The 136,330-nt window shown below is 36.8% G+C and overlaps 1 protein-coding gene across 1 annotated transcript; it reads right to left on the bottom strand.

The window, feature by feature from the left end:
- Positions 1-14,752: 14,752 nt before the first annotated feature.
- On the bottom strand, positions 14,753-81,988 carry WASL (WASP like actin nucleation promoting factor). Its single transcript, XM_033195052.1, has 11 exons — positions 80,610-81,988; positions 40,495-40,629; positions 38,124-38,210; positions 37,766-37,862; positions 36,107-36,130; positions 29,447-29,615; positions 28,676-28,718; positions 27,574-27,727; positions 25,178-25,698; positions 21,844-21,952; positions 14,753-17,394 (listed from the first exon to the last, which is right to left on the bottom strand). The coding sequence occupies exons 1-11, from the start codon at positions 80,724-80,726 to the stop codon at positions 17,333-17,335; spliced, it is 1,518 nt and encodes a 505-aa protein (XP_033050943.1). The 5' UTR covers positions 80,727-81,988; the 3' UTR covers positions 14,753-17,332.
- Positions 81,989-136,330: the final 54,342 nt, after the last annotated feature.

Below are 136,330 nucleotides of genomic sequence, written 5' to 3'. Positions count from 1 at the left end.
ATAAATTGCCAAATGTATGATATAAAAGACTACTAATTGATCTAAAACTTACAAAACTCAGAAATATGGCAACAATATTGGTGCACTTAACAATCACAGATATTTTCTGAGTGCCTGCTGTGTTCCAGATACTCTTCCAAACACTGGAGGTAAACAGTGAGCAAAGGCAACAGAACCCCTGTCCGTATGTAACTTACATTCTAGTGTGAGGAGGAAGCTTACACTGCTCCTTCAAGCATTCTGCATTTATTTATCAAGTGGCTCCTATGGACAGGGCACTCTCCTCCAGATTGGGGAGACCAAGCTGAATTAGAAAGTGTCTTCTACCTCAGAGTAGTGGGAATTTTAAGGAAACCAACCTTTCCAGAAGTGTAAAAATTTTTTTAGTTCACAGGCTGTACAAAAATAACTGTTGGATGGCTTCAGCCTGTGAACCACGTTTTATCATAGATCCCTGATCTACAGCAGACTCCGGATCAAGGAAAGCTTCACAGAGAATGTGACACTATCTGAATTTTTTTTTTTTTTTTTTTTGAGACAGAGTCTTGCTCTGTTGTCTAGGCTGGAGTGCAGTGGCGTGATCTCGGCTGTAAGCTCCACCTCCTGGGTTCATGCCATTCTTCTGTCTCAGCCTCCTGAGTAGCTGGGACTACAGGCGCCCGTCACCACGGCTGGCTAATTTTTTTTTTCCGGTACAGACGGGGTTTCACCGTGTTAGCCAGGATGGTCTCGATCTCCTGACCTTGTTGTGATCTGCCCACCTTGGCTCCCAAAGTGCTGGGAGTACAGGCATGAGCCACCACTCCCAGCCTACACTATCAGAATGTTTAAACAATAAGGTGACCAGGCTAGGAAAAAAAAGTTCATGGGTGTGGGGATTGGGAAAGACATTTCAATTTGAGGAAAAAGGCTAGTATAAAAAATGGTTGGAAACCACAGGATTTTATGTCATTCTGTAAAAACCAATTTGGTAAAAAGTTAATATTTTAGTTTTTTTTTTTCTAGGATTGATAATTTTGGTAGACTAAGAATATAAATATTGTGTAGATTCTGTATGTCCTTTTCTTTTTAGAACTAAAATAGCATGTGATCATTAAGAAGAATCAGAACATACATATAAACAAAAGAACATAAAGAACCCCATTATCCCCTCCACACGGAAGAATAACTGATAACTCTTTAGTGCATATCTTTTATTTAGTTTTTTAATTTTTCTGAGACTCGCTCTGTCACCCAGGCTGGAGTACAGTGGCACAATCTCGGCTCACTGCAACCTAGGCCTTCTAGGTTCAAGCGATTCTCATGCCTCAGGCTCTCAAGTAGCTGGGATTACAGGCATGCACCACCATGATTGGCTAATTTAAAAAATATTTTTAGTAGAGACGGGGTTTCTCCATGTTAGCCAGGCTGATCTGGAAGTCCTGGCCTTAAGTGATCTGCCTGCCTTGGCCTCCCAAAGTGCTGGGGTTACAGGCATGAGTCACTTGTGCCTGGCCTAGTGCATCTTTAAAAATTCTTTTCAATATATATTTGAACACATACATAACTATTTTTTCTCTTCAAAAAGAAGATAGTTTACATACCGTTAAAATCCTATTTTATTTAAGCAATTTCAAGAACTGTTGGATATTTAGATTATTTTGATTAGTCCTGTCTCTGGTGTTACACACTTTGTTTGTCCCAGCTCTTCCCTTACTATTTAGCTATTATAACTTTTAACTTTTCCAAAAGCCCTTAGAAGAAATCATTGGCTGACAAACCACAGCTAAAAAGCCATCTCCCACATAGACTAGAGTTGTGTGGCATCATTGTGGTACACCAAAACTGGAAATTAGGTTCCAATTAAATTGTCATGTTTACCAAGTTTCTGTCAGACAAATTATATGACAATCTGAACTACAGAGCATGTATTTGTAAGATTCATTTTTAAAGGCTAGTACAATTTTATCTGAATAAGAAGGCTGACATGGGCTGAGTGTCACAGAGGTCTGTCCTGAGCAACTTAGTGTAAGCTAGGGAATGTGGACTTAATTATGAAAAGCCAAGAGGAGCATCAAAGGAGCTCAAGAGGAGAAGTGACATGATATTTATATAGGTTTTAAAAATATGACTTCTGTAACCAACAGAAGAATGGATTCAGTGAGGCCTAGGCTGGTGGTGGAAAGACCAGTTAGGAGACCGCTGTAATGATCTAAGAACGAAGTGATGCAGACTGAACGATGAACTCTGTGTAGGTGTAAAGAGGCTGGAACAGATAGAACAGAGAGTAGGAAAGCATAAACTCCCCAGAACTGGTTACTAGTTAGCTATAGGGGGTGGGTTGGGGGCACTGGGCAACAAAAGAGAGGAGACTAGCATGACATTTGTATTCCTAGCTGGGCCATCTGGGTGGTCCAGAATGCCATAAAACGGGGTAGGAAATATAGCAGAAGTAGGTTTGGGAGGGGGAAAGATGAGTTTAATTTAAAACACATGGTGTCTGAGGTGCCTGTCCATTTGAATGTGTGGGTCTAGAATCGTGGGGGTGGGATCTGTGCTGGAAGTAAGGATGTGTGGGTCATGTGTTATGAATAGTATTTAAGGGTAGGGGTTTGGATAAGGTCACTCAGGAAGAGTGTGGAGAATGACAGAGGCTGAGTATGATCAGAGAGGGCAGAGAGAAGTCAGATGTGTTGTAAAGCAGAGAGCTGCACTACGGAAGGCATGTTCTGCAGCATAAAATGCCTCAGTGAGTCCTAGAGTTAGAAAGTGTTTACCAGAACATTGACCTTGGTGACAGCAAGTTCATGGGACAATGGAGGTGGAAATCAGATTGTAAGAGTGGTGTGGCACAACTCACCAAGACGAAGAGTGTAGTGCAGTCCTTCAAAAAGTGAGCACACTGCTCTGGTGGAGACTCAGAGGTTCCCCAAAGTCTCAGGATAAAAAAGGCACATCTTCTAGTATGTCATTTTACTTGACATGAGAAAAAACATTTCTCATGTAAAGGTTTAAAAACTTATATCTAAGATCCAAATAAAGTCAACCGAAAACTTAATTCCCTCCATGACAGCTCAAAGTCTTATGCAAGATTTCTGAGAATTCCTGGATGGAGGGGTGGGGGCTGGAGGCTTGTATGCTCATGGTCCTCTTTGGTTTCATACTCTAAGCATGCATCTTGGAAACTTATGATTAATGCCACTATTCCAAAGTACATTGACCACATCAGTCCTCATGCTTAACGTTCACAGACTCAACATGGCATGAAATTTTGGGAAATGAAGATGAGGTTGAGATTACAGCAACACAAACAACTTCAAATTGAGTATTAGATGCCCTATGACGAAAAATCCTCTGGCTAACTCTCCACCAGAAAGTTATTCCCATGGCTATTTTGTTTTCTTGTTGGTTTATCCCTTCTTTCCTCTTCTCATGATCCTGTTTCATTACCACTGTCCTAGATTACTCTTGAGAATCCCAAATTCTTCCACTCTTTCATGTACTGCAAGTTCAGCTCTCTCCACCCTCCTCCCAAAGGCAGCTCTAGCTCTACTGCTGCACACCCAAATGGGTCAATATGACCAGCAGATACATCTTTTATTTAATAGGAGCTACTCCAAAGTTGTAGTTGTGAATAAAATTTTCTTCCCTTTGGAAAATGGTATATCTCCTTGGTCACCACAAAAACCCTTGCTAAGTCACTCATAATTGGACTATTGCATTCCTGATGATGCCTCACTGGTTTCTCTGTCTTCATCTTTTTTTTTTCCTGAGACAGGGTCTTGCTCTATTACACAGGCTGAAGTGCAGTGGCACGATCACGGCTCATTACAACTTCGAAATCCTGGGCTCAAGTGATTCTCTTTGCTCAGCCTCTCGAGTAGCTAAGACTACAGGCATGCAACACCACGTCCACATAATTTTTAAATTTTTTGTAGAGAATGGGATCTCACTGTGTTGCCCAGGCTGGTCTTAAACTCCTATACTCAAGAATCCTCCCTCCTTGGACTCCCAAACTGCTAAGATTACAGGCGTGAGTCACTGCACTCGGCCTCTGTCTCCATTTTTATTCACCTCCAATTTGTCTTCAACAAGCCAGGGTGATATTTTTTTCAAAATTCAACTCTGATCACATCAGTCACCTGCTTAAACTTCTTTAATAGTAACCCATATTCTACAGAATAAAGTTCATATCCTTCAGCATGGCATATATGATTCTGATCATTTTTCTGCCTCATCTTCCAGCACTTGTCCTCAGGTACCCTGTGCTTAAGCCATATTGAGCTCTTGACACACATCTTTGCTTATATCATCTACCTGTTTGGAATTCCTTTCTCACTCTCTATATCTGGTTAATACCTACTCATCTTCCAAAAGACACTTTGAAAGATGAGTATCTTATTGACCTAAGGAGATGGGGAAAAAGGCATGATTCAAAAGAGCCTTTGCTCTTCTCCACGCTCTCCCTTAGGTGACCTTATCCAGGCCTCTATCTTGAAATACCATCATACCACGTGACCCCCAAGTCTTTACTCCAGTACAGAAACTACCCCTGCAATTCTAAACCCACACATCCAAATGGAAAAACACCTCAGACACAATATACTTAAAATTGAACTCCTCTTCCTCTTCCAAAACCTTCGCTATATCCCACAGTCCTGCATATAACTGACTGGACAGTCTTCTCTATCCCTATCCCTCTTGTCTTCCCATTGGACAGTTACCTGTCTTTGATTTCCACACACTCAGCATTGATGAGGAGTTTTAACAGAGTGCTTGCCACATGAGTTGTTTAGGGACAGTAGCCATGTCTGATCTTGTTAGTGCTCCAGGGCTAAAGACATTTAATAAATGTTTGTTGAATAGATGAATGACTCCTAGAAAATGCAAACCGCTCACATGGTAGTTTTTATAATAGGATTTGGTATTTCTGATATCATACAACAGCTACAATTTGCCTGATAGAAAATGCCTCTGGTTCATTCAACACCTTTAGTCAGCATGAAACTCTGCTCTTGCTCCTCAAACACCATCCCCACTTCCCCACCTCCTTGCTTTTGTTCACAGTGTCTCTTCAGTTCAGAATTTTCTTTTTAACATCTCCTTGGGTCAATAAGCTCTTCATCTTTCAAGGTTCACGCTCATAAAATTTACTTGTTTCATTCTTCCCTCTGAGTCTTCTTTGTCCTTCCCTTAAGCTTTTCTTTTGGTACCTACCATATTTTGCATTGCATTATATTATTTGTATATTTGTATACATGTCTTTTTTTTTTTTTTTTTTTTTAGATGGAATTTCGCTCTTGTTACCCAGGCTGGAGTGCAATGGTGCAATCTCGGCTCACCACAACCTCCACCTCCCGGGTTCAAATGATTCTCCTGCCTCAGCCTTCTGAGTAGCTGGGATTACAGGCATGCACCACCACACCCAGCTAATTTTGTATTTTTTAAGAAAAGACAGGGTTTCTCCATGTTGGTCAGGCTGGTCTCGAACTCCCGACTTCAGGTGATCTGCCTGCCTCGGCCTCCCAAAGTGTTGGGATTACAGGCATGAGCCACTGCACCCGGCCACGTTTTATCTTCCTACTATCCTACTGGATTGATATCCTGGGGATGAGGCACTATATCTTATGTTTGTGCCTTAAAAACTGCAAGGTCTCAATACATATATTCAATTAGATGGAGGTAATTAGCTACTCAACAACAATGAAGAGACATCATGACAGTACCCTCTCACACTCCTCAAGTGTGGTCAACAGTGGTATGGGATGCTTTTCCATTGTGCAATTACTAGATATTATATGAACGGTGCTGCTCAGCTATAAAGAAAGTCCCAATCAGTCATCCCTTTTGGAACTTCATGACTGAAAATATTTTACTTTTGAAAACCACACAATTAGATGACATGTTGACATACTAAAATGTTTCCAAGCCAAAAAGGGAGGATAGGTGTTAAGTATTTTACCCTCAAACACTTTTAGTATATTACTGCACTCTGCAGTAACATGGTAAGTGCCCAAAGTGAACTACTAGAATTGCTGTATTCCATGGCTTCTACCTTTTGAAGAAAGATACTGAGATCTGTAGATCAATCTATGGATCAGTGGTGGGCAAGCCAGATAGAAATGCCCCTGAGTCAGAAAATCAACAGCCCATGTGGATGGTCAGATGTGGGCAGACATCCAGTCAGCAAAGAACAATTCTCTGGGCAAGACAGTCGTGACCACCTGGCCCTTGTCGTAGTGGTGGTGATGGAGGTGGGGGGATGTGTGGGACATGTACAAATGGGGTCCAACCAGAGCAAGAAGTGACCCAGACTCTGGCAATGGGGCATAAGGCACTTGACTACCACCCTTGACAGGGCAGCACTAGGACAAGGGAAGCTATACCGCAGATCTGAACTAAAGTACAGGCAGGGAGCTAAAGGAGTGGCTCAGAGGGGATGGGTGGAGTCTAGGAACAAGAGTACGTCACTGGTCCTGTTTGCACAGTTCAAAAGAAAATGGCCTAAAGCTCCTTATAGAAACAAGAGGTAGAGGGATTGGAAAATGATGTAATAGGAAAGGAATGTATAGAAGTCTTATCTTGTGTGTAACAAATCACTTGTCTTCAATTTTGCTTTTACTTACAAATATTTATTTTGAATGCAAAATTTTTACATTGATCAAAAAGGATTGTGGTTGAGAAATGAGGTTCTAGAGGCAAGATTGGCCCCAAAAGTCTAGGACACGGCAGGACCTACGCATGGAGGCTAAAGGGCTCCAAGGAGCATGTCACTAAGGAGCCACCAAAGGAGGCATTTCACTCTACCGTCTCACTCTAACACTGGCACATTTTAAGGCCAGAGTTCTAACGATATCTACATTCACTTGCGCTGACACTCCTCCCTCAAAGACTCCACCCCTTTTCTATGTGAGAGCTGGCGGCAGAGGTCAGGCTGTGTAGTCAGGAATTGCTGTGCAGGCTTCGGTTGGGAGGGTGTTTGGGGAAGCCAAGGGTTGACAACTGGAAAATGGAAGTCTGGTTCTCTAAATAAACTTTCCTGAGGTGAAATTATAATCTTTAAAACCTTAACTCTTGGAGTTCATTAGACAAATTTGCAATCTAAAGCTGAGGGTTTCATTTTGACATATCTGTTTGTACACTGACAATGCTGCATGAATTTTCAGATGACTAGTCACTTGTTTCAGATTGAAACATTGTGTGATTAGCTTTATAGCCTTTAGAACAAGTTAAACAGTTTGTCAGCAACACAGCTTTTTTTTTTGAGCCATATATTGAGAATGTTTTAAAAATTAGGCATGTTATTGAAATGTATACCAATCTTCTCACATCAAAAACTGTAGTCACTAGCACTAACTGCTAAATGTCTTTCTCCCTAAATAGAATCTCAGAAGATCCATTAATCACTGTTACATAAACACAAAACAAGTGATCTAAAGTCACTTTCAGGTTACAGTTTGCAAGTTGTCCTTCCTGAATTTATTGTGAAATCATTCCCTGTCAAGCTGGGGGTGGGTTGGTGGCAGCACTCAGATTAAAAGCCAATACATTCCTGTGAACAAATTATACAACAAATAGCAGCTCAAAGGGATGCTTTACATTGAGGCAAAACTGGAAAAATACAGCTCTTTTTTTTTTTTTTCTTAAATTACATTTAAGGGGAAGAGTCAGAGGGAAAATATATTGATACTTATTTGTGAATTTCTTTCTAGAAGTTATACCTCAATCTTCTGCATGTTAGCAATTGGCAGTTGTGGTGACTATGCAGGAAACCAGCAGCAACTGAAAATATCACATTCAAGAGGAGCAAAATAACACCAACTTTTTCTCTAAATGCTGCCAAGAATTTCTGGTGACTGTCTGCAGAGACACTTATAGAAAATTTAACAGGAATCTTGACCTGTTAGAACTTGCTTGGGATGGATTACAATCCTTTTGCCTCAGAAGCTGTCACTAATAAAAGCTGTTTTTAAAGAAATACAAACTTTTTTTTTTTTTTTTTTTAAGCAACAAATCCAAGTTGTTCCTGACCTCCTTAAATTAAAAATCACCATTGGGTTCATTCAAAAGTATAAAATAAATATGAAATACTTAAGAAGACATAGTGGCCGAGATTACTCTAAATTCACAAAGAAAACTCTGAGGTAATGCCAAATAAATTGTTATGTAATCATTTATTAAGCATGTGGGATTACTCAAACATACCAGTTACCTAATCTAATATTTCCAGTGGAAAAAATACTTCATTGGTGAAGTAGGGAATGGGGATCAGGGATAAGCAAACCAGATAAAATATTTTAAAAATTCTATTCACGTACTCCAAAAATCTGGGGCTGTTCTAATCTTAAAACTTGCCTTAGTGGCTGCTGGTTTAGTTGCATGATTATAATGTATTTTCCTTTCTGTTGCCTTTTTTTTTTCTTCTTTAATCAGTGTGACAGCATTTTTCTTTGGGTCTTTGCATGTGCATAAGCAGAAAAATCCCAAGCCCTCCACATTTGAAGTAGATAATTGGAATAACCATTTTATCACTGCATCCAGACCATCTCTGGTGTCTTAATGCTACCTGGTAGGCAGGGTTCTATAGTGGTGAAGGGTTTATATTAAGACAGACTTTATTTTGAAGCCCAGCTCTGCCATTTACTAGCTACTTACATTTGTGCAAATTATTTAATCTAAGTTTCATTTGCTTTGGCTAAAATATTGGGATATCTTGCTTATAGAAACCATTTAATGTAGCATGCAACAATAAGTGTTCCCATAAATACTAGTTAGTATTACGAGAATTCTTTTCAACATGATTTTCCTCAAAGGAGTGGGGTGAGCACAGCCATGGGACTTTTGGAAGCCCCTCTAAATGGCTTCATCACCATCATGAAAATGTAGTCCAGTTTGAAACTAGGTAAGAGCCCACATACCACCACCTCTGTAGAAAGGAGACAGGGCTAGAGGATGCCACCCTCAGGAAGTCAGAGAGCAGTCTACACTGGGAAACGCAAACTAAGTGGCTCAATTGTGCCCTCTGGAAACTGTGTATTAGAGAAATACCACTATGGACTCATACACATATTGTCACTGCAAAGTAGGACGAATATTTTAAGGTGTTCTACTAACAAGAAGTCCATGAAAGTTTCACTGTGCACCCATCCTCCAGTATCTATTCGCTTACAAGTTATAGAACCCACATATGAAAAAAACAAATCCTCCTCTGTGCATTTTACATCCACCCCCCTCCACTGCCCTCTTAATACCTGCACCTGAAAATTAGTACTCACTGCTGTAATGGGGGACAGGAGGGAATGGCAGAAACTATAAAACAAAATTGCATTGGATAATTTCTCCACGTTGTAAGCAGAATGAAAGTTATTACTATAATATTCAGAGAAAAAGTAAAGCAATGCTTTGAAGAGAAGCAGTAACTGAAGACTGAGAAGCAACGCCATAATTCTCTGAAACCTGTTGTTTCTTCTAGTTGCCTGTTCAACATCATGCAGTTTCTATCTTTTGAGATGCTGCAGGGAAAAAAAAGCCATTGGAAATTTAGGTCTTGAAACCAAACAGTTGAGAAAAACAGTTTTCTACATTTTGAATTTTATATAGGATGATTTACATTCCTCCATAAGAGAACCGAACAGCTCTAGCAAACTGCCTAATCCCATTGCCAAGGTGCATATTTAGTCAGGCTAGTTCTTCCAGAATAGATATTCATCTAAAAATGCCACCTCCACCTACATTTCTCTCAATAGCATGTTGGACACAGAGACTTCTGCATGTCCAAAATTCCATGGTTAATGGTCCCTTTTTCCAATTATAAGAGAACAAACAGGTATTTAGCTTTGACAAAATGATTCAAGGATATGTGTTTCCTACATCAGTGACTTAAACTCTCATATTTAGAAATAAATTATGCAGCAATTTGATATGAACCATCTTGCATAAAACAGCCTGTAGCCACCAAATCTTCCAACTAGCCTGTTTTCACCACTGAACCATTATCAGTCTTGTGGGTAACAATTACAAATATAAATCTCCTCCTTACCCTTTTATTTTACCAACATTTTTCCATTAGATTAGATGCCGAGTGCAGTCATGTAAACTTCCCAAGAATTATGACCTATGGATAAAAAGCTATTTCTCGATCTAAATGGAGTCAGCCACAGAATAATTTATGCGTTAGTTCCTTCTCCTTGTACTTAGCAAGTTGTTTTAAATTTCCACAGGTCACGATGGTTCTATAAATATTTTATATACATCAATATACATAAATGTTCTTGCCCATGCATACTAAGACAATCTCTAAATAACATGAAGTAGTTCCAAGACTGGCCTCTCTAGTGACCTGCTAACGCAGGCTTTGTGCTTTTGCACGTTTGGAAGTGGCCTCAGCTGTTGGTACACACACACAACCAATGTATCTCTCCAAGAGTGTCAAGCTTTTCCAGCTGTCCTTTACTTCTCCACCAATGCATGCCTTTTTGCCATTCTTTCCCAATTGGTCATGTGCACAATTTCTATCCCAAATCCCACTGTGTCAAGGGAACTTAACTATAAATACTTGCTAAGGAAGTGACAGAAGAAAAAAAAAAAAAAGCCTGATTTCTCAATGGGACTTAGCATTATATGGTCACATGAATTTCCTGTATTACCATGATCTTAGAGATTAGTACACAGAGAGATTTGTTTTATTCTGGGGTCTATTTCCAACTTACAGTAATACTCATTTAAAATAGTTTGTTTCAGTATAGGACATTAGAGTAATACTTGTATTCAAGTGCATTTATCCATTGGCTTTGAAAATAAATCATACTTCTGGAAATTCCTGAAGACTCAGGAATATTACTTAAGAGAACATTTCCTTACATGTCTGTTCCTTCTTGTTTTAGTCATCATTTCCCATTAATATTTAAGAAACGTGTATATTTAAAAGCTTTCTGGAGAAAACCTTCAGAAAAAATTCCTTTACAGTTTTACAACACCTATGTCTACCCTCAATTTTGTGGAAAATCTTACCAATGTGAAGACAGAGCGATAGTTTTTCACAAGTTGAAAGATACCCCAAAGTTTATTATGGCAGGCAGTTCACATGTAGGCTCATTACCACAACCCTAATATCACAAGGTAAGACCAAGATACGAAGATAACGCTACATTGAAGTGTTAACCTGCCATGCAGTGGTAATGGCAACTACATTTCTTTTTTTTTGTACATATAAGTTACCCTATCTTTTCCAACAACCTATCAAATACCATTTAACAGTAGTACATAATTAGTGAAGTAGTATTTGCAAAGTCTTTACAGAATCAAAACTGAACTCAAATGCACAATCTATTTATTTCTCCTAAGCTGGTGAAATGATCTTGGTTAGTATGATTAGACAATTTGGAATCAAACAAACAAACAAACAAAAACCATGAAAAATACAGTGATTCCCATAACCAATCAGTTTTTCTGCTGTTTTGAGTTTTTGGAAAACAAAGTGATGAAAGTGCTAAAGCAAACAGGGTGCTAAAGGGCTCATGTAGTGTGCGCAGACTACCTCTCTCTGCACGGTCTAACTGGCCTAAACCATGTCAAGTTAATGCAGTATGTTGGCTATAGAACTTTAGGACACTGGTGCAGATCTAAATCTGGCTCAGAATATACTTGAACTTCCTGAACATCTCTGGGCAGCAAGTCCATTATAAGCATGTTCTAGAGCATCCAGATATTCAACCATGGTCAAAGCAAGGCCTCTTAAATAGAATCCTAAGGTCCATTTACTGGTGGTTTGGAAAGAATGTGGTTGAAATACTGAGGCTATGCTTGTATCCACAACAAAGTTCAGAAAACTTAAAAAAAGAAAAAAAAGAAAAAACTCTTACACTTGAATGGTCAGGTGTAGTTGAGCTTTAGCTACGAAAATTAAGAAAAAGTTTGGCCCTTATGCATTCACATCCTTGCTCAATAAACAAACAAAACACAAATATGAGTTGCCTCCTCTAGAACTAGTTTTCGTCCCTAAAAATGGAGATTCAACTGCATTTCTCAATTCTACTTGCTGAGCATTCCCCAGATCACCAAAATATGCTTACAAACACAAACTCTCCTTTCTGTTCTCTGCCTCCTTAGATTCCCACCCTGGCTTTAAAAAAAAAAAAAAAATTATGTCAGACACTGATTTAGTGAGCTAAATTATACTTGCCTTTAAGACAACTATAGAACTGAGACATGAACAGCTTTGCTTTCCCATAGTTATCCGGACATGATAATGCCTTTTCATTTGTTTCTTGTATTTGTTTCACAAATACAAGACCCACATTTTATTTTCCTGCCTCTTTTCTAGTAAGGTTGAAATACATGTAACCAAGTTAGGATCTCCTTCTCTCTCATCAATAATAAAGCCAGAGTTGGATTTGAAACATTGTCCTTGTGGTCCTTGGAAGAACTCCCAGTCTTTAAATTGACAGTGCAGCTGTTGATCAAGTATTATTCAGAAAATTAATATATTCTTAAACTAATTTTCTGTCAGACAAGTTGATTGTAAAGACTTATACTTATGTATAAGTAAAAACAATGCCTATTTACATCTGTAAGAAACTGACAAAAATAATTTGGATGTAGAATGAAAAGCTCAACCTCATTTCAACTCTGTACTAGATGACAGAAATGCCCTGTGATGACCAAATGCTTAGGCAATGTAGGGTGACTGCCACCAATGAGCCAAAATACAATCACATGCATCAGAGTCAGAGGCTGACTCCTCAAAGCAAGCCAGCTTTTCTGGTTAGAGATGGACACAGGATGTTGGTGGTGTCTACCAACACCCAGATGATATAAGGGTGACATTTGTAGCCATGTATCTTTCAGAAACAAATGAAATCTGCAGTTTATCCTTAAGAAAAAGAGAAAGGCATACAATAGGATTATGGTGCATGAGAAAGAGCAGCTGAACTAGTCAGATCTGGCTTCTAGTAAAGATACTTCTAATTAACCTCGGGCAAGCCCCACAAGCACTGTATGAAGGAACACCCTCACCTGCAAAATTAGAGAATAGGCATGGTGGTGTCCACATGCCTCTGTTCTCATATAACTCAATGGTCTCCAAACGTCTTTCATTTATGAAGTAAGTATTTTAGATTTAAATGATGTAAATGTGGGTGGGGACCTATCCTATCCACTGTTGTATCTTAATGTCCACCACGCATTTAGTTCATAATTAAATGTGATGATTTTGATGCTTTAAAAATCCTTAAAATTAGGCCTTGATGAAAATCTTCACACATCTAGCAATAGCTAGACAAGACAAAATTTAGGTCAAGAAATGCTAACCAATTCAAGACAGAAAATAGTGTTTTGTTCAAGTTCCATAATGCAATCTGATACTGCTGAAATTGAACTTTGCTAGAGACTTTTTTTTTTTTTTAAATCTTAAGGTAGATTTTTTGTGGTTGTTAAATAATTCAGAGACTACTTCAAGTTTTTAGAAATGTCCCAATACACAATATCTGATTAGACTGAAACCACCTATAAACTACAATCCATTATGTTTTACTCAAAATAATTGTGTGCTATTCTTACCTTGACTTGTCAATCTGGATGGTGCGCATGGCCAATTTAGAGTTGCACTGGACTTGGGTAATAGTAAACACTGTATCAACAATTAACACAATCTGTGATGCTTTTCTTTTTTTGGAAAAACCTATGGCACATGCACCCGGAGACAAATTTTTCAATAGGCTCCTCATGGCAGTGGAGGATGCCACGTATTACATACAGAAGTAAAAGCGGTAGCTGCAAAGCATGTTCCCTAACATATTCATAACAGTGTACTATACCTTTCCCAGAGGCTTCCTTAGAAAGCAAAGTTTTTTTTTTTTTTTAATGCATGAATAAATGACCAAGAGATTATAAAGAATGCTGTGTTTTGGAGGTGAGACATGACAATGTCAATAAATGTGGAAGGTAAAATTTCCCAGCATTTCCATACAGGTTTTTCTATTGTACTATAAATAAGCCTTATCTCTATACTTGTCCTTTAGGAACTCTGTTTCTAAAACAAGAGTTATCTCGGGAATCCCCTTTGTTCATTAGATAAAAATGATGTGACAGAAACAATTCTTAGGCATATTTCACTTCTCTTTAAAAAATTCTTTTAAAAGTCTAATATATTCTTAAGTGTTCACATTTGCACAACAGAAACAACTTTTATTTAACAGAATGTATTACTCTTGAAATGGTTAAATTTAGCCAAAGCTCTTAAAAGTAATTTTGTAGCATCCTACACTCTGAATTCCACAACTCAGTTTAATCTTCAGACACCCACTTGTACCAGTCAGTGAAACAGAAAATTCTATTTATCAAAAACAGTTTCCTGTTTAAAATGAGCACCCTCTTTGATACTATTTATTAAAAGCTACTTATGTCCCATTACAAGCTGCTATATTTGGCATTTATTGAAACTACCAGTAAACTCCAATATCATTATGATTTAGAAAACTTCAACATTTTTGGTATGTGGAAGAGTTCCAAACAGTTTGACCTTGCAATATGAATGCTCTGTAAACCACAGCAGTGGCTTCTAGGGGAGCTGTTGAGCAGCTGTCATGTTTCCCAACAGAACAGGGTGTAACATTCTTCTGCTTACCATGTTTATTTAATGGCACACTCTAACTCTCAGGGCAGGCAGTCTGCTGAAAACATCAACCATTATCACTGATTGCTGTGTACCCTTCGCTATACAGTTAAAAAACATTTAAACCTATTTGACTCTTTTGACAATAAATAAAACACATTATTTTATACTATTTGGGTCAAATTAATTTTATTATGCTCCATGATGAATTGCCACCAGTGCAACATCCTATTCACTATACATTTCAAAAAAAGAATTCACATACTAAACAAAATTTCAGTTGTTTGAAAATGAAGTGATTGAAAGTCTTTATGAATCTCATACATACAATATGTGGCTAGCTGAAATTGTCTATCACGTAGCATTTAGATATAAAAAGCCTCATGCTAGTTTGTTAAATGCAAAGGCTACCAGACGACCATTTAGCTGGAGAATATACAGGAGGCTTTCAGACAACGCACAGGTATAGTGCTGCTCACAGTGCAGGATGGTAGAGGGCTGAAACATGCAACCTTACACCTTACTTGGTAAAGCACATTTAGTCTTCATGCCGGGACTGAACTCCACAGCTGCTGTGTTTCAACCGATACTTATTTAGACTTTTTGCAACAACAACCAATGACTTTTTTTTCTTTAAGAAAAAAAGAGTAAACCAATCACCTTTGGCAAATTATATGTCCATTTTACATGTTTAAAATTGTGCTTCGAATTCAAAGAATGGATACTCTCTGCTGAGAGAAGCTCCTGATAAATATTCATTATTACTAAAGTTAGCTGGAAAATCTAGGATTTATTGGCCAAAAGTTAAGAGAGATCTTAAACTGGCCTTACCCTGAAGACATTTCTAGGAAATTTAAAATGTTTTTTATATTGTCAAAAAGAAAAAAAAATTTAAATTAACTTACTTGAAATAATTATAATATCCCATTTAACTTTTGTACAAATTCCTGATTTTATTGGTTAGTAGTTGTCCAGCCTCATCTGCACCAGATTCACTGAGCTCAAGCCACAATAAAAATGATAGTAAGTAGAAAAAGGTTTCTAGCAGCAGAGGGCACTGTTGTTGCAAGAAACAAAAAGTCTAGAATCTTTCCCATGTGCTTAAATTACTCTTGCAAGAAAGATAACATTCTTTGAATAACTTAACTATTTTACTGCACCACTTACTGCTTTCAGCAACAAAACCTTTTAAATTATTTCTTATGATAACTAGATGCATGATCACTAGAGATTATGTAATAAATGGTTAAAATTCAAGCCACATCTTGCAGGTCCAGCCTGTCAAGATCTGCCAATACTAGATTTTGGTCGGTACAATTCTAGATAGCGTAATTTTTAGTTGGATATTGTGACTATAGTAATGAAATACATTTGGAACTACATTATGCATATGACTCAATGTGAGAAAAATATGTGTCTGTATTTAAATCAGATAATTTTCTACCTAAAATTTAAAGTAGGTAGGTATGACAATTAGCATTATAAATATGAAACAACCACCTTTAGGCAGATTAGTGTACTGTAGAGAGGCAAAGAAACCCTACTTTTAACACACCATTTAGTATGCATAACAAATGTGCAGGTTGTAAAGTTTTATCTTTTAAAAAAATCTATCATTCAGTTATGTGTTCCAAGAAATTTGACATTGGGACCACCAATCTTAAGAAAAATGTAACCCTTCACATGCTATTTGACAAAAACCCTCAAAAATTATCAAAATAAATGCATGTTAGGTTCTGTGCTTTGATGCATATCTTTGCCAACTAGATTAGATTTTTATGGTTGGTATTTCTGAATACCTCAATCCACACAAAGTGCAAAATAAAAATGCTAAAATTCCACAGTATTTTAGTACTATTCTGATTTGTACGGTATTTTTAACCAAATATTGGAGTAACCATAATATTATTTCAGTTCATGTAGAATGAAAACTACTCCCTAAATCCCCCAAACTCCAACTTAAATTTTGTTTCAGAGTAATACCAAAAAAATTTTCAGAAATTTTGCCAAAAAGAGCCTGCCACATTTGCTACAGCATAAAAATAACCTCAGTCAATAACAAGTATGTAAGGGCTCCTTATGATCCCAGTCTGCAAATACCACTGCTATACCAATAACAGGCAGTATTGCTGTAAGAGGTGTGTTACTCATCTTCCCCACTAGTATCTCTGTAGTGATTTTACATAGAGCATATTGCTAAAATTTGAGAAACTGCATCAGTGTAGTGATATCTACAGAACTGTGCAATGTATCAGCTTCAACATTCATATGTAGCGTTGTATTCAAAATAAAGGGGCTAAAGAAACTAAGGTTTGCATCACTTAAAAAAGAATGTAGTGCTATACTAGATTTTTTTTTTTTAAGAAACTTTAGGTACAGAAAAAGTAGGGTATGAAAATAGTGTTTTCCTTCTGGCATTATAAGTAAATTACATTAAGGTTTTTGTCAGTCTCACATATAGTATTTAAACTCCCTTGTTGATGGAATGAAAAATATTCACAAATCAAGTGAGCATCCTGGTGTAAACTTGCACACAATAACAGGGAGTAGCTTTGTAGAGGATTACGACAAACCTTTACAGATTAAATGAGGTATTGCACAGATTAAAAAAAAGCAAAAAAGGCAACAAAAATATACAGCAAATTGGTAGAACATTTACATGATAATTTTACAGAATCCACAGACAGAAAGTAGTGTTTAGTATTTCACCTTAAAAATATATATATATATATATAATATAGATCAGTCTTCCCACTCATCATCATCCTCAAAATCTTCTTCATCATCTTCATCTTCATCTTCATCTAGAAGAAAATAATCGAGACAATTAAAACATATGCATAAATAAAACGACATTACATAATTCTTGGGTGGTTTCTCCAATTATTTAACTCCTGAAACACAGATAATGTGACTCCCAGAAGAATCCAGTTACTAAAACAGTTTAAAGTGAATCTAAAGAAAAATATTTATAGAGTATGATAGTAAACTAAAGATTAAAACAGGGCTCAGAAGACAATGGTTCTAGTTCCTTAATATCTATGTGACAAATTTCAAAGTGTTAATGTATCAAATCACATCTGGGTTGACCTGTCACAAATCTAACTGCCTTCTTGTACTCTTCATGTGGATTCTCAAACTCAAAACTTCTAACTTTTATTTCCTTCCCCAATCTTCTTTTCCTGCTCCATCCTGGTCTGCTCCATCTCAATAAATGGCATCACCATCCTGTCACATAACCAGGCCAAAAACCTATAAATTATTAGTACTTCCTCCTTTTTCACGATCCAATTATCAAGCCTGCTCTTTTTCACCTCTTTCACTGCTACTCTCCACACCACCATCACATCCTGCCTGGATTACTGCAATTCTAGAGTCTATTTGACTCAGAGCAAATGGAGTGATATTATATAAATTCCAAGTTTAAAAAATATGTTGCTACCCTTCTTAAAGTCCTCCTGTGGCTACCACTGCTATTTGAATGAAGTCTGTCGTTACCTCCCTCCACAAGACCCTACATGATTTGCCCAGATACAGTTTCTCCCTCTCCCCAAACTTTTCTCATAATGCACTCTCCATTCAAGTCACTCTCTCTAGTAAGATGGTCTCCTTTCTGTCCCCTAAACTTACCAATCTTATTCTGGCTTTAGAACTTCTGCAGTAGCTATTTCTTTTGTTAAACTGAATCTTTTCATCATTTAGGAACCATTCAAACACTACTTCCTCAGAGAGGCCTTTCCTGACCATCATATGTAAAGTATAGCCCTTCCCCACAATCAGTAACTGCCTATCCCATTTTATTTTCCTCATACCACTTACTAATATCTGAAATTATTATACTTTATCTATTAAATTCCATGACAGCAGGTACCTTGCCTATCTTATTTTTCACTGTATCCTCAACACCAAAACAGCGCTACACATCAGCTGTTCAATAAATATTTGTTGAAGGAATATTTAGATGTCATCAGATTTTATAAGCATACTTCTGTATTATACTGACTTTCCATATTTAACCTCTTTATATACCTATATATAAAATATGTATAAATATATATGCCTATATATAAATATATATGCATTTATATATACATACATACAGGACCCATGAAGGCCAAGTATATAAAGTGAGACAGTAGCTGAGTAATTGGACTTGGTAATGATAAAGAGCCAGTAAGACTGTGTGACACATGTGTGGGTTACATGTACAGAACACAGAACCATCTTTTTCTTCTATTTTTCTCCATATAAAATTGATTGTGTGACGGTAGTATTTGAAGAAGTACTGGAGTTGCAGTATTAGAACTTGAATAACAGAAGCCTAAGAGAGGCAACGTTATCTTCTCTTAGCCCTAAACTGTTACTTTTATAACAATAATTATTTATTATTTATTTATTTATTTATTTATTTAAGTCTGAGGGTCAGCTCTAAATTGTTACAGAATTTATTTGGAAAGGAGTTCAATTGACTTCATGTTAATTTTTGTGTTTACTTTCTAGCAAGGGAAATAATTTGCTACCAGCTTATGCTAGACATGCTTCACAAAATTTAGCTGGATAAAAAGCATCAAAGACACCCGACTATGCTGGCATTACAGAGTGACAAAAGACAGAAACTTATCAGTATCTATGGTGAAGAGGAAGATGTAGCTAATAATTCCATCATCAGGTACTACCACAGAAATACTAATAGTTAAAAGAAATGGGTCTGAAAATAAGTAAAAACCATCCTATATTTTCATTATATTAGCATGACTATTATATATTATTAAAAAAAAAAAACAAAAATGTATTGTAGGGAAATAATTAGCAGAACTCAGATACCAGCATAGAATAAACGCATTTTCAGAATCATGTATTTCACAGAAGCCTTACATTTCTTATGAATGAATGAAGACCTTTCTTTATCTCTTCCTAGCAAACAACCTCTAAACAAAGCTTGAGATTTTTAATCTCATTCCTGTGACATTACTATGACATAAAAAATTCAGGCAGTTTACTTCATCTGTGAGGATTAGGGCTAAGAATTTAGGCAATTTTCACTGTTTTAGTTTGCTAAAGAAGACTATACCATAGATATAACCTTAACTTTAAATACCATGTGTCTATATATATCCTACTGACATGCAATTTAACAAATCAGACCTCTCCTGTGACTTCCAGACTCATAACCAAATGCCTACTCCACATCTATAGTTGAATTAACAGGTATCTCAAATTTAATACGTAAAACCAAACTCCTAATCTTCCCTCTCAAACTTTTTCTACCTAAGTCTTTCCACTTTCCAGTTGCTCAAGTCAAAAACCTTGGAGTTATCCTGCACTCTTATTTTTCTTCAACTTTCATTTTCAAACCATCAGCAAACCCAGTGATCTCCACATTCAAAATATAACTAATATTTAACCACTTCTCATTGGTGCTATAAACCTGGTTCAAGTCTCCATGATCTCTTGCTTGGATCATTACTACACCTCTGCTAAAAACCCTCCAATGGCTTCCCATCACATTCAGAATAAAAGCTAGTGTACTTCCAGGGGTCTCCAAAGCCTTACCACTGGCCTCCTATGACTTCTTGTATTTCATTCCTTACTAATCTTTCCCTCCCTCTCTTGCAAGCTCCCTGATCTCCTCACTGTTTCTCAACCTAACAGACTGTCTGTTCTTTCTGTTCTTTCCATCGGATACACTTTCCCTAGTTTTCTACATGGTTCACTTCCTGAACTGCTGGTCTTTTCTTAAATGTCACCTCAGTTAGGCTTTATCGTCCCTTATCATCCTTTATCATTTCAAAATGAACCTCTCTCTCTCTCTCAACAGCCTGCTCCCTATTTCCCTTTTCTGTTAGACTTTTGTCCTTAGTTCATGTCACCATTTAACATACTATATGTTTTTCCAGTTTGCTTTGTTTACTGCTTGTCTCTCTCTCTCTCTCTCATTAGACCTAATGCATGTCGATGAAGGAAGGGACTTCTGTTGTTTTGTCAAAATTTTATTACTATTCCACAATAAATATTTATCTCTATCTCTGTAATGGAACAAATATGCCTATTTAAGGAAAATAAACACTGCTCAAGGATCTTAGGACATACACATCCTTACAGAGAAACAAAAGGAAGATAACATTTATTGAGCACCTACTATGTGCTAGGCAATCTGCTGATTAGTGACATACTATTTAATTCTCATATCTATATGCTTTGTGAATTCTTTGAATGTAACAAACAAGAAACGGAGGCTCAGAGATCTCAGAGATTAAATAAATCTAATAAGAAGAAAGATCTGATTCTAGCACATTATGTTAGAGAAGCTATTTAGCAAACCTTAACCACTCCAATCAGCAACACTCGTATTCTTGTTCTTTCTTTAAAGCAATATTCATTTATATGGTGGTATGTATATGTTTAATAATAACCTCAGAATACGTACTGGTTTATTTAAATCAACCTTTTAGAAAATGATAAAGGTTTAAAAAAGGTCAGTATTCTTTAGCAAACTCTAGAAACAGTAAAAATTACTTAAAATTCTTAGTCCTAATCCTCACAGATGAGGTAAATAGCCTGATTTATTATTATTATTTTTATTATTATTTAATTAATTTTATTTTCTTGAGACGAAGTTCTGCTCTTGTTGCTCAGGCTGGAGTGCAATGGTGCGATCCTGGCTCACCGTGACCTCCACCTCCCAGGTTCAAGTGATTCTCCTGCCTCAGCCTCCCGAGTAGCTGGAATTACAGGCATGTGTCACCACGCCAGCTAATTTTTTTGAATTTTTAGTAGAGACGGAGTTTCTCCATGTTGGCTGGGCTAGTCTCGAACTCCCAACCTCAGGTGATCCACCCGTCTCGGCCTCCCAAACTGCTGGGATTACAGGCATGAGTCACTGCACCCGGCCCTGAATCTTTTATGTCACAGTAATGTCACAGGAATAAGATCTAAAAATCTCAAGCTTTGTTTAGAGGTTGTTTGCTACGAAGTCTATCAGCATTTCCTGATATAGGAAACAAAATGGTCAATATTCCCAAAGCTCTTCTTTCAATTTATGGCTATGGCTGTGGTGGTGTTGCATTTGTTAAGTCTCAGATAGACTAGTCACAGAGGCAACAACTTTTTAAAATACACCCTAGAGCCCATATCTGTAGTTACTCAATTAGCAGAGAGAAAGCTAGCAAAGACAGTCATAAAATAAAAATAACAGAATGTCATTCAAATTTATTAAACACACACACTCTCTGTCTCTCTCTCTCTCTCTCTACCTGAAGAATGAATGGCTTTGCTCCTTTTCTGCATCACTTCCATTAATGCACCCACAATTCCTGAAGTGGGTGCAGGTGTTGGTGGTGTAGACTCTTGGCCATCAGACACCTTTGAAAAGGAAGTAGCAAAACTCAGTAATAAATCTTTAGCAAAGAATCTTTGTCTCCAGAAAGTCCTACTTTCTTAGAATGACTTATTATCATAAAAGACAAAAAAGATATTAAACTGGCAAGTCCAGCACAAGATTAATTAAATTAACAAGAAACAAACTGCTGCCTTAAAGATATTATTCAAAAATATTTCCTTTCCATCTTAATGTATAAGCCAACAATACATTTCTAAATCTACGTTTATATTCAGATAACAAACCCTCTCCTGAATAATACTGCTGGGTTACTTCTGTTTATTCCAGCACACACAGACTTAGACGATCAACTTTAAAGCTATTATTAAGGGACTTCAAGTTATAAACAGAGGGTAATATTTAGACTCGAGTTGTTATGTGGGAAGCACACTGAAGATATTGAAAAACAAGTGTAGAAACATTTGCCTACAAAAACTCAGCTTTACACCTTTATGTTATAGTTATACCTTCAAAATGAACCTCTTTTCTCATAGTATATAATTTCTTTTTAAGGAGATGAGTTGAGCAACTTTCAAAATGTACCTGCCTCACTAGGCAAGTAACAATCCCTAACTGAAGTACTTCCATCTGTGCCAAAGTGCATTCAGGAAGAAAAAAAAAAATTATCACTAAAGATGAAAGAGCACAGCTGTACTAAGTGATTACCTGTGTGTTTTAATACATATATATATATATAAAATATATATATTTGAAATTCTTAATCATTTCCCAAAGACAATTATTTTATTAAGACAAACTTTCCATTTTGATCTGTACAATTCTTCCTCTCATACTCCTTTTTCTTCCTGGAGTAAACACCTTTTTTAAAAAAAAAATTCACAGTGGTTCCCCCTAAGATACAGATTCACTCCTTAGTATTTTGGCTTTAAACATTATGTATTAATTATTTCCAGTATAGAAGTACCACAAATGAAAAAAGATAACACAGAGTTTCAGAGCTTTGTATTTCTGTACAAGGCTCTCAGAGGTGCAACAGCAGTAGGGACAGTTAGACTACCTTTAAGCAATGTCATAATGTAAAGTAGAGAGCATAAAGCAGAAGTGAGCACACTGTCATCAAACACATTTTTTGAAGTGCTTACTTGAACAAGGTACTATTTGAGGTACTGAAACCATGGAATTCAAAATATATGTGAGTACTGAATACCTCCTACTAGCTCTTTAAAGTAAATCTATGGTTTTATGTTAATCATATTCATCACAGAATAAATTGATTTACTCAAAAAATTTAAAGAAACACAGCCATAGAAATTTCAACCACAAAATGGTCTTTTTAAAAAAAATAACAAATTCAGACTACATGTATAACATGCCAACAGTTCACCGACTATGCACTCTATGATTGCAATAAATGCAATCAAAAGGAAAGTGATTATTTAGGATAAAAATGGCCCCCATTCAACACTTAGAATAGAAAATATTTTTCTTTCTAAAAGGTACTTACATATCAATTAATGGGTTTTTCTTTTTGGAAAGAAAGGGAGCGTTGGGATGGGAGAAAGTTATGGAGAAAGTAAATAGAAAATTTAACTTTTTAAAATAAATGAGGATACAACTTTATTCATTAAAAATTTAAAATCGCCTTATTATAGCTAAATGAGAGAAAGAAACAAAAGTTGGTTTGTGAAAAGGAAATAGAAAAGGGAAAACAAAAAGGTAGGTTAGGAGTGGGAGTTACAGGAATAAGAATGACACAGGAACTAGCAGAAATTCCAAGGCAAAAGCTGGGCTGTGGTCATTTTGACATTAATTCTCCCCACTAACCACTCTTTAAAGTTCTTCAACTGCTTCTGACAGATCTTTAGTCTGATCTAAACGGGGAAAGAGAATAGAGATGATTGCTCATAGGTTTAAGTGTCATCCTGAGTACATATAAAGAAAAGAGTTAGATATATTTTAAAGATCAGAGTCTTCTTAAGTCTATGCTAATGTTTACATGTTTTCATTCAATTAGTTGTGCTTCCTATCTATTACTCTCCTTTTACACAAAGTTTCTGAGATCTAGAAAGCTACTTTAATTCCTATACTGGGAAATAATTTTCAATTAAAACATCCTCTGTCGTCTCCGTTTACTTCACAGAAAAAAAATCTATCATCCATGACCTGCCTGAAGTCCTGGAGAACATGTTATAAAAGGCTCCAAAAGACGTATGTAAATGTAGACAGGTTAGGCTCTAGGATAGGAGTCAGCAAACTATAGCCCATGGGCCAAATCCAGTCTGTTCTTGTATTTTTTTTTTTTAAACTATCTAAAAACTAAGCTTGATTTTTACATTTTTAAATGGCTGATAGAAAATAAGAGTGTTTTTGATATGTGAAAGTTATATAAAATTCAAATTTCAGTGTCCAAATATAGTTTTATAGAACACAAGCATGACCATTCATTTATGTATTGTCTGTGGTGCTTCTGCGGTAAAACAGCAGAGCTGAGTGGTCACGACAAGAGGCCATATTGCCCATATAAGCCTAAAATTTTACTACCTGATCCTTTACGGAAAAATGTTTGCTTAACTCTAAGATTAAATGACCTGTAAGATTAAATGATTATCTCATCCAAATCAGATAATCCTAAATTTATTTGCCATCACTGTCAGAAATTCTATTACAATTCTTTCAATTTTTTTGAGTCTGATTCTCTACTAATCTAAATTTTAGAACATGAAAACTCTGGAACCTGATTTAATTTTTATAAAGCTACTGGTTTAGATTTCCTAAGGAAATTGGTTTCAAGTAGGGCTATTTTTAATTCTCATAGCTTAATAAGGATTTTTCTTTAAACTGTCTTTTATTTGAAAGTAAAGTCTAGAACAAGGAATTGCAAACATACTGTAAAATTCCATTCATATGAAGTTCTAGAACAGGTAAAACTAATCTATGGTGATTAGATCAGTGATTGTTTATGGAAAAATTAACTGGGAAGAGGTATGCGAAATCCTTCCGGGGTGACAGAAATGCCCTACATTTGCATATAGAGATATGGGTTACATGGCTATAGAGATGTATCAAAGCTGAATTAAAACTTGTGCATGTCATTGCATGTAAAAGTATTTTTAAATTTATAGGGTTAAGAATGAATTAGCAAGAGAAAAAAAGAACAAATACACTTTTCAAAAATATCTTTCAATAAATTACTTTAAAATTCCATCATGATAGAGGATCTAAAATGAAAAAAAAAAAAGCTTACTTACAGACTTTAGTTGGATACCCTGTCGTATCTGGTCTAACAGTGCATCTCGTCCAGAGCAGGACACTGGCCGACTGTTCTGCTCCACTTTTTTTAGCTGAGCACCCTCTCTAATTTGATCTAAAAGAGCTGCTTTGTTTCCTGCAGTAGTTGGAACCTGATGGTCCCCATCAGAAGGCAGGCCAGTGGGGGGTGGTGGCCCAGGTGGAGGCGGAGGTGGAGGCGGTGGGGGTGGTGCCACTGGCCCTACTCCCAACACAGATGGAGGTGGTGGTGGAGGCCCTGAAGGTGCTGAGGAAGGAAGGGATGGAGGTGGAGGAGGGTACATCCTATTTGGCGGTGGTGGAGGGACTGCTACACTTGGCCTGGAAGGAGGCGGTGGTGGAGGTGCAGCTGTGGGAGCTCTTGAAGGTGGTGGGGGAGGAGCACCTCTTCCCCTGGCAGGAGGAGGGGGAGGACCTGAGTTGTGTGGAGGCGGAGGAGGAGGAGGCGGCCCTCCCCTTGATGGTGGTGGAGGTGGTGGTGCTGAAATGCAAACAGAAAAACAGAAGGCATGCTTTTTTCTTCTCATAAACATCATATTGAAAAGTAATTCATTTTAACATGTATAAAAATCAAATATCAAAAAAGGGCCTCATCTTTGCATTTTATTTTACAAAGATACCTGAGCACAGATGATATCTCACAAATTTTTTTGAGAATTGTCAGCCTAAAGATCATTTTCTTATTGGTTCTTAAAACAATATGAGCTAAAACAGACTAGTTCACTTTTTAGGAATTAGTACAGTTCTGAAAGCAAAGGGAATAAACATTTTCTACTTTACAAAATAATAACAAAATATACCAATGAAATTAAACATTTTATTAGCATTATTTTACAATTTAATAAAAATAAATGAATACCTTCCCTCTTTAAAAAAGAATCAAGTACACTTTTTTAAAAAAATAAAATCAATTCACATTCAGAATTATAGTGTAGTGTAGCTTAACAGAATTCATTCACGTTAATCTGCACTAAAGCCCAAACATAAGGCTTTCCTTTCAAAAGGTAAGCCTTTGTTATCTAATTTACATTTGTACTTTCATAGTATAATGTCTGTATCTCTAAAAATAGTCTACAATTCTAGTAATGACATTCTGGGAGGCTGGTTGCTTCGCTGAAATGCTCAATTACTTATTCCAGAGACATAAACTAACTGGTTATTAACAAATTAACTGAGAATTTCTATATACTGCAAAATTGAAGTTATTAACAAAAATTACTATTATTCTAGCAGTCAGGATATTAGCATTCTTATTCTACATCAGTAAAAATGTAAGATATAACACAAAAATAAACTTGGCTGAGCATGGTGGCTCATGCCTGTAATCCTAGCACTTTGGGAGAGCAAAGCGGGAGGATCACTTGAGGCCACGAGTTTGAAACCAACCTGGCTGACATGGAAAAACCCCGTTTCTATTAAAACTATAAAAATTAGCAGGGTGTAGTGGTGCATGCCTGTAATCCCAGCTACATGGGTGGCTGAGGCATGAAAATCCTTTACATCTAAATATACTGAGACCAGTACTGGCATAATAATGTTTATGAACTATATGAATCAATCAATCAATCATCAATCAATCAATCAATCAATCAATCAAAGTTGAAATGAACACTGGCAGTGAAAAAGACACAAGTAAACTGAATGCCTAATCTAAAATGACTGTTAAGTTCTTCAGAAGAATGTTTTAACTGGAGCTTTTGCTTGACTACACTATTATGACTATGCAAAAGCTAGGAAGAAGAAAAGAAAGCAGTCCTAAATCAACAAGGTAGCAAAGAGATGACTGTTATATTGGAAAATTTAGAGTATTTTATCTGCATTTTACTGTGCTAATTATTAAGACAAAACTAAAATACAAGGTCCTTTAAAAGAAATACCAAATCTTAAAAGGTTATAAATTGTGCTCTCAGGTACAAAAGAAAATTTTATACTTTATCCAAGAAAAAGGATTTGTATTTCAAAATTAATAGAAAGTTTACATTATTTATATTCTGAAAATATATTACTAATTAGAAAGTGATTATATTTAAATTACTACTTCTGAATTACAATAAAATCTGGTGGTTTATAGGACTCCTTAAGTAAAACATTTAGGCAACTATAAGTGTTTAAAATAGAATAGCTGGAAGACTTTGTATAGATTTTTATGAATAAAGACTTAATAAACAAAATCTTGTAAAGTTTTTAGTGATAATAAAATAATGTTAAGACATAGAATGATGGGCCACATCTGTTGTCCAGAAACTTCAACACCCTGCTCAAGGAAGAGTTCACATGTATGAATGTACCTGTTTTCCATGAAACTGACCTCAAAAGATTAAAACAAAACAGAATGCTGAATAGAGATAAAAGTTACCTTGCCTTCGCAGTTCATTTTTAACAGCTTCAACACCTCCTGTTTTTTCAATAAAGTCATATATAACTTTTGATGTTTCTCTGTCTTTAAGCTGTGCCTCTGAGATTCCACACATATCAAAAAGATTCTTCAATTCTGGATCCAAATTATTCAGCTACAAAACAAAGTAACTGCTAACTATAAAAATATATCCCAATTAAAACAAAAACATTAATTTTAAGGCTCATCTGTGTCCTTCTGAACTTATTTTGCCTTTTTAAACTTTTAACATGCTTGTATTACTTACATGCTAACTAAACGATTTTACTTAAAAAAAACTGAACAGATAGATTTCCTACTTTCTTCTTCTTCTTTTTTGTTCCCTGCCTTCAAAAAGAGGGCATCTCATCTAGATTTCTATTAGCCTATTCATGATTCAGACATCTCCAATGCTCATTTGATCTACCTTGTCCTAAGTATGTATGTAAAACCAGGAATAAACACACAAAAAATGTAAATTAATTTGAAAATCTGAGAGCAAGGATCTTCCTGTAATCCCAAGCATAATGCCCAGCACAAAGAGGTGCTCAGTATGTTTGTAGAGTTAACATTGTAGCTATAACAAAAATAACCAAAAAGATTCTTTACTCCAATCATAAATAATATCGCTTTAAAATAATGTATCCAAACGCTGATTAATTTTTGCCAGCAGTTTCACAGCGCTATAAAACAACGACAAAACTGCCAAAAGAACAGGAGAATGAAAAGATCTAGAGAATTCAACAACTGAATATTCAGATACTACTTTTTAGTAATTTGGTATACATTGCCCTGAAATTATCACTTGGCAGAAATTATTTTCTTCTCTTGGCTTTCAAAGCACAAGGATTTTATTTATACAGCGTATAAAGCCAAAGTACACAAACCCTGGTCTAAGTCTCTAGCAACTTAGTCATGAATGACAGAACAATAATACGGTTTTAAACCTCAGTCGTATATGTACATAAAACACAAGCACATTCAAACAGATACTAGACACCACAAAAATGAATTTAAAAAAATCTAAAATAGGCCAATACACTTCCACAGAGTTATAATGTACATGATTTGAAAACATACTTACATCAAAGCCTGTATTTGGATCCCAACCAACATGTCCAATGTGCCTAAAATAGAAAATAGAAAAAAAACCAGAAAAAACAAAATGCATAAAGGGCATTATAAACACAATATATATGAAATCCAATCAACATCTGGCTTTGAATTTTTGGCCTGAACTAATAGTTCTCACAGACATAACCATATTATGACAAAAACTATGTACAAAGAGTCAGAAGAATAGGATTCTAGCCCTGACTCTGCTACTAACTGAAACTTAAAATTTTTGTACAATCTCTCTCAGCATCTATTTACTTAACTGTCAAATTAGCGTAAGAGTCCAAGCATTATATATATGATGGGATAGGGGTTTCATAATGAGCTAATAAAATAATGCATATGAAAATGCTTGAAATATGTTATATAAATACCAAATGTTTTTACTGACCCTAGGCAGTATCCGTACACAATTCCTAAATGCTATTTTTAGAGCAAAGTGAGAAATCGTTTTTATGTTCAATAATTAGTTGAAGAAGCAACTTTATCTAATTTTTCTTTTCTCATAGTTGAAAAAGTAAATAAACTGTAAGATTCCAAGAACATCTATTGAGCAGCTGCCTTAAAAAACAAAAACAAAAACAAAAACTCCAATAAAGCACATAGTTAAAACAGTATCCAAGTGATGAATGTACACACCCTCCCGAAAATAAAAGAAAATTTTCTAACAAGTTAAAAATCAAGAACAGCAATGAATAAATCAAAAGTGAAGATAAAAACAACAAAAGAACTGTCTTACTGGAAATTGCTTGGTGTTCCTATATCTGCCTTGGTTAATCTCTTCTTTTTAGCTTTTCCTTTCTTCTTTTCTTTGGTATGGGAGATGTTGTTGACTTGTGGACCATAAAATCTATTTGTTGTAATTTCTGGATTTTTTATGTCGACTGTAGCCATGGGTAGATTAGGACCTGCAAATAAAACCAAATTATGTAAAAAGGATTAATTTAAGATAACAATGATATAAAATCATAATTTACAATTTAAATTTTTTTTCTGAAATAGGATCACTTCATTATAAATTATTTATATTTTAAATTTCTATATTTTTCCATAAAGTGCAGCCTAAATTTCTAAAATCTTTAAGTTCTTAAAGAAATTAGTGTAGATGCACTATTTCAAAGCAAACTTACATTTTTATACCATTAAATTTCATAAAGAATATGAACTTCCAAGCTAGAATTTAAATATAATTAGTCTAATCTCTTAAATTTTGATTACAATAGCCTCATACCCAACACATTGCTCAACGGTAAAGTGAAACGTATCTTGTAACAAGGATAAAGAAAGTAAAGTGTCTATTTTGTTTTAAATTTAACAAAGAAATATAGGCTTAACTCTTTGTTTCAACTCTGTTAGTCAAGAGGAAAAAGGATACTTAAAATTATTACTACCATTTTTTCCAAAACTGGCATACTTAAGTCAAATGATATTTTCCCCACCAGTACGCATATACCTTGACCATCAGAAGTATAGAATTCAAAAACTTAAAATGCAAAAATTCTTAAAGCACTCATCTTGTGCAAGAATCAACAGTAAAAATATCAAAGGCATCTTTCCATATTATTAATAGTATCTTCAGAAGTGGTACTAAACGTAGCACAAAACTTGTCTTACAATTCAAAATAAAATTCTTGATCTTAAAAGTATGAAAATTTGAATGTGAAGCATTCAACTGAAAAATTTCTTAAAAATTCAACTAAAGGGCAACACATGTTCCTTAGAGGTCCTATTTTTAAATGTTTCTCTGACAAATCCTCCTATGAGGCCAAGTTCCTCTGAGGTGACTACATTAACGACCACTTCCAAAACATATGAAATACTATCATTGTTGTGTAGAAAATAATTTAACACAGCACACTTGAGACTGCCCTTCTTAGAAAGGACCACTTGCAAGGTTGGCCCTCAGGTGACCATTTGGGAAGTTGGATTTCAAGAGGGTTCCCACTATTCCCTGATAAGGTGGGCTTATTGTGTCTAAATTGTTTGTGCTAACAATTCAGTTTATGTTGAACATCTACTTTCCTTCTGGGAGTCTGGAATCTTAGTGAGTGCAAGGCGGGGGAGACCTATGTAACCAGCCCCCAACAAAAACCCTGAGCACCAAGTCTCAAGCTTTTCCTTTAGACAACTTTTCACATGTTGTCACAATTCATTATTGGAGGAATTAGGTGCAACCTTTGTGACTCCACTGGGAGAACTCTTGGAAACTTGTGTGTGGTTTTTTCACGAACTTCATCCCATGTGTCTTTTCCTTTGCAGATTTTGTTTTATATGTGTTTTCACTGTAATAAATGTTTGCCCTAAGTACATTTATATATTGAGTCCTTTAATCCTTCTGGTGAATCACCACCTCTGAGGATAGTCTTGAGGATCCCCAACATAATCAATAAATGGCAAATAGAAATCTCAAGGCTAATGTATATTAGGTGATCCTTAAAATCCAATTTGACTGTAATTCTTTAATTATGCCCCAAACCACCAATGTATCCTACTTACTAAAATTATCTGGAAAAAAAAAAAAAAAAAAAGAAGTTTATTTACATGGGTAAATTGTATATACCTTATTTTCTCCCAACTCTACTATTAAAGATAAAACAAAGCTAAAACAAATTTATGAAAGCCATGTCACCTTATCAAAAAAGTAAATAATCTAGAAAGGTATATTTTTAATATCACCAAAATTCAACTCTTTTCCCTTAATATTCAAATCCCATTTATATATAGTATGTTAATAATCCTAAAGTTTTAGTTACAATTTCATTCAAAAATTCCATAGGAAATTGCTGATATTGATAAGAAACAATTTTTGGAAAAAATGAGAGCTAATGAGTAATATGCATAAAACCATTAAAAGCTTTTTCAGTGCCCAGGAATAATCTGAAAAATAACTAGATCAATAAGTAAAGGTGAGTTAAGCAGTACAGAATGACCTGAAAGGCTTATTAGGAATATAGGATATGAATTTTCAAATTTGCTCAGGTATCAGATTTTGGCATTTACGTAGTTGTACAAAATAAGGACTTACTGAGAATACCCAGAATGTGGGGGCTAGAGGGTTGAATTGGGGTTACACTCAGACCTTCACAGACTTATCTGGTGGCCTGCTTTTACTTCTCATTCTTCCCTTTCTGCCCTCTTGCTTATCTTTACCAGTCAGTATCAGCAACACCATCCACAATAAGGATGCTACAAATTACTTTTAGTTTCTTATCTTCATATCTTCATAAAATTTAAGAATTAAGACAAAATTACGAGTATCAGAATTAGGTACTCCCTGGACAGGCACAGTGGCTCACGTCTGTAATCAGCACTTTGGGAGGCCAAGGCGGGCGGATCACGAGGTCAGGAGTTCGAGACCAGCCTGGCCAATATGGTGAAACCCCGTCTCTAATAAAATACAAAAATTAGCTGGGCGTGATGGTACGCGCCTATAATCCCACCTATTCAGGAGGCTGAGGCAGGAGAATCACTTGAACCTGGGAGGCTGAGATTGCGCCACTGACTCCAGCCGGGGTGACAGAGCAAGACTCTGTCTCAAAAAAGAAAAAAAAAAAAAAAAGAATTAGGCACTCTCTTTATTCATATGACTTTTCCTGAACTAAGTATTCAAACAGCAACTACAATCAGACTCACCAGTAAAATATAAAAACAGAAAACAACAAAAATATTTTCTGCCACTTTAGCTTATATAAAAGCCATCTATTACACTATAGACAACTAGCATGGAAACAGAGTTGGATAAAGTTCAGTTTAATGATTTAAATTATCCAAGCTAGTACATTTTTGGAAAATCAGTTTCTTATAACCTTGATTTATAACTCACTAGAGAAAGTAATTCAGCTGTCTCTGAACAAGATTCAAGAATGAGGACAGGAACAAAATATAAGTGATATGTGAAACGAATAACAATGTTTAACTCATACCGTAATCAGACTGTGTGTTTTCCCTCTTCCTCTACCCAAAAATCAGGTATGGATATATTATTATGCAACAACATTATCTCTTTAAGTCACTATAAATGAGTTTCGTTAGTAGTAGTTAAGACATTATTTTAAGTAAGCCTATAAAAAAAAAATCCATATAATGGAGATATATAGAAAATTAGTATTAGATGGGAAATTAGGAGTTTCCTTTCAAAAATCACCTTTCATTTTATTAATGAAAATGAAGGACAGTAAGAGTTAGGTGATCTTTATAAAGTCACACGATTAGTGACAGAAGCAAACGTGTATTCTGGTATCTTGGTTTCTAGTCCACTACCCTTCCAATTAACTATTTTACCTCTTTTATTTTTGAGATGGAGTCTCGCTCTCTTGCCCAGGCTGGAGTGCTATGGCACCATCTCGGCTCACTGCAACCTCCACCTCCTGGGTTCAAGCGATTCTCCTGCCTCAGCCTCCCGGGTAGCTGGGACTACAGGTGCATGCCACCAAGCCTGGCTAATGTTTCATATTTTTAGTAGAGATGGGGTTTCATCGTATTAGCTAGGATGGTCTTGATCTCCTGACCTTGTGATCCACCTGCCTCGGCCTCCCCAAGTGTTGGTTGGGATTACATGCGTGAGCCATCGTGCCTGGCCAACTATTCTACCTCTTACACAAAAGTCGAACTACAAGGTGGATGACACTGCTAATTTTACAAATGCCATAATATGTTCTTTGTTTACCAATTTATCAGTTTTCTTGGTCTATGGTCCAACAATTCATTATTCAATAAATATGTACTAACAACTTACAGAATTTAGAAAAAAATGGATTTCTACACATTCAAGAAGTTAGGTACTTGGTTATTTCTGTTGACAATGGTTATTTACTTTAGGGTTTGAAGATGTCAGGAAATAAGTTTAAAATGGTATTCTAAAGCCAAATTAAATACCTGTTTCAAGTGACACACTAAAAAAAGTGAATACCTGTTTAAGGTATAGAGTCATTTTTTAAATAACGTAAAGTATATGAAAGATTTAGTAACAGATATATGTACTCAAGTCATTTCTAGTAAAGTTTAATTATTCCATTTATGAAATTACACTCATCCTAAGAACTACTATGTAAACATATAATGAAGGGGGGCTGTTTTCCTTCTTTTTTCAAAAAGCAAATGACAAATTATCTCCTGATTAAGGACAACTGTTGCAGGAAAAGGTTTTTAAATGTTCTTGTGAACAGACATGTCTAATTTTAAATCTAAAAGAACTCAAGTTTCCCATTAATTACATAAAAAGCAAAGAAGCCTCATCAAGGTATAAAACAGTTGAAAAACAGGTGGCCTAGAGGCCTCTGATGTCAAGCAGTCACAAAGCTGAGAACAAATCATTGGAAAGCATATATGCTAAAATGTGAAATTGACCAATAAAGAAATTAGGAGTGAGGAAGATACTGAATTGCATTTTAGGAATGTATATAAATTCCACAGAAAGTATCTTTTTAATAATTAAAATTTGAAAAGGTGTGGTACACTGATAATCTAATCTAAGTAAGGATCTGAGACAAAGCACCTGCATGGCTACTGGAGGACATGGTACAGGGGCCCACTGCCACCTAGTGGTGGTGCACCGAATACAGTAAAGTAATAATGTTGCCTCCCAAACAGTAGTCTCCACTTAGAGGTGAAAGCAAGGTAGTTGAATGCAAAGCAGTTTTAAAATATTACAACTTGTATTGATAATTATTTATTTCATTTTTTATTGTGTATTAGTATATTAATTGCATATTATATGTATAGTTTATAAGTATACAAGTATGGGCAATACATGCTGTATAATTTTGCCCTTTAACAGCACTATTAAAAAAAAACCCTCCACTTATTTGATAAAAGAAGTCTGAAACCACTGAGCCAAATGATTAAAACTAAAGATTTAAAACCAACAGCCAACTCAGAGAAATAAACTACATTTAATTCTAAGTGGGTCTCTTAGTAGGGATAATAAAATTATGAAACACCACTGTTACATAAAGAATTTTCAAATTCTATCTATTCATGGAAACTAGGTGTCTCTTCAGAAATTCATTTTATAAATGTTCACCCCTCCATATTCACAGTTCCATGCCCATGCATTCCATATCCATGGATTCGACCAACTGTGGATTAAAAATAAAAGTGGATGGGTCCATCTATTCCGAGCATGTACAGACTATTCTTGCTATTATTTCCTAGACAATACAGTATAACAACTATTTACCCAGCACTGCTTCTCTCAGCCTTTTGGCTAAGATCAAATGTACCTAGCATTTACATTGTATTAGGTATTATGAGTACTCTAAGGAGGATTTAAAGCATACAGGAGAATTTGTGGTTATATGCAAATACTATGTCATTTTGTATCACAGACTTGAGTATCAATGAAGTTTCCTATCCATGGGGGATCCCGGAACTGATCCAACATGGATGTATGTATTTACAACTTTAATTATATTATTTCTACAGCATCTACACTTTAAAATCTGGGGTTACTTTCTCCAAAGTGTTTCCATGGCACCACTAGAAAGTCTTCTCCATTGGTACTCAATACTGTATATACTCTCTAAACTCAAAATAATGTAACAAATTCAGAAAGGTTGAAATACTAGACTTATATCAAGGAAAATTTCCAATACTACATTGAAAGTTCACAGATGAGCAACTTGTAACTCAGCTGCTTCTGTTTCTTTTGCCTCTGCCACGTACTAGCTTATATATTCTGAGACATGATATTTACCCTGTGTCTCAGTTTTGCCTTCAAAATCATTTGGACATAACATAGTGGTTAAGGGGCCAGGCTCTAGAGTCAAATCATCTGATGCTGAATCTTGCTTCACTACTTACTAGTTATGAGATCTTGAGCAAGTTATCTATCTATGCCTCAGTTTCCTTATCTATAAAAGAGATAATAGGAGCTACTTAAGAAGGTTGCTGACCAGTGCCTGGCAGATAGTAAAAGATCATTAAATATTAGCTGCTATTATTATTGCTGTCATCATGTAACGTATAATCAGTGTGAAATAATCCTTTGAAATAAGAATGAAAGATAAATCTTAAAGTAGGAAATTAACAAATATGCTAGACAAAATTTACTGCCTCTAGGAAAAATGTTAAGGCTAGATTGTATACTCAGTCAACTGTGAATCCAGAATTAAGATATAAATATTAGTGATCTTCACCCTATGTATTTTCTTCATGTCAGAAAAATATTGAAGAATATTGTTTCCTAAGTCTCATCTGTCAGTCATTAATTAAAAAGAACACAATAAACTGTATAATTTGATTACAGATACTAAATATTACTTATTAATGTATGGTACATGTTTCCACAAGGATTAAGATGTAATAGATACTAAATATTACTAATGTATGGTACATGTTTCCACAAGGATTAAACTGTCACCTAAAATCTTAAAAGATTAATAATTGTCAAAAAGCTTACCATTTGGGGGATCTCGTCTTTTCTCTGTTAGAAAATAAATTAGAAGAATATTATTAAATATATGTAAGACAACATCAACATAAAAAAATTAATTCACTAAACTGTCTTATTCCTAAATTGATGTATGTGTGACTAAGGAAGATTTTTCAGAAGACCCGACATTTAAGCAGAGATCTAAATAAAATAAGAAAAGGAACAATATATTCAAAGGCCCCAAGGAGGGTACAACATGAAAGAACATCATGAAAGCTGGACTGCAGTGAGCAAAAGGCACAGTGAAAGGAAACAAGTCAGAAGGAAAGACAGGGACTAGATCATGTAGGGTTCCCTAGGCCATGGTTAAGGACTATAGATTTTATGTGTATATGATAGGAAGCTCTTACAGAATTTTAAATAGAGAAAGTGATATAACCTAATTTACAAGTTTACTCTGGCTACTGTATAGAAAAGTGATAGTAAAAAGGATTTGAGTAGCAGCAGGGAGACTAGTCAGAGAGCTGGTGTAGCAGTCCAACTGACAGATCATGGCGGCCTGGATTAGAATGGTAGCAGCAGAAATGGTAAGAAATAGTCAGACAGGACATGTTTCTGAAGGCAGAGCCAATCTGATAGGACTCTCATAGGATTTATGAGGGACCATGGTGAACCTGAGGGATAAAATGGAACAAATGCCTTTTACTGAAACAAGGAAGATTAGGAGAAGAATAGGAACAGGTCTGAGTGGGGCTAGGGTTCAGGACACAGGACATGGATCAAATATTCTGCTCAGATGTGTTAAGTCTAAAGGCTATTCTGTCACTGAACTTGAGTAGACAGAGTCTGAAGGTCAGGGAAGATGTGTCGGTACTGAAGACAAAACTTTGAGAGTCATCAGCACACAGTTTTTGGAACCATAGGACTGGATGAAAGCACATATTCTTTCTCCTGAAACTGATCTGCTTAAGATGATTTTGGAAAGGTTCCCCTTTCCTAGTCACCCTTCTCCACTTTACAAGAGAAAGGCCTGGTACTCTGTTGTCGAACAACAGTTCTATACCAATTAATTTAAAGCTTTATACTATCCTGCATTGTTCTATAATTGTTTTATATGTGTTAGAGTTGTCTCACACACTAAACAGGTTCCTTACGGGTTTTATAGTATATAGTATTAGGAGCAAAATAGAGAGACAAGGCAATGTTTATAGATCTTGTTAGCAACTCTGCTTATTTGCTTCTAAGCTTACTTGCTTCTAAAGTCTTTGTTTACAAAGTATAAAATACTTTTAAAACTTGACAAACAATGCTATCACAAATGCAAAATTAAAAGTCAATACATATGACATTTTATCAACAAAAAAGGTTATTGAAATGGGTCCTTCAGTAAATCTAAAAAAAAACAGTTCTCAAGAAAAATGTTATTTATTTTAAGGTAAAGACCACCAAATTTTTTTGTAAATAGTAAATATTTCAGGTAATAGTTTAGGCTTTGAGGACCACATAATCACTGTCATCACTATTGAACTGTGTTATGGCAAAAAAGTAGCCAAACACAACATGTAAACCAATGAATATAGCTAAGTTTCAGTAAACCTTTATTTACAAAAACAGGAAGTGGCCCACACTTGTCCCATGAGCATAATAGTTTGCTGGTCCAATTTAAGTAATTAAAAAAAGAGTTACCAGATTTCCTTTGTCGGCGGCCCAACAGGTCTGTCACTGCTTTTCGGAATTTTTTTGCTTCTTCTTCATTGGCAAAATTAAGAGCAACTTGACAAGTCTGAAATATTTTCATCACAAAGGGGAAACAACAGAATTATGCTTTATGTAACAGCTTTATATCATAAAAACAATGAGCAAAAGAAGTATATTTCTAAAGAATGAAAGGTTAATTTTACTAGCAGATAAGACATTATTTCATCTTCAACAAAAAAATAAAATAGTAAATTGAATTTGATCTTTCAATAAGGCTCTATAAATAATTTGGATTAGAAAAGGCAAGCAATGAAAAAAGATGGTAATACAGAAAAATATGACTTACATCTCCAGCAAAGGTATGAAAATATCCTCTAGGACTATTATATACAAAGTTATTGTATAGCTCTTGTTCCCACAATAGTTTCCCATCCTAGAAAAAAGTCAAAAATTAAAATAAGAACTACCAAAACATAATCTCTAGGAATAAAAAGCAGATGACTCATATTAAGATAACTGTTTATACTAAAAATAACTTTTACATGCACACATGCAACATATTTATAATATACAAATAGTGTCACATAATCTAATCAGTAATTTCTTAAAACTGTAAACACTGGATAACGTGTCTTTCATAAAACCTACATATCAAGTCAGTTTAATTCAGCTAAGATATAATCTCCCTAGCCAACCATTTCCAAATTCAGTTACTTGGTCAAATACATAACCAGAATAATTACTAGGTCATCAATGTTACATAGAAGGAATAGGACACTTTTGTACATGAATTGATTATCAAAGCACAGTTCTACCAGCAATATTTAGATAGTTTGTACTATCAAACACTGCAGGAATACTTTATGTTCTTTTCCTCAATTTTATAGATGTGGGAGGGTCAAATATACCTTCCTTGTACTGCTCATTAACCATCTTCAAATTCTTAACTTTTGCAGAGTACCTTTCTAATTACATACTGGTATAAGTAGTATTAATCATGATGCAGAAAGAGACTGATAATTAAAATGTATCAAGGTTAAACTATGGATAAGAATGCCATGATGACTGCTGTATCTATTGTCATAGTATAAAAAATATGTTTAATCTTAATACCAAAGGTGAAGAATCATGAATGTTCAGCAATTGGAAATAAGTGGTTAGAGAAACATAGTCATTGCTCTATTCAGAAATGCAAGGTTGTACCCAGACCACAATTTAAAAATATGTACAATACACTGTTCACACACGATAACCACTGCAATGGAATTCCTTTCTTCTTAGTGGAGTAGTATGTGTATGCCATTTCTAAATAGTGCTTCACAACGGTTATGAGAAATATGTCAAAGCACTTGGGGGTTTCTTTCAAACTATGCATGTGTTCCCCACCCCCGAGAATCACTGCCATAGTAAGCCACTGCTAGTGACTACTAGTAAGCCATTGCTAGTGACAGAAGCATGTCATATCTCTCAGCTGTCTTGGAAGTAGACTTTAAGAAGCACTAATTTAGCCCGGCACTGGTGGCTCAGGCCAGTAATACCAGCACTTTGGGAGCCTGAGGCAGGAGGATCACTTGAGTCCAGGAGTTTGAAACCAGCCTGGGCAAAACAGCAGAACCCATCTCTACAAAAAAATACAAAAATTAGCCAGGTGTGGTGGCTTGTGCCTGTAGTCACAGCTACTCAGGAGGCTGAGGTGGGAAGATTGCTTGAGCCAAGGAGATCAAGGTTGCAGTAAGCTGTGCACTCCAGGCTGGTGACAGAGCAAGAGCAAGACCCTGTCTCAAAACAACAACAACAACAACAACAACAACAACAACAACAACAAAAGATGCACTAATTTACCAAATACCATAACTGAGATCTCATTTAAACTCAGTGAAATACTTCATAACAGACCAAGATGGTTATCCGATTTTACAAATAAAGCTGAGACCAGGGGTGTAAAAATCTCTTGACTGTTATCTATCAGGTTGTATTAGAGCCCAATAGTTTAGAGGCAGTTTTAGTTTTTTGTAATTAAAATCTCATTGCACTTACTGTCACATATAAATATTAATCATGGAGTCTTACTTACAGAAAGGGTTTTAAAAAAATAATGGAGATTTCATCTTAGCAAAATGATGTTTTTATGACAACTGTAAGAAATGAATATCTAACAAAGGGTATCCAATCTATAGCAATGTGATTTATGATTGGGAGTGAGGGACATAAAGCTACGAAAATCTGAATATATTCTATCATGAGAAACAACATAAGGAAAAATGAGTAGCAAACAGATTTTTATAGACATTGAAATGTTTTAAACCTAGGCTAAATAATAGTACATACTGAGCTAAAATATTATTTTGTTGTTCCCTGAATAGACTATGTATGCTATTCTATAATGAACAAGATAGAATAAAAGAGTATCATTAAAAAAATACAGAGTGTAGAGAAAACCCAAGAACCAATAGGCATAAAAAAAAAAAAAAAAAAGGCTTAATGCATGGTAGCAGTAGAAAGATAAAATAGGAAACTATTCACATTCTGGCTTCAGACATATTCCCAATTGGTCATGATTTTCATATGTCAATATCTAAAACCAAGTTTCACTCTTCTAATATTAGTTTATGTACAAATTTAAATATCACATATAGGATAATCAAATCTAAACTGAATTGTAATTGATATAGAAAACCTAATCACCTAGTTTAAAGTGAAAGCAAATCAAAGCTCACCTTAATGTCAAATATTCTTAAAAAATAAGATCTCTGTGGATTGTCCTTAACAAGACAAGCAACACCACTGCACTTCTTTGACCACATACAGTTCCGATCTGCTGCATATAACTGCACCACTGCTGAAGACATAGTCTGCAAAATATAAAATTTATAACCATTAGGTTCAAAATAGTATGTAGATGATCACATCCCCTGCTGACAGCTTGACTGCAGCCACCCAGCTAAGCGGCTCCTAAATTCCTGATTCACAGAAACAAGGAGATAATAAACATGTATTGTTATTTTAAGCCACTAGTTTTTGAAGTGATTTCTTATGTAGTAATAAAGAACTAATATAACAATCACATAACAATAATCACTGAAAACATTTACTGATGCTTAAAATGTGTTAAATCACTTTTAAATACTGTCTTATTTAATTTTTATTACTATGATAACCTCATTTTATACTTCAGAAACCCGACACTGAAGAGTGTAATTTGCCCAATACCACACAGGTAAACGGCAGAGCTGAAATTCCAAATCCAGGCAATTTGCGACTTCAAACCTAGCATTCTTACTCCCCACTATTATACTGTTTCCCAATAAAGTGAACATTTAAGCAATGAAATAGTAGTATTAGTAATGGCTAACTTCTATAAAGCAGTTAAGCACTTATCTAGATAAGGACTGAGTCAAACGTGAAAGCAGTATTACCACCCTGGAAGGCACATTATAATATCTCCTTTCTAAAGTGAGTTTAAGATTTTAAGTGATTTGCACAAGGGGCCACATAGTTTTAATGCTATACTGAGGATATGAAAAAGATCTGAAAGACTACTGTCTCAATTTTACCAAGGATAGTCCCTAAATAGAACCCTTTCAGATGTGTAAGAGGGAAGCTAACTGGTTACATGCAATGGACACTTCGGGGAATTAGGATTTTCCAGTACACTATGTTGTCACCTTCCGTCTCAAGACTGTATCATGAAAAGGTATAAACTAATTTTATCCCAAGTTTATTTTATAACTAGAATGTAACTATTCAACCTTCAGTTTCTATGAAAGTGATACATATATATACTGATAAAGCACTTACAAATCCTCTGAAAGCTGTAATTATGTTTTCTGATCCAGTAATTTCACTTCTAAACTAAAAATTAAGAAAATCATTTAGAATATACTTCGCATTTTAATGTAAATATAAAAATAAAGTATTTCATATAAATACATATTTTTTTCAAGAGGAAGAACTGAAATAACCTAAAATAGGAGCTGATTAAGTAATTATGGTATCTTAGTTCAATGGAATTGGGCTCTGTAATAAAAAATAGACTACATTAAGATTTGGAGATACGCTGTTTTAGGTTTACTTCACTATGCCTGGGGGGTGCCGCCCTCTTTCGGTAAGAGGAATTCCAAAGAACAATTATATGCACAAACCTTTTATAACTGGATACTAAAGGCAGAAATGTAAGATCAGTATACTGTGAGGATCAAAAGTCCATAAAGACTTGCTCAGATAACAATGTTCAATGTTATGTTTTTAACATTACAGACCAAACTCAACCTTGAACTTCACACACAGTACTGAGCAGGACACAAAGGAACAGAAATATTTCTACAAGAGTCATTAAAAATTACAATAACTTAAAAACAAAAAATGTGTATACTGGGACACTGGGTTTCAAAGAGAAGACTGAAGAATGTGGGACATTTTTTGGCCTGCTCAAAACACCCTTGTGTTTGCAAGTGTACAATCTCAGGATGACAGCGTCATAGGCATCCTGTTGCCAGTACCGAAAACTTCAGAAAAATGGGTCTTGCATACACCATCTAAAGGTCTCAAATACCAGGCTGAATAATTCAAAAATCAAACAAGCAAATTTGTTAGTTCTAAGGAGAATTCATATAAAGTCTTTTTTAGTATGGTACTATCAAAAGACATTCATTTCTAAAAAGGAAAGCAATTAGGAAATTAGATGTACCAAAATGAAGATCTAAAAATCTCCCTACTTTTTACCAGAAATCAAGAGGTAACAGCTCACCAAAAAAAAAAAAAAAAAAAAGTTATTCAATAGGGTCTGAAATTCCATTATGAAAATCCCCTTGCTAGCCAAAGGACTAAATATTCATGATGTTATAAATATTCATGTTGTAAAACACCATGTGGCTATCTATGTGAACTTTAAAAAACAAAACAAAACAAACAAAAAAAAACTCAAACTAAAAAACATTTAAACTTTTAGATAAACTTAAATTGTTAAAACACCTGCTTAGGAAATAAAGACTAACAATGCTATAATTTTTCACAGACAGGATATTGCAATATAAACATTAAAACTAAAAAAAAAACAACTATTCGAAAGCAATTTTCAGCAACTGGATTTTCAAATATTTGCTACACTCTTATTATCAGTCTAAGTGTCTATTTCATTAATTCTTACCTTCAGTCTGAAAATGACATACCACAGTACCTTGTAAAGCCTTTTCTAATTCAGAATAATTACAGTGAATATGAGAATAACTAGCATACATTTAATACAGTATATTAATGCTAGACAATATAAAAATAATAATCCCCACACTCTAGATTGACAGTGACTTAATTAAGTTTTTAAAGACATTCCTTCCATTCCTTTAGGTAATTACAACGAATCAATTCCATTCCTTCTTGTCTTTTGTAATTAAGAAGATATTAATGAAAAACAACCTAAGAACAAGTGCTTAGGAAGGAAAATATATTTCTTATTACCCTAATAATGTTAAGGTTAAAATCTGCTAATTAAAAGGAAAAAAAGTACTGTATCAACTTTGGTAGAAACAGAATCTGTCGTCTCTTGTGTATTCCTGATATTTCAGTACTGAATAACTGTAATAACATATTCATTCTTAGAACTTTGATGATCAAGGGCAGGAAGAATATGGGGGATGTATTCTAGGAAGTGAATTCCCTCCCACTGTCCTTCTGCCTGGCACTTCTACCTCTTTTGAGGTTGACTCTGCAACAGTCTACTTGAAGTATTTCTCTGATTCCTTAGGTTGAAATGACTTTTTTGGGGGGGGCACATTTCTGAAGTACTTGTTTGTGTACCTTGTGTTACTCTGTTATTCCACTGGTCTTATTCTAAATCAGAATAATTTTCTGTATTGACTTCTTAACCACTAAAAAGACTGCAATTCCCATAGCACTTAAATTAGTTCTGCAAACTTATGCTTCCACTCCACCTATACTTTGTCCCCAAGTGAACAAGTATTTGTTAAAAACTACATGTTCTGATTTTGATAATAATACTACAGCAATAAGAGAATGACTCTGATTTTAGGATATATAAGCCTGAAATATTATAAAGAGGCATTATGTCTGCAACTTATTCTCATGTTATTCAGAAAAAAAATAACATGCATGTATACATACATAGAAAAAAAACAGGGTATATGTAATAAACATTTGGCAAATCTGGATGAAGGATATATAGAAGTTCTTTGTATTGTATCTGCAAGTATGAAATTATTTCTAACTTTAACAAGCACAAATGATTCATTAAAATGTATGACTCTTAGCTCTCTTTCACAACCACAGCAATCCTGAGAAGGTGGTCCTCTCCCCAGAGCCATTACTACCTCTATATATGTTAGCCACTGCTGCAATGGCCCAAAACGAAGAAAACTCCCACTTCCTCCTATTCCTTCTGTATGTATACCAACTTTCTTGAAAGTTCTACCCTGAGTAAGACTTAAACCACAAACATTCAGCATTTCTACTGTTTAAATTCCTTTCACATTTTCAGAACAACCACATTATGTAACAGGTCAGAATAAGAATTTTAGATCAGGAAAATAGGTATTTCTTTGACTACAGAATCAGCTAGACAAGAAAAAGACTAGAAAATACTAGGAGTCACAGGGATCCTTGATTTTAGCCATCAACTGCCTACAACAAATACTAAGATGACTTAACACTGAATAACTGTCTACAATTATTTTAATAATCTAATAAATATACAATGTTGTTACAGAAAATATTTAAAAATATTTTTTCTTTTTGAGACAAAGTCTTGCTCTGTCACCCATGCAGGAGTGCACTGGTGAGTGAAATCGCTCACCACAGCATCAAGCCCCTAGGTTCAAGTGATCCTCCTACCTCACCCAGCCTTCTGAGTAGCTGGGACTACCAGCACACACCACCATGACTGGCTAATTTTCTAATTTTTTTGTAGAGATGCGGTCTAACTATGTTGTGCAGGCTGGTCTCGAACTCCTCACCTCAAGTGATCCTCCTACCTTGGCCTCCTGAAGTGTTGGGATTACAGATGTGAGCCACTGGGTCTGGCCAAAAATATTTTTTCAATAAATATTCAACATACACTAAATGTGGGGGGGAAATCATATGACTTAATAAAATAAAGTCTTTTCTATGATCATGTTGACCCAGATTAGCAGTCAAATACTCCAACTTTAATATGTACGCATGTATCCTAATGTGTATTTGGCCTCAAATGTCTGAAAACTAACATTGGAAAATCCATTCTAAGTTTTCTCATTATATAAAAGCTAAGATTTAAACACATTCCTAGGTGCTCTGATGATATATTTACATGAAATGACCTATTATTACTCTGAATATACAGTTGGCCCTTGAACAACACAGGTTTGAACCGTGTGGGTCCACTTACATGCAGATCTTTTTCACTAAATAGTCAGGACTCCATATCGCAGGGTTCTGCATCCACAACCAAACGTCGATTGAAAAATATGGTTATTAGCAGGATGAGACACACACAAAACAGGAGGGCAGACTTCTCACATAGGTGGGTTCTGAAGGACCTCAGTATGTGCGAACTTTGGTATCCGTAGGTGGTCCTAGAACCAATCCCCCACGGATCCTAGGAGATGACTGTAAAATTTTAATCTATACACTATAAAAAGTAGTATAAAAGTAAAGAAATGCAAAGAATTTGGTTGAATTCTTATAGTTTATTATGCAGTGATCTCACGAAGCAATGCTCTAAATAATTAAAGTAGCAACACCTGTTATATGCCCACCTCAAATACCCAATACTGAAATAATAAATTTAAAAAAGAAAAACAATGTATCTGGCAGGGAACAACAACTGAGTGGTATCAGTAAGAACTATCCAGGAGAAGAAAACACAAAAATTCACTTTAGAGGGAAGGGATCTTATCACCTGGTAATTTCTACAATGAGAAATAACCAGAAAAGAAAAGAGAAAACAAACAAAAACAGTACAGAATTTATAAAGAATACGGCAATGACAAAAGACTCCACAAGAAATAATTTTTTAAAAAAGCAAAGCTGGAAGAATGAAGGAGGAAAACCACAAAAGCAAAAAGTAACCAACAGAATCTCAACAGTGAAGAAAAATGGAGCCAGATAAAAAGAGCTGCTATCTCAGGGACCAAACACAAAGAGTCTTTTAGATCTTAGCAGCTTTTCAAAAAATGTTCTAAGCCAGACATATTTGTTCACCAAATGTTTATGAAGAACCTACTATGTTCAAACGACTGGGATAACTGGGGGTAAGGACAGGAATGAAAATGAAAGCAAATACAAAAATGAATTAGGGTCCTCATAAAACACCTAGTTAATGGGAAGACTGGCATTAGTAACTATTAAAATGCTACTAGGAAAAATCAGTATGCAAGAAAAATTAAAATCTAACTAGTGTAGGAAGGCTTACCTGAAGAATGAAAAAGGGTGAGTTAAGTGAACAAAGGGTTGGTGGGGGGCAAGTATGGAGGAAATGGCATTCTAAGCAGACTCATCAAAAAACATCCTACCATAGGATAGTTTGGTGAACTGTGTGGAGTAGGGAATAAGAAAGACAAGAGTGTCATGGAATGAAGACACAGATTTAATGTTAAAGTAATACAAAACACAGCTCAATTGTGTGATTTAAAGACATAAACAGACATATACGGTTTGGAAACCTTGACTGGAGATTTGGAACAGTAGCACATCATTCTTGTAATGGCCCTTGATTCAAGTTCTTATATATTCTCTTCCTCCACTTATGCTGGATTTATCTATGTGACTTGTTTTGACCAAAAAGACATTGGTAAATGGAAGGAGAAGCGGGAATACTTGTACCTTATAGCCTTGCCCTTTTGGAAGAGCTGCCCGAAAACCTGGAATCAAAGACCACATGGAGTGCAAGGCCCTAGCCCACTTCAACTGTCCTTTCTGAGCCCAGTCCCTACATTCTGGTGACATTAGTCACCAGCAGACCAATCACTCAATCTACAGAATGAGAAATATGTTGATACTGCTATTAAGTCACAAAGTCATTAGGTGGTTTGTTTGCAACAACAGATAACAGATGTAGGGGATTGTTTTAATATACTAAAAGACATATGACCTATAAGAAATGGCTCTACGTCTTCCTCCATTCCATTTCTACCTGTATAGTTAGGACAAATTTGTGGTTACAAATCATAAAAGTTTTAGACATCCCTTCATTATCAGTGCACATTCCTGTTTGGAAACATTTAAAAAATAACTGAATATACAAAAGCCATATGGAAAGATGTGTGCTAGACAGCAGGCTTAGGTCATTCACAACCACACACCAATCTTATATACTGCCTATGATTTACATTCATACATCCAGAAAACTGCAAATTATTATGTGGCACAGACCTCTAGCATTACCAGTAAACAATCCAAATTAGATGTTAAAACTAAAAATGGCAAGTCTTAATGTATTCTCCTTAACCTTCTACTACTGGAAGGATAATCATATATAGATAAAGGTGAGAGGAATACCAATCTCATTATAGACTGGGTTATATTTGCAAACGGGTGAGGACACTGTGTTAAAGGGTAGCTCATGGGCGTGGCTTATTCTCTTCTGCCCTACTCTGTAACTTAAGTGGATCTACTTAAAAGGAGTCTTTCCTCTCTCTTTTCTTCTGCCTCCTTTTCCTTCTGTTTCTTGCAAATTCAGATGGATTATGGTAAAACTTGATATTTGGTTCTGGATTTTCAGGGAATGAAGCTGGAAAGGAGTTACCCTAGGAGTCCCAGCTCACCAATTAAGTTTTTTTTTTTAATTTTAATTTTAATTTTTTTTAGATGGAGGCTCACGCTGTCACCTAGGGTGGAGGAGTGCAATGGCACGATCTTGGCTCACTATAACCTCCGCCTCCCAGGTTCAAGAGATTTTCCAACCTCAGCCGCCCATGTAGCTGGGATTACAGAAACCCACCATCATGCCCAGCTAATTTTTGTAGAGATGGGGTTTCAGCATGCTGGCCAGGCTGGTCTTGAACTCCTGACCTCAGGCAATCCTCTTGCCTCACCCTCCCAAAGTGCTGGGATTACAGGCGTGAGCCACTGCGCTCGGCCCAAAGTTTAGCATTACTAGTGGAGTCCCAAGTCCTGATAATAAGGGGAAAAAATTGAGAAAGAATACAGGAAGGGAGGGAGAGTGCGACTGCAGGATGGAGAGAGAAAGAGGGAAAGAGAGAGAGGGAGAGAGACAAGAGGGAGGCAGGAAGGAAGGGGGAGAGAAAGAGAGATTTTTGTTTTTTAACTTTGCTACTACTCTTCTGTGGGAACAGTTTGGGATGACAGAGTGAAAAGCAGTTACTGCAGTTGCTGGTGGGATTGGGTGTTCCTGAACACTAGAGCCAAATAGCACTTAATACCATTTCACCATATATTTTATCAAGCATATAATTTAATCCCGTCATTTTACAGATGAGCTCAATTTATTTGCCAGAGGTCACATATTATACAGCTTTGGATGCATTTCCCAATCAGCTGCTAATTCTATACTCAACATACACTATATAATCAGTGATTCATTCCAATTCCTAATTTGTCATATTTTTGCCCTATGCCAGCTAAATGGTCCTCCAGGAATGATATATCCTTCATATAGTTGTATTCCTCTAACGTTCCCTTTTGGTTTGTTTTTTACCTTAATTTTGGGGCAGGGAAAACGGCAGGGAGGGAGAGCTTGTGTTAGTGGTTGTAGAAAGTAAAGGACTGCTGGTGCATGAGAAAAAAAGGATGTTTATGAAGGGAGAATCTCCAAACAGACATTAAGTTGTTTGTCCTGGGGAAAAGAGGTGAACTTACGATAAAGCTAATTAAGTTTAAGTTTCAGGATATTTTACTTGGTAGAGTCCCTTACAGGGCTTGGATTACTCTCCTTTGGGACACAGGACCAGCATCAACTGCAGCCTCATGCCTAGGGGCTCCTGTTTAGCTATCCCTGAAGATGATCGTGGTACTTCCATCAAGGATGCACTATCTCTGTATCTGCCCAGCTCCTAGCAGTAATGCCCCGTCCCTCTTGGACCACATAATGCATCCAGACTCAACCTTTAACCCAAAGATTTGCATGAGTGTTGCCCAGCTCCTGCTGGGTGTGACATACTATGATCCAACTACATGGACACTTCTGGGGTCAGGGGCAGTGGTCCAAACAAAGGAGATATAAAGTTCTCCCCAGGCAAGAAACACGTTTTATGTAAAGTGAAGGAAATTACAGGTGTGCTATCACATTACTAGTAACTGGTTTCAAAACTTTTTTTTCAGCTTCACAACTATCAGTAGGAAATAAATTTTGAGCAAATATGTTAGAGCAGGGGTCTTTTTCTGTAAAAAGCCAGATATTTAATATTTTAGGCTTTGTGGACCATATGATCTCTTTCAACTCATCCACTGTTGCACACAAACGCAGCTATAGATAATATGGAGATGCCTGTGCTACAAAAAACTTTATTTATAAAAACAAGCAGGCTGAATTTGGTCCATGGTTGGTACTCTGTCAAGCCTTGTTCAAGAGGAAAATATTCTTCCTATAGAAAATATAAAACTGTCATGTAAAGAAGTGATGAATGAATATATGGCCACAATAGGTAGAAAAAAAGGTACCAAAGAGGTATAATATATTGGGCTGTTAATTAATAGTAAACACAGTAAGTTATAATAACAATAAGCTATTTGTCTAAATTTTGTGAAGTTTATGGCATTTTTTATTTGTTGTGATCTTTTCTCACACCAAATAAACATTCACTTTTATACTTAATTTTGGATTATTTTTCTTAAGGAGAGCCCCTCCAAATTATAAGCTTCAGGCCACAAAACCTGGATTAGCCTTGCTTGGGGTAAGAAAACGATGCATCAATCAGAACAACAGAATTTTGTACATGAAGAAAGCAAACAACTAAGCCAATATATTCATTTTGCCAAACCACACTTAATGAAAGAACTTTTGAACATATAGTGATCTTATCCACTTAAGAAAACTAAAGCCAAGCAACTTCAAAAAAACACAAAAACACTAAGATAGGTGGGTAATGACAATGAGTGTATGTGGAAGGAGGAGAGTCTTCTATATTCAATGTTTTAAGAATCCTTCATATAACATTACTATTATTATTTTTTAAGAGATAGGGTCTCACTACGTGGTCCAGGCTGGTCTCCAGCTCCTAGCCTCAAGTGATCCTCCTGCATTGATCTCCCAAAGTGCTGGGATTACAGGCATACCACCATGCCCAGTCCCATTTTTAACAGATGATTACATAACATTTGCTTACGCTTGCTGTAATGGGGTACTCACAACTCGAGGGAAAAACTGTCTTATTGTTTTAGCAGTAAGAACATCTGACTATTAGAAAATTTTAAACACTTCACCTAAACCTGTTTTCCTGGCAATTGCCACCCATAGGTTGTGAATTTTTTTTCTATCATTCAAGCATCTGTTCAGCATTTGTTATGTGGCAGGCATAATGCTAGGTACTGTAGCTACAATAAGGCAAAAACCTTGAAGGTATATACCGCGTCCTCCAGTTACAGCATACTTATTTCTGTGTAGTGGCAGCAACATTTTCACTTCCACAGCAATGTTCCACTAAAACTCTACTTGTCACATCATCTCTTTTTAAGGTAAAATTTATTTTGATCACTCCTCATCTGACCTAGTTTTTGTGAATCCCTTTAGTAGTTTGGTCACCCTTGTTAAAAGGAAGTCAATATTTTACATGTGGTCTGATCAGTGCAACATATTGGTGAAATAATGTTTCTGATCATAAAAAGAAATGTGCAGCCTCATTGTCATCTACCACATCATATGCTGAAGTCACATGGGACTGTCTTAGAAGTCATTACCCTGTCTCATATTCTGATCCTTTATGTCAAAATCCAGGCTCCCAAAAGTGAAGTACTCTCTCTGACTCTCCTTTTACTTGGTCACTGTTCAAACTTCAGCTATGACGTTGCCCATGGGAACTATGAAGTCCTAATTTGGGAGTGGAGTCAAGCTGGCAATATGACCCAGGGAAAGCAAAAAGAGAAAGCAGATAAGCTGTAAGTCTGCCCTTTCTTCATGGTCCAGGACACACAGTCCTTCTGTGCAAATAACTCACGATCTTCCTGAGCTCAGCTATTAGCAGACCCTTGGCTGATAGAAATTAGATCACTGCAACCTTGTTATCAGTATCGCACAAAGCCCTCTTCAGTACAGAGCACAAGCACCATTCTATAAAATCTCCAGCAAGCCTTTGTATCCTGACAGTCAGCTCCTCTCTTGCTGACCTGTCTGTTGCACCCTTGCAACATATTTTCATACTGTCTCTAAGAAATCTGCCTTTCTGTACCCACAACTGTCTTGGTAAATTCTTTTTACCCCCAGATAGTCACTAGCCACTGCTCACCTGTGACAAGAACCTCCCAACCCACCTTTCCCTCAGTACGGGTTCCCACAGTGCCTAGGAACCTTCACTACACCAGTTACTGTATTATAAGCTGTTCACTTAGGTCTTCTCAGCAGACTGTCAACTCCTTGAAGATAGGGCCCTGACTTATTTCTATATTCACCTAGCACAAAATATATGGTTACCCCAAAACCCGTTTCCCAACAACCAGTTTATAAGAATTAAAATCAGTTCAGTTACCTGTTTGATCTATATAACTAAATCAGGGTAAAGGGGTAACATACTTTACAATGACTTCTATCAAAATCATTATTTTAAATCATTAATTCAAATCTTCAGAATCTTAAAATTATCTAAAATTACTGGAATTTTTTTTGGTCATCAAGAAAAATACCCAATTATTAAATAAAGCACAGTTTAGCTATATAAATAGGATACCATACAGCTGCAAAAAACAAAAACAAACAAACCAAAAAAACTAAGTTGTTCTTCAAGTAATGATAAGATGAACAAGATACACTGGTATCTGAATAAAAGGCAAGATGTAAAAAGGAAGGGTAGCACATACTAACATCTATACACAATACCACAAACAAGAATAAATAACTTACATTTGCCTATGTATGCACAGAACCTTATGAAAAAGAGACAAAAACTACAGTTGTTTAGACGTTCTGTGTGTGGGCATGTATTTTGTCAGAGAACAAATGACTAGGCAAATGAAGGATTGGATAAATGAGAAACATCACTTTTTTTTCACACTGTGGGATTTTTCTTTTTCTTTTTTTGAGATGGAGTCTTGCTCTGTCACCCAGGCTGGAGTGCACTGGCTCAATCTTGGCTCACTGCAAGCTCCGCCTCCCAGGTTCACGCCATTCTCCTGCCTCAGCCTCCCAGTAGCTGGGACTACAGGCGCCTGCACACTGTGGGATTTTTAAACCATGTGGATATTTTAGCTTTCCAAAAATTAAAAATTGATTTTAAAAAATACACGTAAAAAAAGACCTACTCAAATCACATTATGGTGCAAGTCTGAAACAACAATAACAACAACAAAATCACCTTTCTGACCTAGAAACGGTAACCTAGGAAGAATTTTGAGTAGCTCTTTAGCTTCCCCCTAAAAAATTAAACGTAAATATTGCTGAATAACATATTACAGGGCCTACAGGGACTTAAAGTAATAAAAAGCAAACTTTGGCTACAATAGGGAGATAGCCGGTCTATATCGAAGGACAAAGTCTTTGATTTCTTTTACAAACTTGCAGACTTTCAAACTCTTAAACGTGATTAATAAAAATAAGCAAATTAAAAATTTTTGTCTTCCATATTTGTTATTCTATATTCAGCAATTCAATGATCTAATAAGCACTGAAGGACAGTCACAGGGATGTACATATATTTTATAGAAATAAGCACTTTTAGTTTGTTTGACTTTGACATATACAATCAAAGTGGGCAAAAAACATGCAAAAGGTAGGTTAATTTGCGAGACATTTTATTTAAATATGAGCTTTTGAAGGCATGAAGTAAAGGTAAGGAACTTTGTAACAAGTAACAGATTAAATTCAACATACAACCTAAGAACTTAGACTACAACATTTGAGACGCTCCCGTACATTATACACAAGAGCTAGATACCTTCCCCACCAAAAAACAAACAAACAACAACAACAAAACCCACTGAGGAACCCAAGAACGTTTCTCAAGTTTTGTTTTTAAGATATACATTGTATTCACAATTTAAGAGACTTAAGGCTGGGTGTGGTGGCTCACATCTGTAATTTCAGCACTTTGGGAGGCCAAAGAGAGTGGATCACCTGAGGACCACCCTGTCCAACATGATGAAACCCCGTCTCTACTAAAAATACAAAATTTGGCCAGGTGAGGTGGTGGACGCCTGTAGTCCCAGTCCCAGCTACTCAGGAGGATGAGGCAGGAGAAATGCTTGAACCCAGGAGACAGAGGTTGCAGTCAGCTGAGATTGAGAATTAATAACTTAAAGGTCCCTATTTTTTAGAATGTATAAATTAATTGGGAATGATTTCACTTTGAGTCCACACAGATCTTTTACACTGTTACTGTCCTCTCTAGGTAAGCTCCAAAGCTGGGTGGCTTGGGGGGCAGGGGCAGGCGGGAGGGTACCGTTAGCTTCTGGACTCATCTTGCTTTTGTTCTCTGGAGCTGTACTGTTTAATAAGGTCACCACTAGCCACAAATGGCTATTCAAATAAAAGTTAAAAATGTAGTCTCTCAGTCACACCTGCTACATTTCAAGTGTGCAATAATCAGATGTCTACCATATTGGACAGCATCATAAAAAGTTCTATTGGACAATAATGCTCTGGGAAGTCCTAGGGATAATCTTACGCAAATAACTTATTAGAACAAGATACGGAATTTATAAGGTCAAGAGAAGGTCAAAGTTGGAATAACTACACAAAGGAATGTTCCTAATAAAAATAATTTAAAAAATCATATTTACTCATAAAATGTCTGGCTAACCTAGAGACTAAATCTGAACAGAGCATTAATTCAATTAACAATTATTTATTACCTTAATCATCTTAGATGATTAAGAGAAGGTCTCTGTCTCCAAGATGTTAATAACCTAGAAAAGGAGATATGTTTAGAAAAATAATTGTAGGCTGGGCATGGTGGCTCACACCTGTAATCCTAGCACTTTGGGAGGCTGAGGCAGGTGGATCACTTGAGGCCAGGAGTTCTACACCAGCAAGGACAACATGGCGAAACCCCGCACCTCTATTAAAAATACAAAAATTAGCAAGGCTTGGTGGTGGGCGGCTGTAATCCCAGAGGCAAGAGAATCGCTTGAACCTGGGAAGCAGAGGTTGCAGTGAGCCAAGATCGCCACTGCACTCCAGCCTGGGTGACAGACGAAGACTGTGTCTCAAAAAACATAACGAAAATAATAATAATTATAACAAAGTATGATATAAGTATGAAAGCAAGAATAGAAGTGTTCTGGGAAGGCTAAGAAGGGAGCCCTGAATTCTAACTGGACACAAGTGAGGGCAAAGCATCAGGAATGTTCCAGGGAAGAACAGTGTTACGACTGAAAGCACAGACTCTGGGACAGATTCCACCACTTATTAGCAATGTGGTTTTAAGCAATTACTAAATTACCCTATTTCTGTTTTACCATCTATAAAATGGGACTAACTTTAGTTAATACATATAAAGTTCCTTATTACAGGGTTAATACACAGAAAGTACTTAAAGCATTGGCATTGTATGCATTATTAAATGCTAATTATGATATTCATATTATCAGATGCATCAGTTGTGACATTTCTAACCAGATCATTTTAAGGCTCTATTACTAACCAACAGAAGCTAGTAATGAAAAGACTAGTATTTCTTTTATTTTCAGTATGTTGGTCAATTAAAGAGAATCTAAAAAAAGCCCAGACTTCCAAAAATAAGAAAGATAAGATTCACACCTTTATTATGTGCAAATCTCAGATTGTAGCTGTAACTAAAAAAGCACTTCAGTACAGTAGAGTAAACATTTTGAACAATGGCATCTAAAGCAAGTTTAGGTCAGTGAGAAACCAAATTAATCATCATGCAGTGTATTTTAATGGGATTTTTGCTGGCTTGTATAAATATGACAAATCTACCTTGCCAGTACCACCCATTACCCAAACCCAATACTTCCAAGTGTTAGAGACTCAATGCCTCTCTCCAGGGACAAGCACTTGTGCTAAGCTCAATCAATTAAATTAAGATCCTCTCCCAGGAATTTAGAATTCTCAACTGGGACCCAGGACTGATGGGTTTAGTAAGGAAGCAGAGAGACTTGGAGTTCAGAGAAGTTCCAGTAACTCCTGCTGTTTTTCTCAGAGCTTCCCAGCTTCCTGCTGTTCCTGAAACTTCCTTGTTCAATTCTGTTTTGAATTCCATGGGATCCTCTGGTAGCCAAAAAATTCCTTTTTGGTTGAGCCAGCCAGAATCAGTTCATTTTATTTGTACAAAAAGAAGCTTAGCTAACAATACACTTCTTAAAGATTGTGTGTATTCTCATATCTCTGAAATCTTAATGAAATTCAATGAGAAATGACACATTTTTTCATCATATGTATATGCTATTATATGCAAGTATGTAAGTGAGATCTGAAATTTATACCTTGCTTTGGCCTGAAGTGGTAATGGCTCCCTGCTCCCAAGAGGAGATACTGCCTCTATTTTATTCTTTCATTAAGTGTTTGCCAATTATCTTTTAGTACCCAGATCATATTCAAAAACATAACAGGTTCCTATTTAATAAAAAGAAAGTCCAAACTCTTCTTCAAGAATTCAAGCTATTTCTTAGTCTGGGGCAATCAATATTTTGACACTATCTTGTTATGAACCCAATATACATCAGAGATAGCAGCCAAATAATCTGCAGACCTCCAAACATATCATACTTCTCAGCTTATAATGTTCACTCTGCTGAAACACAATGTTGAAAACTTTTCAGACTCCATATATGTAGTTCAAAGATCACACTCGATCAAGTTTTTTCAATTTCCTCAGGCAAATATTTCTCCCTTTCTATATTCTCATAATATTTCATTTATACATCCAATAAAGTACTTATTGAATGACTGTAAGTTCCTATGTGGGATCTGCTTCACCAAAACGCTGTTCACCCTCTAAAGACAAGGGCTACATGCTCCTGAACTATTATTACCTTTAGCCTCCAACACAGTATTTTACAAGTGTTTTGCATATTCAATTGCTAGATTGAACTGAAAGGGGTGCCTTTCTTAGAATCTTATTGATTACTGCTGTGCTATCAAAATTGTCTTAAATATTTTTTCAGAACATTACAAACTGTTAATCTGCGGTATTAAAATTATTTTTAGAAGAATGATGACACTTTTCTTCTTGGCACTTCATAACTAATCATAAGCACTTACATGACATGGTGAAAAACCTCAGTTAATGCATCCCCTTCATACTGTTTTAAATGCCGTAACAATTTGCTTCCACAACAGCTTCCCCGATAGAAGGAAGCAGTGAGAGTTTGGGGGCAAAAAAAAGGATACCAAAGTCAACACACATTTTTTAAAAAGAATGTACTTTTCCTATCAATTCTCAAAGCTTCCCCAGTAGAAGGAAGTAGTGAGAGTTCTGAGGCGAAAAACAGCATACCAAAGTCAACATACATTTTTAAAAAGAATGTACTTTTCCCACTAATTCTCAAAGTACAACAAGGCTGTGAGTCAGAAGAGCACAGAAGCACGAAATAATTTTCAGTACATTTTGTTAGCTGTTCACAACTTTGTGGTTTTCAAGATGGTCTTAAAAACAATGGTGTTCTATCTTTTACACATTGTTGTGGTACACAAACTGTATATAAATTTAATGTTCTATTAAATTACCCAATAAATATTACATACGCCCATCATTACTGTGCTGTGAAAATACAGAACGGACTTTTAAACTCTAGATGCTAATAATCTGTTTTTTTAAAAAAGGAGGGATATAATTTGAAAACTGTAAAGCTATGCAAAGATAAAAATTGAAACACATGTAATTTTACACAGAATTTATGCCTCTGAAACCTATTTCTATTTTAATTTACATTAGGTTATATTTTTTAAAAATTTCTTGAAATATGCCTTTTTCCTCATTAGAATCCCAAATAAAAATATTAGTAACAACTGTCTAGAACTGATACTTGTATCAAGCAGAGTGCTAAGAACTTATACGTGTATTTTCTTATTTAATATCAATCCTAGAAGGAACCAAGTGCATATATGAGGAAATTAAAATTGAGACAGACTTAGTAACTTGCCTATTGTCACAAAGGTAGAAACTCAAAGAACAGCGTTATAAATTTAGATCTGCTTTACTGCAGACCCCATGCTGTGAACCATGTGTCTCAGTGCAGAAAACATTTAAATTAAATGTCCCACTGGCTTCTAGAGGGGGAGGTGGGATTTCAATTCCTTCCCTAAACAAAAAATTTTTATTCAACACTAAGTCTGTAAGAATCCCTAACAGTTAATTTTGGTCACAAGAAAAGAAGATAAACAGATCAGTGTTTTAAAGCAAACATAAGTTCCCTGTTAAATATTACCTAGAGATCTGAAGAATATTTTTTAAAGGTATTGCAAAGCCAGCATTAAATCTGTTAATGTTACAGACCAATGTTTAGACCAATATTCTTCATGCATATGAATGTGAAAAATCAATCTAAATACAATCTTATCAATAATATATTATATAAGGATGCAAAAACAAATTAATGCAACAGGTCAGACTCCAGAAATAGATCCAAACACATAAGGCCAATTATTATTAGAAAGGGTTCCAAGTCAATTCAATGACAAAAGATAAGGCTTTTTTACCAAATGGTGCTGTATCAAATTAACTACATAGGAAAAAAATGAACCTGTAAAGAAAAAATTCATATGACCACCTCATATGACCTTTTTTGCACTTTACATAACACATAAAATTTGAGATGGATCATAAACCTCAAGTTAGAACCACAAAGCTCCTAGAAAAAGCAAAAAACTCCGACTGTGACCCCTTGGCATAGGCCAAGATTTCTCAGACCACAAATGTATGTGCTAGAAAAAAAAAAAAAAAGATAAATTAGTCTCATCAAAACTAAAAAACCCAGCCCATCAAAAAACACCATTAAAAATTAATTAGGGCCAGGCATGGTGGCTGCCTGTAATCCTAGTACCTCAGGAGGCCAAGGCAGGTGGATTACTTGAGGTCAGGAGTTCAAGACCAGTCTGGCCAACAGGGTGAAACTCTCATCTCTACTCAAAATAGAAAAATCGGCCAAGTGTGGTGGCATGTACCTGTAATCCCAGCTACTCGGGAGGCTGAAGCAAGAGAATCGCTTGAACCTGGGAGGCGGAGGTTGCAGTGAGCTGAGACTGTGACACTGCACTGCAGCCTGGGTGACAGAAGTGAGACTTCATCTCAAATAATAACAACAATAATGATAATTAGGCAAACCACAGACTGGGAGAAAATATCTGAAGTACATATCTCTAACAATAATCTTGTGTCCAGAATATATAAAACATCCCTACAAATCATTAATAAAGAGCAAACAACCCGCGAAAGCTATGGGCAAAAGACCTGAAGTGCTATCCAAAAAACAAAGATACACAAATAGCCAATAAGCACATGAAAGGGAGAAAGAACACCATTAGTCATCAAGGAAATATAATCAAAAGTCACACTGAGATGCCATTTCACATCCACTAAAATGACCAAAAACAAAAGGACTGCCCACATAAAATACTGGAGATGTGGAGCAATGGGAAGTCTCATACATAGCTGGTGGAAGTGCAAAGATTGCACAACCACTTAGAAAACTATCTGAAAGTTTCTTATAAAAATAAACGTACATCTTTCCAATGACAATGTAATTCCTGAGCTATTTGCTCAAAAGAAATAAAAATATGTGACACACACACACACAAAAACAAAAGTATACAAGAACATAGGAGACTTATTCCTAATAGTCAAAAACAGGAAACCCAAATATCCGTTAATAGAAGAACAGACAAATTGTGGTATATTCACGGTCAACACTATCAGTTGACTAATAAAAAAAGAATAAACGTGTGCAGTAACAGAGATGAATCTCAGAAACACACTGAGTGAAGAGGCCAAAACAGACAAAACTAAGCCATCATGAGAGAAATCAGAAAGTGATTGCAAAAGGTGCATGAAGATGGGAGAGAGGCAGGAATTAAAAAGAACCTAACTGGTTAGAGTCTCAAGGGAACTTTTTGAGGCATTACAGATATTCTAAACTTACTTTGGGGCTATGGTCATACTCTGTATCATGTCAAAATTCATGAAAGTTAATATTTAAGATCCATGTATTTTATTATACATAAATTATGCTGTAATTTCTTAAGCGAAAAAAAGAATCTTAAGACGAAGCATTAAGGCAAAACACCAAAAACACTAATAACTTATGTTTGACACACTTCATTTCATGGTAGCTAGATAAATTAGAAAGAAAGTTCTTATTAACAATAAATATTAATGTAACCTTACTTGCTTTACTTGAAAAGAAATGTATCTCACTTTACAAGGGAGACAAGAAAGCTTAATTGTAAAATTTACTGCTGTATTCATCATCTCAGGCATCCACTTTCATTTTCAAAGTGAGATGTCTCTAAGACTCTTACAAAAAGCAGGGACAGCATTCAGAAAGATCGCATTTTAAAATTCAGAGCACTTAACGGAATTAAATAATAAAAAAAAAAAACTCGACACATTTGTTTAACATTACCTGGGGACCGGACACTTTCAACAACTACAAAGAAAACTCTAGACTGTCATTATAAAAGGTACAGATTATTGAAAAATGCAATTTGGCAAGGCAAAAAATAAATTTAAAACTGAGCAAACATATTTCTTAGAAACTGTCATAAAAGAATAGATCAAGTCTGGTGAAGACAGATGAAGAGCATGTGTGTGTGGCCTGCAACATTATGTTAGGGAGTAAAAAGGTAGAAAGGAAAACAACAACCCAACAACTGTCCATCTCTAGGAAATTCCTAATTCCATAAACGTGTCCACTGATAATGGTATACTTAGTGACAAGAAACAAGGTCCATAAAACATTAATGTCGGCCGGGCGCAGTGGCTCACACCTGTAATCCCAGCACTTTAGGAGGCCGAGGCAGGTGGATCACAAAGTAAAGAGTTTGAGACCAGCCTGTCCAACGTATCTGAAACCCTGTCTCTACTAAAAATACAAAAAATTATGGTGGTGGTGAGCGCCTATAATCCCAGCTACTTAGGCTGAGGCAGGAGAATCGCTTGTACGTGGGAGGCAGAGGTTGCAGTGAGCGGAAATATACCACTGCATTCCTAGCCTGGGGAACTTCATTGTACATAACTGGTGTTAGTCGTCTGGAGACTGTCTCAAAAAACAAACAAAAAAAACCCAAACCATTAATGTCTGTGCCTGTGGATGTGTGTTTGCTGAGAGTAAGTACATACATGTGTAGTTATTCAATAATTCATGTAAGACAAAACCTAGGAGGATTTGGACAAAAATGTTAATAAGTGTTATTTCTGGGTGGTAAGGTTTATAGATGATTTGCACTGTCATCATTATTACTCTGTGAACTGCCTACGTCTGCAGTATCTGTTGGAAATATAATGCAAACTAATAACCAATTTCAATTATTTTGTAGCCAAATTGTAAATCAAAAAGTGAAATTAATTTAAATTTTATATACTGAATATATTAAAATTCCACCATTTCAACATGTAATCAATATTAAACGAAATAGTTTACTTTTTTTTTTTGTACTAAGTCTTAGAAATCCAATGTGTATTTCATACTTACTCAACATCTCAATTTGAATTAATTACATTTCAACTGCTCAATAGCCCATGTGGCTAGTGGCTACCAAGTACCATACTGGACAGTGCAGGACTAAGTCTTTAATAATCAGCACTGTATTTTTAATGAATAAGACACAGTATTTTTTAAATAAGTCACTTGACTGCTATCAGAGCTTTTTCCAAAGTTTCACATCTGTGTATTACATAATGTTCTGGATTACTCCAAACTGTTCCTAGCACTCCATGGAAGATTCTTGTTCTTGTAAATGAACAGGTTGATGTAAAAGTTATGGAATAAAGAGATACAACATAAAAATCAAACTACAATGTAGCACTAAAATAAGTCTTCCTACAGATATGTATGTGGGTGTACACATGAAGCCAACCCCTAATTTCCAGATTTTCTAACAGTGAATTTCTGATAGTTAAATTCAATAGTTACTGACCATACTATGAGCATTACTTTGAGCTCCCTTAATATGAGATTATGATAATTTGGTTTGTGTTTAACCAAATAAAGTTAAAAGCTTCTCAAACTTTCTTAGGTCTTTCTCAAAAATAGGAAAAAGATAGTAATTAGTAGCATTAAACAAGGCTTAAAAAATTAAGAATTCATTCTGTGTGTCTTCAATAAACCTAAAAATTCCTATTGGAGAAATTTTCTCTCCTGTGTAGGAAAAAAGTTAAGAATTATATTGCACTTCTCTTTAGAAATCATGCAAACAAGGAGAGAGTGGAGCGAAAGAGTGAAGTGAAATATTTAAAGTGCTGAAAGAAAAAAATACAACAACCTAAAATTCTGTATCCAGCACAATTATCCTTCAAACATGAAAGAGAAATAATTTTTCGATAGAAAATTGAAGAAATTTGTTACCGATATGCCTAGCAAAAAATGTTTAAAGTTCTTTAGAGAAAGAAAATTATAGAGGTCAGAAACTTGAATACACATATATACAGAAAAAATATTGTTAGAGAAGGGATAAATGGTAAATAAATTTTTTTCTTTTTAATTGATCTAACAGATAATAGTTTGATTAAAATAACAATAGATACAATGTATTCAGTGATTACACCTTTTAGATAAATAAAATTAACGACAGTGGGGAGAGATGGGAGGAAGAAAATGGGAATATTGTGTTCTAAGGTACCTCTACTATTCACAAAGCACTAGAGTATAATTTGAAACTAGACCCGAGATTAGTTGCACATACATATTGCAAACTACAGGGTTGCAACCACTTAAAAAATTGTAAACATAAGTATAACTGCTGTTAGAAAAAGAGAGACAATGGAATCACATAAAATGCTCAATTAAAACTAAAGAATGGAAGAAGAAAAAAGACTAAGGACAACAAAAACAGTTACAGTTGATATTAATCCAACTGTCAATAATCCTATGTGAATGGTCTAAATACACCAATTTAAAGAAGACTGCCAGAATGGGTTAAAAAATAACAACCCAACTCTATATAGTCTACAAGAAACCTATTTTATTCATTTCCAATTTTTATTTTAGGTTCAGGGAGTACATGTGCAGGTTTGTTACATGGGTAATTGCACATCACAGGGGTTTGGTGTACAGGTGATTGTAACCCAGGTAATCAGCATAGTATCCCACTGGTAGTTTTTAAATCTTCATCCTTCTCCTACCCCCCCATCCTCAAGTAGGCCTCGGTGTCTGCTGTTGTCTTCTTTGCATCCATGTGTACTCAATGAAGACACCCATTTTAAATATAAAAACACAGAGACTAGTTAAAAGCAAAGGGACAGAGAAAGACAGACCTTGCTAACACTAACTGAAGGAAAGTTGGAGCAGCTATATTAATTTCAGGCAAAGTATGCTTCAGAGTAAATATGTATACACACACGTACATACATACATATATATATATATGCACACACATATCAAAGATAAAAAGGGACACCACATAATGATAAAGGGTCAATTATACAAAAAGACATAACAATCTGTAATATGTATGCAGTTAACAATACAGTGTCAAAATACATGAGGCAAAAGCCCACATAACTACAAGGACAAATATAGATAGATCCTCTATTTTAGAGACTTTGACACCCCTCTACCAGTAATTGACAAGTGGGCAAAAAATCAGGAAGGATAGAACTGAATTGCACAGCACCAATCAACTGGATCTAGTTGACATTTATAGAATGCAGCATCTAACGACAGCACAACACACATTCTTCTCAAGCACATATGGAACAATCACCAAAAAAGACCACATTTTGGGCCATAAAACACACCTTAACAAATTTAAAAGAACAGAAATCACACAAAGTATGCTCCCAGACCATAATGGAATTGAACCATAAATTAGTAACAGACAGGAAAATTCGGAAATATTTCTAAACATACTTCTAAATAATTAATGAGTCAAAGAAGTCTCAAGAGAAATTTTAAAATATTCTAAACTAAATTAAGATGAAAATATAACTCCTGAAAATAAGTACAATGCAGCAAAAGCAGAAATGTGCTAGAAAAGAAAAAGGATTTAAAATCAATAACCTAAGCATCTAACTTACGAAACTAGAAAAGGAAGACCAAATTAAACTCAACGTTAGCAGATGAAAAGAAAAAAAAGAATTATAGCAGAAATCAATGCAACTGAAAATAGGAAATCAATACAGAAATGAAAGTCAATAAAATTGATAAGCTTCCAACCAGCTTAATCAAGAAAAAAGAGAAAAGACACAAATCACTAACATAAAAACAGAGGAGGCGGCCAGGCGTGGTGGCTCACACCTGAATACCAGCACTTTGGGAGGCCAAGGCAGGTGGATCATGAGGTCAGGAGATCGAGACCATCCTGGCTAACATGCTGAAACCAACATTTTAATTTTGCATTAAAAATACAAAAAAAAAAAAAAAAAAAATAGCCAGGCGTGGTGGCGGGTGCCTGTAGTCCTGGCTACTCGGGAGGCTGAGGCAGGAGAATGGCATGAACCCAGGAGGCGGAGCTTGCCACTGCACTCCAGCCTGGGTGACGGAGCAAGAAAGACTCCGTCTCGAAAAATAAAAAAATAAAAAATATATATTAAACAAAAGAAGAGGCCTATCACTACTGATCTTCCAGACATTAAAAGACTAACAAGGAATATTTTGAAAAACTCTATGCCTATAAATTTTAGTAATCTAGATTAAATGGGTCAATTCCTGGAAGACACCATCTATCAAAATTTACACAAAAACTAGACAATCTGAATAGGCCTACGACTATTTGAAAATTGGATTATTAATAACTTTCCAAAGCAAAAAACACCATAGCAGATGGTTTCACTGGTGAATTCTAAACATATGAGGAATACATGATACAAATCTCTCTAGAAACAGAAGCAGAAGGACTACTTCGTAACTATTTTGTAAAGCCAGCATTAAGGTAATACCAACACCAGACACAGACTTAACAAAAAAGGAAAACTGCAAACCAGTATCTCTCATGAACAAAGATGGAAAAAAAATCAGCAACATATTAGCAAATTGAACCCAAGAATATATAAGAATTATACATCAAAACCAAGTGAAATTTATTCTAGGTATGCAAGGTTGGCTCAACACTCAAAAATCAACCAATGTAATCTATCATATCAACAGGCTAAAGAAAAACCAAATGATCATATGAACAGATACAGTAAAAGCATGCTCCTTCATAATAAAAAAAAAAAAAATCAAGAATAGCAGGGAACTTCCTCAACTTAATAAAAGCATATCCATCAACAACCTGCAGCTAACCCCATATTTAATGGAGAAAAAGTAGATAATTCCTCTCCTAATACTGGGAACAAAGTAAAAATGTTTCCTCTCACCACTCCTATTCCATATTATTCTAGAAGTTCTAGCTAATGCAACACAATAAACGGTATATGGATTGAGAAGGAAGAAATAAAACTGTCTTTGTTTGCAGATGACACACTTATCAATGTAGAAAATCCTAAAGAATCAAAGAAACACGCCGGGCACGGTGGCTCACGCCTGTAATCCCAGCACTTTGGGAGGCCGAGACAGGCGGATCGGATCATGAGGTCAGGAGATCGAGACCATCCTGGCTAACACGGTGAAACCCCGTCTCTACTAAAAAATACAAAAAAAACTAGCCGGACGAGGTGGCGGGCGCCTGTAGTCCCAGCTACTTGGAAGGCTGAGGCAGGAGAATGGCGTGAACCCAGGAGGCGGAGTTTGCAGTAAGCTGAGATTCGGCCACTGGACTCCAGCCTGGGCGACAGAGCGAGACTCCGTCTCAAAAAAAAAAAAAAGAATCAAAGAAACAAAAAAATTCTGGAAACCAATAAGCTTTTATATCAAGCAAGGTTGTAGCATAACCAAAGTTAATATGCAAAGTCAACTGCTTGCCTGTGTACCAGGAATGAACAATTAACACCTGAAATTAAAAACACAGCACTACTTACATTAGTACCAAAAAAAAATTTCTGTATAAATCTAATAAATAAGTACAGGATCTACATGACTACAAAATTTTGATGAAAGAAATCAAAGATGACCTAAACAAGAGGTATTTCAGGTTCACATAGGAAAAAAATACTGCTCAAATGTCAATTTTCTTTTTTTTTTTTTGAGACGGAGTCTCGCTCTGTCGCCCAGGCTGGAGCGCAGTGGCCAGATCTCAGCTCACTGCAAGCTCCGCCTCCCGAGTTTACACCATTCTCCTGCCTCAGCCTCCTGAGTAGCTGGGACTACAGGCGCCCGCCACCTCGCCCGGCTAGTTTTTTTTGTATTTTTTTTTTTTTTTAGTAGAGACGGGGTTTCACTGTATTAGCCAGGATGGTCTCGATCTCCTGACCTCGTGATCCGCCCGTCTCGGCCTCCCAAAGTGCTGGGATTACAGGCTTGAGCCACCGCGCCCGGCCTTCAAATGTCAATTTTCTACAAATGGATCTATAGATTCAATAGAACCCCAGTCAAAATCCTAGTTATTTTGTGGATATCAAAAAACTGAAAGTTAGGGAAAGGAAAAAGACTCAAAATAGTCAACACAATGCTGAAGAGTAAGAGTAACATCAGAGGACTGACACTACCTGTCTTCAAGACTTACTATAAAGCTGCAGTAATCAGGCAGTGTGGCCTTGTTGAGAGAAAACTCAAATAGACAAAATAGACTGGTGGCCCAGAAGTAGACCCATACAAACGCAGTCATATGATCTTTGACAAAGGAGCAAAGGCAATCCAACAAAGAACTGATAACAATCTTCTCAACAAGTGGTAAAAAACTAGACATCTACATGCCAAAAAAAAAAAACAAAAAACAAAATCAAATCTAGGCACTGACCTTACAACTTACATAGAAATTAACTCAAAATGGATGAAAGATCTAAATGTCAATTGCAAAACTATTAAGAGTTCTAGAAGAGAACATAAGACAAAACTTGGGTGACCTGGGGGTCGATGATGACTTTTTAGATACAATACCAAAAACATAATCAATCCATGAAAGAAAAAGTTGATGAACTGGATGGACTTTGTAACAATCAAAAACTTCTTTCCATGAGACACTGATAAAAGAATGAAAAGGCAAGCCATAGACTCAGATAAAAATACATGCGAAACACACAGCTGACACAGGAATTGATTCTGAAACAGATAAAGAACTCTTAAAGCTCATCAATAAGACATATACACAATAAATAAAACAATAAGACATAAACCAATAAAAAATCTGACAAAGGACTTGGACATCTCACCAAAGAAGACATACAGATGGCAAATAGTCAAATGAAAAGACGGCCAACATCATATGGCATTAGGGAATTGAGATATGACAGCAAAACTATTAAAATAACTAAAAATCCAAAACACTGGTAAAACCAAATACTGGTGTGAACGTGGAGCAACAGAAACAGGGAGCCAGTCTGTAAAGGCTACATACTGTATGATTCCAACTATACGACATTCTGGGAAAGGCAAAACTATAGAAAATGTTAAAAAAAAAAAAAAATCCGTGGGTGCTAGGATTTCAGCAGGGAGGGGCGGGAGGAATAAGCACAGTGCAAGGTATTTTTTGGGCAGTTAAACTATTCTGGTATGACACTGTAATGGTGGACATGATGTTCTGTACTTGTGAAACCGAAACCCAAAGATCTGTACAATACGAAGACTCAAACCTAAGGTCAACTACAAACTTTAGTTAATAATGTATCAATAATGGATCATCAATTGTAATAAATTTACCTAATACAAAGTGTTATTAATAGGAGAAACTGAAGAGGGAGGAGGGAAGGAGACAGAGTATATGGGAACCCTCTGCACTTTCTGCACAATTTTCCTGTAAATGTAAAACTGCTCTAAAAATACGACTATTTCATTTTTAAAAAATGCAAGCCAGCTATCTATATTGAGCAAGCAGTCCTTCAAATATAAATATAAACAAACAACCAAGAATAATAAGACAACCGAGGAAAACCAGCAGCAAAGAGTAGAGGGACTACAATGAATACACAGTGCAGGTGACTTGACAAAAAAAAAAAAAATTAATGGGAATTTAAAAAAATCTATCTGCATGTTCAGAAATGTTAAGTATTATTGTAAAGAGCACACAAAAGAGCAGGTTGCTATTAAAATAGATCAATTAGCAATTATACAAATGATTTCATGGAAAATAAAAAAAGTAACTTTTTACCATCAAAAATTCAAGACTGATAAAAAGTCAAGGTAAACTTTACAAAATCTGGCATTCAATCAAAAATTGCCAAACATGCAGGAAAAAAACTAAAACAAAAACAGGAAAAGATGACCAATAGTGAAAATAGGAATAAAACAAAAACTGACTCAGATGATAGCAGACAGGACATTAGAACAGTTGTTATATCTGTAGTCCATACATTTAAAAACGTAGCTAGAGCACAGACTGAACATGTATTTTAAAAACACACAAATCAAACTTCTAGAAATGAAAACCACAATGTCTGAAATGAAAAATACAGTGGATGGTTTTAATGGCAGATATTGTAGCCAAAATATTTGTGAATTTAAAGGCATAGTAACAGCTGCTATCCAAAAATACACAGAAAAGGAAAAAGTGAGGAGGAGGAGGAGGAGGATGAGGAGGAGAGGGAGGAAAAAAATGCTGTACAGCAGTGAGGTATGGGACAACTTCAAGCAGTCTAATATATCTGAAACTCAAGCCCAGTAGGGCCGGGGAAAAAAAGTAGATACTTGAAAAAATCATGTCTGAAGTTTCCAAACTTGATGTAAACTTAGTTAACATCCAGCATGATAAAGAATAAAAAAACTGCACAAAGGCACATCATAATTGGATCCCTTCAAACTACTAGTAAAGAGAAAAATCAGAAAAGCAGTCAGAGAAAAGAAGATACATTATGTACGGAAGATTAAAGAAAAAAACAATAGCAGATTTCTTGCCAGAAATAATGCAAACCAGAAGATACTGGAGCAGTATCTTTAAAGAACAGAAAGAAAAACCTATCAACCTATAATTCTATACCCAGAGAAAACGACTTTCAAGAATTCGGATAAAATATAGACTTTTAAGTTATGTCAACCTGAAAGAATTTATAAGTAGCAGACCTGCACTATAAGAAACATTTTAAAACAAGGAAAGAAAAAAATAGTTATCCTTCTCACTGAAAGAAAATGATACCAGAGAAATACCTAGATCTAGACAGATGAATTAAGGGCACCAGAAATGATAACCAAGTGAATAAATACAAGGTTTTTTCCCTTACTATTTAAATGTTTCCAAAAGATAACTGAATCTTTACAGCAAAAACTATAAAAATGTATCATGGAATTTATAACATTTGTAGAAGTAAAATACATGGCAACAAAACAGCATAATAGCCGGTAGGGCTACATCACTGGATGACAGGGATTTTTCTGCTCCACTGTAATCTTATGGGACCTTATTATATATGTGGTCCATCACTGACTGAAACACCATTATGTGATACATGACTGTAACTGGGTATTATTTTGTACTTCAAAAAAAAAAGTTAAAGAAATGGGTAGTGTATATATAAGAAAAGTATAAAACTATAGAAGAAAACAAGACAAATAATAAAATAAAATCTTGCTTTCCAATGGAAAGCCTCAATATGTCAATTCTTCCTAAATTAATCTACAAATCCAATGCTACTCCAAGTCAAATCGAATGTTTTTTTGGTAGAGGATAAAGCCTTAAAAAAAAAAAAAACACTAAGCATATACATATTAAAACAGCCAGAAAATACTGAAGAGTAATGAGAGACTCTAATCAAACTGTAGCATCATTATGAAGCTACACTAATTAAAATCCAGTGTACTGGCCAAGAAATAAACAAATGAAAGAAATAGAAGAAACTTCAAAAGTAAGTCTAAGACTTAGGGCTGTCTAATCTTTTGGCTTCCCTGGGCCACATTCAATCGTCTTGGGCCTCACACAAAATACATTAACACTAACGATAGCTGATGAACTTTTAAAAAATTGCAAAAAAAAAAAACCTCATGTTTTAAGACTGTACTTGAATTTGTCTTGGGCAGCATTCAAAACCGTCCTGGGCCACATGCAGCCCATGGGCCACAGGTTGGAAAAGCTTGGTCTACGTACTCCTAGTAATTTAGTAAATTATAAAAGCAGCATTTCAGCCAGGCGCAGTGCCTCACGCCTGTAATCCCAGCACTTTGGGAGGCTGAGGCGGGCAGATCATGAGGTGAAGAGATCAAGACCACCCTGGCCAACATGGTGAACCCCATCTCTACTAAAAATAAAAAAGTTAGCTGGGCATGGTGGTGCATGACTATAGTCCCAGCTACTCAGGAGGCTGAGGCAGGAGAATCGCTTGACCCAGGAGGCGGAGCTTGCAGTGACCAGAGATGGCGCCACTGCACTCCATCCTGGGTGACAGAGCGAAACTCCATCTAAAAAAAAAAAAAAAAAAAAAAAGCATTTCATATGGGTGGGAGAAAATAAATTGCTCAATAAATGGTGTTGGGACAACTAGCCATTTACAAAAATAAAAAGCTAGATTTCTATTACATTCATTTTCCAAATTCACTTCCAGAAAGATTAAAGATTAAATGTTCAAAATAAAACCATAAAAATACTAGAAAAATGTGAGTAAATATTTTTGCAATTCTGAGTTAGGGAACTTGATATTATAATAGAAAGATTATTCCACTTACTACAAAAATTGTTAAACCTGTACAATGACCAAAACCAAATACTTGTCAAAAGATAAATGACAAACCACAAAAAATACTATAATACAGAATTATTATCTTTAACATATAAAGTGCTCCTCCAAGTCACTAAGACAAAAACAAATGATCCAATAGAGAATTGGTCTAAGGACAAGAAGCGGCAATTCACAGAAGAAATATAAATGGCCAAATGACATGAAAAGATATTGAACTTCACCAAAAACTATGAATTTAACAAAAAGATATTTTCAATAGTGTGAGACTGTCTACAGGGAAAACGATTACACCCATTAATAGAGGTTAATTAATTACACATAAATATAACTTGATAAAAGGCAATAATATATTAACAAAAAGGATGCAACAGATATAAACATGGAAATATATAATATATATTAATAAAAGTGAAAAAGTTAAGTTGCAGAACAATATGCATACCATATTTCTAGCAAATTAAAGAGAGTAACACTTTAGCACTTAGCCAAAGCCATCCTCTTCTAATGCTGGCCAAGTAAAACATTAGCTAGACTGTTCACCTTCACAGATCTAATTCCACTGCCACAGCCGCAATAATCAACACTAGCGTCCAAAGCTCTAGTTCCTACTATCTAGCTATTTATAGTATGAGGTCCTGTTGTCATCAAGAATTCACAAACCAATTAAATACTGCCAATTTTTTCTTCACGTTTCTGGTATCTAGCCTTGGAATGACAACTAGATTTCATCTATCATGAACCTGGACAATTGGTAGTGATTGCCTCTAGGAATACAACAGGCAGTCAGAGACCATGTCTGAACTCAGTAGGAAAAAAATGCTGTGATTGTTGGTGTCTGCTATGGACACACAGATCAAGGACTTAGTCCTTTTATTTTTGCTATACATCAGGGTGTCCAATCTTTTGGTTTCTCCAGGCCACATTGGGGAAGAATTGTCTTGAGTCACACACAAAATACAGTAACACTAACAATAGCTGATGAGCAAAAAAAAAAAAAAAACCAAAAAACAAACAAAAACAAAAAACTGCAAAAAAAAAAAACTCACCATGTTTTAAGAAAGTTTATGACTTTGGGTTGGGCCACCTTGAAAGCTATCCTGGGCCGTGGGTTGGACAAGCTTGCTCTAGAAGCTGCCACAATCCAGGTTTCTTAGTCAGATCTGATGTGCTAAACTAGTAAGAAATTTAGTAAACAATAAACTATTACTCAATTATTTCTATTATGAATAATAATTTCCAATTTTCCTTCTCCAGATCCTTCCTATCTTGAAATTTCTTGAAGGAATCTTAGTGTTTCCTTACTGTCTAGGGAATAAAGTTCAATCCTTTGAAGTTCAAAGGTCTTCCAAAATCTAGCCTCAATTTACTCTTCAAACTTACCATCTACTATCTGCCCAAGCAAATATCATTCTCAATTCTAGCCAACCAGTCTCCTCAATACCTCCTAAAATTATATACACATTTTCTACCTCAAACTTTTGTTTATACATTTCTCGATATAAATACTCCCCAACTAATGATGGTTCCACTTACAATTTTTCAGCTTTACAATGGTGCAAAAGCAATATGCATTCAGTAGAATCCATACTTTGAGTACCCATGCAACCATTTAGTTTTGTACTTTCAGTATGGTATTCAATAAATTATGTAAAATATTCAACACTTTATTATAAAATGGGCTTTGCGTTACATGATGTTGCCCAACTGTAGGTAATTGTAAATGTTCTGAGCACATTTAAGGAAGGCTACGCTAAGCTATGTTTGGTAGGTTAGGTGTGTTAAATGCATTTCTGACTACAATATTTTCAACTTATCAGGACATAATCCATCATAAGTAGAAGAGCATCTGTACCTGATAAGTTGCTTCCTTGTTTCTGACATCAATTCTCTAGGTTATTTAAGGTTTTTTATATTCAAGTCCCACAATGATATACCTATCTCTCCTCTCTATTATTCAAATCTTTTATACATGTATGTGTGTGTTTGTGTGTGTGTGTGTGTGTGTGTGTGTGTGTATATATATATGCTGGTTTAGAGCATATATCTTTTTATGCATAATTTTTGTCTTCCTCAGCTTTACAGTGAATAACCGAGGGGTAAAACCTGGATTTTCCTTATCGCTCCCTCATATTCCAAGATACTGGGAGGGTGTTATGTACTCAGTAAGTCCTCAAGACTTGACTATGTTTCACTAATAAAAATCATTTCAGTTTCTAACTAGCGCATGTATTAGTAAAGGAGTTGATTGATAAAACATATATATCTCATACATATGTCAGATATATTTCATATATATTATCTTATATATATATCTTTCATTTAATCACATTTTCTTAAGGGGCTTTTCTGTATTTACCTCTTCAACATTACTCTATATTCAATTATTTGGTCTCTATAAAAAAGGGTTACAATTCCTCTACAATGCATTAACTCCAAAGAGAAAATAGTGTTTTCTAATTAGTTTTACTCTCCTATATGCTATTATATAACTCTCTAATACTTCTGAGACTACTAACATAGACGCAATAAATAAGATTTTGTATTATATTTATGAACATGGTTAAGTATGCCAAATGTCTCCTAATTACTAAATACTTAATACAGCTGGTCCTCAAATAACATCCTTTTGTTCAACATCATTTTGTTCAATGTCCTTTCATTCTAACTTTTTTTTTTTTTTTAAGAGACCAGGTCTCGCTATGTTGTCCAGGCTGGAGTGCAGTGCCCTCATCATGGCTCATTGCATCCCTGAATTCCTGGGCTCAAGTGAACCTCCTGCCTCAGCCTCTGGAGTAGCTGGGACTACAGACATGAGCCCACCACTACCAGCTACTTTTCTTGTAGAGATTAGGTCTATGTTGCCCATGCTGGTCTCAAACTCCTGGCCTCAAGTGATCTTTCTGCCCCAGCCTCCCAAAGTGCTGCGATTAAAGGTGTGAACCACCACACCCAGCCCATTATTAACTTTGATGAGAAAAGAAAATCAATTTCCAGCTGGGCCACTATCTGTGTGGAGTTTGCAGGTACTCTCCACATTTATTGGGTTCTCTGGGTACTTGGATTTCCTCCCACATCCCAAAAATCTGCATATTAGGTTCACTGGTGTGTCTACATTATCCCAGGATGAGTGAGTGTATAAGTGAGGTGTGGGTGTAGGTATGAGTGCACCTTGCGATGGGATGATGTCCTGTCCAGGGTTGGTTCTTGCCTTATACCCTGAGCTGCCAGGATAGGCTCCAATCACCTGAGACTGAAGTGAAGTAACTGGGTAGATAATTGTCTTGTTTTTATTACTCTTTCTTAAACGTGTTACAGCTTACATTTATTTCATTAATTAATATTAGAAGTGTTTTTGTCTTTATTTAGACATTTGGTGATATTTCTGTGACCATAAATATGCTATAGAAACTTAACTCTTGTTTATACCAATTACCCTATGGTAAAACTGGTTTCATTATGTGTTGTTTCACCTAAAGTCACAGTTTCCAAGAATCTATCAATAATGCTAGGTGACCTATAAGAATTACATTTATAGTATACCCTATTACTGTGACTATGAATGTATAACTTGTTTTGTTTCGAGAACCTTTAGAGTAAGAGTGAACTCTATTAACAAAGCTATGACTTCCAGACAGAATAAATTATAACAAAGCTCAACTCTTACCTGCTCTTTTAATATTTGTTTTTCTACTTGAAACTAGAATGGGCTACCATTATACTTCCATTATTGACAAAAGTGAAATAAACGAGACTACTACATGCATGTGTTTCCTTGGGAAAATCTTGTTCTTACCAGTTTTCATAAAGACTTATAAAAAATCTTACTATAGAAGTAAGAATACTGATGTACATGGTAGGAGTTGCTCAGCAGCAAAACAAGTAGAACCCAGCTCCTCTGTACTTTGGCCAACACTTAAGCAGCTCCAATTCTGTATGTTATGAGGAATCTTGAATGTCCTAATCAAACCTGCTCTCTAATCAAGACTTTATTTCTAGACTTTACAATTTGATTTTACTCACAGATACAATTTTTACAAAGATAACTTTTTAAAAAATGGTATATTTTAAATAAAATCCCTACAACTGTCCACAAAAGAGAGATGGCCAAAGAGTGACTGGCAGAACTTGGTGTAGGAGACACTGTTCAGAGGGCCCAGTCACATCTTTCCCTCAAGAGCTGTGCTTTCTAATACCCAGAGTACAGCAAGAACAGAAGTTAAATAAGCAAGAAAGACAGTAAAAGATAAAACCCAGTCCTTCGAATCTTAAAAGGATGCCTAATTTAGGCATTCATTTGAGTTTCAGAAAAGTTCCGTCAAAGGTTCTAGTGTCTCTTGGTATGCGGTTTCAGGAATATAAAATTCACTAATAAAATAAGCCATAATTTCAGCACGTTGTCTAGTGCATTAAAAAAAAATTTAAGAAAGGCAAGATTATTTTAATCACACGGATGAATCCCCATGGTAATCTCAATTTTGAACCAGTCTCTAAAATAACCAAGTCAATTCATTGTAACAATTAAGTCTATTACTTAAACTAAAAACCTATGTTTTTAACGTTGGAAAATAAGCAGTAACATGTAACACCTATCACATCACTAATACAATTTCATCCAGATTTAGGATTCTAGATGGAATTGGTTAACAAAAGGGAAATTCTTAAAAATAACTCCATCTTAATCAAAAAAGCAGTTTCTAACAACCCAAAAATACATTATAATTACAAACAATAATTCTAAGTTAGCTAAAAGTTGATAATTCTATTACTAACACCTTTTTATTCTGTTCACTCTGTTGTTTTAAAAGTGAAATGCCTATTAAATTACAATGCTTAGAAAAAGGTGAATTAAAAATGGGAATTTTCAATGAAATAATTCAGGATTATCTACCTTCTGCTTAGATATATGTCATATTCGTCTCTGCTGTGCAAAACAGAGTTAACATTAGGCCTGTTCTCTCCCCTGCTGGTATCTAGAATAGTTAAACTGATTAAGCATTAAAGCTGGAAAGACTGTGGAGTTATCTTGTCCAACCGCTCATTTTCAAATTAGAAAAGTGAAGTTCGGGAAGGGAGAAATGGCCAGGCACGGTGGCTCACACCTGTAATCCCGGCACTTTGGGAGGTTGAAGCGGACGGATCACCTGAGGTCAAGAGTTCAAGACCACTCTGGCCAGCATGGTGAAACCCTGTCTCTACTAAAACTACAAAAATTAGCTGTGGGTAGTGGCACATGCCTGTAGTCCCAGCTACTTGGGAGGCTGAGGGAGGAGAATAACTTGAACCTGGAGGTGGAGGTTACAGCGAGCCGAGATTGTGCCACTGCAGTCTAGCCTGGGCAACAAAGCAAGACTCTGCCTCAAAAAAAAAAAAAAAAAAGTTCAGAATTCCTGTTCACATTCACAATGTATAGTAGTAAAGTATGGACTAAAATACAGGAACTCCTAACTTTTTCATCAGGACCCCTTTCTTCCTCTTCAATTCGCAGCCAGGGAGGCTCAGGCTGCCCAGACACTCCCCAAAGAGATACATTCAAGCTGTTCCTTAACTTTTAATTTACACACTCTATAATTAACTGACTTTAAAATTGTTAATTTACCTAAGTCAAAACAAATACAACATAGAGTTGAAAATTTTACTCTAAATCCTCTCTGCCAGTAACAGGAAATCTAAACTGAGCACTAAATAGTATTAATAACAACTTTCTTTCATATGCTCCTCCAAATTCCCCGAATACTGTGTGTCATGGACTCTAAGCATCTTCCATAATTATTGTATACTCTTTGAAATCCTTGACTAAGCCCATTTTACAAATCTAGACATGAAGGCTGAGACTAGTTAAGAAATTTGCCTGTATTATAGAGCTAAGAATAAGCAGAAACAAAATTCACAATCCAACCATTGGACTTTTCTGAATCTCTTCTTGTGCTTATAGCTACGCTGCATCACATACATTTTTGTGCTAATCTTTTTCCTCTATACTAGACAAGGGTATCTTGTCATCTTTGTATATTCCAAATCCAGTGAATTTTAACTTCTATTTTTCCTTACTACTCAAGGTGAAATACATTCCCAGCCTAAACTTTCCACCAGTAGTGCCTTACTCAGGCCAACATCAATACAATGATCCTGCTAAGCATATCCTTCCCTGTATGCCTATTTAAGAATCCCTACCCAAAAGGTCTGATTCAGAACAGAAACAAACTACTGTTAGACAACTGTTACCACCTATATTAGTTCAGCAGCAGAACTAAACCATTTTGGTCGCATAATAAATGAAGACTAAAGTCCAGATACCATGTACATTAGAAACTGAAGGGCTTAACAACCTAATCAAGCAATGAGAAATGCAGAACAAGCTCCTAAAAAATAAGCAAGTGAGCAATTATAATTATTCAATCAATCAGTAAGTATTCACTGATCTGTGTGCTGGAACTTATAAAAATTACAGAATACTACCGAGGCATAAAGTCTATCTCCAAGAATTAGAATGAGGAAACAAAAAACTAAAGAAAATAAGCAAGTTAAAACAAGTGCTGAGGAGATAAAGGAAATAAAGATTAAGGTTGATTAATAAAAATGGCTTAAGTATCACTAAATCTTGAAAAAACAAACCAGGTGAGTATGGCAGGGAAAGATAATGCTCAATAACGTTATCAACCCCAATCCATATAGACCAGATATGGCTGTTTAATGTTTTACTTTTCCCTAATCCTTAGTTTCTCACTTATTCAGGACTATACATGCTGAACTCCACTTAGCAAAATTGCACATACTCTTTATATAAAATTAATTGAATGACACTACATGAAAGGCAACAGATATAACTACAAAACAAGACCTAGTAATCTTATTTATAACCTTCTTAAATTGTTCTCCCTTCATAATACTACCAGCTAATGAATGGCATCAGAACTATTTATGTAAAAGTACATATCATGTATTATATATCACCATGAAATCTCAACTTCCACAAAATGAATTTTGTGGTAAAACAAAAGATTTACTGATGATTTGCCTCCTCCATGAAGCCAATCACCAATCCAGAGTCTCATTAACATTTAGGCATATTTGCAGCGAATGAGAATAAAAATATGTTTCTTTCTGCTGGTGGTTATAATGGCTGCCTTTATTGAAACTCCCTTCCCTCACCTTCTATATATAACTGGGACTAATTTCTGCTGGAGACTTTAATTGTTCTTGAATTCCCAAAGTACTCTCTTAATTTAGGCCCTCATCATATTTCACCTGCACTACTATAAAACAACTATCTGATTTCCCTTGTCTTTCCCTCACAATCCTCAATCCCCGTTCTATACTGCCTCCACCTTTCCCCTGAAAATTTTCTAAGTCAAATATGATCTTGTGAGTCCCCATTAAAGAGTGCAATACTTCCTCAATACTTCTTAGTAGTGAAATGTACACTGATATCTTAAGCGGTCAGAGAAATGCTGTACTAAAAGAATTTGGTTTAACTTAATTGAGCTTCAATTTGCAAAATATAGACCAAAAATTGAAGAAAAATCTATTAAGATTTCCAATGTGCTCAAGGATTATCCTATCAGACAACGTGGTCTTCAGCAGTGGTTTTCAAACTGTGATATACTTTAAAATCTTCTGTCAAGTTTGCTAAAAATAAACATGTCCAAGCTTCACCTCATATCCAGTGATTGTGAATATTATCTAGGAATTGGGTCTAGGCATATGCATTTCTCATAATCTCCACAATGATTCCAATGCATACCTAAATCTGAGAGCCCAAGCAGAAGCCCTTCTTGCTCCCTAAGAAACCTAACAAACTTATTAGTAGGTCTCCTAACTTTTCAAGCTGTTTCATACCTCTCATCAGCCTAGGGAGTACCTGTTTAAATATAAATATTCAGTTATCCATTTTAACAAGCTTTTACTCACCCTCTCTCCCACCATTCTCTCCTTTAATCCCCTAAACCTTTATAAAAATAGTTTCCATATATTTACACAGTCTCAATCCACACAACTACCCATGAGATAGTATCCTTGTTTTACACATGAGAAAACCAAAACTAGGATAGGAAGCTTAAGAAACTTGTCCAAAGTGACCCCCAGTTTGAACCCATATTTGCTATTACATAGCGAAGGTATTTTCTATTGTGAAAAGTAGCCTCTTACACATCACTCTGAAGCACTGACTTATTTTTATTTTATTTTATTTTATTTTATTTTTTTTGAGGCGGAGTCTCGCTCTGTCGCCCGGACTGGAGTGCAGTGGCCAGATCTCAGCTCACTGCAAGCTCCGCCTCCCGGTTTACGCCATTCTCCTGCCTCAGCCTCCCCAGTAGCTGGGACTACAGGCGCCCGCCACCTCGCCCGGCTAGTTTTTGTATTTTTAGTAGAGACGGGGTTTCACTGTGTTAGCCAGGATGGTCTCGATCTCCTGACCACGTGATCCGCCCGTCTCGGCCTCCCAAAGTGCTGGGATTACAGGCTTGAGCCACCGCGCCCGGCCAGCACTGACTTATTTATCAGTTTACACGTTTCCCTTTTTAGACCTAGTAAGCTCCCTGAGGACAAGTATCAGCCCTTCTAGATTTTGACCTCAACATTCAATCAATGCATGTTTGTTGAATGAAAGAAGATATGAAGCTCCTCCAGAGCTAAGACTGTAACTGCTTCTGTTTCATTTCTTGAATTCTTAAATAGAGCTCTGAGTACACTTCTGCCTAACACATTTGGTCTGACCTGTAAATCTTACTGCTGGATTTATTATGAGACAATGTATTTCAGTAATGTTTTAAAAGACAAAAAAACCCTGCATAATCAGCAAAGGGAGGAAAAGATTATTTCAAAAATTAAAATATCACTCTTCATTCTCTATTAACTAGGGACTTGAAATTTTGAAATTAGTATTTGCAACGACTTATCCCACAAAAGCAGGCAACTGACACAGTGTGATTTTTAAATGACAGAAATGTAAAAGGTAAAGTTAATTAATAAAAGATGGCATAAAGAAATTAAGCACTGAATACTGACAGCCTATTCAGCAATCCACTTACACTAACCAACGTGCAACATCATTTTTCCCTATTACAGTATTTTTCCCCATCTGCCATTTTTTGAAACCAGTAAAACTACAGGTAAGCACAGAACAATTACTATACTTGTGTATAAATGTAATGTCCTTTCTGCGTAAAGTTAATGTGTGTGGTATGTAGAACAGAGTACGACTACTTCCTTTTTGATACAGGTTACACAGCTAATCTACTAAACCAGCAACTGAATTTTTTTTTCATTGGAGGTAACTAACATTCAAAGTGCTGGAGATTTTCCTAAACTGAACATATGCAAACATTAGTGGTGCTTTAAGAATCTTGTATTTTAATTAGTTTTTGGTGAAAAAGGCAAAGTGGTCATTCCTTTAACACCACTTTTGGAAATAAATCAGTAACAAGAAAAAAATACCCTTCTAAAACAACATGATGTAGTGGAAAGTACAATGGCATAGGACTAGGAATGAGGAGTCCTGGTTTTCTGGTTCTGGTTACATTGTTAAACTGCTGTATGACTTGGGCTCATTGGATCAGTTCTCTCATTTGTTGAAAAAAGTGTGTGTGAACGGGGAGGGGCTTAAAGTTGTTACCCAAAATTCTCGTTTTGAGCCACTCCTCTTGTTTCATCCTTCTAATCAGGAAACTCAATGTTCTCTAAGGTCTAAGCTCCGAAATTTGAAACATATCTGAAATTGAATGGAACGATTCAATCTCCAACTGGATGGCGCAAGACACAAAGGGTGGACTCCTATGAAGTTAACAATTAATCCAAGAACTTTCCAGAAATTGTCTAATCCTAACTTCGTAAAGAAGCAGGTGAAATCTGGTTTGGCATACCTAACATTAAAGGAGTTATAAAACGGTATTGCTCTGTTGAAATGTCCGTGTTTTCTGGGTTCCAGTGGCACATACTCTGCAGGTGCTAGCAAACAAAGTGGAGAGAAAGGGACCCAGCCAGGATTTCAACAAACCACACTTCAACCCAGTCACCGCAGTATGAGTCCGACAAGGCCTATACCACAGAGCAGAACCTCCCCACCCCCAGAAGTGCCAGCAGCCAATGTAATGAATGCTTCCGTCAACAACACACATTCCCCTTCCCACAGCAGAACTGCTCGCTCCCAACTGGCCATCTGGGGTTGGAATTGGCCGCACAGCACCAAACTAAGAATCCTTCTCGGCCCCAAAAACCAAGAACTACCAGAGATTGAGGTTTCCCTGCGCATGGCTGCGGGTAGAGCAGCACCCCCTCCCACCAATGGGGGAAAAAAATCAGTGGGAAGGAGAGTAGAAACCAGGCCTAGACAAGGTTGCTGGAGAAATAAAAACTGTTTCTCTTTAACGAAGAGCAATAACATTTTTTTACCCCCTCTAATCTGAAGAGAGCCCAGGCTCTTGCACTCGACTTCATTCCCTCCTGGAATCCTAATGGGAGAGTAAAAACCACCTTCCTTCCCCGACCTATCCACTCCTCAAACCTGGCATTGTTAAGGAAGGTACCCCCCGATCAAGTAGGAGGAGGTGACGCGAGAGCTAGAACAAGGACCCAGATTCTGGGACCAAGCGACTCTTGCAAGAAAATCCCCTTGTGGCCTGAGAGTAAAGTTTTAACCAGCAGCCAGGGCGCGGACCGAGGCCCGGCCAGGCTGGAGGACAGGCCTGCGGAGGTGACACTCCCTTGTTCCCCACAAGCTCGGGGAGGCGGCGCCCAACCGCCACAGCCCGCACCCAGGGAGCAGGGCGAGGGCGCCGACGAGGGGCCGGGGCTGGCGGGAGGCCTGGCCGACAAGCGGGACCCTCCCCGCGCCGCTCCCGCCTCCTTCCCCACTCCCACTTCCCGGCCGCCAAGTCCGGGCCCGTAAGGTAATGTCAGGGGTGGCGACGCCGTTCTTGTCCACTGACCACACATTTCTTGCCGAGGAAAGTGAAGAGGGACTCGTTCTCCTGTGGGGTGAGCAGCAGGGACCCCACGTTGGTGACCCTCCGCGGCGGCGGCGGCTGCTGCTGGACGGAGCTCATGGTTTCGCCGGCAGGGTTGGGAGGCCAGGGCCGTCTCCTCCGGCGAGTGGGCGAGAGCTCGTTCCCCCTCTCGGTGACAGGGGCGGGGAGAAGCGGAGTCAGAGGCGCCACATCTCGCAGCTCCTCCGGAGCGGGGAGGAGGAGGAGGTCGAGGGACGCAGACGCCGACGGCGGGCCACCTTCGGGCCGCGCTGAGAAAGGGAAGCTCCGAGCTCCTGCCCGGCCAGGATAGGGCCGGATGGTCGTTGTCCTCGCACTCCGGCGACTGCGCTAAACTCCCAACTCCTCCCCCAACCCTCCCGCAACGGCGGCGGCGGCGGCCGCACAATCCAACATGGCAGCGGGGACGGGCGAGACCACAGGACGGAGGGAGCGGGGGAGCGCACCGGAAACGCGCGGCCGGGCCCGGGAGGAACCCCCCGAACTCGGCGGCGCGCCTCGCCGCGCCGGCCCGAAGCCACGCCCCCTTCCGGCCGAGGCCGCGCGGAGCTAAGTGGAATCCCGGTTGGTTCGGGGCGCAGGCTTTCAACTTCGTCCTCTGGCCTCTGGCGTCTCGGCTTGTCGGTTGGGTACACAGACTCAGCTACTGCTGCTTGAAGAGAAGATGGGTGGAGACTCCTCGCCGCCGCCGCGCCGCCGGCCTTCCTTGGGCGGACGCACACCTTTGCGAAGCGTCAGTGAGGAGCCAGGGCCCGTCCTTGAAATAGCTCTTATTTCTCAAGCGCGGCAGCGTGACGCTCGCTCTGCGGGTGCGAGAGGCCTGCGATCTGAAGACTGAAAACTGGGGAAGAGATGCTCTCCCCTATGCTCCTCGCGGGCTTCGCTAGGAGCCGCAGGTGCCTGGGATTTTCTCAAACTTTGTCCAAACTTCAACTGTGGGAGTGGAGGAACAAACAGGCCTCTCCCAGAATTGTGAAAGAGATCGCCCTAATGGATGTAACAAAAACAAATGCACTTGACTTCCACCGCCTGCCTGGCGTGTCACGTGGGTTTAATGTATGTGTCATATTTAAATTCAAAGTATTTTCTTCTAAGGGCTCAGGACACATTTTTTTTCCCCTTTATCGTGAATTGGAAAATAGCCCAGGATATTAAAAGTTATCTAAGATAACCCCTTTGTTCTGTAAGTTAAGTACTAAACGGCTTAAAATGAAATTTTGGAATCTAGAGACGATGATGCAGACTGCAGTGAGTTATCAAATATGCATGTCACTGTTCTCCACATTAAACATTTTTGTTGCATAAATTCATGTCTGGTAATTGCTTAATTTCAATAAACAAAAAAGTTATATGTTAAACAAGACATCTATAACAATTACACTTTGGTAAAATTGTTGGATGTTAACATCTCTGATAGCGCCAATAGAAATCTCTGATGTACTAACCAGACTGATAAACCATTGTCATGCACTTTGAAAATAATTATAAAGTATTAAAATTAAAGCTGTCCTTAATGAAATAGGCTGAGCAACAATAAATTTACAAAGGAAGATAAGAGTGGATAGCATTGGGAAGTCTCACATAAAATATGGAGATTTCAAAGTGAAACTTGATTAATAATGTTAGGGTAAAAAGTGAATTAAAGCAACAGGACTATTTATAAAATAATTAGATTTAGAAAGCAGTAGTAGAAATGGAAGTCTGGAGTTGCTTCTAAATTACAGATCTAACAAAGCTAGAAGCTAAATCAGTTTGTCTTTTATCAAAACTGCAACCTCTGTAAGTTGAAAGCATAGTGACAAGAGAAAGCATTACAAATTCTTGAGAAATAATAGAAATTAAAGCTCTTCTTTTCAAACCTGTGAACAGGTATAGTGCCAGAAGTTTAAGATTCAGATAGACCCAAGTTGTAGTTCTTGTTATGAATCTTATAACCCAGTGGACTTTGGACAAATTACTTCTCTGCGTCTCAGTTTCCTCATCTGTAAAATGAAAATAATTTCTGTTTCATACAAGTATAGTGTAAATAGGGGTAATTACACCTACTTTGAAGTTGTAAAATACAAAATTACAACTAGATAGGAGGTGTAAGTTCTAGTGTTCTGTAGCACTGTAGGATGACTATAGTTAACAATACTGTATAGTTTCAAATAGCTAGAAGGATATTGCATGTTCCCAAAACAAAGACATAATAAGTTTTTGAGATGATAGATATGCTAATTACCCTGATCTAATCACTATACCTTATATGTATTGCAACATCACTATGTACCCCCATGTACAGTTATTGTCTATTAAAATTTTTTAAACTAAAATTATAAGGCATTAAAAACAGATATGACATGTAAAGTACCTGATACATAGTGGTTACTCAAGTATTAGTTGTCGGCCACTGACAGTCCTTGCCTATGGTCTGTTCTGCTTTCCCTGAGCTAAGGGATCAAGACTTAATATGTGTATTCTTACCTTTGTTTTAAGTCTGACTGTTCAAAAACTGTCCTTCAAATTTACAATTGTACATAATTTTTCAAAACTATAGTGAAGAACTTGATAGAATTTCTGATTAGGCCATATATTATGCCAAATAAGTTACATATATCCCAGAATGCCAAAATAAAACTTTTTAAAACTGTAAATCCAGAGATAGAATCCTATTAGCTTCTAATTAATAAAAACTGAAAGATTAGCAAATTTTATGTTAGAAATACCAGCTTTTAGAACTTGTAGACCACCAAACTATTTTGAAGACAGGAGACAGTAGTGGGAGAGGGCTGTGGGAAAAAAAAAAAAAGGCCATGTGATGATAGGTGAATGGACAGTAGCTGCCTTGAAGAATCTATCTCATTCTGAGAATCACTGAGTTCCAATCATTTCACAACCTCTTACTAGCCGAGACTATCTATTGTTTTATTGATTTTCTTTTCCTTCAGGAAATTTTATGACTTATCTAAATGCAATTTTTCTTTTACTATTTGCCCTTGTTCTGTTTTCTTTAAACTTGGAGATGGAAAATTATGACCACAGTAGACTTTTTTCCTCAGGTCCAACCTTTCTTTAATTTTCTCCAAATGTTTAATATAGTCCTTTGTCCACAAAATTGCAATTTAAGTTCTTGTCTTCTACCCTCCATTGTTATTTTTGTTTTTCTCTGGGCTTTTTCCAGCTCTTGATGTTGAAAATGTAAGCATGAACATTTCACTGGAAATATGACTTCCTTACTCATTTAAGCCTGTGAACAAGCAGTATTTGGGGATTCCCCCCTTACCATACATAAAGGATTCTATTTTTCCATACTCATCCTGAAACCAAGCAGTACTAGCTGTTTTTGTTTCAAAAGTTTTAGCAAGTCCTTTCTTTCATTCTTGATAGCATATCTGCTGTTTGGCAGAACACAAGACATCTTTTCTGTCTGTTTTCTTTGGCAAGTTATTTCCTTATCTCAAATTCTTTTTACCCAGTTTGAGAGATTGGATTTTATCCAGGACATAAGCATTCTGTTTCCCTTCAACAGAGTATCTTGAAGTTTGTAAGCTCAGTTAAGAAGACTAGGGATTTTATCTTAATATACATATAAAATGCATATGCTAGAAATACCAGCTTTTAGAACTTGTAGACCACCAAACTATTTTGAAGACAGGAAAGAGTAGTGGGAGAGGGCTGTGGGAAAAAAAAAAAAAAAAAAAAAGCTTTATTAACGTGTATATGAATATAACCAAAAAAAGGCAATTCTTACATTTCATTTCTTCCATTCGACTTTCCTTACCTCAACTAGAATCTAATCTAGTACTTCATTTTCTTCTTTCTTTCTTTGGTATGATCTTTTAAGGTAAAGCCCTCATTTCAACAGAAAACATTAGGGTAGCTCATTATGGAAATGAGGGCATATTTTCAGATACATTCCTGCTGTTATCCTTATGGGTACTTTGCAAGCTTCTCTTGTTATGGTTCTCTGTTATATATATTTCTTCCCAAATGTCATTGTTTATGTACTGTTACAAGTCCTCTGAAACACCCTATTCCCCTTGCTAATGTTAATAATTTAAAATGTAGTGACACCCTTTACTGTGGGGGAATATAAAGGTGGCAGAATGCACACGGCATTCAGCAGCCATTGTAGCCATAATTGCTGCTTGGCTATGGCAGAACTGATTTATAGACACAGAACAACAGCAAATCTGAATGCTGCAAATGTGGATTTGCAGACCAAGTGCAGGAGCAATGAGTGCTACTTCTCCCATTCAACCTTCACAAATGTCATGTGTTTAAAATGTTCATCTTGTAAAATATCTCTGCACATCTTTATGTAAATGTTGCATATAGCAATGCTTACAAGAATTTGTTCTAGTACATGTTATCCCAAGTTAAATGTTAATTGTTTTATTTTGCATCAACTAAAATCTGAAAAGTAAGCTAGCACACCATTTTTTTTTTTCTGCCTCTCGTTTTTAAATTCATTTTAACTACAAACCCCTTTGGGCTTTCTTTTTTAGGAATAAACAGTTTATTTACAAATCATTCTGATTTCTTATTGAAGTTAGTGGAAAATTGAACACTTATTCATGCTACAAAATGACCAGTGATAGTTACTACCATTATATGACCTAGTCTCCAAATACCTAGTACTTACCTGTAATCAAGAAATGATGTGAAGAGCTAAGTATGTTATAGTTCCCAGGATGCTGCTTCCTGGTTTTCTGGCTGCTCTTTAACTTTAATGAATATTCACTGGCTTATTATTATTCCAATTGAGACAGGAACAACATTGATTCCTTTATTGTAATGTGCTCAAGGTCAATCTACGTTATAAATGAGTAGGCAGATTGGATACTTCGGAAAATTTGAAGATGCCACATGTCCCCATTACCACATTGACATTATTGGGGTCAAGGATATGGTCTCTGCTACCACATAATGTTTTAAAATCAATTATTTTTATGCAAATGATAAATGCACATAATTTAAAAAATCAAATAGTAGTACAAAACTTAAAACAGCATAAAACAGAAGTTACATTCTTGTACACTTTAACTTTGTTGAATTTTCCCCCCTCAATAATTTGCTTAAATTTTCTTTCTTTTATTTCTTCTATATTAACAACTATGAAGTCCTTCCTCATATTATTTTCCACATAATCAAGTGTATCAGGAATCTATTAGACTCACTAATTTTAATCAGAGACCTGTCTCCCAAAGCCATCCATCATCCCATGTTAATCTGTACTGTTGCTACATGGCTATTGTCTGGAATTTTACTGAGTTACTATCCTGGGATTTCCCTTTATCTTTCTGTGTTAGACCCTCTGTTTCTTGGAATCTATGTCATCCATCTTGATGTACTCCCTTGTTTTGATAGTGTATATCCTTTAGTGACTTCCTAAGAAAAAGTGAATAGGTAGTAAAATTTTGAGACCTTGCATATCTGATAGTTTTATTCTAATCTCACCCTTGGTTGATTAGTTTAACAAGGTAGAACATTTCAGGATGAATACCAGTTTTCTTCAGAATATGAAGGTGTTATTTTATCGATTTCGAGCTTTCTACATTGCTGTTGAAATCTGAAGTTATTCTGATTCTGATCTTTTGTATGTGACTCTTTATGACCTCTAAAAGTTTTTAGGATCTTCTGTTTGTTTATGGAATTCTTACTATAGTGGAATACTTTCACATTTATTGTACTGGATATTCCAAACGCCCTTTTTATCCAAAAACTCATGTATTTTAGTGCTGGAAATTTTTCTTTTGTTATTTGCATATTTTTCTTCCCCTTAATTTTTTTTCTTTTCTCTTTCTGGAATGCCTGTTGGTCAAATGTCAGATTTCCTTACTCACTCTATACAATTAGAAACTACACCCAGTTTCACTGTGGAACTACTCCAGTGAGTCCTTGACTGTTGTCATCTCTGGGCAGAGATACTATAAATTTACTGCTAACATTGGGAATTGGAAAGTAGAATCTCTTCTGAGATTCTAAAAGCGAGGTGTTTCTGCTGCCACCCTTGCTGCCCTATGCCACATGCGTCTTCACTTTATGTGTTTTCAAATCATAGTTGCCCATGGGTGTGTCTGATTAGGGAAAGGTCACATACCTGTACCCTAGCTGCAAAAGACCTGTAGATTTCAGGCTCAATGTTAAGGGTCTGCAGATTCATAAGGTCAGAAATTCCATGAACACAGAAAAGGTAGTCAAAAGGTACTCAGCAGCTAGTGAATTCAACTGGGGACAGTTGAAACTTTTCTTCCACTTAATTTTTTTTCTTTCTCTTTCTGGAATGCCTGTTGGTCAAATGTCAGATTTCCTTACTCACTCTATACAATTAGAAACTACACCCAAGTTTCACTGTGGAACTACTCCAGTGAGTCCTTGACTGTTGTCATCTCTGGGCAGAGATACTATAAATTTACCGCTAACATTGATGACTGGGGAGAGGGGCTTTGTTTAAAAACAAAGCAATAATATGAAATATTAATGCTTTCCAATTTTATCAAGATGATAGCATTTTTGTGTACTGAATTACATGCATATTACATATATAATAAAATTGTAAAACTCTGTATCTAGGAAGTAAGCAGTATTTATTTACTTTTGTCTCCATACAAAGTCTTTAATAAGAACTAACATTGTTTTTTCCCCCACATTAACTAGGTTGCTTGTCCTTAGAAAGTTGGCAATGGTTGGATGGGTTAGTACTATATGTTCATACATGTTGATGTCATTTATCTATAAATAGTTATTTAGCTGATTCATTAAAGAAAATTGAAGTAAGTCATTTTGATATAATAAATTGTCAAAGTCAGTGATATACAGGCTTTTCATTTGTAAATTATAATTACTTTTAAAATGTTTGTCTCCTACATTAGCCTCAAAGCTCTCTAAGAGCTGGTATCATGTCTTATTCATCTTTGTATCTTTTTAGTCTTAACATTGAACCTATGCATTATTCAATGTATATTTGTTGATCAAACGACCACCTTTGATTCAAATAAAAATATATGCATTTTTTATCAGGTACAAAGAATCTGAGATCAAATAAAGAGAAACTACAGTCTTGCCCAAACTCTTCCACACAGTACTAAGCATGTGGTATTCTGAGAGCACCTGGAGAGAAAACACAATACATAAGAAATTGCACACAACCTAATGGGAGCAGGAGCAGGGCTTGTGACAACAGCAATAGAAAGGAATGACCTCCACTTGATATGACCCAGCAACCTAATTCAAGCACAGAGGATAAACTGATTTTTTTTTTTCGTCCTGAGTGAGCTCAGGTGTCGAGGGGCCTAGTCTGAGAAAAGAAATGTGTGTCATATTTTAGGAATTTTGGGGAATAATAGTTTTTCGCATGATGTGATTGCAAAAACAGTAAGTCAAGTCTTGACTTGGTCTTAGAAAGCAACTCTGGAAGCATATGGAAGCAAGCTCAGTATCCAAGAGCATTGGAAACTGAAGTGAAAATAACCAGGACAAAAAGTAGGCAGGCATCCCAGTGGACTGGGGGAGACTGACCAGCAGTTCTCATAGCAGTATTACCATCATCTGGGAACGTGTTAGAAATGCATGTTCTCAGGCCCCACTCTCAGGCCCCACTGAACCTGAAACTCTGGGGATAGGACTCATCAGTCTATGTTTTAACAAGCCCTCCTGGTGATTCCAATAAGTAGACCTTCAAGACGACCTCCAGGGGATGAAATTTACCACCCCCACCAGCCACCTTCCACCCTTTCCCAAGCATATAAGGCTTATGGCATTACACAAACCATGTTTGAATCATATTCTTTTGGGGGGACGGAACTGGTAATGAACCACCTGGATTTATTCTTGTCAGTTTAAGACCTAGATAGGATAGAGTCTGTAGGTAGAATGTCTTCATTGTTCACACCTGGCAAAACAGCCGCAAGGGCAAGCAGGTATTTATTTATCACCTATAGTTTTTCTAATCTGAGTTCTGATAGTAACTAGCCATGTAATCTTAGTAAAATCACTCAACTTCAGCATGCTTCTCCTTACTCATTTGTAAAATGAAAGGAATGACTTAATGATTGCTAAGGTCCTTTTCAGCTCAAAATTATATAATCAATCCCATGTTTTTTGGATTTAAAAAAAAATCCTGCATTTTAAAAAGCAATGGGTGAAAAGTGCATAAGGGAATATAAACAATTTCATGTTTTTTCACTATTACAAATCCTTTTTTGGTGGTATGAAAATGAATATATAAGCCTTATCATAAGCCTACTCTATTGAAAGAGGAGTTGATAAGAATACAATCCCCTGAACATAAAAATCCTGCTTTTAGTTACCTCAGAGCAGGAAGGAAGGGTAATTGGTGACTATGGTTTCATGAAATTATTGATCTAATATTTGTCATTTATATTCAAAACTGGATTGCATAATACTTGATAGTTGTTACATCAGTCATGATTCTCAGTTCCCCGTGGCTGGAAATTAGTAGTATTTATTGATTTTTTTGTTTTTTGTTTTTAAAAGAGGAAGAAACACATTGAACAAGCAAACAACTTAGAGTCGATGATCACATTAGAATAAGTTCCTCATTCCTAGTTTAGGAGTCATTCAGCTCAATATCTTTACTTAGAATCAGTTTAAAAATTAAATTACATATTCGCTTTCTCACATTCAATCTTTTCCTCCTTTTAGGAAGATATAAGAGAATATTGGCACTTTTCTTTCACCTTGATCCTCTTGATACTGAAGCTATTGTGTGTTTATGATATGTTCTGTTAGATTGGGACTTTGAACTGATAAAAGAGGAAAGCTATAACAAGCATCAGGGCTGACTTGGTATGTTGACTCAGTTCCCACATAATGATGATATCTATATGCATGCACATTATAATGTTCTGACACACAGAAGGAAAATGTGTTACCCTGTCTCAATTTCCTGTTTTAATGCAAGTCCATACAACATCCTAATCTTCCTCAGGCTCTCCAAGCACCCTTGGATTTATTGTGTCATAAGGGACAATTCACAGATTGCCTCACCTCAGCCTGAACTTACTAGAGAGTCTTCTTTTGCTCTCAGTTCCATGGAGAGATAGCAGCATTGTGATCCTTGGACAATGTGATTGAAACAAGGCACTCAAAACTGTGCCTTATTGTCATTATCATCCAGAGAGGCCCACCAAGCCTTGTTCTTGCTGGAAAGGCACGAAAGGAATAGCAACATGTCCTTCATTTTGAAGGACATAGTTTTACATGCCTCAGAATAACAGGCCCCCAGAAACATCCGTGAGGTATCAGGCTCCTATATTTCATGGCATTTATATCCTCCAGCATTCATTTATGTGACCAAGGACATAGTGTACTTGCAAATTCCTGCTCTACAGGTCATTTCAGCATGACGTTATTTTGCACAATGAGCTAGTCCGATATCAAGTGGAATAGGAAGATGGTCTAGGATAACTGACCTCTGCTTAAAAAAGGAGCTGACCTGTGAGGCTCACAATATCCTTCCCATAAATTCCCTTTTACTTTAGCTAGCCTGGGTCAGATTCTGTTATTTACAAAAACTCTAGGTAATTCTGAACTGGAAATCTTAGGTCTTCTAAAACTTGTACCAGGAAGGTGGTTACAGGCAACAGATCTTTCAGAAAACTGGGTCATTTGGCATTGTTTACCGGGCTATACTGAGGCAAGAGGTGGTGAAACCCTCATTCATATTCCAAGATGGGAAACTAGCATCAGACAGCTGAGAATTACATTACTGCCTCTGGTTATTAGGATCTAGAAAATTCTGAGGTTCTAGAAGACTTTATGGCCAGGATCAGCAAACTATACTCTACCTATCCTGTTGCCTGTTTTTGTAAATAGAGCTTTTTGGGGGGACACAGCCATGCTCATTCTTTTAGTATTGTCTATGACTGCTTTCATGCTACAACAGCAGAGTTGAGTAATTGTACCAGAAACCTTATGACCTGCAAAGCCTCAAATGTTTATTATCTGGTCATTTACAGAAAAAGTTTGCTAACCCTTGCTTTAGGTAACTGCATAGTTTTTGCCATCGAATAATATAATGGTGAGGAATTCAAGAATTGTGAGATAGCATTAGATAAATTAACCAGTAAGAATGAGTGAATGTTACCTCTGAGGATAACCTGCTACAGGTATATTTTATGATAATTCTGCAAAAAAAGTATATCCCTGATAGTTACAGGACTGAGATAGCCAAAAATGAAACCCATGATTTGATCCAGGGTTGCTAAACTAATAATTTATGAATTAAAGTATCTTAAATACTTTGTAATGAGATAGGAGATGACCATGAAAATAATTTATAACAAAGACATACAGTCTATCTTTGTGTAAATTTCTTACAAGAATCATAAACTTAGGATGATATTTGTTTTAAAAAAAACAAAACAGACAACTGTTCAAGTGTGCTGATCTTTCCAGTGACAACAAATCACTGTTAGTAGATATCTTTGAAGAAAAGAAAAAGGAAGTACACATTTACTATGTTGCTTCAAGATTTTTAACCATAGTGAGAAAGTAACTACTTTTCAAAAGAAACTTACATTGTCAAAAGCATGTTTTGAAAACAGTCACTTGGAATCTTGTCCATCATTATGTGACTTTAAAGTTCAAAATGATAAAATACGTCACCTGTAAAAACGTATTTCTAAGCTTAAAAACAATCTTTGAATACAATTGAAAAACATAAGTATTGTGCTTAAATAAGCAAACCCTTGTGTATTTCTCCCAGGTGGGTGTACCTTCATGTTTTTTTGTAAAGTGTCCTTTTCAGTAATAGCCACTAAAATATAGTATAGATATCATGGGGAGGGGGGAGGAGGGAGGGATTGCATGGGGGAGTTATACATGATATAAACGTCATGCACATGTACCCTAGAACTTAAAGTATAATAAAAAAAAAAAAAAAAAAAAAAAACTCACCTTATAGAAAAACCTTTGGATCCCTTGTCAAAAAGTGTTAAACCAAATTTTCAAAAATTATGGAGCATATTCAATCACATTGTGTGCATTAAAAACTATTTTCTTAATATTTTAGGGCAAGCAAACAGTTGTCTTGTTTGTTTTACTATTACTTTATTGGCTGTTTTACAGAAACTTATTTTGGTATCCTTGATGTTCTATATGGTTTTCGGTTTTCTATTTCTTTGATCTGTGATCATTAAATATGATGCTAGACGCCATTTATTAAATTGAGGAAGTTCTTTTCTATTCCATCTTCCTGAGAAGTGTTCCTCATAAATTTTGTCAAATGCTTTTTCTGTTTATATTAAATAAACTCATATTTTGTCTCCTATTTAGTCTGTTGATACAGTGAATTACACTGATTTTTATTTTTATTTTTATTATACTTTAAGTTCTGGGATACATGTGCGGAATGTTCAGGTTTGTTACGTAGGTATACATGTGCCGTGGTGGTTTGCTACACCCATCAACCCGTCGTCTACATTAGGTATTTCTCCTAATGCTATCCCTCCCCTTCCCCCCCACTGCCCCCCACAGGCCCCGGTGTGTGATGTTCCCCTCCCTGTGTACATATGTTCTCATTGTTCAACTCCCACTTATGAATGAGAATATGCGGTGTTTGGTTTTCCGTTCCCGGAATTACACTGATTTTTAAATGTTGAAACAGGCTTGCATTGCCGGGATAAACCCCAGTTGATCATGATATATTATCCCTTTTTAAATATTGCTTAATTCCATTTGTTGATAATCTGTTAAGGGTTTTTGTGCCTTTTGTTCCTTTTCATCTCTTCTGCCTGTGCCCTAAATCAAGCATCCTTCACCACCTCACTTCTCTCCCTGGTTTTATTCTCACAATTCATCCGGCACATGATTGCCAGCATGCAAGTGAAAATCTGATCATGTTACTGTCTCTCCTAAAAATTCTTCAGAGGCTCCTCATTGTTTGTAATATAAGATTTGAGTTCCTTACCATGACATGTAAGGCCCTTTAATGTCTCTTCCTTCCAACAGCTTAAGCCTCATCCTCTGGTAGCTGCTCCTCCCACCTCCAACCCCTCACTCAAACTTTATACTCTGTCAGTACTTGTAGTTCCCTGAACAGGCCACACTTTTCTCACACTTTATTCCCTCTCCTTGGAATGTCTTCTCTCCTGTTTCCCCAGGTTTGTCTGTCAGGCAAGCTTTCCTTCAATTAATTAGTTTGTTGTTGTTTTTTGAGACAGAGGTTCACTCCAATGCCCAGGTTGGAATGCAATGGCAAGATCATGGCTCATGCAGCCTTGACCTACTTGGGCTCAGGTGATGTTCCCACCTCAGCCTCCTGAGTAGCTGGGACTACAGCTGTGCATCACCATGCTTGGCTAATTATTTGTAGAGACAGGATCTGATTGTGTTGCCTAGGCTGGTCTTGCACCCCCAGGCTCAAGCAATCCTCACACCTGAGCCTCCCAGTGCTGCGATTATATGGGTGAGCCATCGTGCCTGGCCTCCTTCAATGTTTATGTCAGGTGTTTACCATCTTGAGAAGCCGTCTCTGAATTTCCCAGGTGAGTTATCCCTTGTTCCTCCATGCCCACATTGCAACTTGCATCTAATCCCCTCACAGCTTAAAATGAATTGAACTTATTTGTACTTATCTGTCCCCTCTTTTGACTCTAAGGAGATGGATCCTGACATTTACAAGTATATGTCCCTGTATATGTGTGCTTTTCATGAAGATGATCCTCCACTGCCTAGCACAGAGTCTGGGGGGGAGGTCTCAGTAAGAATTTGTTGACTAATGATTAAAGCATATAGTAGGGAGAAGGGAGGAAAGAAAGGAATGCAGTGAGTGACAAAGGGAAGATGGTTCGGAGTTTTAAGAAACTTTCCTTGTAGCTCTCTATCTCTTTTTCTGCTAAATAATCTTGGATCTCCCAATGCTAAATATTTTATTTTAATCATGGCTGAGACCTCTGTTCTCACCTGTTTGGATATAAATGCCAAAGTCATCCTTTGTAGCCAGGTAAGTGCCTTGAAAATTCTCCCACCTTCATTGGAAGATCTTTTGCCAGCTACCAGCTTCCACTCCAGTTTTAGTTCCTTTTTATGGACACCCTTGATCCATAACAATCTGATAAGCAAAGAAAACAAAATTTTCTTTTGAAAGTGACAGTGATGCTTAATGATGGAAATATGTTCAACCAAAGTGTCAGATTGCCCAGCAATAACATATTATAATTAAATAGTCTGTCTAAAGATATTTCTATTACAACAAAACGCAACATTAAGTACTTAAGAGTAACTTATTTTGGACATTTTATTCATTCAAAATATGTATTAATTTTTAATTAAAAAACATCAGTTTCTCAAAGAAAAATATATTTCTGGAAGTTTTTGCATTTTAACTCTTTTGAGTTAACAAAGCTGTCAGCGATAAATAACAAAAATAAACTGCCACTCTGAGAGTGAAGAAAGATGATAAGATGATAACAGAGATGGTTTTTCTGTATAGAAAATCTTATTTTCTAAGCAAGTTTCTAAGAAGGGTTAGGGAAGAGTTTTCATGTCAGTGTAGGTAAGGAGAAAAATAGTATACAATTAACTATACATTAGAGATTTTTGCAAGTAAAGAGTTTAAAATGTAACCTTTAATTAGGTAGAGAAATCCTCACTCTTTAGAATATTAGGTATCTCTTACCTCTATGGGAAATGTGGTACGAAAGGGACTTCAATGTCTGTTACTCTAATAATCTGACCTTAATTCCCTTCTTAGTTTTCATAAACTTTTCAGAAGTAAAATCTGCTAATGAATAGTTTGTATTTTCAAAATTAATCCAGTAGAAGGCAAATATTTATGCAATAAAAGAAAAAATGACTTTTAAATATTTACTTTATCAGAAATTAACACTTAAAGGAGCATCTGCTTTTGTAGTCTGCCTTTCTGTCGTCAGCGTTTCAACTAATCTGCTACCAACAGAGTGCATCTCTTTATCTTAGTCTTCATATTATTAAACCAAGGCTATGACTGAAACTACTTTATACCCCAAAATAGCAAACAATATACTCTCCCTGCTTCCTTAGTAAGAGAAACCATTGCCCCAAGGACATTTATTCCCTGGATATGTTTATTCTCTGGATGTGTTCTATCACTCTCTCGTGTGAGATTAGGTTTCATTTATTATTGTTTTACTCTTCCTTAAGCTATTTGAATTTCCTCTCCAAAATATGCTTTAGAAAGTCTAACTTCATATCTTTCTCTCATTTTTCTCTTGCTGTCGTTCCATTATATTACTTGTTCTTTCTTCAAAAACTCTTCTTGATTTCCCACTTTCCAACTCCTATTCCTATAATTCCTAATAGAAAAGGCCTACTACACTTGGATTTCTAACAATGTACATTGTGTTCTGAGGGACATTATGCTGGTATCTTACCTATTATGAAAGGTTCCTAACTGTAATTGCTACAGAATTCTTTGAATTACCAAAACCCTTTTTCTTTTTCTCATTAATAATACTTGTCTTTTGTTCTCTTGATTTTCAAAGCATATGAATCCATTAGCAATATATAGCACCACTATTCTAAAGCCACCTCAGATAGCTAATTGTTTGCTATTCAGCTACTTTCAAAACCCAGTAAGAGATGTGGGGTTTATGAAAGTTTTCAATCTAAATTTTCTTCACTGAAACCCCTAGGTAACCTAAGCTTATTATTATTTTTTTTCGTTAAATTAGATCCCTGAAAGGCTGCAAGGTTGTGCCATATTAACTTAAATTTTATAGAACCAGCTGTACTAAAGTATATCTTTAAAACTGTTGACTTTAATAGAAGATTGTTATAAGAGAAAACATTAAAAATTTCCTTTTACATTGATGGTTTTATTTGATTATAAAACTATTGCTGAGGATATTCTCAAGTAATAAAGGTTAACAGTCTTCATGTAAGTACTAAATGAGAAATTTGTTTTGGAATTTGGCTGCAGAGAATAAATAGGTTTTCCAGAAATATTGGCATGATTTTTCTTTTCTGATGATAGTTATAAAATAACATATTTCTCCCCATTTCCTGCCCCAACCCTGACTGCTAGGTTACTCAAAGCAAAACGTGATATACAATCACATTTACTATGTCAATGCTTTCAAAATTTTGGACCCTTGCATGATACCTTCATGATGTTTGCCATATCCTTATACTTCCATAAGAATAATTTATATTCTTATTTTAATCAAATCATGTTTTTACTTTAGCAAATGTCTTTTATAAGAACATTTGGGTATGATGTGCTAGCTATGTATTTAATTCACATTGAAATAGTATTAAACTATCAAAATAAAAAATTATTTATATATGTTTAAAATCTTACTATAGGTAGTATACATATATTAGAAAACATTAAATTATGTTAACTTTTAGGATTGGCTTATTTTGTCCTCATATATTTGGTTCTGATTTTTCTATTTAATAACTTTATTGTATATGCCTCTCATTGCTTCAAAATATCTTTGCTAAAAGAAACTTTTGGCCGCAGGTGGTAACAATTTAAGTGCACTGGCTTATGGGTTTTTATTTTTTGTGTGTGAATTGGATCTATCTGTTCTAATAGTGGATAAGTCCGAGGTAGACCTCTTCAGGCTTAGCTGGATCCAGGGCTTAATGACATCAGTAAGTCTCAGTCTTTTATTCTTCATCTTTCAGCTTTATCCTATGAAGTCACTATTTTGGACAGACTTTTTCCATGTGCTGGCTCCCTGCAGCTCCAGGACATATCACCAACAAGCTTAGCAATAATTTCAGGAAAAACAAACAAGCAAAACAAGACAAAACAAATAAACAAAAAAACTCTTTTATTTTCTACAAAGAGCAAAGTCTTAGGTCTGGCTCTCATTGTCCTGACCAGAGTCCTGTCCCCATTACTGAACCAATCACCGTTGCATGACATTGCAGTTAGGTTGGTACAGCTTGAATCATGTACCTATAAGAGATGGATCAGTTCCACCCACATACATATATTAATAGTAGAGTGGATAGTCCTCTAAAGGAAAAGAGAGGTTTGGTTACCAGTGGTAGGGAAAATGAATGCCAGATAATAAAAAACATCAGGTATGCATCACAAAGTAGTGTTGCCAGATTTAGAGGGGAAATAAAAAGCAGGACAACTGAGGACATTTACAATTCAAATACAATGAATAACTTTTAGTATAAATATGTCCCATGCAACCTTTGAGACTACTTATACTAAAAATTATTTGTTATTTATCTGAAATTCAAATCTTTTTTTTTTTTTTTTTTTGAGACGGAGTCTGGCTCTGTCGCCCGGGCTGGAGTGCAGTGGCCGGATCTCAGCTCACTGCAAGCTCCGCCTCCCGGGTTTACGCCATTCTCCTGCCTCAGCCTCCGGAGTAGCTGGGACTACAGGCGCCCGCCACCTCGCCCGGCTAGATTTTTGTATTTTTTTAGTAGAGACGGGGTTTCACCGTGTTAGCCAGGATGGTCTCGATCTCCTGACCTCGTGATCCGCCCGTCTCGGCCTCCCAAAGTGCTGGGATTACAGGCTTGAGCCACCGCGCCCGGCCTGAAATTCAAATCTAAGTGAGTATTCTGTATTTTATCTGGCAAACCTATCACAAAGGTATGTAAATAAATTTAATTTTTAAAAAATGTAAGATTAAGGTTAACTTTAAAAGAATAAGAAAATAAGTAATCTCATATTAAGCAGCCACTTCATCCATCCAGAATCATAGGTGCTATAAACATAACTACAGTACTACATAACTGCAGTAAAAATAAATAACATTTACAATCAAATTTCCATTATTAAAATAAAAACCAACAATTTGATCTCAATAATTTAAGCAACCTGTCCTCACTTTATTTACATAGGTTTGGTTGACATAATTGAAGTATCCATATTTTGTACTTCCTGGTTTATCTGGTAAAGACCTATCTTATTAGGATATTTCCACTTGTTTAGCCCTCCTGAAAAGTGCAACTATAGGGCATTTTGATTACATTTATTGGGCAATGGCTACTACAATATTGTCTTGATTCATCCTCAGACTCAGAGTCTCTGGATGGTTTTGCTTGTGACATCTGACAGACTTGTATAAGGTAGGCCGATTCTCAGTCAGTGTACACTGTACATCTGCACCACCCTTATGGCAGCACTTCAGCTGCCATTTGAGGAGGTACATCTCCTGTTGCAAGTAATCTTGGTAGTATTGTCAGTCCAGTGTCCTGCCATCTTTGACCAGGTGAACATGTGACACAACTCAGGCCAAGCAAACAATTTCTCCCTGAATTTTGAGTTTCAACAGGAATTACTTTGGAGTCAAAAAAGGAGCTGATTCATTCTGATGAGCTAGCTGAGGAGATTGTCCATTGGTTCCTTTTTTTGCTATGATTCTGGGCAAATGACGTTGCCCCTGTTTCTGTCCTAAGCCTTTTAATAATTTCCTTTTTGTATGCCAGAGTCTGTTTCTGTTTTCAGAGACCCATGAGCATTTCTAAGTAAAGGTAACATTATTTTGGTATTTTAAATTGTGCTTTAAATGTCAGCTTATAAATTCAACATAAGAATCTACCAATACTGAAGTAGAATTTTTATGATATCGTCACAGGGAGAGAAACACAAGCGAGTTCGTTACCTATGTAGGTTTAGTCTTCTTTTTTTTCCTAAGTAGAATTATGGGTTCAAGCAAGAGGATCTGTGTTAATTAACCTTTCTAATTGTGTCAAGTACATGTTCAAGATACAACGTAAGACTCTTGGGAAGGTGTAAAGATTAAAAGCATAGTTTTGGATTTCAATGAGTTAATAAAGAAGGTTGGGTTTCATAGGAAGCTAACTTTGGGAAGGAGTTTAGCAGTTAGGCTGTGTATAGGAGTGTTTATGGGACTTGTACCTGCTAGAGAGAGGGGAAGGAGGAAGCAGGAGTAGGCAGAAGGAAAAGTTAAATTTGGAGCAGACTCAGCAACAGTTTTGCTGATCCAAGGAAAACCTCTGGGGTTAGAATGACCCTTCAGAGTATTCCTGACATTGTGTGAATTAGTCATTGGGTATGAGCTGCCAAGAAAGGGGCATGACCTTGACTGAGGTGGTTCTCTGCAATTGGAGCAATCCTGAAAAGGCTGGCAGCTGATGGCTTCTGCCAACAGCCCTTCCAGAATGGAGTAAACAAGTCCTCCTGGAAGGAGGATCTGGGTGATGCATCACAGTGTCCACTGCAATGCACCATCAAATGCAAGAGACTACACAATGCAAACATCTGTCTGCTCTACAGTTTAAATAGTCCTTTTGTAAATAACCTCATAGAGTAATAATAGCTGCCTCAAATCTGTAAGTGAAAGAGACTTGGAAAAAATAAAAATAAAAAAACCACGAAACCAAAAGTTGACCACTTACTAATCCTGGGTAAAATGTGATATAGGACTCTTGGATTTCAAAGACCAGCGAAATTTCTCTCAACAACTGAAATAACAAACATGTGGTTATCAGCTTTTATTTTTGCCAAGTAAGTTTTTTTTTTTTTTTAAACAATATTTAAAAAGAGAGGATATTTTAATAATAAAAGGCTGGGCATAACATCAGAATAAAATTTAAACTAAATAAATATTCCTTTATAAAACGTTCACCTACATTGTTCTTCATTTCATCATGGACAGGAGAAAAGTTTGTCACTGATGGTTTGTTTGTGAACCGGCTTTTGGAAATTATTACCGTAAGTGGGCTATTAAAAAAAAAAAAAGCCCCTTTGGGAGGCAGAGGCTGGCGGATCACAAGACCAGGAGATAGAGACCACCCTGGCTAACACCGTGAAGCCCCGTCTCTACTAAAAATATAAAAAAATACCCGGGCCCGGTGGCGCGCGCCTGTAGTCCCAGCTTCTCGGGAGACTGAGGGAGGAGAACGGCGTGAACGCGGGAGGCGGAGCTTGCAGTGAGCCGAGATCATGCCACTGCACTCCAGCCTGGGCGACAGAGACTCCGTCTCAAAAAAAAAAAAAAAAAAAAAAAAAAAAAAAAGAATTCCTGCCCTGGAAGTTCCAGGGAAGACCTGGGAGAAAAGGTAACATTAAACTGGAAAGATAGGTAACAAGATGAGTCAGGGAGGAGGTTTCTAGCTGAGTGGACAGTGTGAACAAAGGTTCAGAGATGCGGAAGAGCAGGGCGTAATCACACAATGAAGTGTAGTAATTCTGCTCAGGGGAGCATCAGTCATGGAGAGGAGTGTTGAGAAATGAAACTAGAGTACATTGGGGTCAGATTATTCAGCAGACAATAGGAAGTAGTAGAGATTTTGGGGCAAAGAATTTACATAATCCGAGTTGTGCTTTAAGAAAAGTAATTTATCAATAAAAAGGTTTTATGTATGACATATGCTTAAAATGGATTACATGGCCAAGATTCTGTGTCTCATTATGAAGCAATTGTTGTAGCCTGTGAGAGGCAAAAGGAAGCAATTGTCGTAGTCTGTGAATTAGAGATGGGGTACTGAGAATAAGAAGGAGGAAATGAATGTAAATACGGTAGGAATAGAACCAGAGTTTGGCAATTTACTGGAGGGCTTAAAGAGAAGAAAGAGAAAAAATAATGGTAGTTTCATTAACAGAAAAAGAAAGTGAGGAAGAGATAGGTTTTAGAAGAAGATAAAATGTCCAGTTAGTGCTAAGCATCCTAACTTTAAATAATCTGCCCTGGAAAGAGCAGGCTGAAGAGAAGATCTATTTCTAAAAATACCTTTTCTTTCCTGCTATAACATCATGGATAGTTGAGTTTCAACTGACAAATAAATAAAGGCAGTCCTCATCTTGCTTGGTACGATGTTAACTGAATCTCATATATATTGAAATTATTTCCTCACTATTCACCAATTCCAAATTTCAGTCAACATGGTATCATGCAAAATGAGGGATACAGATTTCAAAAACTACATGTATGAGTTGCTGTATCTTTTTTTTTTTTTTTTTTTTTTGAGACGGAGTCTCCCTCTGTCGCCCAGGCTGGAGTGCAGTGGCGCTATCTCAGCTCACTGCAAACTCCGCCTTCCGGGTTCACGCCATTCTTCCGCCTCAGCCTCCCGAGTAGCTGGGACTACAGGCGTCCGCCACCTCGCCCGGCTAGTTTTTTTGTATTTTTTAGTAAGACGGGGTTTCACCGTGTTAGCCAGGATGGTCGCGATTTCCTGACCTCATGATCCGCCCGCCTCGGCCTCCCAACGCGCTGGGATTACAGGCGTGAGCTACCACGCCCGGCCAGGTTGCTGTATCTTAGCACAAATGATATTTCAGACTGCATAATTCTTTGTTGTGGGACGGTCTGTGCATTGGATGTTTAGCAACCTCTCTAGCTTCTACCCACTAGATGCCAGTAGCATCTAGTATCTGATTTCAGTTACCCAGCTTGTTATTCTCTTCAGCTCATCGTTCACATACATTGGGAATCTTATATATTTTTTCCACAGTGTTTCATCTCCTTACTAATACCTTGTTGCAATTTAAAACCTTTTAGTTGTTATGATATTTTGGCATTTTTGTTATTGGTAGTTTGTACATAACACCAATTATTTGCCTTGTTGGTTGGTGTGTCAACTTGACTGGCCACAGGGTGCCTAGGTTAAACATTATTTCTGAGAGTGTCTGTGAAGGTGTTTCTGGATGAGATTAGCATTTGTTTTCTTTACTTGTTTTTTGTTTGTTTGGTTTGAGGGTTTTCTTTGTTGTGTGTTTTTTTGTTGTTGTTGTTGTCTTTTTTTTTTTTTTTAACTTACCCATCCATGTAGAGATTAGCATTTGAACTAATGGACTCAGTAAAGTACATTGCCCAAGATGGAGGGCATCATATAATCTGTTGCCGGCCTGAGTAGAACAAAAGGGAAAGGGAAGAGAAATTAACCACTTTTGCTTCCTGCCTGTCTGTTTGAGCTGGGACACATCACATCGTCTTCTCCAGCCCTCAGACTGGGATTTACACTATCAGCTCCCCTGGGTCTCAGGCCTTTGAACTCAGACTGACTGAATCGGCTTTCCTGAGTCTCCAGCTTGCAGATGGCAGATCATGCGACTTCTCAGCCTCCGTAATCATGTGAGCCAATTCCTCATAATAAATCTCCTTTTTTATATATCAAAAGGTGGAGACCCAGGAAGTTCAAAGCTCTGATATGTGTATATATTTCCTACTGGTTCTGTTTCTCTGGAGAACTTTGACTTATATACTTGGATTTGGATAGAAGTCACCAAGGCTGGAAGCAGAGTGATTGGTGGATAGATTCCCTGGGCAACAGCAAGATCCAGTCGTGGTTCAGGCAATAGTGGGCATCTCGGTGGGTGGCAAGAGCATAATCATAATGCCCATGTATCTGAGGCATGTGACACTCTGGCATCTAGACACGTGGCACATGGGACTTGTCATTTGAGAGGCTTGTGCACAAATAACAGAATTTCCAACCATTGAAAACAATGTTTCTGGTACAAAATTTCAAACGCAGAGGCTAAAGTTAAAATAGACAAAAAGGTGCTTCATCTTAGTGGTAGGAATGAGTAAGTACACAGAAAACTGAGACTGAAACTAAGAATTAGGGACAAAGCAGCGATCCAATTATCTGATGCATGTGGTGTAGAAATTGTGACTTGTGGAATAATAGATGAAACCTGTGGAAAGTGAAGCATCTTCGAAATGGAATTATAGAAAATTGTCTTAAAGCCAAGCTCTTCCTGATGAAAGCGATTTCTGTGCCTTTTGTCTCAAGTCAGAAGGAAGTGGGGTGGGACTGAAAGATCAAAGACTGCAGAGGGCCATCCACCTAGTGAGGAACAAGGACACTGTTAGCAGATGTTACAGTTAAAAAACAGATTCTGATGTCACACCAGACTACACCCATGAAAAAGAACTGATAGTGCCAGCTATTCATGGCACACCACATTGTCTCTCCTAAGATTCAGTGGTGGTCTTGATTTGTTTCCTCTTTTTTTCCTGTGTCACTGGAACTTGTATTCCATAAGAATATTTTTCTGATGGTTTAAGTCTAATCTTGCCTATGAAAGCTACTGGAAGTCTTTGCTTTTCCCTGATTCTTATTCACACTTAGTTTTTGCTTCTTTATATTTTATAGTTAATTAAGGAGTTTTCACTGTTAGTGCAACAAATAGTCTTGTATGAGTTCCTGTTTGTGCTCTTACATGGGAAAAAACATACAAACTGTGGTTGGTCAGATTTAACCTATTTCTACATTTTAAAAAAGTAAATATTTACTATTTCATTTATTTAATACTTTTCTATTTATGAATAATAAGTGTGCTTTGTTATTTTCCTTAACTATTTCCTCTTTTTTATGGAAGATTAAGTTAAGAATAAATTAATTACCACCTGAAATTACATTATTGGTTTTAAAATTTCATATTAATTTATACTAGCTCAATTTAATCTAGTTCAAACAAGAATAACTACAGGGTACTTACATACTTTAGGGATAGATGTTAATCCCACAGAATATTTTTACATAATGTACGTTTTTTACATGGTATTAGCTGTTAACAATTCAGTTTCACCTTGGGGTGGGTGTATGTGTGCATGTGCATGTACGTTTGTGTGCATTTTTTGTACAGCAACCAACTCATTGAGTCAGACCTTTACTGTTTGCTTAATTAAATTCCTCAAGCTCATGATTCAGAATTCAAAAAATATCTCAATCTAGATGGGAATTTTTAAATTTTTCAAATTGAACTTTCTTCTTCTTAGGCAATGCTCATTCTTTGTTTTCACCTCTCCCTCAAGTTTCCTGCTCCTTAATGAATTTATTTAGTCAATTAGTCAAGAATTCCATATTCATCCATCCATTCATCAAACATTTGTTTTACACTCTGTTATGCATGGCAGTCTGCTAGGCAGTGGGGGGTCAATGGTGAGTGAGACATGGTCTTGAATGTTTAATTTAATTTAATTTTTTATTTTTGTTTATTTAGAGGTAGAATCTTGTTCTGTTGCCCAGGCTGGAGTGCGGTGGCTTGATCATAAGCTCACTGCAGCTTCAAACTCCTAGGTTTGACTACTGGGTTCAAGGGATCCTCCCACCTCAGCCTCCCAAGTAGCTGAGACTATAAGTGCATACGACCATGCCCAGGTAATTTTTTAAAAACTTTCTAGAGACATGGGGTTTTGCTATGTTCCCCAGGCTGGTCTTAAACTCCTGGCTTCAAGCAGTCCTCCCACCTAGGCCTCCCAAAGTGCTGGGATTATAGGCATGAGCCACCGCGCCTGGTCACACGCTTAATTCTTGCTCCTATGTTTTGCTCACTGGATGTGGTATGCTCCCTTGCCTTGACCTTCAATTTCTCACAAAATCTTGTCAATTCTGCTTTTTTTTTTTCCTGTGAAACTTGTCCCTTTTTTCCCTGTGAAACCTTTCCCTTTCTTTCCTGTGAAACCTGTTCCTTTTTTTCCTGTGAAATCTGTCCCTTGCTGTTCTTAGCAGCCTCTTACCATCCTAGATCAGATATCTACTATAATTGGGATAGCGGCAACTGCTAATTAATGGATCTCTTTTTTTCCCCTAATTCATGGTCAAAGCTGCAGTCATAGGATCTCCTTGAAATGCAAAGCAGACTTTGTCTCAAACCACTCAAAAACCCTTCAGTATTTTTTCATTTCCATAACTATAAAGTCCAGATTACTAACGTTCTTCAAGGCTTTTTCTGATCTGGCTCACGAAGATCTCATCTGCCTGTTCAGTTCCTTGAACATGTGTTCTCTCACCTCTGGGTCTTTGGAGGCGCTTTCCCTTCTGGCTCTTCATGTCGATATACTTTATCTCTCACCTTCTTTGCCATGTTTTCCTAGCTAATTCCAACCAAATTTAAGTCTCAGTTTTGCGCTCACTACTTCCAGGATGCTTTCTCTGGGTTAGGTATTTCTTCTATGTGTTCCTTTACCACAGACAGTACTAAAATTTCTTCTTTTCTTGTTCTACGTCCCTCCACAAGAAACTTGAGAGCAGGGAATATATCCTTTCCACTCTGGATACCTGGAGTCTAGTTTGTTGCATCGTAGGTGCTAAATAAGCACTTGATTGAATGAGACCACTCATGAAATGTTTTAAGAGAATACTTGTATGTCTTTTAAAAATGCCTGGAGAGGTCAGGCATGGTGGCTCACGCCTGTAATCCCAGCACTTTGGGTGGTCAAAGCAGGAGGATTGCTTGAGGCCAGAAGTTTGAGACCAGCCTGGGCAACATCGCAAGACCTCATCTCTACAAAAAAAAATTAAAAATTAGGCATGGTGGCACATGCTTATAGTACTAGCTACTCAAGAGGCTGAGGCAACAGGATTGCTTAAGCCTAGGAGTTTGAGGCTGCAATGAGCTGTGATTACGCCATGGCACTTCATACTGGGAGACAGAGCCAGATCCTGTCTCTTAAAAAAATAAAATAAAGATAAAAATTAAAATTAAAAAATGCCATGAGAGTTCCTATTTTATATTCCATACTAAAGCTATATACATTTAAAATCAGAAACGATTTCAACCACATCTGGAATAAGACAAAAACTACAGCAAAGTCACTCTGCTTTGTGCCATGTATAAAATGCTAAGTGCAGTCCATTTATGACAAGGACTTGATGGACTTGATGTAGCTTTCTTCATTCTGATCTCTGAATTTGGTTTTATCTTTTTTTTTGTCCTCTGCATTAAATGACACACCTAAAGAGTTCCCTACTTTTTTTTTTAATCATTCTCTAAATGAATCTTTAAAATGACACACTACCCTTGGCAGCTGGTGTAACAGGAAGCCCCCTAAACCAGAAGTTGGAAGACCTGCAGCTATCCGGAAATATAGAGCAGACCATGTGTATTTCAAGTTTGCAAGCTCAAACTCGCCTGGACACTTTAGCCATCTGGAAAATCAGAGGAATTGGATTAGAGAAGATTTTCTCAGGCACACCCAACACTTGCCATCTATAATCCATTTTAAATAGGAATTAATTTAGATAGTTTCAATTTATATAAAAGTTTCAAGAAAATGTCTACTACATAAAGTAAGATATCTTTCTGTATGCTTCTGCTTATACAGCAAAGATCTCAGCTTTAAATTGTACGGTGCCTACTGCTGGGACTCAGCATGACTGGGTGGCATTTGAGAACTGGTAGGACAAGCCTAAGAAGAGCATGATTTCTATGGATTGATTGAGATGAAGACTTTCTGGCTGCATGAAATCTGAGGAGGCTTTATGCATTGGAGCCTGGAAGCTAGAAATCAATGCAATAAAGGGCGACATGCTGTCTCTTTCTTGATCTTGTATTAAATCAAGGCCCTTTGGGGAGAGGCTTGTTAGGTGAAAGCTGTAGGTGTGTGTTTTTTTTGTTTTTTTTTGTTTTTTGAGATGGGGAATCACTGCACAAGCTGGAGTGCAGTGGTGTGATCATAGCTCACTGTAACCTCAAACTTCTGGACTCAAGTGATCTTTCTGCCTCAGTTTCCCAAGTAGTTGGGACTACAGGTGGGCATCACCATACCTGGCTAATTTTTATTTTTATATTTTGTAGAGATGTTGTTTTGCTATGTTGCAGTAGGCTGCTCGCGAACTCCTGGCCTCAAGCTGTCCTCCCACGTTGGCCTCCCAAAGTGCTGTGATTGTAGGTGTGAACCACCGTGCCTGGCTGAAGGCACCATTTTCATGAGGGAAGATGAAGTTTTGGAGAGGGACATGTCCTACATTTTGGGACAGCACACACTACAGCACTGGCACAAAGAGTTGTGAGGTGCTCTTTTCATCTTTACACTGCAGATTTGGGATATATTAGGAAACATGTCTTTTGACAGTGATGATGCTTCCCTTCAAGTGGCTTCTCAACCAAGGTTGGTGAAAGGATTGATTGATTGTGACTACAGGCAAAATACCCCTGAAAACTCTCAAAAAATAATTATGGTGAAGGGGAATTTTGCAACAGACCATTATCCTGGGAAATAACATAGGAGAATAAGAAGCTCACCAGATTTAAGTAATTACAGTTAATAAAACTCCTTGGCACTCCCAGATAATGAGACCATTTTGAAGCCATACACCACCACCATTGTGCCATTTTTATGGAAGAAATTCTCTTAGCATTATTTATTCTTGCACTGTGCTGAATGATAGCCACTAGCCACATGTGTCTGTTGACTGCTGGAAATGTGGCTGATTTGAATTGAGATATGCTATAAATGTAAAATATATACTGGATTTCTGAAACAGTATAAAAAAGAATGTAAAATATTCATTTTTGTATTGATTACATATTGAAATAACAATGTCTTGGATATCTTTGGTTAAATAAAACATATAACAAATTATTCATATGGTTTTTTTTACTTCATTTTAATGTAGCTAATAGAAAATTAAAAATTATACATGTGGCTTGCATTATAGTTTTGTTAGACAGAGATGACTGATATTTAACATTTAAGCGCTAAATCATTTACTGCTTATTTTACTGTTTAATTCACATGTGCAAAAAGTTTTGGCTTGATGAAATTACAAACTCCTTGAGGATAGGTTCTGTGTTTCTAGTTTTCATTATTCCAGATGCTTGAGCACTGTTAGCACCTGATTTCACTATGTACTCGTTGATTTGAATTAATTTAAAAAGATTTTTTTATTTCCATAAAACTGTGAACCACTTTTAGATGGTGTCCTAGATAAGTGTATTTTGATTATAAACAGAATTTTGTATTGTTATAAAAAGCATTCAATTCAGAAAATGTACTAATGAATAACAGAATTATTTTAATTCCACTATGAACTTATTTTTCCATCTCCTTGTTTTGTACTTCTAAAATAAGATATTTAAGAAAGAAGTCAGGGCAAATTTCTTCGTTAGTTTTTTTTTGCTTATTTCTATAAGGTTTTATTAATTTATAGTTGAGAGAAATATTAACTGAAGTTCTAAAATTCTAAATTATTCTTTTTAACTACTTATTTTGAAATAATTTTCTCATAGAAGACTTGTAAGAACAGCACAAGACAACTCCTGTATACCTTTCAAGCAGATTTATCATTTTTTTTGCCACATTTGCTTTATCATTCCATATTCATCTATCTATCTATCTATCTATCTATCTATCTATCTATCCATCTACCTACCTATCTACTTATTACCTATTCGTATTATTTCATGAGTCATTTGAGAGACAGTTGCAGGCATTATTCTTCTTTACTCCAAAATATATCAATGAACATTTCCTAAGACTAAGTGTATTCTTTTATAAAATTGTAATAAAACAATCGATTTCATGACATTTAACGCTAATTCAATGCAAGTATCCATTATACAATACATATCTAAATTTTGCCGTTTGACAGGGGTTTAATTCAAGATCATGTCTTGCATGTAATTGCCATGTCTTTTTTAGTTTCCTTTAATCAAGAACAGTTTCCAGCCTTTTTTTTCCCTCTTTTGTCTTTCATGACAGTAATATTTTTAAGAGTGCGGACCTCTTAAATTTAAATAATTTTTCATTTGTTTTGTACAATGTCTTTTGATGTGAGTTCCCTAGTGACGAGATGCAGGTTATGAATCTTTTGGCAGGAGCACAACATAAGTGAAGCTGTGATCTCAGGCGCCATATCAGGAGCACATGATGTTAGCTTCCCATTTTGATGATGCCAGCTTGATTAAGATGGTGTCCACAGATTTTTTTGTACTGCAAAATTTCAGGTTTTCCCTTTATAATTCATAAATAGTCAGTGGAGAGATACTTTGACAATCTAAATATCTAAATATTCCTCTTCAAATTTTTACCTATATTTTTAGCCCAGATGATGTATCCTGCGTGAATTGATTATACTTCCTCATACTCTTTAGCCAAAGCAATATAATGCAACAGTTTAAATGCCAAGGTAGATATGAGAATCCAAATGAATTCTATTAAGCAAACATTGAAGAGATTTGTAAAAATGTAAAACAGTGCCACTCTTCTCACTAGCTTTTTTGTTTGTTTGTTTTGGAAAAATAAATCTATTTACATACAAATGTTACCCATGTTAATATGTAAGAAACTTATATAAGATTCCAGATTCCACATTTCAACTAAACTTTGTTATTTTAAAATGAATTAATAAAGATTTTAAAAAATTTCTTAGTATTCATTTCTAATATGGTAAACATCAATAGATATAGCCCACATAAACCAAAGCTCTCTAAAGTCCTCAACAAGTTTGAGAATAAAAAGAGGCTTGAGAAGGAAAAGGTTGAAAACTACTGTCCAAGACCAAATGAAATGCTGGTATGAGTGCTACAACCTAGACATTTCTCGGGACAGTGACAATAAAGGAGAATTGAAACTGAGATTTCCAGAGTGCTTGTCCTTTGGACAAAAGCATCTTTAGCAAAGGCCTGAGATTTTCCATAGAACATCTTTAATAATGTACATAATGTAATATTTAGAGGTGAAAAAATATGATGCCTGAAATTTGTTTTAAAATAGTATAATGAAAATAATGGCGATGGTGGTGGCAAGGGTATAGATGGAATAAGATTGTGCTGTTAATTATTGAAGCTACATGATTGGTTCATGGGGATTCATTATAAAATTCTCTCAATTTTGAGTATGTTTGAACATTTTCAAATTAAAAATTTTTTTAAAGGTTTCATCTCTAGGTAAACTTTTTAATAGTATAAATTTAGGAGAGCTCAAGCTTACTTTTCCCAAATGTTATAATTATTTAAAAATTTTGTTAATTATGGGTTCTTGGATTTACATATACCATTCTTCTGTAGAGTTCAAACTGATTCATCTTGGCTGACTTTTAAAACATGAGTACTCATCTATTTATTTGGTCTTTTGAAACATCTTAGGGAAGTTTGCAAAGGAAAAAAATCAACACATCAAATACACATAAAAAAGCTATCATACAATGACAAGTAAAATTATTGCATTTTTGGAATTAGCTGTAATACAGTATATGTTGCTTGGATGCAAATCGTGTAATTCTCATTAAGACTGTAGGCCCTAAAATCAGTTAAATTTGAGTTTGATTTCTGGCTCTCCTACTTTATAACACCTGTAATAACAGTAATAATAATAGAAATACTAACAAATCCAGTATTTGTTGATGTGGAAATGTGACAGGTTTTGTGCTAAGTCATACTGTAAGTTACTTTTGGTGAGTAAATAAGTTGCCTAAAATCATATATTCGCTAAGAATTTCATCAGGATTTCAAAACCAGGGTGCCAGATCATCATCCTTGCTCTTACCCACTGCATTACATTGCTTTATCAGCTAAGTGCTTTGCCTAAGTTATTTAATCTTTATCAGCCTTAATTCCCTATTTAATAAAATAGGGATAAAAAAAGTATCCACTTCATAGGCACAAGGATTACCTCAGATAATGTACAGACAAGACTTGACACATTGGCTGGCCCATAAGAATATAAGGAATGACAGTTAAGATTATTTTTATTATTCATTTTTCTTTACCAAGTAGTATAGCTCCCTTAGAATCATCACCTAAGAATATATGAAATCATCTGCACAGCCAAATACAAAGTATCTAAGAGGAGTTTTAGAACTCTCCCTCTAATGTGGTTGCCACTGGTCACATATGCACTTGAAATGTGGCTAGTCAGAATTATGATGGGCTGTATGTATAAAATACACACCAGACTTCAAATATTTAGTATGAAAAAGAAAAGTATCTCTTTAATATTTTTATATTGCATGTATGTTGAAATAATAATACTATGGATATTTTGAGTTAAAATACTATTAAAATTAATTCTACCTGTTATTAAAAAAATTTTAAGTGGCTGTTAGAACCTGTAAAATCAAATTGTGACTGTCATGTTTCTATGGACAGTGCTAGTCTAGAACCTGGGTTACTTAATAAATGGTAATTCCTTTATGAAGCTTTTTCTTTGGGGTAGGGTTTCACTCGGTATCCCAGGCTGGAGTGCAGTGGCACGTTCCTGGCTCACTGTAGTCTTGGACTCCTGAGGTTCAAGAAATCCTACCACCTCAACCTCCTGAGTAGCTAAGACTAAGGCACGCCACCACCCTGGGCTAATATGACGCTTTTTTCCCCCCTTACATTAAAGCCTGAGATACTGCTGCCTTTCCATAGCTGAAATCATTTACAATGTGGTCAATATCAATAATACAAAAGAAAAAAGAGGTTGTTGACATATATGATCCTAGTATTTTTGGTGGGGTGGACTCTAGGCAGGAAGCCAGCATTCTTCAATTATCTTCCTAACTGCTAAGTGAGAAATTCCACTGTGTATTATTCTTCCCCAACCATACAACCTTATCATTCAAATTATAGTTTCAGGAAAAAAAGCTGTAAGAGTGGTGAGAATCCTTGAGCTAGAAAAAATAAAAACATATCATTATTTTTAAAATGCAAGTGATCTTCCTCTTGGTATCATTAACACATATACTAATAGCAGACATGTATTGACATAAAATAGTTTTATCTCTCGGCCATAATAATTTAGTTTTTTTTCAAAGTGTATTAAAAAAATCCTGTAAAAGTAGGGTGACCATACATCCTGATTTGCCTGGCAGGATCCCAGTTTGTACCTGTTGTCCTGGCATAATTATTAACTAGCTTCCCTTTCACTTTCAAAAGTGTTTCAGTGTTCAGAAATGGTTCACCTTTCATAACATCCTCATTGATGGTAGGATTTCTTGGTTCAATAAACTTGGAAAATAAATCATATTCCACCTCCCTCTTAGAAATTTACAACACATACTAGCTTCTGAGAAGTCATATAATAAATGTTTTTAACTTAGTGTAACTCAATGTTTCCTAAATTTATTTCATTATGAAACTCCTTTTTTTCCTGTGACACATATAACATCCCATGGAACACACTTAAAATTAGTTTAACCATATTCAGAATTTTTCAATGCCAGGTTTTTAACTAACAGGTTTCTACCATAGGAGGAATAACAATTTTTTATCATTATGTAAATAAATATATAATTTTTGTATAATAAGCCTTTGACTTTTTCTAAAGTGTAGCATTGATATGAGCAGGTATCTGCTTAAGGAAATTTTTTCCTTTAATTCATGATCAGGAAATCCGAGTTTCAGCTAATTTCAGTTAATTTCAATAAATATTCATCCCATGCTTCCTACACATCAAGCCCTGGGCTAGTACTGATAATGCAAAGATGAATCAGACATGATCCTTTATGGATTAATTTGCATAGAAAATATGGATTAGTTTGCCTTCTCTATGTTGGGACTTTTTTCCCTATTTTGTGTTGATTGGTTGTTTTCATAATTGCATTTCTACTTCTCATCATATTACCAACAGTCTATGAAGGTTAGTAGAATTAATCTAGTGGTAGAACACACATGATTGTGTTAAGAATGAATAGTTAAGTGATATAACAAGACATAAATGAAGTAATATTAAAACATAGAGAAGGAATTACTCAGTTCTCCCCAGAATCACTGAAAAGAATTTCACTGAGGAAGTCCTATGTGAGTAGAGCCTTGAAAAAAATTAAAATGCTGACAGACACAGAGAGAGTATAAATATTTCCAGGCCAAGAGAGTTTTTTGCATAATTCAAAACAATTCCATTAGAGACCATGTAAGCCCATGTTCCGTGCTGCTGGGAATAGGTTAGGGTGATGGCTGGGGGGCAAATATAAGTTTAAAAAAAAATTGGGAACCAAATGTAAAGTCTCTTTAAATATGATTTAAGGAGAATGAAGAAATGACCTATGATTTTAATGACTAGACTTTATGACTCTGGTGAATACCCTTCAATATTGGACAGCCAACTCTTTAAGAGCCTGATGAGAAACTTTCATAGGCGTGTTTAAATGTCTACCAAAGAAATAAAAAGTATGCTAAGTTACCACCACATAAAATAGCTTTTGGCCACTCCCTTTCAATAAAATAATTGTCATAAAATGTGTTTGTAATCTAATCTTACTATTTCAGCAAGAACTTCCTCCAGAAAGTACTTAGTCACTGTGTACATGTGTGTGTGTGTGTTCATGTAATAGCAACAGAGTATATTTGTAAAAGAGAGTTTCATCCTGTTGTTTGAATATGCTTTAGTTTCCCATCTGTATAGTAAATATTTTTCCTGGTGTTTTAAAGTACATCTAGTCTTGATTTAAAAAGAAACTCCTTAATTTCAGTATATTTGTTAAAATAAGATGTTAGATAAGTAAGTTCAAACTATGTCTAACAAACATATTAGTCAGAAATTTAGCACAGACTTTTTGTATACTACATAATAGCAATATAATTCGTTTTCAAAACTCTTGAGATATTGATAATCTAGAACTTTACATTTTTCTCCAGTTGAGAAGTTGCTTAATCCAACTAGAAAATGTGACATAAGCCTCACACTGACCTCACTTAATGACCAGCAAAAGGAAAACAGAAGTTTAGACGCTTCACAGCTGCTGACACAGAGTCCTTGGAAAGAATTATTTTGGAATATTCTTACTGTTGCTAAAGAAAGGAATTAGAAGGTCAGAAATAGGAAACCAGGAAGAAAACAAGCTTGTCAGCATTCAAAACTGATTACCAGGGAATTACTTTGTGGTTAAAAATCCACAGTGTTTCAGTAACTTTATTTAGCAATGTTTATCTCAAAGGACTTTCATTGCATGTGTTTTGCTACAAATAACTTTGCTTACCTTAACTCTATAAAGAACTCTACAAACCACATTTGCTTTTATTTGAATTTGCTAGTTTTCACCACCACTACCAATTCCACTGAAAACAAGGAGCCTTCCAGGATGTGGGAAGGACCTTGGCAGTCACAAGTTGGATTATGTGGTTGTTGCTTTTGTTACTGTACATATCTTAGAGTAGGTCAGATATCAAGTTGTGTGACCTCTAGAACTAGCAACTAGAATCCTGCTACTGCATTGGGGATTCGTATGCTGAGTGTAACAAAGGGAGAAGTGGTGTTTTTCTGATCGAAACCAGTAGAATAATTTATTTTCATTCTTCCATTTGCCTTAATACTTGTACCGTAAACAATTATTGAAAAATTAAGTACATATATATTTTTTGAGACAGGGTCTTGCTCTGTCACTGGGGCTAGAGTGCAGTGGCATGATCACGGTTCACTGCAGCCTCCACTTTCCAGGCTGCAGCCTCTACATCCTGTCTTTAAATGATCCTCTGGCCTCAGCGTCCCAAGTAGCTGGGACTACAGGTGCACGCCACCATGCCTGGCTAATTTTTTTGATTATCTGTAGAGAAAATGTCTCCCTATGTTGCCCAGGTTGGTCTCAAACTTTTGGGCTCAAGTGATTCTCCCACTTTGGCTTCCTAAAGTGCTGGGATTACAGGCATGAGCCACTGTGCTGGGCCTAAGTATATGGATTTCTTTAAGCAAATAAAACAGGTCTCACGTGGCTAGCTAGCCACTCCGCCTGTTATATGAGGCAGTGGGCAGTCCATGAGTTGAGATTCAGAAGGGCTGCACTCAATGTTCTACTTATTTACTACTTGATTAACCTTGTCTAAGGCAAGTTAACTTCTTAGTCCCAGTTTCACCATCTTTAAGAATGGGGATGATGATACTTATAACGTAAAGAAGTTATCAAAAGAGATTGTATGTGCCACGTATTTCATGAAAATAGTAATGTGCTGCATTCTGCTGTACTCCTTCATCTCCCAACCCTTCCACAAACACATTTTTACTTCCCTTTGCTTCTTTAAGTTCTTTGAACTCCGAGCTGGATTAAGGCATGGGACACATGGACAGCCTCAGCTGAGTGCCAACCTAGAAAAATGCTACCCAGCCCTGGATTCCATTGAAAATATGTTGCCAGATAATGCAGGCTTTGATTTGCTATCCTAGGCAAAATGTAAATGTACAGTTCCTTTCCTGGCAAAAGAAGCAAGCCCTTCAGTAGAAATAAGGAAACAAAACAAACAAACAAACAAAAAACAACAACTCCTTGCTAGAATCACCTCTCTTTTTGAGCTTTCTTGCACACAAGCAGTTACAAATAGCCAAAATCCCAAGGTCCAAAATGCAGGCCATAATACTGCTTAATAGGGACATGATTCACCTTTTAATTTAAAATTTTGATCTCTGAATATTCTTCCAACTAAGTAGTCATATTTTTTCAAAATACAGACTGCGCTTTAAGCAGAAGTCAATCAGCAAAGAAATTTGTTTCTATGTAAAACTTTTTTTTTCTTCTTCTTTTATTATTATTATTATATTTTAAGTTCTAGGGTACATGTGCATAACGTGCAGGTTTGTTACATATGTATACAACTTTTTATTAATATAATTTTTCATACTCTATGGGTGAAAGAGGTGTCAAATCACTTGGTTGCCAATGATGCTGAGGTTTTCTTGCACTCACTATGATTTTTCTACATATTTCCACCTCCACACACACTATCCTTACTCCACTTTGTTCACTACTTATCTTTTGAGCCATTTAAAAAATCAATTCATCTATGATACCTTCTTTTCTCTGTTATTTCCCTATAGGGAATTACAATGACTCCTTGATTCCAAAACATCAGCTTTATTTTTTTTTGAAAATCAAAGCAAAACAAATAGAATATTAAAAGTATGCATCAGTTTTAAGACATGTTCCAATGGGGAAACACTAAAGTAATCAAACAAGTTTTAAAATCTAGTAAATGGGGTAGTTGCTTTGTCTGCCACAATGGTTGTGTTGCAACGCTAGCACATAATACATTCTCTATTTGGGTGTGTATCACACTCTATGTATCTATCTTTCATCTATCTATCTAAACTGTAAGGGGTATGAATTTGGTTCATGAGACTTGAGTGAATAAAGGCTACATTATTGGCTGGGCGCTGTGGCTCATGCCTGTATTCCCAGCACTTTGAGAGGCTGAGGTGGGCAGATAACCTGAGGTAAGGAGTTCAAGACCAGCCTGGCCTATGTGGCAAAAACCCGTCTCTACTAAAAATACAAAAATTAGCTGGGCATGGTGGAGGGCACCTGTAATCCCCACTACTTGGGAGGCTGAGGCAGGAGAATCGCTTGAACCCAGGAGGTGGAGGTTGTAGTGAGCCGAGATTGCACCATTGCTCTCCAGCCTGGGCAACAGGAGCAAAACTCCGTCTCAAAAAAAAAAAAAAAAAAAAAAAAGCTACATTGTTTTATTTTGAAAAATCAAAATGTATCTCACTCTGAACTTCCTTGTCAATATGCCTATGATTTGCTAGAGGACCCTTCCTTAGCATTGCTTAAGATTCCCTGCAGCATTACATAGTTCATTCCATGTTATCATGGAAGAAAAGATTCTTTAATTTTTTTTTTTTTTCTGTGACAGGTCGACTGAGGAGAGGAAAGGATTCTTGAGTTCATTCTAGTTGCATAATGTCATGCCCATTGCTCAAGCCCGTGTGGCCTGTTTGAAGGTAGGCTGCCCTCCTCCATGCCCAACTCAGCCCTAGCAGCCTTCTCCAAAGCTTGCAAGACCATGGCAATATTGGGTCACCAGCCATTTATAAGCATTTCTTATCAGCAGTCCTACCACCTATTGGGATTCTGAGTGGGAATAAGCCCAAGTCCCTACCCACCTTAGGAAATCCTCTCTATGGCCCAGTCAACCCCATCATCAATTTCAAACAATAACTTCCCCTTCTGAGGAGTGGATTGAGGAAGCATAATCTTTCTCAAGGGACCTGAATCCCAAACAGTTTAACTGTCTCTAAAGAGTTCAGTGTATGTTTATTGAGTGGAGGAGGGGCAATTGCAATGACAGCAAACTTTGCCTCTTTGGATGAAAGATAGAAAAAGAGATAATTTTTTTAACCATGGTGAGTCAACAGCAGGGAAATCCAAAAATACCATTAAGCAACAAATACAACTTTCCAGTTGGTTTGGTGTGTGTGTCCACCCCCTCTCAACAGACACGGGTGTGAAGGGTAAGAGCTTTGTTTCTTTATAAATGGGTCTTCAGCACTCAACATAGTACATGTTATCAGCCAATAAATAGTGGCTCAATGGCCAGGAGACGTGACTCATGTCTGTAATCCCAGCACTTTGTGCAGCCAAGGCAGGAGGATCACTTGAGCCCTGGAGTTCGAGACTAGCCCTGACAACACAGTGAGACCTCATCTCTACTAAAATAAAATTGTAAAAATTAAGCTGGGCATGGTGGCATACACCTATAGTCTGAGCTACTTGGGAGGCTGAGCTGGGAGGAAAGGTTGAGCCCAGCTCGGACAACATAGTGAGATCTTGTCTCAAAAACAAATGCTCAATGGACTGAATGTATTATTTGTGTCTTCTAGAATAATTCTAATCTTAGAAACTTTTAGATGCATTAAAATATGAAATTAGTTGAATAGAACTCAAGAACAAACCTCTGTTCTCCAACCATAACATTTTGATAAATTTGCTCCCAAATGAACAAGGAGTATTGGTTATCAAACATGCTAAATTAAAATTTTAAAATTCTGAGATCTAAAATAGATCTCAGCTCTGTTTTTAACCCCTGAGAAGTCATTCTATCTCTTTGTGTCACTGTGTCTCTTCACATATTGTGAAGTTACTAAAGTGTTCTGAGTTTAGATGAAAAGTACACACTGTTCATGGAGGGTACAGGAATATTGTGAAAGTAAAATATTTGATGGGTACACAGACACTTGTACTTTGCTTTTGTTACATATTTAGCAGCTAGTTTATATCACTGACAAATATCAAGAACATTTCATGTGAGAACAAGGAAGTACCTTGGTTACTGTGCAGTTATCAGTGCATACTTCAAAGTCTGTGCTATTTTACTACCTCTGTTCAAAAAAATTTCTTCATTAAAAATGTAATTTTAAGCCAATTTTCAAGCTTGTTCTTTAGATAGCTAAAGCCTCATGCTACTGCTTTTCATCCTTTCACTAACTAATAAATATGTACCACCCAACCACCACCATACATTAAAGATTACAGTCACTCTGATAGAAATTACTTATAGGACTTTTTATGGCACAAGTTAGAGAGAAGAGATTGAATTCTGGAGACTGAAATGACTCATGAAGGTGTATTTATTCAGCACATATTTATGAAGACATCTTCACCAGGAGCCATAGTGGGCTCTGATAAAAGCTATGATTTATCAGGAAATGCTACTCTCAAGAAGATTATTATTTCTAGAGGTGGAAACAACACAAACACACAAATAACTATAATTTAGAACCTGAAGTGATAAATAGTATAAGAGAAATGGAGTTTAGGAGAGGTAGTGACCACTTTCAGCTAGAGGAATTAAGCATTTCAGTTTAGAAGGGTCATTGAACTATGCCTTAGAGAATGGACTATAATCCATTTGGACAAGGGGTAACTGGGGAGGGAGTTAACATGATACAAGGAACACCTTGAACAATGACATACACTCCGACCAGGACCGGCAAATCATCTGCTCCAAAAATAGTGAATAGTCATATGTCATTGTATTTCCTGCTTGGGTATATAAAATTGGCATATTTTATTGAAAAAATAATGAAAGGTATAATTATGGAACATATGTTCTGTTATTTGCTACCTCAGAAATACTCAAAAATGACCAACAAAAATATATTGAGAGTAAAATAGTACTTTCTGAAGTCCTTTTAATTGCTTTTCACATTTTTCTTGTCAAAGTAAGCTATTAGCTCAGCTACTGGATTAGTCAGGGTTCTCCTGAGAAGTAGAACCAATAGGACGTATACATGAATACATATATGTATGTGTATATATCCATATACACATAAGTACAAACACATATGTGTGTGTGTCTGTGTGTGTATATATATATCCTATTGGTTGCACAGACAGATTGAGAGCCAGAGCCAGAGCCAGAGCCAGAGCAAGAATGAGTGAGCCAGAGAGAGAGATTTTAAGGAATTTAATCACACGATTATGGGGGCTGGCAAGTCTGAAATTTGAAGGGCTGTTAGGTAGGCTGAAAATTCTGGCAGGCATTTATCTCACAGTCTTGAGTCTGATGCAGTTTGGAGGCAGAAATTCTTTGAGGTGGGGGAAACCTCAGTCTTTTCCCTTAAGGCCTTCTACTGATGGGTTGAAGCCTACCCACATTAGCCAATTCAAGTTGACACATGAAATTGACCATCAGAGCTGTCATGAATCATGAAGACATGGCAGTAATGAAAACAGGGAAGCAGTACAGTCTCCTTTGCTTACACAGCTCATTATGTTTTGTAAATGTTTTTGCATATATAATCATTAAAAATCCCATGAAAAAAGAAGGGAGTATATTATTATAAACAGTTTCTAAATGACAAATCTGAGGCACAGAGAAATTAATTATCTGGAAGTTTAGGGCACTAGAAGTGGCACAGCTGACATCAGAGTTAGAACTGATGTCTTCAGATTCATTATTTGGTGATCTTTCTGTTGCACCATCTACTAATTCCAACCCAAATTTCCATAGCATTCATTTTCTGTAACCCTCTCTTGAAACTTAGTGCAAAGTACCTTTATTGACATATATTCTGTCTATCCAACTAAATTCAAAGACATGCCTGTTTATGGCCAACCATATTATATACTACATATAATTCAATATCAGTAATTTTTTTTTTTTTTTGAGATGCAGTTTTGCTCTTTCACCCAGGCTGGAGTGAAGTGGCATGACCTTGGTTCACTGCAACCTCTGCTCCCCGAGTTCAAGCCATTCTCCTGCCTCAGCCTCCCAAGTAGCTGGGGTTATAGGCACCCGCCACCACACCTGGCTGACTTTTGTATTTTTAGTAGAGACAGGGTTTCGCCATGTTGGCCAGTCTGGAACTCTTGACCTCAGGTGATCCACCTGCCTCGGCCTCCCAAAGTGCTAGGATTACAGACATGAGCCACTGCACCTGACCAGAATATCAGTCAGTATTTTTTTCAAAGAATAAATTCTGCTATATGTTCTGTTTATGCTGATAACAATTTGTTTATGCAGCTTGTGGTGACAGGCTCCTTGAAGTAGTTTTCACAGCATGTGGAGCAGTGCCACAGTGTTTTTCATAAAGCTGGGAAGTCTGAAAGGCCTGAATTCCTTATATTTAAAAGGGCTTATGAGTCATGTCAACATGGGCAAGTTGTTCAACTTTAAGGTCTAATTTCTTTATCTGTAAAAAGAGGATGATAATAGAACTTCAGTAATGCATCATGTAAATAGAAAATGATTTATTGTCTGTAAAGTTATGAATAGCTTCTTGACACTCCAGATACAAGATAAAGCCATCTCTAAATCATAACTTATCAGGGTCAATGATAAGCCCACTATCAGTGATTAACTGGAGTTATCCTCACTAGAACTTACAAAACCCCTGGGGCTTACATGTTCCCAGGAAAATGGGCAAGGGCCTGGTTCTTGGTCCACAGGGACAGCCATTTACCCCTTGGCTTATGGGTGCTATGCACAGGGACATTTTGTATACAACCTTCACAGACATGGATGGCAGCTCAATCTTCCAAGTGTTCAACAGTAGTTGAGCATGGTTTCTTTGCCATGCACTGGTGACGGCCTCCTTGGGTGAGCTGACCCAAAACTTCCTCAAAATTCCTCTCTGCTGACTGCTTAGTCACAAATGTCTTAAAAAGATGCTCAAGACATAGAATTTAATGGCCAATTCTCATCTATTCCAAATACCTGTTCCCATACAAGGACTTGTAACTTCCAGAATGCCAAGTCCAAGCACATGAAGAAATTCACAATTCTCCCAATGTTTCCATCTGTGAAATCAACTGCAGGGTTGGGCCACTCTCCCAAAGCCTCTATCTCATCTTCTTTGGGACAGTCCAGTTTAATTTCTTCATTGGCTGAGAGTTTTGAAATGAGTCCTATGAATTCTCACTCTGAGGACAAGGGAACTCTAAACCTCAAGGGCGTAGAGCCCTCACCTCATTGTTTCACGAATGAGAAGAAAATAGGGGGCAAAAATCAAGATACCAACAAATTCCTCAGGAAGTCACACTTTTGCAGGCAGATCACATAGCATATAGAAATTGCTCACTTTAGGTTGCTTTTTATCATTATTTAGAACCCTGTACCTGTTTATTGGTTATGCTCCACTAATCTTCCACCTCTTGAGGTGCTTTAAGGTGTGGAAGTAAGAGCCTGGCTTTTGGAGTCAGACAGCTCTGGTTTTGATTCCTGGATTTGCCTCAAATCTCTTTGCACTTAGGTAAATTACCTTGCTGAGCCTCACCTTTTTCTCTGTAAAATTAATTGTGAAGGTTAAATGCACCGAACACAGATAGCTGTAGGCCTTACCTGCCAGGGCATACAAATAGTCACATATATAATAATAGTCCAAATCTCAAGGCTTGGAGCTCACACCTGCTTGACTTGGACTTTTGGTAGAAGCCCCTCCTGTTGGACTTTTGGTAGAAGCCCCTCCTGTTAATTTATTCTGTCTGGGAGGTCCCATGAGTGAGGTTTGCCCACAAGTTACTTTATTTTCATGTCCTGTCTCATCCTGAGACTGCTGATCTCTTGCTTTTCTCCCTCTCTGGCTAGTAGGAAAACTCCCTTAGAGTCTCATGCTCAGAGACGTTTCTCATAGAAGAACGGTTAGGGCCCTAGAAACAGATGTAACTGACATCCTAGCCTTCTACTGTCATAACACACTGATGCTCAGGGAGAAGGGAGTAATATCAGGTAAGGTCAAGCTTCCTCCTACCATGGTCCACTGCTCCTCTGACATTTGAGCAGGCTATCAGCTCAGGCCTGCTCTTCCAGACCTCCTCTCATAGGCTCTGAGGTCCCTTCAGGCCAGCCTTTTTCAAAGGATCCCAGTCCCCTAGACTGGTGTGTGGATGCCTTAACACAGTTGGTGGACCTAGACTGACCTCTCTTCTACAGCTATCCTAAGACCATGCAAAACAAGGTATGTGTCTGGGCATTTGTTGTGGTGTTTCAAAGCATTCTATGATGGTCAAGAAGCTCTGGAACTTTGTATAACAGTAAGCTGTCCTATCCAGGATATACAGAGGGCCTCATGCCATGCTCCAAACTTGACCTGGTCCAAAATATTCCTTAAAGCAACTAGTGCTTGCCACACAATAAGCTACCCATTTTGCCTTCTTTGCTTAAGAACTGTTTGAAGTATTTGCTAGAAAGGTGTCTCTAAATATTTTGCCCTTATGCCTAACTGTTTTTACAGTGATAAAATCTGAGACCCAAAGTTGTTTGGGTCATGTTATTACATAGAACATCTCAGGACTTGGGTGATTACTATCTGATATGGTTTGGTTGTGTTCCCACCCAAATCTTATCTTGAATTGTAATTTCCATAATCCCTAGGTATCATGGGAGGGAACTGGTGGAAAACAATTTAATCATGGGGGGCGTTACCCTTATGCTCTTCTCATGATAGTGAGTGCTCATGAGATCTGATGGTTTTATAAGGGGCTTTTCCCCCTTTTGCTCAGCACTTCTTGTTGCTACCCTGTGAAGAAGGATGTGTTTATTTCCCCTTCCCCCATGATTGTAAGTTTCCTGAGGCTTCCCCAGCCATGCTGAACTGTGAATCAATTAAACCTCTTTTCTTTATAAATTACCCAGTCTCTGATATGTCTTTATTAGCAACACAAGAATGGACTAATACAGTAAATTAGCACCACAGAGAGTGGGGTGCTGCTGTAAAGATACCCCAAAATGTGGAAGCAACTTTGGAACTGGGTAACAGGCAGAGGTTGGAACCATTTGGAGGACTCAGAAGAAGACAGGAAAATTTGGAAAAGTTTGGAACTTCCTAGAGACTTGGAGGGCTCAGAAGGCAGGAAAATGTGAGAAGGTTTGGAATTTCCTACAGACTTATTGAATAGCTTTGACCAAACTGCTGATAGTGATGTGGACAACAAAGTCCAGGCTGAGGTGGTCTCAGATGGAGATGAGGAACCTTCTGGGAACTGGAGCAAAGGTGACTTTAGCAAAGAGACTGGTGGCACTTTACCCCTGCCCTAGAGATCTGTGGATCTTTGAACTTGAGAGAGATGATTTAGGGTATCTGGTGGAAGGACCATCTAAGTGGCAAAGTGTTCAAGAGAAAGCAGAGCATAAAAGTTTGAAAAATTTGCAGCCTGACAATGTGATAGAAAAGAAAAACCTATTTTCTGGGGAGAAATTCAAGCCAGCTGTAGAAATTGGCATAAGTAACAGGAGGTGAATGATAATCACCAAGAAAATGGGGAAAATGTCTTCAGGGCATGTTGGAGACCTTTGTAGCAGCCCCTCCCATCACAGGACTGGAGGCCTAGGAGGGAAAAATGGTCTCCTGGACCAGGTCCATTCTGCTCTATACAGCCTTGAGACATGGTGCCCTGAGTCCCAGCTGCTTCAGCTCCAGTTGTGTCTAAGAGGGGCCAATGTACAGCTCAGGCTGTTGCTTCAGAGGACGTAAGCCCCAAGCCTTGGCAGCTTACATGTGGTTTTGAGCTTGTGGGTGCAAAGAAGCCAAGAACTGAGATTTGGAAACCTCTGCCTAGATGTCAGATGATGTATGGAAACACCTGTATGTCCAGGCAGAAGTTTGCTGCAGGGATGAAGCCCTCATGCAGAACCTCTGCTAGGGCGGTGCAAAAGGGAAATGTGGGGTCAGAGCTCCCACACATAGTCCCTACTGGGGTTCTGCCTGGTGGAGCTGTGAGAAGAGGGCCACTGTCCTCCTGACCCCAGAATGATAAACCCACTGATAGCTTGCACTGTGTGCCTGGAAAGGCCACAGAGACTCAATGCCAGCCCTGAAGGCACTCAAGAGTGAAGCTGTACCCTGCAAAGCCACAGGGGCTGAACTGCCCAAGGCAGTGGGAACCCACCTGTTGCATCAGCATGCCCTGGATGTGAGACATGGAGTCAAAGGAGATCATTTTGGAACTTTAAGGTTTAATAACTGCCCTACTGAATTTTGGACTTGCACGCAGCCTGTACCCCTTTGTTTTCACCAATTTCTTCCATTTGGAATGGGTGTATTTACCCAATACCTGTACCCCCATTGTATCTAGGAAGTAACTAACTTACTTTTGATTTTACAGGCTCTTAAGCAGAAGGGACTTGTTTGTCTCAGATGAGACTTTGGACTTGGACTTTTGAGTTATTGCTAGAATGAGTTAAGACTTTGGGGGACTGTTGGAAGGGCATGATTGTGTTTTAAAATGCAAGGGCATGAGATTTGGGAGGGGCCGGGGTGGAATAATATGGTTTGGCTGTGTCCCCATCCAAATCTCATGTTGAATTGTAGTTCCCATAATCCCCATGTGTCATGGGAGGGGCCTGTTGGGAGATAATTTAGTCATGGGGCAGTTACCCTCAGTTCTTCTCATGATAGTGAGTTCTTTTTTTTTTTTTTTTTTTCACTGAAGATTTTTCTTTTTTTTTATTTTTTTTTAATTTTTTAAAATTTTTTTTAAATTTTTATTATACTTTAAGTTCTAGGGTACATGTGCATAACGTTTATATCATGTATAACTCCCCAATGCAATCCCTCCCTCCTCCCCCCTCCCCATGATAGGCCCCAGTGTGTGATGTTCCCCTTCCTGAGTCCAAGTGATCTCATTGTTCAGTTCCCACCTATGAGTGAGAACATGCGGTGTTTGGTTTTCTCTTCTTGTGATAGTTTGCTAAGAATGATGGTTTCCAGCTGCATCCATGTCCCTACAAAGGACGCAAACTCATCCTTTTTTATGGCTGCATAGTATTCCATGGTGTATATGTGCCACATTTTCTTAATCCAGTCTGTCACAGATGGACATTTGGGTTGATTCCAAGTCTTTGCTATTGTGAATAGTGCTGCAATAAACATACGTGTGCATGTGTCTTTGTAGTAGAGTAATTTATAATCCTTTGGGTATATACCCAGTAGTGGGATGGCTGGGTCATATGGTACATCTAGTTCTAGATCCTTGAGGAATCGCCATACTGTTTTCCATAATGGTTGAACTAGTTTACAATCCCACCAACAGTGTAAAAGTGTTCCTATTTCTCCACATCCTCTCCAACACCTGTTGTTTCCTGACTTCTTAATGATTGCCATTCTAACTGGTGTGAGATGGTATCTCATTGTGGTTTTGATTTGCATTTCTCTGATGGCCAGTGATGACGAGCATTTTTTCATGTGTCTGTTGGCTGTATGGATGTCTTCTTTTGAGAAATGTCTGTTCATATCCTTTGCCCACTTTTTGATGGGGTTGTTTGTTTTTTTCTTGTATATTTGTTTGAGTTCTTTGTAGATTCTGGATATTAGCCCTTTGTCAGATGAGTAGGTTGCAAAAATTTTCTCCCATTCTGTAGGTTGCCTGTTCACTCTGATGGTAGTTTCTTTTGCTGTGCAAAAGCTCTTTAGTTTAATGAGATCCCATTTGTCAATTTTGGCTTTTGCTGCTGTTGCTTTTGGTGTTTTAGACATGAAGTCCTTGCCCATGCCTATGTCCTGAATGGTACTACCTAGATTTTCTTCTAGGGTTTTTATGGTATTAGGTCTAACATTTAAGTCTCTAATCCATCTTGAATTAATTTTCGTATAAGGGGTAAGGAAAGGATCCAGTTTCAGCTTTCTACTTATGGCTAGCCAATTTTCCCAGCACCATTTATTAAATAGGGAATCCTTTCCCCATTTCTTGTTTTGTCAGGTTTGTCAAAGATCAGATGGCTGTAGATGTGTGGTATTATTTCTGAGGACTCTGTTCTGTTCCACTGGTCTATTTCTCTGTTGTGGTACCAGTACCATGCTGTTTTGGTTACTGTAGCCTTGTAGTATAGTTTGAAGTCAGGTAGCGTGATGCCTCCAGCTTTGTCCTTTTGACCTAGGATTGTCTTGGCAATGCGGGCTCTTTTTTGGTTCCATATGAACTTTAAAGCAGTTTTTTCCAATTCTGTGAAGAAAGTCATTGGTAGCTTGATGGCGATGGCATTGAATCTATAAATCACCTTGGCAGTATGGCCATTTTCACGATATTGATTCTTCCTATCCATGAGCATGGTATGTTCTTCCATTTGTTTGTGTCCTCTTTGATTTCACTGAGCAGTGGTTTGTAGTTCTCCTTGAAGAGGTCCTTTACATCCCTTGTAAGCTGGATTCCTAGGTATTTTATTCTCTTTGAAGCAATTGTGAATGGAAGTTCATTTCTGATTTGGCTCTCTGCTTGTCTGTTACTGGTGTATAAGAATGCTTGTGATTTTTGCACATTAATTTTGTATCCTGAGACTTTGCTGAAGTTGCTTATCAGCTTAAGGAGATTTTGGACTGCGAACATGGGGTTTTCTAAATATACAATCATGTCATCTGCAAACAGGGACAATTTGACTTCTTCTTTTCCTAACTGGATACCCTTGATTTCTTTCTCTTGCCTGATTGCCCTAGCCAGAACTTCCAACACTATGTTGAATAGGAGTGGTGAGAGAGGGCATCCCTGTCTTGTGCCAGTTTTCAAAGGGAATTTTTCCAGTTTTTGCCCATTCAGTATGATATTAGCTGTGGGTTTGTCGTAAATAGCTCTTATTATTTTGAGGTACGTTCCATCAATACCGAATTTATTGAGCGTTTTTAGCATAAAGGGCTGTTGAATTTTGTCAAAAGCCTTTTCTGCATCAATGAGAGAATCATGTGGTTCTTGTCTTTGGTTCTGTTTATATGCTGGATTACGTTTATTGATTTGCGAATGTTGAACCAGCCTTGCATCCCAGGGATGAAGCCCACTTGATCATGGTGGATAAGCTTTTTGATGTGCTGCTGAATCCGGTTTGCCAGTATTTTATTGAGAATTTTTGCATCGATGTTCATCAGGGATATTGGTCTAAAATTCTCTTTTTTGTTGTGTCTCTGCCAGGCTTTGGTATCAGGATGATGTTGGCCTCATAAAATGAGTTAGGGAGGATTCCCTCTTCTTCTATTGATTGGAATAGTTTCAGAAGGAATGGTACCAGCTCCTCCTTGTACCTCTGGTAGAATTCAGCTGTGAATCCATCTGGTCCTGGACTTTTTTTCGTGGGTAGGCTATTAATTGTTGCCTCAATTTCAGAGCCTGTTATTGGTCTATTCAGGGATTCAACTTCTTCCTGGTGCAGTCTTGGAAGAGTGTAAGTGTCCAGGAAATTATCCGTTTCTTCTAGATTTTCTAGTTGATTTGCGTAGAGGTGTTTATAGTATTCTCTGATGGTAGTTTGTATTTCTGTGGGGTCGGTGGTGATATCCCCTTTATCTTTTTTTATTGCGTCTATTTGATTCTTCTCTCTTTTCTTCTTTATTAGTCTTGCTAGCGGTCTGTCAATTTTGTTGATCTTTTCAAAAAACCAACTCCTGGATTCATTGATTTTTTGGAGGGTTTTTTGTGTCTCTATCTCCTTCAGTTCTGCTCTGATCTTAGTTATTTCTTGCCTTCTGCTAGCTTTTGAATGTGTTTGCTCTTGCCTCTCTAGTTCTTTTAATTGTGATGTTAAGTGTCAATTTTAGATCTTTCCTGCTTTCTCTTGTGGGCATTTAGTGCTATAAATTTCCCTCTACACACTGCTTTAAATGTGTCCCAGAGATTCTGGTATGTTGTATCTTTGTTCTCATTGGTTTCAAAGAACATCTTTATTTCTGCTTTCATTTCGTTATGTACGCAGTAGTCATTCAGGAGCAGGTTATTCAGTTTCCATGTAGTTGAGGGGTTTTGATTGAGTTTCTTAGTCCTGAGTTCTAGTTTGATTGCACTGTGGTCTGAGAGACAGTTTGTTATAATTTCTGTTTTTGTACATTTGCTGAGGAGTGCTTTACTTCCAATTATGTGGTCAATTTTGGAATAAGTGCGATGTGGTGCTGAGAAGAATGTATATTCTGTTGATTTGGGGTGGAGAGTTCTATAGATGTCTATTAGGTCCGCTTGGTGCAGAGATGAGTTCAATTCCTGGATATCCTTGTTGACTTTCTGTCTCGTTGATCTGTCTAATGTTGACAGTGGAGTGTTGAAATCTCCCATTATTATTGTATGGGAGTCTAAGTCTCTTTGTAGGTCTCTAAGGACTTGCTTTATGAATCTGGGTGCTCCTGTATTGGGTGCATATATATTTAGGAGAGTTAGCTCTTCCTGTTGAATTGATCCCTTTACCATTATGTAATGGCCTTCTTTGTCTCTTTTGATCTTTGATGGTTTAAAGTCTGTTTTATCAGAGACTAGGATTGCAACCCCTGCTTTTTTTTGTTCTCCATTTGCTTGGTAGATCTTTCTCCATCCCTTTATTTTGAGCCTATGTATGTCTCTGCATGTGAGATGGGTCTCCTGAATACAGCAGACTGATGGGTCTTGACTCTTTATCCAGTTTGCCAGTCTGTGTCTTTTAATTGGAGCATTTAGTCCATTGACATTTAAGGTTAATATTGTTATGTGTGAACTTGATCCTGTCATTATGATATTAACTGGTTATTTTGCTCATTAGTTGATGCAGTTTCTTCCTAGCCTCGATGGTCTTTACATTTTGGCATGTTTTTGCAATGGCTGGTACCGGTTGTTCCTTTCCATGTTTAGGGCTTCCTTCAGGGTCTCTTGTAAGGCAGGCCTGGTGGTGACAAAATCTCTAAGCATTTGCTTATCTGTAAAGGATTTTCTTTCTCCTTCACTGATGAAACTTAGTTTGGCTGGATATGAAATTCTGGGTTGAAAATTCTTTTCTTTAAGAACGTTGAATATTGGCCCCCACTCTCTTCTGGCTTGTAGAGTTTCTGCCGAGAGATCTGCTGTCAGTCTGATGGGCTTCCCTTTGTGGGTAACCCGACCTTTCTCTCTGGCTGCCCTTAAGATTTTTTCCTTCATTTCAACTTTGGTGAATCTGGCAATTATTATGTGTCTTGGAGTTGCTCTTCTGGAGGAGTATCTTTGTGGCGTTCTCTGTATTTCCTGAATTTGAATGTTGGCCTGCCCTACTAGGTTGGGGAAGTTCTCCTGGATGATATCCTGAAGAGTGTTTTCCAACTTGGTTCCATTTTCACCCTCACTTTCAGGCACCCCAATCAGACGTCGATTGGTCTTTTTACATAATCCCATACTTCTTGCAGGCTTTGTTCATTTCTTTTTCTTCTTTTTTCTTTTGGTTTCTCTTCTCGCTTCATTTCATTCATTTGATCCTCAATCGCTGATACTCTTTCTTCCAGTTGATCGAGTCGGTTACTGAAGCTTGTGCATTTGTCACGTATTTCTCGTGTCATGGTTTTCATCTCTGTCATTTCGTTTATGATCTTCTCTGCATTAATTAGTCTAGCTGTCAATTCTTCCACTTTTTTTTCAAGATTTTTAGTTTCTTTGCGCTGGGTACGTAATTCCTCCTTTAGCTCTGAGAAGTTTGATGGACTGAAGCCTTCTTCTCTCATCTCGTCAAAGTCATTTTCTGACCAGCTTTGATCCGTTGCTGGCGATGGGCTGCGCTCGTTTGCAGGGGGAGATGTGCTCTTATTTTTTGAATTTCCAGCTTTTCTGCCCTGCTTTTTCCCCATCTTTGTGGTTTTATCTGTCTCTGGTCTTTGATGATGGTGACGTACTGATGGGGTTTTGGTATAGGTGTCCTTCCTGTTTGATAGTTTTCCGTCTGACAGTCAGAAGGACTGTCTGTTGGTCTGTTGGAGATTGCTTGAGGTCCACTCCAGACCCTGTTTGCCTGGGTATCAGCAGCAGAGGTTGCCAAAGATAGAATATTGCTGAGCAGCGAGTGTACCTGTCTGATTCTTCCTTTGGAAGTTTCCTCTCAGGGATGACTCCACCCTGTGAGGTGTGGGGTGTCAGACTGCCCCTAGTGGGGGATGTCTCCCAGCTAGGCTACTCAGGGGTCAGGGACCCACCTGAGCAGGCAGTCTGTCCGTTCTCAGATCTCAACCTCCGTGTTGGGAGATCCACGGCTCTCCCCAAAGTTGTCAGACAGAGTCGTTCGCCTCTGCACCGCCCCCGCTGCTTTCCCTATTTGACCTCAGCTGTGGGCTGTCCCCAGAGGTGGAATCTACAGAGACAGGCAGGTTTCCTTGAACTGCTGTGAGCTCCACCCAGTTCCAGCTTCTCAGCGGCTTTGTTTACCTACTTAAGCCTCAGCAATGGCGGGCACCCCTCCCCCAGCCTCGCTGCTACCTTGCGGATAGATCGCCGCAGACTGCTGTGTTAGCAGTGAGGGAGGCTCCGTGGGCGTGGGACCCTCCCGGCCAGGTGTGGGATATATTCTCCTGGTGTGCCTGTTTCCTTAAAGCGCAGTATTGGGGTGGGAGTTAGGCGATTTTCCAGGTGTTATGTGTCTCAGTTCCCCTGGCTAGGAAAACGGATTTCCTTCCCCCTTGCGCTTCTAGGTGAGGCGATGCCTCGCCCTGCTTCAGCTCACGCTGGTCAGGCTGCAGCAGCTGACCAGCACCGATTGTCCGGCACTCCCTAGAGAGATGACCCCAGTACCTCAGTTGAAAATGCAGAAATCACCGGTCTTCTGTGTTACTCGCGCTGGGAGTTGGAGACTGGAGCTGTTCCTATTCGGCCATCTTGCTCCGATAGTGAGTTCTTATGAGATCTGATGGTTTTATAAGGGGCTTTCCTCCCTTTTGCTCGACACTTCTTGTTGCCGCCCTGTGAAGAAGGATGTGTTTGCTTTCCCTTCTGCCATGATTGTAAGTTTCCTGAGGCCTCCGCAGCCATGCTGAACTTAAGTCAATTGAACCTCTTTCCTTTATAAATTACCCAGTCTTGGGTATGTCTTTAGTAGCAGCATGAAAACAGACTGATACACTATCAGTGAAACCTATGCAGTTGTAAGTATGACTGAGTTGATCAGAAATGCTATTAGTGGAGTGTTTAGTTACCAAGGAATAGTCACAGTACTGCATCATGGTGGGATCCATATAGCTTGGGCCCAACATGTGAAAGATTCTTACCCCAATGGGGCAGAATAAAACTGGTTCCTTGAGCACTGTTTGACAGAGACACATAGGATAGGATGCTTGGTTTAAGAGTATAGGGTCAACCAAATAAATAAAAACCTTCCTCAGGTTTTATGAGAAAGCAGGAAGCCAATTGTTTGCAAACTATATTGCAGGAAATGAAGCCTCTGTAGAGCTTGTATTTAGGTGAACTTTGAACTTTCGCCAATGCAAAGAATAAGCACTATTTGCAAATCCCCAGAAGGCACTGAAGGCAGCAAGCAACAATTCAAACACAGAACAGCGTGGATTAGACATCATGGGAACAGAAAACTGTGGAGCCTCACAAGAAGAGTCATCCAGACCTGGCCAAACCTGAGACAATTCCTTCTGTCACTTGGATTTAGGGATTCTCACAAAATCTTTAAAGAAGAGAATCTGTAAAAAAATATTTTTTAAAAGAAACACTTATATGGTATTTATAAGTATACTATGAACCTTTCACATTATAATTATTTAATCTTTAAATCAACTATGTGAGATGCTGTCAATTCCATTTATAGATTAAAAAACTGAGACATAATTTGCCCAAGACAACAGAGCAAACACCAACAGAACCAGGCCTAAAAATCAGGTAGTCTGTTTAAACATAGAATTACCATATGACCTAGTAATTCCACTTCTAGGTATATGTCCAAGATAAGTGAAAACATGTGTCCACATAAAAACTTGTACACTAATGTTTATAGCAGTACTATTCATAATAGCCAAAAGGTAGAAAGAACCCAAATGTCTACCAACAGATGAATGGATAAACAGAATGTAGTATATACATGCAATGGAATATTACTCAGCCATGAAAAAGAATGAAGTGCCAATACATACTACATACTACAGCATGGATGAACCTTGAAAATATTATATCAAGTGAAAGAAGCCAGTCAGAAAAGACCACATATTGTATGATTCCATTCATATATGATGTCCAAGATAGGCAAATCTATAAAGACAGAATATAGATCAGTGGTTTCTTGGAAGTGGGGAGGTGATAACTAAGGGGGCAACAAGATCTCAAAAAAAAAGTCAGGATCTGGATCAAGAGTCTGTGCTCTCAATCTCTGGGCTATTCTCATCTTTCTTGATCACAGAAGCCTACTGACTACGACTTCTTGCTGTATATATTCACATACCATAAAATACACATGGTTTTGGTATTCATATGGGGGCAAAGTCAGGTAAAAAGTATCCTTAAGGTAAAAGGTTAAAAAGAAGCCTGGCTTAATGGGACTCAATTATAAATGGATGAGTAACAGGTTCTATGAAGTTTTAGCATGTATTTGCTATGACTATTCGTGTACCCTTCTCTTTTTATGGAAAAGGTCTTCTGTTCTCTCATTGCTACTGAACGTCACAGAAAAAGCTATAATAAAGTGTCAGGGTAAAATTCCAGAACAGGTCCATCACACTGCTGCTCTGTTGAACTAAGTAACCTTTTAGTCAAATAAAACTCCAAACTTAATTGCTCAGGGAAGCAATATTAAAGTTGTGAGAAAAATGTCAGCTAAGTAAATGGGGCCCAGATACTTGAAAACTGAAAAGCCAAAAACTTACTTTTCTTGCCTTTGCAAAAACAAAACAAAAATAAAGACTATTATTTCTGAAACTGGCTAACAAATAGATCAAGTAGATATGAAAAGGGCCCCCTGTTGGCCTCTGCTTATCATAAGTACTAAGTAAATTGGAGACTGGAGTCCCACACTAAGGCTGGGGCCTAGCATATGTAAACTTTTTAAAATTACTAAGGCACGTGGCTCCTTGATGATAATAGTCTCAGGTTATAAATAACCTTCTCATCGTTACCAGACTCTGCTTTAACTCACCTGGAATTCATATGAGTAGCTATCAATCAAAAATGGCAATTTGCAAAGTCATACACTTTCTATTTATCAATGTTTTCTAAGAAAAGCAGTTTGTTCCCCAGGTCTCAATTCCAAATTCTCAAAAAGCTTATATTTGAAAACTTAATTACACCTATGGCAATAATAATAATTTTAAAAAGTGCCCACAAGTACACATTACTCAATAAGCAATTCCACAAATTTTCCTTTTATTTTACCCACCAGAGGGTGCTACTTCCTTACATTTCCTAAAGATGTGGCCTGGCTTCTGAAGGAAATTTTAAAATTGTTTTAAGTATCCTGTGTTGATATTCAAATTGGCAAGTTTCTGTTATTCAAGACTCTGTAATGCAATAGGAATCTTGTAATTGGACACCTTTCAGTGGTAGTTATTGAGCTAGTTGCAACACAGTCAGATGTTTAACTTTTAAGTCACTCTTGTGTATTTAAGCCAGAAGTAAGGTCAAGTGATTACAGGTCAGTTGTGGTTATAGAAACTATGCAATTATCAGAGCCTCCACCCTTCTACTTGCTTAGTGCTTTATTCTTAATAAGGGAAAGAGTAGGTGTGTTCCTTCATCCCATAAACACTGCTTCATTTAAAGAGAGAGAGAGATTACCTACAATGATCTTAGAACCATAATTTAGTCCTAAATAAAGACTTATAAAGATCTTGCACTATCCTTTTCAAACCACAAAATGTAAAGCTATCTCTAAAAAGGGATAATCATATTATCACGAACTTAAAAGCAACCTTAGGAAAGACAAAGCTGAAACTAGGAGTGGGACAGGTAGTTGGGTGTGTGAATCACATTCAAAGGGCTGACAGAAACAGATCAAACATGCCATTTGCTCCCTTCCTGGCACTCTTGCAATTAAATGAGTGGATAGGGCAAGTTCTGACTAATAGAATGTTTGTGGATGTCAGTGTGTCCTTTCCAGACTGAAGTAGTGAAAAGTCCATGCAGATTTCTCAAGTTTCTCTTCCCAAGGAAGCAGCATGTTTAGGATTAAGCAGCTACAAGATGGTGGCAGCTCCAGCAGCCTGAGTCTCTGAGTGACTGTGTGGAACAGAAAATTCTATTACTCTAGAGTATGGTCTAGGGGAGGGAAACAGGAAAGGAAGTCAGAGAAGTAACTGTGACCAGATTAGATAGGACCTTGAAGGAAATGGAGAGCCATTGAAGAGCTTTGAGCAAAGGAGTGCCATGATCTGACTTAAGTTTTTAAGAGAACACTACGCTTGCAACTAGACTGAAGGGGGCAATCATACAAGCAGGGAAACTTGTAAGAGGTTATTAAATAATTCAGGGCATCCACATTTATCAGAGTTAACTGTATATATCAGTAGATCATTACAAACTCTTTTAGTATTGATAAAGTAATGTCATTTCTCTCTGATTCACATTCAATATATTTTCCTGTCTTTCTTCTCCTCATAGCCTTATGTAAAGACATTATTATTTCTTCATTGTAGATTTCCCTTTAATTTTCTGGTTAAAAGGCAATCAGAAAAAAATTAATTTCATAGCTCCTCTTAAGCCAATATTTTCAGTTCCCTACTCTTTTATCCGTAGGCTCATTTTTCTAACCTTTTTGAAAATATAATACTACGGACGGTATTTTATAAAAGTAATTTATAAATTTATAAAATTATAAATTAAAATTATATAAATTATAAATTTATAAGAATTTATATTGTTTATAAATTTATAAGAATTTATATTGTGTATAAATTTATATAAATTAAATTAAAATTTAAAAATACAAAAACCTATTCTTATTTCTAAATTTATATATATATTAATTTATATATTATATATACATAATTTATATTATATATAAATAATTTATATTATATTGAGGCTGGGCACAGTGGCACATACCTGTATTCCCAGCACTTTGGAAGGCTGAGGCGTGTGAATCGCCTGAGGTCAGGAGTTCAAGACCAGCCTGGGCAACATGGTAAAACCCCATCTCTCTACTAAACATAAAAAAATATAAATTTAAATGTTAGCAACATTTTGCTAACATTTTTGTTAATAATTTTTCATTTACTCATTTTGAGTCCATGTTTTTTGTTCTTTTGTTCTTTTTATCACACATGTTTTTCTACCAAGGAATGACTGCATTTTAAACAAGGTCTCTTATTTACTTCAATTCCAATATGAATTTTTGTTTTAATGCATTATTTGGTACATGAAATCACTATTAATTAAAAATGGAAGTCTTGCCTGGGCTTGGTGACTCACACCTATAATTCCAGCACGTTTGCTGAGGTGGGCCGATTACTGGAGCGCAGGAGTTTGAGACCCACCTGGGCAACATGGTGAAACCCCGTCTCTACTAAAAATACAAAGAATCAATCAGGCATAGTGACGCGCCTGCAGTTTCAGCTATTGGAGGTGGGGCTGAGGTGGAAGGATCACTTTAACTGGGTAAGTAGAGGTTGCAGTGAGCCGAGATCGCGCCACTGCACTCCAGCTTGGGCAACAGAGACTCTGTCTTAAAATTTAAAAAAATAAATAAAAATAAAAAAATAGAAGTTTTTCTTTTGGTAGCTAAAATATCAAATAAGTATATCATCTATGATTTAATTGGAATGCAATCACTTCATTTTCTTGCATCTTTAACAATTCTATCTAGTGTAATAGCCATTTAAAATCTCAATGTAATTTATTTCTCTCTCTCTCTTTTGTTTTTGTTTTTGTTTTTTGTTTTTCGGTTTTGTTTTTAGAAGCAGTCTAGCTCTGTCACCCAGTCTGGAGTGCAGTGGTCTGATCTCGGCTCACTGCAACCTCTGCCTCCCGGGTTCAAGCGATTCTCGTGCCTCAGTCTCCCGAGTAGCTGGGATTACAGGCGCGCATCCCCAAGCTGGCTAATTTTTTTTGTATTTTTAGCAGAGATAGGGTTTTACTGTGTTGCCCAAGTTGGTCTTGAGCTTCTGACCTCGGGAAAGCCACCTGCCTTGGCCTCCCAAAGTGCTGGGATTACAGGCATGAATCACTGTGCCCAGCCTCAATATAATTTCAAAATAAAATTTATTTTATTTGGTACATGAAATCACTATTAATTAAAAATGGAAGTTTTGCCCAGCCTTGGTGGCTCATGTCTATAATCCCAGCACTTTTGGAGACCGAGGTGGGCTGATTGCTTGAGCGGAGGAGTTCGAGAACCACCTGGGCAACATGGTGAAACCCTGTCTCTACTAAAAATACAAAGAATTAGCCAATGAGAATATGGCCAATTTAGGCATTATTGATATTATTCTCATTCACTTTTGGTTTTCTTATTGAGTCACTTAAATAAATCTTGTTAAATCTACTAAAAATGATTGTCTTTTAAATTTATGTAGAATTGAGTGGGAGTGGGAATAGCATTGAGTTATTAATCCAGAAAAGGAATACTGATCTGTTTTCTATCCATGTGCTTTAATATTCACTCAAAAATAGGTAAACTATTTTAAGGTACCCATTAGCTTAAACCGTAAATTGCCTGAGGCTTTTTCTCTCATGAGGAGAACGGATGAAAAAGTGAAAATTGACTTATTGAAGATGACTTAAATTCTAAAGTTAAATTTAAAAATACAAAAACCTACTCTTATTTCTAAGCAGTTAAAATGTTCTCTACAAAAAATAAGGTAAGTAAATGTATCTTATTTATTTGATTTCATCAATTTTATTTCATGTTTGATTTTATAATCTTTTTTCAGTATCCTCATCCTCCATTTTGTAGGCTAAGTAGGAGTTATTATGAAACTTCTATTTTCAGTATTATACATCTCTTGAGTCTACAGTTGCTACATATTTAGGCTGCTCATATAGTTTTTTGTCTAAATTGGGACAGTTTGGGGATTGAAATGTGCACTACTAATTATCACACGAGGGCAACAGGTGTAAATTGTGATTCTCCCCAGCAAACTAGACGGCCTGGTCACCTATAAACAGGTGTGAGGGGAGTGCATTTTTTTCCCCCATGATTTTTGGTCCTAGAGGGTAAAGAATTTCTAGAATAGTATGGAAAACACTTTTATCTTTTCTTGTCT

Source organism: Trachypithecus francoisi, unplaced genomic scaffold, assembly GCF_009764315.1.
Source record: "Trachypithecus francoisi isolate TF-2019V2 unplaced genomic scaffold, Tfra_2.0 Lachesis_group4, whole genome shotgun sequence".
Taxonomy (NCBI): domain Eukaryota; kingdom Metazoa; phylum Chordata; class Mammalia; order Primates; family Cercopithecidae; genus Trachypithecus; species Trachypithecus francoisi.
Note: the sequence above shows the minus strand (reverse complement) of the source record. Positions and strands in the feature narration are given on the sequence as shown.

What these genes read in the sequence shown, in the direction of transcription:
- WASL (XM_033195052.1), bottom strand. Translation starts at nt 80,726, where the DNA reads ATGAGCTCCGTCCAGCAGCAGCCGCCGCCGCCGCGGAGGGTCACCAAC. An exon ending in TCCTCGGCAAGAAATGTGTG is followed by an intron (nt 40,630 to 80,609) that starts GTCAGTGGACAA and finishes TATATTTTGCAG; the next exon opens with ACTATGTCTTCAGCAGTGGT. An exon ending in AAGACGAGATCCCCCAAATG is followed by an intron (nt 29,616 to 36,106) that starts GTAAGCTTTTTG and finishes TTTTATTTGCAG; the next exon opens with GTCCTAATCTACCCATGGCT.